Source organism: Cololabis saira, chromosome 12 (genome assembly GCF_033807715.1).
Source record: "Cololabis saira isolate AMF1-May2022 chromosome 12, fColSai1.1, whole genome shotgun sequence".
Lineage (NCBI taxonomy): Eukaryota > Metazoa > Chordata > Actinopteri > Beloniformes > Belonidae > Cololabis > Cololabis saira.
The window spans coordinates 41,322,367-41,466,545 of record NC_084598.1 but is presented as its reverse complement, the minus strand read 5'-3'; the positions used below and the strand labels follow the sequence as shown (position 1 = coordinate 41,466,545).

General features: G+C 41.0%; 3 protein-coding genes across 3 annotated transcripts; 2 read left to right on the top strand and 1 right to left on the bottom strand.

The window, feature by feature from the left end:
- Nucleotides 1-2,091: 2,091 nt before the first annotated feature.
- e2f1 (E2F transcription factor 1) lies at nt 2,092-19,247 on the bottom strand. Its single transcript, XM_061736821.1, has 8 exons — nt 19,142-19,247; nt 16,193-16,536; nt 14,708-14,807; nt 12,105-12,324; nt 11,181-11,333; nt 8,762-8,876; nt 8,337-8,619; nt 2,092-5,135 (listed from the first exon to the last, which is right to left on the bottom strand). The coding sequence occupies exons 2-8, from the start codon at nt 16,442-16,444 to the stop codon at nt 4,894-4,896; spliced, it is 1,365 nt and encodes a 454-aa protein (XP_061592805.1). The 5' UTR covers nt 16,445-16,536; nt 19,142-19,247; the 3' UTR covers nt 2,092-4,893.
- Nucleotides 19,248-20,631: 1,384 nt separating this feature from the next.
- Nucleotides 20,632-41,992, top strand: znf341 (zinc finger protein 341). The gene is made up of 16 exons (XM_061734900.1): nt 20,632-20,674; nt 22,615-22,725; nt 24,590-24,783; nt 27,471-27,620; nt 27,703-28,017; nt 28,581-28,764; nt 30,045-30,138; nt 30,215-30,305; nt 32,257-32,434; nt 33,429-33,679; nt 35,652-35,860; nt 37,387-37,483; nt 38,631-38,763; nt 38,902-39,013; nt 40,394-40,464; nt 41,469-41,992. The coding sequence occupies exons 1-16, from the start codon at nt 20,644-20,646 to the stop codon at nt 41,990-41,992; spliced, it is 2,745 nt and encodes a 914-aa protein (XP_061590884.1). The 5' UTR covers nt 20,632-20,643.
- An 8,790-nt stretch (nt 41,993-50,782) lies between these two features.
- LOC133457488 (E3 ubiquitin-protein ligase Itchy-like) lies at nt 50,783-133,262 on the top strand. The gene is made up of 24 exons (XM_061736820.1): nt 50,783-50,923; nt 55,902-55,994; nt 59,298-59,439; nt 63,608-63,732; nt 76,163-76,297; nt 76,470-76,515; nt 77,277-77,449; nt 78,889-79,135; nt 80,769-80,864; nt 83,956-84,130; nt 87,295-87,364; nt 88,234-88,318; nt 88,412-88,540; nt 91,532-91,604; nt 96,143-96,214; nt 97,077-97,165; nt 97,281-97,440; nt 97,550-97,683; nt 99,078-99,218; nt 101,927-102,047; nt 103,274-103,378; nt 117,237-117,333; nt 117,559-117,631; nt 130,697-133,262. Exons 2-24 carry the CDS (start codon nt 55,925-55,927, stop codon nt 130,794-130,796), a joined length of 2,658 nt encoding a protein of 885 aa, XP_061592804.1. The 5' UTR covers nt 50,783-50,923; nt 55,902-55,924; the 3' UTR covers nt 130,797-133,262.
- Nucleotides 133,263-144,179: the final 10,917 nt, after the last annotated feature.

The window sequence follows — 144,179 nt, the reverse complement described above, 5'->3', positions numbered from 1 at the left end:
TTTTCCAGTACAATTAAGTGTATTTATTTTTAAAAATTGGCGCGGATATTTACGCCAGTGTGCCGAAAAAGTCAGCACTTCTTTTTTAACAGTTTTACTTTGTCACTATCCTCGAGTCGTATTCAAAACTGAAATTCCCGGAATAAATATCTTCTATCATCTTTTTTAGCAGTGATATTTTTCCTGCGAAAATATATAATAGTAATCAGTTAATAAAAATAAACGACCGTCTGCAAACAAATAAAATCGGCAAATGCATTCTAGAAAACTAAAAAAATGTTGAAAACGGCTCTCTTTGTGGAATAACGATGGATTTGTAGAAGAAATATATTATCGGATATGCTGCGATTCATGGCAATTATTTATGCCTTCCTTTTTTAGTAAATTAACATTTCGGTTTTTTGCGTTGGAAACTTTTCGCGGGCCGCATGAAAACTCTCAGGCCGCACATTTGACACCCCTGCTTTACACCATTCTAATATTCAACTGGCTGGTGACACCGTCATAGGTGCTCCCTTCGCTTCCAACGGTGATTAAAACAAACACTAGACCATTAACAAAATACTGCTAATTACTGTAACACAAGTCGCTCGGGTCAAAATAGTTCAATTTTATTCTCGTCAGAGACAATTTGATACAAAAAAGGGGCACACTGGGACAAATATGCACTTAACATGTACAAACTTGTATTTTTTTAATCCAAAATAGAGCAGAAAAAAAAACCCGAAGAAAAACCAAACAGGATTGATTTAGCTGCTGGGTAAGCCACTTTCCATATGACCAAGTTTTGCTCAACGACTTACAGGCTGGATCAAGTTCAGCGTGTGTCTGCTTGCATCTGAAATTTAATCCAACAACCAAAAAAAGAAAATTCAGAATGAACATTTTTATAGTGTTATAAATGTTGACTGTCAGACTTCTTGAGCGCTCCAGTGACGCCTTGTTTAAGAAAATAAGAAAATGCCTCTTTTATCATACGAACATTACACACACATCTCATTGATTCCAACGACTGGAAAATTATTTTTGAATTTAAGCTGAAGGTGCAAACAAATCCCCCCCCAAAAAAATAAAAAAAACAAAACTACATCCCAAGAAACAGACTAAACCTGATTTAAAGTTATTTTACCTCAAGGCACTGCATTTTTCCTGCAGGGAACCAAAACACACCCAGGGACAAACGGTGTAGACGACGTGAGCTAAAGTTCAGCTGAAGGCAGCGAGAGGCTGAAGCTTTGCGGGGATAAAGGATAAAGGCGATAAATCTTATTAGTTTCCTCCTGTTTTTTTTTTAAGGAAACCAAAATAAAAACCAAACAACAGCAGTAGTTTTAACACATTCGGGTGAGTCTGAGGCACCGAGTAGCGACACACAACCCAGTCAGCAATGTTGCCTGCAACATGGAGAAAAAAAACAACTTACAACCAGTATTACTGAAACCTACGGAAGAGTATAACGGCCATGCAGGAGAAAAAATATTTGGAGACGGGAAGACATTTTTTTTTTTTACTGTGCACTTCGAGAAAAAAGTCGAAATGTCGAATAATGTTGAAATACAATTTCGAGAAAAAAGTTGAAATTTCGCCTTTTTTCTCAACATTTCAACTTTTTTCTCGAAATTGTATTTCAACATTAATCTCGGCATTTCGACTTTTTTTTCGACATTTCAACTTTAGTCACAAATTTTCACTTTTTTCTCAACATTTCGACTTTTTTTTCGAAATTGTACTTCAACATTAATCTCGACATTTCGACTTTTTTCTCTGCATTTCAACTTTTTTCTCAACATTTCGACTTTCTTCTCGACATTTACTTTTTTCTCAACATTTCAATTTTATTCACAAAATTTTTACTTTTTTCTCAACATTTCAACTTTTTTCTCCAAGTGCATAATGAAAAAAAAATCTTCCTCCTCTAAAATATTATTTTTATTTTTCTCCTGCTTGGCCCTAATATTCTTCCGTAGAAACCAGATGAAGGCGGGAAAAGTTAGGCCCGTTACTAAAAAGGTTGCAGGAGGACAGAGACGAGCACGCCCCCAGGTGTTCGGACAAGGGAGTACTTTTTAATTTTCTTTTTTTTTTTTAAAAAAGGGTCGGTGAACTTATTGCCCACTCTTTTAACGGACTTAATTTGACGCCAAAACAGTTTAACACACTTAGTCAAAACGTTAGCACAGCTTATGGTGACTCTGGAATACGTTGCAGTTTTTTGGTTGTTTTTTTTCTAACATTGCATGTGGGGCATAAACTGCTCCGATAACCTGCAGGAGTCGTCGTTTTAATCAATAGTCGCAAGATTATGGAGGTTCCTGCAGGAACGAATGGACCGACAGACAGACGTATGACACGACTGCACAGAAGCAAGTGGATCGATCGAAACATGCATTTCCTCGTCTTGAACACCAGGGGGCGTAGGCGAGGAAAATTGAAAATCAGACGTTATGAAGGAAGAAAACTGTATAAATATATATATTTAGCATATTAAAAGGGGGAAATCAGAAAATTATAAATGTTCTAAAAAGAACTATATTCATAACAAAATACTTCTATTGAACAACTGAATGTTTTATCCAGGATTTTCATGGTTTAAAAACAAAGTCCCTTCCTGACCGACATCAGAAACTCGCTTCTACCATTCTATTAAAATCCTTTTTTTCTTCTTTTTTTTTTACAATTTAAATAAATATGAAATTAAACAAAATTCACACATACACAAACTCACACCAAATAAAATCTTGAGGAATACTTGCAAAAAGCATGTTAGCTTAGATAACTTAAAAAGGGAGGGAGCGGAAAGACATTTGTGTGTACAAGAATATATGAGGTTTAAATTCACCAAGTTAATGACATGATGTACATTTTATTACTGATTTTAACAGAAAATGAGTGAAGAAGCAGCCTATGATGTGACCGCAGGCAGAAAACAAAGAAAGAAAGAATGGATCTTTGAGGGTTACGATAAGATGGATCACTTTTTAACTAGAGGAGTCATTGATTTAAGGCATGAACGTTAACTGAGCTGATATGAAGTGCATATTCTGAGCAGCAACAGGGTGAGCCCTGTCCTGCATTCCTGTCACAAGACCCAAACCTACGAGTTCTTTATCGAACCGACGCCGCTGCACGAGCCTGGGCCCGACCCTCGCAGCGTCCGGGTAATTCGGGGAACTTTCCACTCGCCTGTAGAAGTCTACAGTGGACCTACGCAAACCAACCTAAACAAAAACAACACTGATACACGCTGGCACCACAAACGTTAAGACTTTGTCCCGCTCCGAGCACCTGAGAGTACGGCTGAACGCCCGCTTAACTTTCCTCTTGAACCCACCACCGTAGCTGCAGCGGCCTGATCCGCACTGCGTTTCCTGCACGACGACGACACTCCGCCCAGAATTGTGTTAATAAATTATTCTAGTGAAACCAGCCAATTAACAAAAACATGGGGTTTTTTTTGTTAAAAAGAACCAAGATGGCTCCAGAATTGACGTACGGAAGAGAGGAAGAGGGCCAGGCAGGAGAAAAATAAAAATAATATTTTAGAGGAGGAAGATTTTTTTAATCATAATGCACTTCGAGAAAAAAGTTGAAAATGTAGAGAAAAAAGTCGAAATGTCGAGAAAAAAGTTGAAATGTCGAGATTAATGTTGAAGTACAATTTTCAAGAAAAAAGTCGAAATGTATTTCAACTTTATTCTCGAAATGTCGACATTAATCACGAAATTTCAACTTAATTGACGAAATTTCAACTTTTTTCTCGAAATTGTATTTCAACATTAATGTCAACTTTTCAACTTTTTTCTCGACATTTTGACTTTTTTCTCCAAATTGTACTTCAACATTAATCTCGAAATTTCAACTATTTTCTCGACATTTCGACTTTTCAACATTTCGACTTTTTTCTCGAAGTGCACAATAAAAGAAAAAAAATCTTCCTCCTCTAAAATATTTTTTCTCCTTCATGGCCCTAATACTCTTCCGTACTGACGACACCACCTTCGATCAACAACGTTTTACTGCAAAATCGACTAAAATGTTTTAGAGCACCTCCAGACTAACGTGAAATAGTTTACAAAAGCAAAAATGATCATTAAATCATTTTTAGTATCTGGTACAATTTGTTTAATTTGACCAAATTCACCAGAAAGTTCTGCTCGAGGGGCCCTGGATCGCTCTACCTGCTTCCTGTCTACCGACTTTCTCAATAAAAGGCCACTAGCGGCACAAAAAAACAAAAAAAAAAAGTTCTGCTGTAGAAATTTTGACCGGAGTGACCAGAGACGACAAATTGCAGCTTATTAACACAATTCCAGTTTTCTAAAGTTATTTGTGATGGAAAAAAACGTTCCCTTTTGTTTCCTGCTCGCGACGTTCTTCATCATTGGGTCGGTATCAGTTAAGGCTCGTTTCCCCAACTTGCAGAAAAGACCCTGAAACGGGGGGTTTTAAGAGTCTACGGGTGAAATCAGAGTTTAGGAAACTAACCACATGCCCCCCCCCCCACACACACACACACACACACACACCTCCACTATCCAATTACATTAAAAACATGAACAACATCCAAAACCTCACTTGGTACAAAATATCAAAATAACATTCATATAAATAATTTAAATAGCTATACTAAAGCTAAACTCTCGCTCTAAAATTTGAAAATGTCAAACAAGTGCTGATGATTCTTTTTTTTTTCTTCTCTCTTTCTGTACAATTTCAGGGTAATTTCTAAATGTAGTTTGGGTTGGTGTTTCGGGGATCGACGGCGGCCACGGCACACACACTCTCCCAAAGCCCGCGGTTATAAAAACAAACATCAGTCCAGAAAACGTTGGTTCCCAGCGCTCCTTGAGAGCGGTTTACCACCGTCCCTCCTCCTCCTGCTCCTCCGTCTATCTATCCGTCCCCCAGAACGTGCGACAGCTCGTCGAAGTCGCAGTCGAACAGTTCGCTGATTCCCTCGTGGTCCTCCAGTCCAAAGTGGTAGTCGTGGCCGTGGGGGGGCGACAGGTTGATGAAACTGTCCAGCGGGAGCGGCAGGCCGTCTCCGTTCAGGAAGTCCGAGGACGACAGGGGCGACAGGTCGAAGTCGGCGATGTCCCCGAGGCTGGAGAACGGGTCGCCTCCCAGCAGCGATTCTGGCACGGGAAGCAGAAGGTGAAAAACAGCCCAAGACAAAGAATCAATGACGATCTGAAACTTCTGATTATTATTAGGGCACGAGCACTGAGTGCGAAGGCCCTATTGTATCTGTAGGAGTTCTCGTTCTTAATTCTTTCGACAAAATGAGGGCCTTTTTTCCCCCTAAACGTGCCCCAAAAGTCACCAAATTTTGCACGCAAGCCAGGCCTGGCGGAAAATTTGATATTTGCATTAATGGGCGTGGCCTAACGGCTCAACAGCGCCCCCTAGAAAACTTTGTGCCTCAAGCCCCTCAATATTGTTTGATGTACATGCACGAAAATCGGTACACACGTCATGTCGCAACTTAAAGAAAAGTCTCTTGGCGCCATAGCCGAAACCGAACAGGAAGTCGGCCATTTTTTGATTTAATCGTGTAATTTTGGCGCAATTCATGCCATTTCTTCGGCCGTTAATGCGGCCCGAACCGTAACGTGCATCCAGGTGTGTTATACATCAAAATGTGCGTCTCGATCCTGCGACGACGCGCATTACTTTTCTCATTCAAAAGAGTTACCGTGGCGACGCTAGACGCCAAAAAGCGCGCCCCCCCCTTCATCTGATTAGTCCATATTTGATAGTTCCTACTTTCTGCCATAACTTTTGAATGGTTTGACATAAAGAGTCATGGGTGGTGTCATCGGACTTCGTTTTGAGTCCTTGGCCCGTTCATCGCTGCTTGCAGCTTTAATTACTTTTGTCTTTTTTTTTTTAACCAGACAACACAAATATTTAGCTTATTTATAATATCGAGCCGATGACTTTCCAACAATGGCTTAAAAAGTGATGAATCCATATTCCCCGACTAACGTCAACTCCGCTGGTGCTTTACGTAAGAGATGAGGTCGTACGTTAGTGTTGTTTTTGTCAGCCTGTTTCAATTTTAGCTTTAGTCTAATCTTTGGGTCGAGCTATCATTTTAGTTTTTATTAGTTTAAGTCATGTAAGTCACATTCTCCTTTTAGTCGCGTCAAGATTCAGTCAACTAAAAGTCTGAGCATTTTAGTCTTATTTTAGTCAGAATTGTGCAGGACCATTTTAATCTAGTTCTAGCCAAACCCATTTTACAATTCAAAAAAGGTTATCTTTTGGCTTCGCCAGAGGCACTCATTTTCCGGACAAAACTTCGGCGCGTAACTAGTACCGCAGCTTTGAGAAACCGCGAAAAGTAAAAACGTAGAAACGTGCGCCTTAAGCGGCAATCGTTGGCTATGACTTTTATTAGCGATTGGCATGCGGCATGCGCTTTTAGCGCCATCCGGAATGCATTGGGAGAAGTTTGGGGCCTCACCACTCGCACGCGGTTACTCGAAAAATTATGAACCAATTTAGAAAGTTGTAGGATCTCAATTTAACTACAGTACTGTGGATTTTCAGAGCGATGGCACTAATAGTTTTTGCACGAAGTGCAAAAACATTTCCAAATTTCCAAACTAATGGGGAGATTTTCCCATGTAATTGAATGGGGCAGAATGTCACACTGTGGCTGGAAGGAGGTTGGAAAAACTCCAAATTCACCTTTTTTCTGAGTCACGTATCTTTCTCATACTTGCACGTAGAACTGTCATTCAAACTTCAAAACGGAGGAAAACTTCTCTTCTCTCTACAAACCTGACACTGTTTTTTCCTAAAATGTACACTTTTCAAGATATGAGCGCTCAAGCGAGGACTAGAAATCACTTTTTGGTCAAATCTAGAGTGAAGTTCTAATTTTTTAGAGTGAGAGAAACATTCAAAAAATGACCATAATTTTTATTTGTAACTCGAGCTCACGGCCGAAACCGTAAAAGCTGGACAAATAATTTTTGGTCAAAATGTAGACATAGGTGTTGAGATTCATAAAATGTGACTTTGACAGGCGGGGTATGCACAAAATTCAAACGGGGGGGCTAACAGCCACGCAAATTCCTGCCTCGGTCTCCATTGACTGCAATGTAATACAAAAAATAAAAAAGTTTTCTTCAAAAAAATCTCACTTTGTTTTCGAACTGCCGTTACTAACACATTTTAAGGAATATCTGAATAAAATTAAGATTGTCAGAATCTGCTGGGTTCTGTGTCTCTCACGATGTCTTTATTTTTCTGCTAGGAGCTACGGTTTTCTGACAAATGAGTAATTTCAGAACTTCTCACAAGGCAAAAGCTGGGGTTTTCTCAAAGCGAACCCGGAACATTCCTCATTTCGAGGTTCTTGTTGCCCCTAGCAACCAGAGCACAGCTGTTGACTGATTAGACTGAGCCAGACTGGTCACATGACTCAATCAGTACAGGTTTCATATACTTTAACCTGGAAAATGGAGAAATCTGAACCCTGACCTTTTGACCTTAGATGATCAACAGTCCTGCTGGGAACCGGTTCATGGGATATATATGTATATTATTATACATATAAATATTTACATTTGTATATTATATATACAAATTAGCCCCGCCCCTTCTTCTGATTGGCCGATATGTTATAGTCCAATATCTTTTGAATGGTTTGACATAGAGAGTCATGGGTGGTGTCATTGGACTCGGTATCGAGTCTTTGACCTTCATTGGTGCAAATTAGCCCCGCCCCTTCTTCTCATTGGCCGATAAGTTATAGTCCAATAACTTTTGAATGGTTTGACATAGAGAGTCATGGGGGTGTCATTGGACTCGGTATTGAGTCCTTCACCTTTATTGCTTGTAAAATGTACACAAATGTGCAGCAGCCCGCCGTGGAACTCTCGAAATTTCTGCGAGGAAATTGTCTAGTTTGAGTTTACAACATTTATTTTTCCGCATTTCTCCCCGTCTTTTTCTTTTCCAACGAGGACGTGACGTCACCCAGCAGCAGAACTAAACCAGAGGAAACTACTGGAAACATGGACATTAAGGATCTTTGTTAGAACATTTCGTCTCGTTTTGGTCAACGAAAATTAAGACACATTTTAGCAGAGTTTTTATTTTGTAATCTACATTTTACTCTCGTTTTTATTCCATTATATATTTAATCATCGTTATCGTCACATGACCAGCATTTTCGTTGCGTCTGGTCTCGTTTTCCTCAGGTGATAAAAGGTTCATTGACAACGATATTTAGTCATAATTTTCGTTGACGCAAGCAACTTTATCGTACGTTTGACCTTTGACCTTTAACTAGAAATTAACCCAGGAAGGAGAAGCCGTACCTGCGTCTCCGGCCAACGCCAGCCCCGAAGCTTCCTGCTGGGACGACGCCGTCACCGTGGAGGATGTGGACGCCGGCGACGAGAACCCGGCTTCCTGCGGCGCCGTGCTCGTCGGATGCGAGTGGTCCGGGGTCGCCGCGGGAGACGGGGCGAGGGCGGGGTCGGCGTCGCTGTCCTTGGACGGGCTGTTTCCCGTCACGGGGCTGCAGACGCCGGAGTTGTCGTCCGGACAGAGGAACACGTCGATGGGACCCTGCGTGCTCTTCAGTGACACCTGGTATCCCTGACGGACGTGAGGTGACACAGAACACGCCGTTAGGTGGAAGATTATGGAGCCAAATCAAGGCCAAAAGTTTTGGCTTTGATTTGGCTCCATAGAAGATTAGAGACGGGGGGGGGAAGAAATGCGTGATAAAAGGCTTCACCTCGCTGGGCTCGGACACCTGCATCTGCGTCTCGGGGGGGGCTCGGATCACCATGACTAGGTGGTCCGGAGACTCAAACGACTGCCGCAGGTCCTGGCAGCGCACGTAACCCAGCGTGAGGAGCGCCGCTGTTAAGGATCAGCTCAGTTCCACAGTTTACCGACGTTCAGACCCTCAAACAGTCAGGTGGGGAGTTTGACCCCGTTAACACTTGAAATAAAGTCCAAGAGGGTTTACTTTGTAAAAAATATCACTCGTGGGAACGCTGGAAGACAAGAATTTTACTCTAAATAACATGTTTGCTCTACGTTGGTTTAAATCATATCTATCTGACAGGTTCCAGTTTGTTCATGTACATGAGGTTTCTTCAGAACAGTCAAGGGTCTGTTATGGCGTTCCGCAGGGTTCAGTGCTAGGGCCAATCTTGTTCAGTTTATACATGCAGCCGTTGGGAAGTATAATCCAGAATCACGGCATACACTTTCATTGTTATGCTGATGATACGCAGCTCTACTTGTCTATGAAGCCGGATGAGACAGAACCGTTGGTTAAACTTCAGGCATGTCTTAGGGACATCAAGGACTGGATGTCCAGAAACTTCTTGCTTCTAAATTCAGATAAAACAGAGGTTATCATTCTTGGTCCAGAGCATTTTAGGAAGGGATTAGATGGTGTTGCGATGGCTTCCAGTACAACTGTGAGAAACCTTGGTGTTATTTTCTATCAGGATTTGTCGTTTAAACCATATGTTAATCAGGTTTATATAATAGCATTTTTCCATCTCCGTAATATTGCAAAGATTAGGAAAATCCTCTTGCAGAGTGATGCAGAAAAACTAGTTCATGCGTTTGTATCTTCTAGACTGGATTACTGTAATGTGTTGTTACCAGGATGTCCAAGTAATTTGCTGAATAGGCTCCAGCTGATCCAAAATGCAGCAGCGCGAGTGCTGACAGGAATTAGCAGGAGAGACCACGTCTCTCCAGTGTTAGCGTCGCTCCATTGGCTACCCGTAAAATTCAGAATCCAATTTAAAGTTTTATTACTTGCATATAAAGCCCAAAACGGCTTAGCTCCGCAGTATTTACAAGATTTGATAGTGCCTTATGTTCCTGGCAGAGCTCTCCGTTCTCAGAGTGCAGGTTTACTCGTAGTTCCTAGAGTATCTAAATGTAGATTTGGAGGGCGGGCGTTCTGCTATCAGGCACCATTACTTTGGAACCAACTTCCAATCTGGGTTAAGGAGGCTGACACCACCCCCACCTTTAAAACTAAACTTAAAACATTTCTGTTTAGTAAAGCCTATAGTTAGTGTTTAGTAAACCTCTAGCTGGTGTTGGTAAATCTCTAGGTAGTGTAAACTTTAGTGTGTTAGAGTCAGTAGTCATAGTTGCAGCTATAGAACAAGACTATAATAGTTAGTCTCAAATATAGCTTTGCGGTAGATATGCTGCTATAGGCTTATGCTGCAGGGGGGCACCGACATGATCCGCTGGGCGGTGCCTCTCACGCTTCTTCTCCTCTCCTTTTCCCTTTCTCTCTTTTCCACTTCCATTTTTATAAATGTCTCATAGCTATCGTTTTGTCCATCGCTCCTGTAGTTTCTTGTGCTGGCCCCCCTTTTTTCTCTTTTGTGCATGTTTGCAGGCCGGGGCCTCGGGAGCTGCGTTCTGGCCTGCGGCCCCGGTCCCCCCCCCCCCCGTTGCTGCTTCCACCTGCCTACGTGGATGTCTGCTGTGTGCTGCCGACGTCCGCCCCCCCCCCTCTGGTCATCCCGCTGCTGCTTCCACCTGCCTGCTGTGCTGCTGACGTCCCCGACTCCCCCAGTCTGGCCTTCGGCAGGAGGGTCACCCCTTATGAGCCTGGTCCTGCTCAAGGTTTCTTCCTCCTAAAGGGGAGTTTTTACCTGCCATTGTTTATGTAATAATTGCTCGGGGGATTATATTTATATTTATATTTATGTTCATGTTCTGGATCTCTGGAAAGCGTCTAGAGACAACATCTGTTGTATTAGACGCTATATAAACAAAATTGAATTGAATTTGATCATATAAAAAAAAAAAAAAATCATGACGCCTGCTTTCTGATTGGTGGAAAAGCAAAAAAAGTGTTTGGCAACTCCTCGTCTGTTTGGAGAGAGGAACGATGTGGCGGTACAAGAGAGAGAACAAGTTTTGAGACACTCCGACAAGAGGAGGAGAGACATCTGGACGCGTCGGGGCTGATGTGAACTTGAGCTGGTAGGAAATATAATTCTAGCAGCACAAATAATTTGCGTTTTGACACCTGATTTAGTTTTTTGGGTGAAATCCAAACAAACTTCAGATATAACGTAAAAAGTCTATAAAATGTCGCCTCTCCGGCTATGCCCTACTCTGCTCCTCGTCACGCTCACGTCATTTGGCTCAGAAAAGGATATTTCTTGTTCTGCGGTTCCTCTGTGAGGAGCCGCAGCTGCAGGTTGCACTTGGAGATGAGCTCGTCCAGATGCTCCTCGGCCTCGGTGAGCTCGCACACTTCCCTCTGCAGCTCCTTGTGGCGGGAAACCAGCGTGGCGTCGATCCGGTTACCGCTGAGGAGCAGCAGGGACACGGAGTCATTTGGAGAGTCCAAGCTTTAAATCCACGTTCAGTTCTACTTGTGAGCTGCTACTGGCCTCGATGGAGAAAGTTCTTTTCAACCATCTTTTTCATTAATAGCTTCAAAAATAAGAAAAGTCAAATTTTTCCTACGAGCTTTATTCTCATCTAAAGCAAAATAACTCTCCAAGTCTTGAAACGAGGCGACTGGATTCCTTCTCTTTTGGCACTTTTCCACTAGTACCTACTCAGCTCGGCTCGCCTCCGCTTGGTTTGGTTCTTTTCCACTAGGGGTCTAACATGCCAAGTAGATACTTTTCTGTAACTATTCTGCCGAGGTTCTAAGCGGCTAAGTTGGGCTGTGATGTCATCACACTACAGGCCACCGATTGGTCGGGGGGTCTCGACTTTTTTCTCGAAATTTCGACTTGTTTCTCGAATTTTCGACTTGTTTCTCAACATTTCAACTTTTTTATCAACATTTCGCCATTTGGCTTCATTCTAAGGCTTATACAAGACTTCATTTTTTGCGGTTCCAGACATATTTGTTTTTTGTGTTTTTTGTCCAATATGGCTCTTTCAACATTTTGGGTTGCCAACCCTGCCCTAAGTCAACCTGTTTGTTCACTTATTTTATTTTTATTTATTTAAATTCTTTTTTTTTTTTTACTTCCTTTATTGTTGGAAAAAAACTTGTTTTTCACCGTGACCCGGATCACCGGGGGTCCACACCGCGGCGGCCGGCGGTTTCCTCTCATACTCACAGCCACTGGATGTTGTTCTTGGACTTCTTGGAGATGAGCTGGATTCCCTCCAGCACGTTGGTGATGTCGTAGATGCGTCTCTTCTGCACGTCCAGCACCTGCGAGGCCCAGTTCAGGTCCACCACGCCGTCGGCCGACTGCGACAGCAGGTTCAGGAAGCGCTTGGTGGTCAAGTTCAGGGACGTGTCGTAGCGGGACTTCTCGTTGGTGCTGCGGGGAACTGGAACGACACGGAGCAGGTCCGAGGTTAAGAACCCTCTCAGGAAAGAGGCCGAAGGCCTCGTCGCCTCACGAGTCCACGGACCGGCCGGTCGCCACGGCCTGCTGCCGTTCCCATTACCCAGCAGCCACCTGGGGCGTCACCAACACGCCGCTCCCTGTACGCGTCCGTTTGTAACGTTGCATCTCGTTTTACATCGTTATTTGTGCAGAAGGTGAATGTACAAACCACAGCACGAAGAAACTAACATGCAGTCAATAACCCTTTTCTAACCTGAATATTATCAATAACCCGGTTTTTCACGGCCATGTAAACACCAATAACCCCTTTGAATAACCTGAATTTGCTCATATTCGGGTTTTTAAAAACCCCAATATGACCGCTGGGTTACTCCTTTTAAAACCTGAATATTGGGTCATGTAAACGCCAAACGGAATATCCCCATCAAACGGAACATGAATTTGTTTTCTGCACATGTTCTGTTCACAAGGAATCCTGGTCTTTTGAGTCCAGGAAGTTCTTATAAACACGGAGAAACCAAGACCAGGAGGAGACTAATCACTTCATAAATGTAATGAAGGATATGAACATTTCTGCATTTGTAGACGGTAGAAAGTACCGGGATAGAAGATTTACAAGAAGGTGAGCGAAAAGTTGTGCGAAGCAGCATTTTTTTTGAATTTGGATACAGGAAGAAGAAGCAGAAATGACGGTAATTGCATCATCACGTTCTCCGTGCGTCGCTGGTTTGATCCAGATATCCAGAATGATTAATTACCATGTAAACGGAATATTCCGAATGTTTCAGAATATTAGCAATAACCCGAATTTTGACTAAATGTAAACGCAGTCAGTGTAACGTGTATTTTTGGGGGCTTATATTGTCATGCATGCTAAACGCAGCACACCACTGCTGTCTCATCAACTCAGGGTTGACTACAACAGATGAGTCCCAAGCTGTCAGAGCTTCTCTCTGAGGCTGGAAACAAAGTCTTAGCAGCTTCGGCAGAAGATTATTACAGATAAAAGTCTTGTTTTCTGCAGGGGCGTGTTGTAGGATCTGGCAACCGCGTTGCCAGATCCTCGCCTCTCAGAATGACAGTTGGCAGATACATTTCCTCTTTATTTTTATGCGTTTAAAGTGCTCTTTCTGGACTCATCGTCCCGTTCTCGACGACCAGACACTCCCACGGTCTACAAACCAGAGGCTTCCAGATGTTACAAGATCCAAATGAAAACAGAAGTGATGGAGCATTTGCCTGGAAGCTGCAGAGGAGCTCAGCTCCCAGACGAGTTCATCTCCAAGCTGAAACACCCGTCTTCCCCTCGACTTCCAACCGAGAGCAGACTACAACCAGACAGACGTCGCTGCTCTTATTTATATTTGACTTCTTATCGGCTCGTTTGTTGTGTTTGTGTGTTTAAATCCCTGCTCGTCATTTTTAATCTATGACTTCATCTGACTGTCAAGGACTTTGATCAACTTCATTGTTTTAATTCGCTGGATACATAAACTTGACCTCTGACATCCCATGAGCCTTTATGTTTCCGCTGCTTGGGGGTTGTCGTGACAACTGCAGTGACGTCACCTCTGGCCCATCGGATACTGTGGATGCGGACGGTTTAAAAGTCTAGACATTGAACAGAAAACGACAACCTCGCCATACGCTCATGTCAGTACGGTATGTTGCTGAGAATGTAATGTATGTAATTTAATTTACTTTCAACCAACATCCACGAGGACGAAATCCAACAAGTTTCAGATATCTGCCTGGAAAAGTGAAACGGAACCATGTATTCAACTTCCAACCATAAATATAAGTAAGTTTAAGAAAACTCAAATATCCTATCTCAAAAAATTACAATATTCTGGAAATCTTAATCTTAAACTGTAAGCCATGATCAGCAATATTAAAATAATAAAAGGTTTGCAATATTTCAGTTGATTTGTAATGAATCCAGAATGTATGACATTTTTGCATTACAGAAAATAAAGGACTTTATCACAATATTCTAATTTTCTGATACAGTCCTGTGAATTTTCCAGACCAGCAAACTGCCGGAACATCTGCTTTTCCAGATGTCTGATGACCAGGTCATGGAGGGCCTGACTGCAGATTAACCTTTTAAATCCTACAGGGGCGGATGGGATGGATCTTTGTATCGACCACTTTTTTTCCTTTGGTTTCGTTCTTGTTAAATAAACAACCGGCGGGTTAAAGGTCGTACACAGCTGTTGGACTGATTAGATAACATTTGCCTCACAGCACGTCCCACTACAATCAGATGATTTTTATTACGCTTTTAAACCCCTCCATTAAAGGGGGCGGGGCTTACTCCTGCAGATGTACCTGTATTCAGGTGTAATGTTTTTATCTCGTACCTCTGGGCGGAGCCGGCGTGGAAGGCGGGGCCTGGCCGGTCGATGGTCGGGTGGTGCTGACGTACTGGTGGTCGCTGTCCAGGTCCAACTTCCGCTTCACCTAATGAAAAACACGCCATTGAAGAAAAATAAAACAACTAGAAAATTTCATGAAATTTTGATATGGGCATGCCCTACCGCCCATTCGTCCCCTCTCGCTGCTTTGGTTTGGGGCTGTAGTGGTTGTGTTTAGGGTGGTTCTATGTCAGTTTGAGGTGTTTTTACGCTTGTATTTCATTCATTCCTGTGCTCCCAATAGTTATTAATGGGACGCACTTTTTGGCATCTAGCGTTGCCACGGTAACACTTTTGATTGAGAAAAGTAATGCCCATCGAGGCAAGATGGAGACGCATCTAACGATGTATGCCATGCATGGGTGCACGTTCTGGTTCAGACTATGTTAATGGATAGGTTTTTTTTTCACCGTGGTAAAAAACCCCATCCGAATGAATGGGGCCATTTGGCCTGGATTTTGACATAAAATTTCCTTAAATCACAGCTTCATGAAATTTGAATATGTTGAAGTCCACAGCGTGCCGAGTCGGGGAACCTTTGTACGATGTCTCTACGATAATCTGTTGCCTAGCAACAAGCGTCCAAAGTGAAATGGAAATAAAAAAAAAAAAAGAAAGGTAAATATCGCAAAAACTGTAATAACTGGCATAATGAGGTTGTACGGTCCTTTAGTGCCAATCGGGCCGAGTGTTTGAACAGATCCAGGGAGGAAACAGAGACGGATGAAATCGGTTTTATTTTTTCCCACATTCCGTTTTTATTTCTTCCATTTTCGGTCTATTTTGATTTTAATTTTTGAGCATTTGGTTTTTAGCATTTTTTGCAAATGTAACCCCAAGACAGTATATAAAGTAATGAAATATAGACAATTTATGCAATTATAACCTAACACTTTAATGTTTTCATACCTTTAAACATATTTAAAGGCAAAAACATGGCACCAGTTATTCTCCTGTCCAACAAAACATTCCTTTTTTGGGGATAAACAAAAAAATAACCAAAAGTTGTAATGTAATGATGAAAAAAAAAACACATAAATACATTTTTTTTTAAAATCTATCTTTAGACATATGAATCGATTTTTAGGAATTAATATGAGAATCTATTTAGAATTGGGAAATCGATTTTTTCAACGCAGGCCTAGTACAGACACTGCAGAATTTGGTTGCTTTCCTCCTTCTCTGAGTTGGCAGACTGAGGGGAGACACTTTATATATGTTAAAGCAAGAAAAAACCTGTTTTTCATAATAGGTCCCCTTTAAGAAAATAAAACTGAATGAGTGATGAAGCCCACACTGAAACACGTGGCGCTTTGAAGCAACAGGTGGAGAGATTTCAAGCAACTGCTGCAAACATGTGAAACTTCTCATGTAACCACTTCCCTCCACCCTGATGCTGTTTCACTTCCATCTCAACCCCCTCATCCTCACCGGGGGTCGTCCCAGCGGCGGCCTCCGCCGGTCCTGGCCCGCGGCCTCGGCGGGGCCCTGGGGCGTGGCGAACAGCAGGATCTCCCCGGTGCTGCTGGGGGCGCTGGCCGGGTGCAGCCCCTCATTGCTGGGGCTGGTGATGATCACGATCTGGTGCTCCTCGCCCAGGTCGATGCTGCCCGAGTTCAGCAGCGTCTCAAAGTCCGCCAGCAGGTCCTCGGATGTGTGGCCCGTGATCAGAGTCTCTGACATGTCGGCGCGGGGCCGGCGTGGCCCCCGTGGTCGGCGCTGGGAGGTGACGGAGGTGCAGACGGGTCACCGTCAGCACCAGCTCTCCTGCTGATCTGTCAACGCGTGACACAAAAGTGAAAGAGCTGGTGAGAGCTCCAGGGCAGACGGGACATTTCCCTCAAGCGTCCCGTCCCCCCCAACCGTGCAGAAGCAGGAGATCACTAACAATCTGAGCAGAGGTGTCAAAAGTATTCACATTCATTACTCAGGTAGAAGTATAGGTCCATGTACTTCGCGGCCATCCGTTTTTTGTTTTGAAATGACAAAATAAAAATAGAGAGATAATCCGTTTCCCATCTTTTGTTTTGATAATAAAAAACGGAAAACGGATCGTTATCCATTATCCGTTATCCATTATGCGATTTCATTGATGTGTTTGAAAATCGAAATTGGGAATTAAAACAGTGAGTGGAAAACTCTTTTCTCTATTTCCTATTTGTTTCCAAGGATACTGAAAACAAGGATTGGACAAATGGGGGGATTGCACATGCGCAGTAATAAATGAAGAAAGTTGTTTCTGGTTCTTTTGTTGATCAGATTGAAAATTAACAGTTTTAGATTTTTTTTAAAGTTGAAACAGAAAATAAATCAAATATGAAACCTGGGAGTGAAAAATGAGTTTAATCTGTAATCTGTCTGCACTCCGTCATGAAACTGCAGTGATGTTGTGACAGTCCGTTCAGCTGCAGCGTCCAATCAATAATCAATAACATGTACTGAACTCTAACATACTGGAAACGAATAGGAAATAGAGAAAAGAGTTTTCCACTCGCTGTTTTAATTCCCAATTTCGATTTTCAAACACATCAATGAAATTGGATAACGGATAACGGACAACAATCCGTTTTCCGTTTTTTTTATTACCAAAACAAAAGATGGGAAACAGATTATTTTGGATTATTTCTCTATTTTTATTTTGTCATTTCAAAACAAAAAACAGATGGCCGTGAAGTCCACGGACCCCTCATGACGACGCCGAGATGATGAACCAAAGGGTTCTGGGAAACGGATAATTTGGTTCTGATCAGAGTCTCTAGGAACTAACAGGACTAAGATGAGCGACCTCTGAAAAGCGGGCGGCGCTCAAGTTAAGGAATAACTCACTGTGATATATAAAAATGTTTTATTTATAACTGGAATGCAGCAACTGAGACAAAGTTGGTGTGAAAAACGAATGTATGAGGATGACGAGGCGGTGCGTCCCGTCGCCTGACGCTGTCCAACCCTCCGGGCTCAGAACCAGAGCCCAGAAAGATTGATCAACTGCGTAATTATGTGAACATCATTAAGCATTGCTCCTTTTGGTTTTTTTCCCTCTATATCTAAACTAAACCACTGTCACTCTCCTGTATATGAAAATAAGTTGTAAATGGTGTCAATAACAATATTTCTTTTTTAAAAGAGAAGTTTTAATAAGAAGTTTATGGTAATGCTCTATTTTCTTTTCCATGTTTAATTCCTGATGTACATGAAAGATGTGTAATATAGAAATTGTCACCTTAATAAATTAAATAAAATATGCTTTTGTGTTGGTGTCTTGAATAAAGCAATTAAAAAAAAAAGGTAAAAAGTTAATGCTCCTTGTATCCTGAATTTAAGTGCCACGTTAGATTCTCTTCAGAGGTAAATTAACTTCTGTTTCAAAACAAAAAACAGATGGCCGCGAAGTACACGGACCAGTATAGATACTAGAGTTTAAAAATACTCCTGTAGAAGTTTTTTACTCAAGTAAAAGTATTAAAGTACTGGTTTCAAAACTACTTAAAGTATAAAAGTAAAAGTAATGTAAGGGGGAAAAAGCCATTAAGGACAAAAGCCATTGAAAATGAATGTATCTTAGTATAATGTAAATATATTAAAGAACCATATATGTGTACTATTGAGCATTAACATGTGTTTCAGAGAGCAGGAGATATGATGACTATAAGTATTGTAATGGTGCAAAAAGTCATCAGCAGGAGAACAAACTAACAATCTGAGTGGATTCTACCCCCTGGAAACCCCGAGCTGAGTGAAATTGAGGCTGAAACATCAACACATCAACACAGGATGTTACTCCTAAACAGGAAATCTGGCAAATGCAAGTAACGTTGCTAAAAAGCCCTGCTACCTCTGCATCCAAAAGGCTCAGAAAACCCGAAATACTTGCAAGGGAAAGGGCAGAGACAAGGCAAACAGAGCAGGGAGTGTGTTAATCTGCAGATGATTGAGATCTTTTGTTTTTCTGCTGTCGGGAGCGCGCACAGAGGCCTCATGCCCGAGCGGGGCTAAAGCCTGATTTATGGTTCTGCGTCAAATCGACGCGCGTAAGGTACGCGGCGACGCACAACGTACGGTGTGCGTCGCCGCGTACCCTACGCGCGTCGATTTGACGCAGAACCATGAATCAGCTTAACTGCGCTAGCTCGGCCAAAAAACACCCAAATAAGTTCACCAAAACCCCCAAAACAGCAGCTCAAACCTGGCTACAAATGCAAATCTGTCCCAGACACGCCTGGTGGTGAAACTTTACAGCAGCTTACAGGCTAAAACAAGGTTAAACAAGCACAGGCCGGCACAGGCAGCAACCGGACAAACTGGGGAGCAAAAAAAGCAAAAAAGCTCGAAATATACTAAATATTTTTTAAAACGCCGGGGAATGGTGGTGGGGGTGCTCACCGCGGGGGGAGTCCGTCTGCCAAACCGCCATCCGGACGCCGCTGTCGGCTGGTATTGTTGTTATTGTCTCAGCTGATTCGGATCTAAACAAGCCCCGGACGGGTTTTCGCGCGAAATCTTTTTTGCCGCGAAACCGTCACGTGACCACGGCCGGCGCTTGTCATTGGTCGGAGCGCGGCGCCGTCCGCGCAGCGGAATCCCAGCGTTCTGATTGGTGGAGAGCGCTGGCTGTCACTTTAAAGGAGAGTTACTGAACGCAGACTCGTCGAACTGAAGGTGCATTCAGGGCCACGCAGAGGTGTCAAAAGTATTCACATTCATTACTCAAGTAGAAGTATAGATACTAGAGTTTCAAAATACTCCTGTAGAAGTTGAAGTATCAACTCAAGTTTTTTACTCAAGTAAAAGTATAAAAGTACTGGTTTCAAAACTACTTAAAGTATAAAAGTAAAAGTAATGTAAGGGGGAAAAAAGCCATTAAGGACAAAAGCCATTGAAAATGAATCCATCTTAGTATAATGCAAATATATTAAAGAACCATATATGTGTACTATTGAGCATTAATGTGTTTCAGAGAGCAGGAGATATGATGACTAGTTGCATATAAGTATTGTAATGGTGCAAAAAGTCAAACTTCAGAGGCATGTTATCATTTATCCTAACCTTTATTGGAATGTACATCCAAGTTTAGTTGCAGGAATCTGAGGGAACGGATGTAAGAACAAAACTGGACAAGAACATCTGAAACAACCACAACCAAATTCACTCTATCCGGATGGAGCAATTTAACTGGATAGTTTTTATTTAAAGGCCGAAATGAAATAGAGTAACGAGGCTGTTTTTAAAATGTAAGGAGTAAAAAGTACAGATAATTGCGTGAAAATGTAAGGAGTAAAAGTAAAAAGTCGTCTGAAAAATAATTACTCCAGTGAAGTATAGATAACCAAAACTTCTACTTAAGTAAGGTAACGGAGTATTTGTACTTCGTTACTTGACACCTCTTCCTAAAACTATTTTGTTATGCTCATGGCATAATTGGCTAAACTATTCTGGGCAAGTATTTTATGCAAGGCAAGTTTATTTATATAGCACAATTCAACACAAGGTAATTCAAAGTGCTTTACATCGACATTAAAAGCGGTAAGACATAATTAGACAGTAAATAACAAATAAAATGAAATAAAATTATGAGAAAAGACTACTTTACCTTTACTGTGCGTCTTATAATTTTAATGTTTAAATTTAGGAGTTTTGTTGCATTCGATTTTACCTTCATCTTATAATATTTATAATATATATAAATCTTATCATATTTCAATAAAAATAATGTATTGTGTTATTTTCAATTGGTTTTTAAATATACTTCATGGTTTACTCTTCAAGTGAAACATCCAAGTCTTCAGTAATTTTCCTCCAGCGTGTCGTCTCTCAGATTTCCTGACTGCACCTGAAGGCAGCAGCCCCGACACATCGAGCGCCGACTTCACAACAAGAGCTGCAAGATGGCGCAGGCAATATTTGAGGTTCTTGAAGGTAGAAATCTTTTATCTTATCACGTAATTACAGACACCCAACCGCTAAAGGGCACCTCTGAAAACAAATGTACAATATTAGACCTTTCAAAAAAGTAGAATGAGCACAGGAACATCTCGTTTAGGCTTCTGTTAATGTTAAAACAACCAAAACATTTCCTAGGAGGGAGTTTCTGTGAATGTAAACACATTACATGATCACTGTTCAGACATTAGTGCAGCTTATTGAACACACTGATTTACTGTAGTTACTGTAGTTTACTAGCAGTTTAATGATCTGCATGCAATTGTTGCTGGACAGGCTGTTTTATTTCAACAACAGCAGAATGGATGTGATTTATATAAAGCTGGTCAGATTTGTAATTTCCTTTTAATATTGGGCTTGTGTGAATCAACAGAAATGTGACTGCTGACTGGAGAATAGTAAAGCTGGAAAGCTGCTAAGCATTTTTAAGAAGATACAGGGATTCTTGTGTTTAGTTATTATGTGAGTCGTAAAAATCATGCAATGAATTGCAGCTTCAATTTAAAAATCATTCTTCTTCTTCTTCTTCTTCTTCTTCTTCTTCTTCTTCTTCTTCTTCTTCTTCTTCTTCTTCTTCTTCTTCTTCTTCTTCTTCTTCTTCTTATATATGTGATACTGGATCACAAAATCTGCTGGAAACCCCATATAAATCATATAATAACAAAGCTGGCAAAGAGTGTAGCAATATTAGGGAGAACAAGATACATGCTGGATTATAAATCATTGCACATTCTGTATTCATCACTAGTATTACCATATCTGGATTATTGTGTGGAGGTTTGGGGCAACACATACAGGACTGTCTCAGAAAATTAGAATATTGTGATAAAGTTCTTTATTTTCTGTAATGCAATTAAAAAAACACAAATGCCATACATTCTGGATTCATTACAAATCAACTGAAATATTGCAAACCTTTTATTATTTTAATATTGCTGATTATGGTTTACAGTTTAAGATTAAGATTCCCAGAATATTCGAATTTTTTGAGATAGGATATTTGAGTTTTTTCTTAAGCTGTAAGCCATGATCAGCAATATTAAAATAATAAAAGGCTTGCAATATTTCAGTTGATTTGTAATGAATCCAGAATGTATGACATTTTTGTTTTTGTAATTGCATTACAGAAAATCACAATATTCTAATTTTCTGAGACAGTCCTGTATATAAGCAATTTACAACCGCTATTCAGACTGCAAAAAAAAAGCAATCAGGATACTTCACAAGTGGGTTATAAGGATATAATAATTATAAGGTTATAAGGATCACACAAACACACTGTTTTTAAAGTCGCATGTGTTGAAATTCTGGGACATTGTCAAACTAAAAACTCTACAAATAATATTCAAAGCGAGAACTGATTCACTTCCAGGCAATTTACAGAAAATGTTTTGTGACAGGAAGGGGGGTTATAATTTAAGAGGAAAATTTAACTTAAAAAAAACAATGTGTTCATTCTAAAAGGAAAAGCATGTGTATCTCAGTTGTTGGATCTATGGAATGGATTGGGTGATGGGTTGAAGCAATGTACAAATATAAATCAATTTAAAAAACGGTACAAAAAGGAAATTCTGGGAAGTTATTTGATTGAGGAGTTAATATGTTAAGGAAAGATTGTGTTTGTCAGCTGGTTAGGTGCAAAGGCTCAACCAATGGGAAAATCTGTAGCCAGTGTAAATTAGCAGGTATTTATTATTAATATTTATGTTTAATTTATAATAGAGGTAACAAAGGGGCAGGGTTAAATACGTTTTACTTCTACCTGTTCCTTTTCGGACACTGTTTTTTTTTCCCTGTTTGTATTACATTTTTGTTTTCTGTATGTTTTGAATTTGTTTAAAATTTTATATTTTTCCCTTATGTGGTCGAAATAAACCATTCAATCAATCAATCAATCAATTCTTCTCCATCTTTAGGCATGGACAACCAGACAGTGTTGGCGGTCCAGTCTCTGCTGGACGGCCAGGGTGGAGTTCCAGATCCAAACAACCAAAATGTCTCTGCTGCACCTGCGATCCAGTCGATGGGTGAGTACCATCAAACCCGGTCTGCTCCTGCAGAATATCACCCTTGTTTTTGTTTCTTTCACCACTGAAGGTTGGATCAAAATGGGAAAAAAACAAACAAAAAAAAGCTATTTTTAGCAAATGTCCTACACTCAGTACTGGAGTTGAGGGGGGATGAGGGGGGATGAGGGGGGATGGCATCCCCCCCTGAAATAAAAATGGTCAAAATCATCCCCCCTTTACATCCCTTATGTCATTTCATCAATGAATGTGGTTTTACTGCTATTTCAACATTTAGAGTCATCACCAGAAAAATAACTTATTTGACAATTTTCACCTGTTTCAAGTAAATTTTCACTTGAAATAAGTAGGAAAATCTGCCAGTGCGACAAGATTTATCTTCTCATTACAAGCAATAAAATCTTGTTCCACATGCAGATTTTTCGACTTATTTTAAGTGAAAATCTACTTGAAACAGGTGAAAATTGTTGTTTTTTCCAGTGATGAGTCTTATGCCCCGTTTACACATAGCCGGGTATTTACAAAAACGGATATTTCCCCCTCTACGTTTTGAAAAATTCCATCGTTTACACGAGATCGTTTTCAAAATCTCTTCGTTTACACGAATCCGCATAAATACGCTGTTAACGTCATGCCAGCCAATCAAAATCCTGGAAAAAAAACATCAACAAATGACACGTGTAACTTCCAGTTAAGGCTGATTTATGGTTCCACGTTACACCAACGCAGAGCCTACGGCGTAGGGTACGCGGCGACGCACACCGTACAGCACGCGTACCCTACGCCGTAGGCTCTGCGTCGATTTAACGCGGGACCATAATTCAGGCTTTACTTCCAAGACGGAACAAGAGTCTTTGGTTTGGAGTGACAGAGAAGTGGAGTTACTTTTAAGTGTGACTTTAGAATATAAAACAGGTAAAATACAAGAAAATATTGACGGTGGCCAAACTAATTGTAAACACAGGTCGCACTGATGACGCTGCTGGTGACGTTTCTGTCTCATAATGTGACGTTCTGAAGCCTAAATCTCCGTTTTCCTCTGTTTAGACGCAAATGTGAAAACGGAGTTTTTGAAAATCTCCACTTTGGCCGGAGTTTTCAGAAATTATCGTTTTTGGTGACTTTGAGCTCCGTTTTCGTGTAAACGAACGGTCAAAACGCATGAATACGCCTGCGTTTTTGCTCCGTGTAAACGGGGCCTTATTTCAAGTGTAATGAGATTTTTTTACTAAAATGAGACATTTTAACTAGAAATAAGACAAATATTCTTGTTAAGATTGTGAGTTTTTGCAGTGATCCATGTTACTTATCCTGTGAAGGACAGAGTCATATTGATAAGTTCAGAAAAGTGTTTTTATTGTTGTGTTTTGATGTATTTGATGTAAGCCCAGTGGATATTTAAAGCTTACAGAAGGCTGCATTTAACTGCTGCTATGTCATTCCTGCAGTATTTCTGCAGGTGTTTTGGTCACTGCTATTATTTGTAATATATCATATTATTTGTAATCAGCACAAATTATCTGTCCCCATATGATAAAATCCACCATCCCCCCTGATTCTTTTTTACAACTCGAGTACTGCCTACACTGAAAAGATCCTGAATCCCAAACGCTGTTGCAAGATCAGTTTAACTGGTAAAACCTAAACCACTATGATGAAAGATACTGTAGATATGTGACATTTAGTCTCTATTTTGGTGTATAAAGAAACAGACGAGCTCCAGTCATTTATATAGTGGCTAAACCGTGTGTGTAAATGCTGAATTATTTAGATGAAAAATGATGGCAATGTGACAACAGTGTCCTTTTCTCCACTAATTTCCTGTCTGTTTTCCACGAACCTCCACATCTGTGCCCTCCTGCAGAAGACGAAGACGTGTTCCTGTGCGGGAAGTGTAAGAAACAGTTTAATTCTCTGCCGGCCTTCATGATGCACAAGCGGGAGCAGTGCCAGTCCGGCGCTGTCCCCTCCCTGTCCACGGTGTCCCTGGCCTCCACCAGCGTCTATCCGTCCGTCCCGTCCATCAGCTCCGTGCCCCAAACTGCTGCTAACCGACAGGTCAGGACTGAAAAAAACTCTTTTTAAAAAAAGCATTTGCTTATTAATTTCTTCAAAGATAATGTGAGGTTTCTAGCTCGAAAAGAAGGTAATAGTAATAATAAGAATGAATGAATGAATGAATGAATGAATGAATGAATGAATGAATGAATGAATGAATGAATGAATGAATGAATGAATGAATGAATGAATGAATGAATGAATGAATGAATGAATGAATGAATGAATGAATGAATGAATGAATGAATGGCTTTATTGTCGCCGGTCTGGCGTCCCAGCACAGTGAGATGACAACCAGTACAACCCATCAGCACAGACAAAACAAATAACATAAGACATGAGTCAACTGGTGAGAACAGATCAGAGAAAGGATGACATTGGGGAGGGAGGAGGGAAAAAAAAGGCATCCTCATACTGTGTGTAAATACACAGTGTAAAAGTGCAAAAAAACACCTCTGCACAGAAAGCAACGTGACAAATTTAACATCACAAGGCTTGCACATGTGTTTGGGGAGGGTGGTTCTAGGGGCGGGGGGGGATCCCGGCACAGTACCCCAAGTAAGCACTGCGGCCAGTAGCACGGCTCTCAAACCTGTTGACTGTGTTGGGGGGGGGCTGATAAGAGGGGGGAGCCGAGGAAGGCGTTGAGTTGAGGGAGGTGTGGTTATCAGTAAGTGTGTGTGTAGCGATGAGTCCGTGAACTTCGCTCAGAGCTGCTCTCAGCCAATGTCCTTGATGTTATCAGGCGGCTCGGTACAGTTCTGAAAACAGGGTCCGCAGATGTTCCTGAGAGGGGAAGGTTAGTGGGGGCAGAGTCATCTTGTTTACATTCCACCAGGAAGATTGTGACCAGAGCGATCGGCCAAAAACCGCCCTGTCAAGGCCAGATTATAGAATCAACAATTATATTGCAAAAACAGGCAGCTTCAGTAATTTTCTGTCTGCCTTCAGTCTCTGGTTCATCAATGGCGACTCCAATCAGACAAATTTGTGATCAATTTCCGCCAAGCCGAGCTTCCAACTTCTCCAAGGTCTTATCCATTTTTGCCAATGAAGCTCAAAGACCGCCGTCAGCCTGCGATTCTGTTCAAGAATCGCATCCAGCTTACGGCTTTGCTCCCCCGACGTTAAAGTCTGAGCGTTGATCTCCTTGCTTGACCCTTCAGCCACGTCCGGCAGCTCTGAAAGAGCCAAAACAGCTGTCGACGACTTACGCGTTTATCGGTAGACCAGGAATCCCCCTCCTCCGATCAAGAGGATAATCAAGAGAAATCCTGCTATCATAAATCCAATTATGAAGGCATCTTCAACGTCCTCGACAGACAGAATCGCCAAGCACAAAGGTTTCCAGTATTTGTAGGAATCCATTGTGTATCCAGCAAAAAAAGTCCCATCGGGGCAGGAGGGCTCCCTTATCCCCTGTCTTCTTGTCGCAAAAATGTGGTCAATTGTGCTGAGAGACCAGTTAATCAATTCCATGATTGTAGAGTTTCGGAGGAGTGAAAAGAAGAGACTCTGAAGACGAGACAAACAAAAGCAGTAACAGGGCAGATAGATAAGGGAGAGGAGCAGAAAAAGTGTCCGACTTCGTCGAGAGCCGGAAGAGAATGAATAATAATAATGAATTTAATTTATAATGCACTTTACATTCAGTGAATCTCAAAGTGCTACAGCATTCAAGGCAAGAAAATCAACACAAAGCAGCAGTATTATCACTAAAACGTAAAAAAGTCATAAAAAGTCATAAAAATCAATGGCAAATCATAGATCATATCGTATGCTTTACTGAAAAGGTGGGTCTTAAGTCTACTCTTGAAAGAGTCAATTGACTGTGGTTCTCTCAGGTGGGCAGGGAGGGCGTTCCACAGTTCAGGGGCAACAGAGCAGAAGGCCCGGTCTCCCATTGTGACTAGTTTAGTCTTGGTGGGTTTGAGGAGGTTGTTGTTTGTTGAACGGGTTCGGGTGGGGGGCTGAGTATGGATCAGTTCCTTGAGGTAAGGGGGTGCGTTGCCATGGACGCATTGGTAGGTTAACAGGGAGATTTTGTATTCTGTCTGGGAGGAGATGGGGAGCCAGTGCAGTGAGTGGAGGATGGGAGTGATGTGGTCGTATTTGCGCACTCTCATCAGGATCCTAGCAGCTGTTCTGTATGTATTGGAGCTTTTGAAGGCTCTTGCTTGTAAGTAAGTAAGTAAGTAATTGAGCCTGGAGGAGACGAAGGCGTGGACCAATTGTTCAGCATCTTTCAGGGACAGGATGGGGCGGAGTTTGGCTATGTTTTTGAGGTGGAAGAAGGATGTTTGACAGAGGTGTTTGATGTGGGCCTCATAGTTGAGGTGGGGGTCCATTCTAACGCCCAGGTTGGTGATGACGGATGACAGTGGGATATCCTGGCCAGAAAAGGTGATGCATGTGATGGGGGATGACTTGCATGGGGTGCCGATGAGCATGGCTTCTGTTTTGCCGCTGTTTAGTTGTAGAAAGTGCTGTTTCATCCACGCCTTGATCTCCTCCAGGCAGATGGCGAGTGTGGATGAAGATGACTCTGCTGAAGATGGGTCCAGTTTTATGTAGAGCTGTGTGTCATCAGCATAGCAATGGAAAGCTATACCGTGTCTGCTGATGACACGGCCGAGGGATAATGCTAACGCTAGATAACGCTTCTATATGTGTGTGTATCCCGTCAGGTTTCCACCTACATCACGGTACCCCCCTCCCCCTTGACGCACACTCTGGTCCAAGGCAACGTGCTGGTCAGCGACGACGTTCTCATGTCGGCCATCTCGGCCTTCACCTCCATCGACCAGCCCATGGCCGCCATGCAGACACCCATACAGGTAATGAACCCCCCCCCATCCCCCGTTGTGATTCCTGGTCTGTCAAAGCAGCTCACCGCTGCTGCGCTCGTCTCCTTTGCAGAGTAACCTGACCACCCACGCAGCGGGGGTGTCGTACCTGCAGCACCACCAACACCACCATCACCACCACCACCACCACCATCAGCAGCAGCAGCAGCAGCAGCAGCAGCAGCAGCAGCAGCAGCAGCATCAGCACCATCAGCATCAGCAGTCCTCCCTCACGCCCGCTCAGCAGCAGCAGCCGCTCTCCTCGCAGGTCCAGGCCAGCCACAGCAACTCGGTGGTGCAGGTGTACAGCGCCATGCCTCACATGGCGGGGGGCGGCGGCGGTGCAGAGATCCACACCCTGGGCCTGCAGGCTTTCCATCCGGTTCAGGTGAGTACCGTATTGGCCTGAATATAAGACAGTGTTTTTTGCATTGAAATAAGACTGAAAAAGTGGGGGTCGTCTTACATTCGGGGTCTACACGTTATACCCATTCACAACGCTAGATGGCGCCAGATATCTTTAAAGCGAATGCTGAACTTAACTCCCCAGGCCAAAGCGAACCCCTGTCACGAAGAATAAAAATAAAAAATAGTATAAGAAAGAAAAGAGAAGAAAATAAGAGAAGAGATAACAGAAAGTGGAGAAACATAGCGACAATCTGGAGAAAAGTGGGTGGAAGATCGTCCAGGTAAACCGGCAGCTGAGGAGAAGTTATGATGCAAACTTCAAGATAATGATTTCAAATAGTCAAAATAACATGCTTTTTCTCTCGAATATATTGTTATAATCATTTGTTTCAGATGTACTGTAATTATTTTCTGTATAAAAATTGAATTTGGTGTTCAAAAAGTCTTTCTTCAAACTTGAGTCTTGAAAAAGAGGGGGTCGTCTTATAATCAGGGTGGTCTTATATTCGGGACAATACGGTAACGCCGCCCGTCCTCCCTCAGGTGCCCAGCCAGTGTGTGGAGAGCCAGCCCTTCACCAGTCCTCCCGTCTACAGTCCTGGCAAGCACGGCACCAAAACAAAGACCTGCAGCGCCACCGGCAGCCTGACAGAGCTGGGGGACTTTGAGAAGGTCATTATTCCCAAACAACCACGGAGTATAAAAAAAACCACAGATGGAGGTGCAGGTGAGAAACAAGATCGTACCGTACATCATAAGTTGTCCTGGATGCATTTTAAACAGTCAACTATGTACAATCAGGTGTAAAAGTACCCTTCTTAAAATGTTTCCTGTGTAAAAACATAATCTAATTGTAGTGGATCTTAGTTTTAGCAGAAATACATCAGACAAACAACAACATGTCTATTAACATCATTCTTTAGTTAACAAATATGAAAAAAAACTGTGGGCAATACTAAGTACCATGATTGTAGCTTGTTCATCCACTTTTAGTAGGAATAACGAAAGCAGTTGTTTCCTGAATCTCACATATTTATTTATTTTTTAACAACTTTGCTTCAATTCATTGAGGTTGTTTGAGCTTATGCAGCAAGTATTGCATCCCTTAAGGCCATTGCTTAGGTCTTTCTCTCTTAGCATTGTGTTAACACACTGCAAAAACTCAACTGTCTTATTTCTAGTTAAAATGTCTCATTTTTAGTAAAAAAAAATCTTATTACACTTAAAACAAGACTCATCACTGGATAAAAACAACAATTTTCACCTGTTTCAAGTAGATTTTCACTTGAAATAAGTAGAAAAATCTGCATGTGGAACAAGATTTTTTTGCTTGTAATGAGAAGATAAATCTTGTCACACTGGCAGATTTTCCTACTTATATCAAGTGAAAGTTTACTTGAAACAGGTGAAAATTGTCAAATAAGTTATTTTTCTGGTAATGAGTCTTGTTTTAAGTGTAATGGGATTTTCTGACTAAAAATTAGACATTTTAACTAGAAATAAGACAAATATTCCTGGTAAGATTTTGAGTTTTTGCAGTGCACACATCTGAACATTCCAAACCAGGAAACTGCCAAAAACATCTGCTTTTATAGAGGTTTGCACATCTGCGAGCGATCCGTTTGTCCACTGGCTGCAAATGACTCTTAAATCCTGTGAAAGCAGAAGGGGGTACTTGGTATTACCCACGTGGGTTTTACTTTTTATTTTTCTGTTTTCCTAATATTAATACCCAGCTCTGAGGAGGTGATTTTCATCATGTTTTTACACACAGACAATAATCAGAGGCTCAAGGTACTAATGTTTACACATGATGTACATAACTGACTTTTCCTGCAAAATCTCTGAAAGAAAAACTTTTTTGTTCCACATGCATTTATTTGTTATTTATTATTTATACACCCAAACTTGTAAATGCACACCAATCGATTGGTATCCAGTTTTAGAGGCTGGTTTCATAAACGACGGGATTTACTGGCCGATCATTTCCTGCATTTGACTCCACAGCAGATCCGCTGAAAGGAAAAGGTCCGAAGCTCAAGTGTAACTTCTGTGACAAAATCTTCTCCAAGAACTTTGACCTCCAGCAGCACATCCGAAGGTGAGGCACCGTCCAGCGCGTATGGCGGCCGCTGATCGGCCTGCAGGGACGTGACCGGGTGTGCTTCTCGTTGCAGCCACACGGGGGAGAAGCCGTTCCAGTGCATCGTCTGCGGCCGAGCCTTCGCCCAGAAGTCCAACGTGAAGAAACACATGCAGACGCACAAGGTTGTTCCCGGCTTTCTGGGCTCACTTTTTATCCAGACTTTTACGGTATTAAGGTTCATCAGATGTGCTACATCACTGAGAGGGGTCACCAGGTACCGGAGCCTTTATCACCGGTCTGCACCGGGTTCCGCAAACACGGGTTCTGAGCACATGACATCATGCTGTAGTGATATTAAAGACGGCACAGTCTCTGCAGTGTAAAGAGACGGTTGTAAAGGGACATATTTGATGTGTACCAAGCGTTATCTTGGGTTTTGGGCCGGACTACGGCCTCCCCATCTGGGTGAGCAGCACCTGCTTCACCGGACCGCGGTAAACCTGTCGCAGACTTCTATTTTCCTTCTTTTGGACCCTCTAAATGCAGGAAAACACTAAATCAGGCCTTGATGCAGGGATGCTGAATCAGTTCATACAGTCCCGGCACAGTACATCCAAGTGATCGCCGCGACTTTGTGGCGCTCAAACCCGGAGACTGTTGGGGGGGGCTGATAAGAGGGGGGGCCGAGGAAGGCGTTGAGTTGAGGGAGGAGTGGTTTCAGCAAGTGTGTGTGTGCAAGCGGTAAGTCTGCGAACTTCGCTCAGAGCTGCTCTCAGCCAATGTCCTTGATGTTATCAGTCGGCTCGGTCAGTTCTGACAACAGTCCACAGATGTTCCTGAGAGGGGAGGGTTAGTGGGGGCAGAGTCACCTTGTTTACATTCCACCAGGAAGATTGTGACCAGAGCGATCGGCCAAAACCGCCCTGTCAAGGCCAGATTATAGAATCAACAATTATATTGCAAAACAGACAGACTCAGTAATTTTCCGTCTGCCTTTAGTCTCTGGTTCATCAATGGCGACTCCAATCAGACGAATTTGTGATCAATTCCCGCCAAGCCGAGCTTCCAACTTCTCCAAGGTCTTATCCATCTTGCCAATGAGCTCAAAGACCGCCGCCAGCCTGCAATTCTGTTCGAGAATCGCATCCAGCTTACCGCTTTGCTCCCCCAACGATAAAGTCTGAGTGTTGATCGCCTTGCTTGTCTCTTCAGCCATGTCCGGCAGCTCTGAGAGGGCCAAAACAGCTGTCGACGACTTACGCATTTGTCGGTACACCAGGAATCCCCCTCCTCCGATCAGGAGAAATCCTGTTATCATAAATCCAATTATGAAGGCATCTTCAACGTCCTCGACAGACAGGATCGCCAAACACGGTTTCCAGTATTTGTAGGAATCCATTGTGTATCCAGCAAAAAATGTCCCATCGGGGCAAGAAGGCTCCCTTACCCCAGACTACAGAAAAGGAAAAAAAAGAAGATACTAATAAGAAGAAAACGAAACGAACAAACAAAACAAAGAAAATGAACAAAGAAGAGAAGAAAATAAACGTGGTCATTCACGATTGAGGACAGCATAATTTAGACAGTTGGATATTTAAGCAATAGCTTGTCATAATAAATATATAGTTGGTAATAATTAAGGTATAGTTTCTGTTAGCATATCAAGATAATTTATATTAGTGTTCTATATTTATCTATTATTTTAGATTTATAATTTTTTTTTAATTTGTAAATTGAGCTACTTTTTTTTAGTTCAACATCCAGGCGGTTCCACAGTTTCACCCCTTCGACACTGATACACCTTGACATTTTATTTGTTCTTGGCCATTTCTGCTTAAAAATGCCACTTGGCTCTTTGACGCCACAATATTGAGTTACGTATGTTCGCTCTTCGGCTGGTGGACACTTCAAACGCACCCAAGCTCAGAAAAGGGTGGGGTTTGCTTTCCTCAAGCAGATCAGATATCAGACATTTGGCTGGGCCCCTTTGAAAACATGTTGGGGACCCCCCTCTCTGAATGACACCTCTCCACCGCTATGACATACAAGCATTGAGACAGTCGTATCAAAAATCCTTGATTTTTCCTGTGAGACTGGGATGTAGTTCCAACGATGGCCGTCTTCCCCTCTCAGGTGTGGCCTATGAGTGTGGCCAGCACGGTGTCCCGACTGCCAATCACGGTGAAGGTGGTGCCGGTGTCGTCCGGCGAGGAAGAGAGGGGCGTAGAAGAGCAGCAGCAGCAGCAGCAGCAGCAGGCGGAGCGGGACGAAGAGGCGCAGCAGCAGGCGGAGCACCAGTCCACACAAGAAGGTAAAGGAACGTTTGTCCGGGAAAAACCTGAAACACCAAACAAGAACATGCAGCCCGGTCAGCCACAGCAGCTCAGGCAATACACTGCAAAAACTCTTTGAAAACATGTTGGGGACCCAACATGTTTTGCACGCAAGCCTGGCCTGGCGAAAAATTTGATATTGTTTGCATTAATGGGCGTGGCCTAATGGCTCAACAGCGCCCTCTAGAAAACTTTGTGCCTCAAGCCCCACAATACGGTTTGACGTACATGCACGAAAATCGGTACACACTTGTATCATGTCGCAACTTAAAGAAAAGTCTCTTGGCGCCATGGCCGAAACCGAAACCAGGAAGTCGGCCATTTTGAATTAATGGTGTAATTTTGGCGCAATTTATGCCATTTCTTCGGCCGTTAATGCGGCCCGAACCGTAACGTGCACCCAGGTGTGTTATACATCAAAATATGCGTCTCAATCCTGTGACGATGCGCATTACTTTTCTCAGTCAAAAGCGTTACCGTAGCGACGATAGACGCAAAAAAGCGCGCCCCCCCTTCATTTGATTGGTCCATATTTGATAGATCCTACTTTCTGCCATAACCTTTGAATGGTTTGATATAGAGAGTCGTGGGTGGTGTCATCGGACTTGGTATTGAGTCCTTGAACAAAATTGGTTCAAATTAGCCCCGCCCCTTCTTCTGATTGGTCGATATTTCATAGTTCCTATTTTCTGCCATAACTTTTGAATGGTTTGACATAAAGAGTCATGGGTGGTGTCATAGGACTTACTTTTGAGTCCTTGATCTTTATTGGTGAAAATTGCACGTGCGAGGGCCCGTGCATCGCTGCTTGCAGCTTTAATTTGCTTTGTTTTGCTTGTGTTTTTTTTTTTTTGTTTGTTTTTTTTCTGGTATATACATTTTATGTATTCGGATTATTTTTTGTTTTAACCTATTTGAATAATAAAAAAAAGAAAAGAACTAATCCCGTCTGTACTCCGTCTCTGGTTCCAGAGGCGGCGGCGGAGCTGCAGGAGGCCGTGGCCGAGGTCCAGGCCGATCAGGTGGAGGAACCGCAGCATCCGCAGGTCCAGATGCACGTGGAGGTGCCGCCGGACCAGAACCAGAACCAGAACCAGCCGTGTCCGGCTCCCAGCAAACAGATGGTGGTGATCGACAGCTCGTACCAGTGCCAGTTCTGCGCCAGCAGGTTCAAGACTTACTTCCAGCTCAAGTCGCACCTGACCCAGCACAAGGGGGAGCAGGTGAGTGCAGCAGAACCGGTCCAGAACCATCAGGTACCTGTGAGCAGAGCTGGTAGAGTAGTCAAAGATTGTACTCAAGTAAAAGTACTGTTACTTCAGAATAATATGACTCAAGTAGAAGTAAAAAGTAGTCATCCAAATAATTACTTGAGTAAAAGTAAAAAAGTACTTGGTGAAAAAACTACTCAAGTACTGAGTAACTGTTGAGTAACGTCTGATTTATTTTTTTAACACAACCATTCAAACAGACAAAAGCACAAAATAATCATCTTCAGGCAAATTAAATCAATAAAATAATAAAATAAATAAAAAATAAAAAGATAAATTAAGCACAAGTAGCACAAAATTTCATAAAATAATCTTAAAGTAAATTCAAGTACTTTAATACATAATAAAATAAATAAAATAATAACAGAATAAAAATATAAATTAAGCACAAGTAGCACAAAATTTCAAGCCTTTGTACTTTTCTTTTTTAACCAGGCAGAACTAGAACAAACATGAACTCATAGAAACTCTGTGTGTGTTTGAGTCTGTGTAAATGTGACAAAACATGCAAAAACAAACATTTTTCCCAAAGAATCACCCAGTGATGTCATGAGATTGACACGTACGCGGATAAAAGGGATAAAAGAAAAGTAACAGCTCAACGTAGCCTAATGTAGCGGAGTAAGAGGAACAGTTTCTTCTTCACAAATCTACTCAAGTAAAAGTAAAAAGTATAGTGATTCAAAACTACTCCTAAAAGTACTAAATTTCCCAAAACTTACTCAAGTAAATGTAACGGAGTAAATGTAACTCGTTACTACCACCTCTGCCTGTGAGGTTAAAAACCTCATCACAGCGGACATGCTCAAAATTAAATACATATTGGGAAGATGTGTTTGGGGCCCTTTCAGTAGTATTTAATCAAGATCTCATAAAAGATCCGACGGTGGCGATACTAGGTGTGATACCGGAAGGAATTGAGGGTAGAGGTAAAAAATATCTCTTACAGATATTACTGACAGCAGCAATAAGTGCATCACTATTAAGTGGTTAAAATCTGACCCCCCAACATACAACATGTGGACTGAAAAAGTCTGGGAAATCTTTCAGATGGAGCAGATAACTACGACGGAGTATTAGGGCCAAGTTAAGACAAAAAAAAAAAAATTGAAATTACGAGAACAAAGTCGTAATATTTTGAGAATAAAGTCGTAATGTTTTGAGAATAAAGTTGTAATATTAAATATATTATAAATATATAGATATAACTTCGCAAGATGCTCAATATTCCTCATTTTAACACAGGGAGAAGATGCTCTTCCTGTTAGAGTTCTCATACATTACGACTTTATTCTCATAAATTATATTCTCGTAATATTACGACTTTATTCTATTAAGACTTTATTCTCATAAATTACGACTTTATTCTCGTAATATTAGGACTTTATTCTCAAAATATTAGGACTTTATTCTATTACGACTTTATTCTCGTAATATTATGACTTTATTCTCATTATACTATGACTTTATTCTCGTAATTTCCAATTTTTTTTTTGTCTTAGTTTGGCCCTAATACTCGTAGATAACATACTCTCTTAGACTTCAGAAAAGTGTTTTTCTTAAAAGGTGGAGCCCTGCCATGTTTCTGTTAACGCAGTGAATGGACTCTAATACGTAAGACACACACATACCCCGCCCCCCCTTTTTTTTAATTAATTAATTAATTTTTTCATATTATTATTATCATTATTATTTTTATGTACTTTGCTTATTTATTTATTTGTATTTTCCTGTCCTTCTGTGTCTCGATCTTATCTCTATTGCTTTGCTAATTAAATGGTGCAAACTAGTCCGTGGGTACAGACGGAATAAATGTAAAAAGGTAGACAATGTGTATGTAAAGGAATGTATAAGTTGCTGATACCGAAATACCGAGAAAAAAAAACCCTCCTGATCCCAGCGATGCTGTTCTTCCTCCCGGCAGGTCTACAAGTGCGTGCTGAAGTCGTGCTCCCAGACCTTCCAGAAGCTGGACCAGTTCCTGGAACACATCCGGACGCACCAGGAGCAGCTGACGTACCGCTGTCACCTCTGCAGCAAGGTGTTCCCGTCGCTGTTTGAGCTGGGAGTGCACCAGTACTCCCACTGCTTCTGCCCGCAGCAGAGCACGCGCAAGGAGACGTCCGTCTTCAGGTCCGGCTCGCTCCAGCTCTTTGCACGCTTTTAAATGTTTCCCAAAGTCCAAAGCCTAAAGTCTTCTCTCCCTGTGACACGTCCTCCCAGGAATATTACACTGCAAAAACTCTAAATCTTACCAGGAATATTTGTCTTATTTTTAGTTAAAATGTCTCATTTTTAGTCAAAAAATCTCATTACACTTAAAACAAGAGTCATCACCATCTGTGGAAACATCTGGAACCTGCAGTCTGGAGAAGAAACGCAAACCTTTACTCGTGTCCTTAGTTGGATAACCAAGAAAGGACACAATGTATTTAAAATAAGACCATAAAAACCCTTAAAAAGGTTTGTTTCAGGAGAGTGTCAACAGTGAGAGAGCAGGAGGACTTTAATAATTACATCTACAATTATTGAAGTGTGTCAGCTGCTAAAAGTCACCAACATTTAACAATACAAAAACTCAAAATCTTACCAGGAATATTTGTCTTATTTCTAGTTAAAATGTCTCATTTTTAGTCAAAAAATCTCATTACACTTAAAACAAGACTCATTACCAGAAAAATCACTTATTTGACAATTTTCACCTGTTTCAAGTAAATTTTCACTTGAAATAAGTAGAAGATTTATCTTTTCATTACAAGCAAAAAAATCTTGTTCCACTGGGAGATTTTTCTACTTATTTCAAGTGAAAATCTACTTGAAACAGGTGAAAATTGTTGTTTTTCCAGTGATGAGTCTTGTTTTAAGTGTAATGAGATTTTTATTTATTTTTTTTACTAAAAATGAGACATTTTAACTAGAAATAAGACAAATATTCTTGTTAAGATTTTGAGTTTTTGCAGTGTAGCGGTGGTCCAGAATCTCTCCGGTATCAGCAGGTTCATGTCTGATTCAGAATCTGATCTGATTTAGAAAAGAACAAGAAAGACGTCTGGAATTAAATGGTGTAGTTCTGGGAGGACGTTGTCCACCGTTTAACAGAAGAGAAGCCGTAACTCCTTTTGTCGATCCATCACATCAGATAGATAATCACTTTATTAATCCCAAAGGAAATGTAGGGCTTTGAAAGACACTTAACAGTGGACAAGTGACTCACAACTCACAGACATTCAGACACAAATAACCAACATTTAGGAAGATTTGTTCAGGGGGAGTAGAGCTGTACAAGAGATAAGTAAATAAATAAATGACATAAATGAGTGTGTGGGTGGCATCACATCAGACCCACGAGAATGTCGGTGCTGCTGAGCTTCAAAAAGAATTTAAACACACAAGGAAATATAAAATACCAGCATAAAAACAGAGCATTTATAAGGGGGGAGACGAGATGAATTATAAACAAGGTAGAGTGGCAAAAACGTAGTTTAATTGCCTTAAATGTTCCATCCTTGTCTAGAGCAGCGATCCTGCACTTTCACCTCAGACTCCTGGGCTTCAAATCCAAGCTTGTCCCCTGATTTAAAAAAAACAACAGCAACTCTTTTTCTGCGTCTGATTGGTTTTATGTCGCTCTTATTCCTCGTCTTTGCGTTTCCCGTCAGGTGTGCGAAATGCCAGAGCAGATACTCCACCCAGGAAGCGCTGGAGCAACATCTGCTCAACGCCACGCACAGTTTCCCCTGTCCACACTGTCAGAAGGTACACACACACACACACACACACACACACACACACACACACACACACACACACACACACACACACACACACACACACACACACACACACACACACACACACACACACACACACACACACACACACACACACACACTGTTTTATCCTGCAGAGCTGCAACAAGACTGAGAAGGTTTACAGATGTTTGGAGCTGCAGTTCTCCAAACGGCCACTAGAGGGCTCCAAAAACCACTGAACTTTCCTCAGGCTTCATACGTTTTGAAAAAACCTGGAAAAGTCATGGAATTTGAAAATGTCATTTTCAAGGCCTGGAAAAGTTTTGGAAACATAAGTTCACCCCAAAAGTTTTGGAAAAGTCATGGGATTTATTTTTCTCACTTAATGATAACATTTAGTAATAACAGCCTATAAGGTAGATTTAAAATTGATCAATAAATATTTCGTATCGAAAAGTCTCGCACGTTCTCACACATGACGTGCCGAGCATCTTGCGCATCATGCAGATCGGTTATTATTACAGTTATTACAGTTATATTAGATTACTATACAACATATACTACAACATATTGCTGGTATATCAGTGTTAGTTTAAACAAATGTTTATTTGGTATAAAACCATAATTGTCATTAGATCTCCACTGTGGTGACTTTTGACATAGTTTTATTCCTATATTTCATTCATACATTGATGTTTTAGAGGATCATGTATAGTCATGGAAACTTGCTTACAAGTCATGGAAAAATCATGGAAAAATCATGGAAAAGTCATGGAAATTTGTTGGTTAAAATGTGTATGAACCCTGTTTCATGGATCTCGTCATTTCTAATTATTAAGATGTCATCTTAGTAGCATCTGGAGGGAGGGAGGAAGGAAGGAAGGAAGGAAGGAAGGAAGGAAGGAAGGAAGGAAGGAAGGAAGGAAGGAAGGAAGGAAGGAAGGAAGGAAGGAAGGAAGGAAGGAAGGAAGGAAGGAAGGAAGGAAGGAAGGAAGGAAGGAAGGAAGGAAGGAAGGAAGGAAGGAAGGAAGGAAGGAAGGAAGGAAGGAAGGAAGGAAGGAGAGAGACAGTCAGGTTCTTTTCATCCACAGTATCTTTCCTTACGTGACCCACGTCCTCTCCTCCTCCTCCTCCTCCTCTTCCCCCGGCAGGTTTTCCCGTGTGAGAGATATTTCCGCCGTCACCTCCCCACCCACGGCGTGGGGGGAAGGTTCAAGTGTCAGATCTGCAAGAAAGCCTTCAAAACCGAGCACTACCTCAAACTGCACACGCGCATCCACTCAGGTACGACCTTCCCCGCCAGGACCTGGTCTGATCTGATCTGATCTGGACCTGGACCCGATCACAGTCTCACTGAGAGGTTCTTTAAGTCTGACGCTGATTCACTGAGAGGTCTGAACCTGATGTTATTCCCTCCGGCAGGTGAAAAGCCGTACAAGTGTTCCCTCTGTGAGGCAACATTCAACCGCAAGGACAAAGTGAAGCGGCACATGCTGATCCACGAGCCCTTCAAGAAATACAAGTGTCCCTTCAGGTGAAGTTCTGCTCCGTCTGTTGCTGAGAGGGACACAAGTCTCTGATGTTTCTCTCTTGTGTCTCCAGAGGAGCTTTAGAACCAACAGAACTCCAAAAGACAGTAATTATGAGTTAATGCTTTAGTGTTTTCTGATTGGTCAGATTTCTGGAGGCTTGCTGGTGGGTGGGGTTAAGGGTTGACAACTGTTACATATTCATAACGCAGTGAACCTTTGCTGTAAATGACCTCAACTTCCCGTATCCTTCCTGTATTTTTTTATGCCTGAATCAGATTTGGAAAAGAAAATTAGACAAATATTCACAGGTGGATGTCTCTGTTCAGTAAATACTTTCCTCGTCACCTGCCGTTGTGTTTGATTACTACGGAAGAGTATTAGAGCCATGCAGGAGAAAAAATAAGAAAAAAGAATAAAAAGATAATTTTTTTATTGTGCACTTCGAGAAAAAATTTGAAATGTCGAGAAAAAAGTCAAAATGTCGAGAATAATGTTGAAATACAATTTCAAGAATAAAGTCAATTTCGTGAATAAAGTTGAAATCAACTTTAATCAACTTTTTTCTCAACATTTCGACTTTTTTCTCGAAATTGTACTTCAACATTATTCTCGACATTTCAACTTTTTTCTCGACATTTCAACTTTTTTCTCGACATTTCAACTTTTTTCTTGAAGTGCATAATGAAAAGAAAATCTTCCTCCTCTAAAATATTATTTTTATTTTTCTCCTGCCTGGCCCTAATACTCTTCTGTAGATTACAGATGTTGTCAGCCGTTGTTTACGTTTTTCAGTACCAACCAAGCTAATTGGTGTAGATGTGGGAAGAGCAGATTCTGTTTCCGTACCACTTTTAACTCCGTAGATGCACCAGTCAAGCTTCTGTTGGCGTAATAACTGATTTTATTGCCCAACTGTTTGGGCGGGCACAGCTGGTCGCCTGGCAACAACAGCTTTCATCGCAGACAGAAATGTTAGCTGTTATCTAACCAAACTGGACTCTTTTAAAATCACCTCTGGTTCTCTTGCAGACATACGGAATATAAACATAAAAAGAGCGATGATGTCACACAGAGCCAAAGTTAGAAAAAAACATAAACAGAAGAACTTGGAAAACTGAGCATTTTGCTCATAGAAGTACTTCAAGTTAGATTTATCTTGTCTTTTTGAGTCTCTGGGCAAATTTAATGAAAAATCCTATGAATTCCTTTAAAAAAAGAAAGAAAGAAAAAGAAACACTTCACACTTTAAGAAACACTAGAAAAAGTACAATATGGCCACTTTAAAAAGTCCTTCTGTCTCTCTTTAATGTTGAAGCATTAAGTAATTTTCTCACAAACTTTTTGTCTTTCGTTTTAAGCTAAATGTTCTGTTTTCACACCAGGACACACGTGGGCTGCACCAAAGAATTCAACAGACCGGACAAGCTCAAGGCTCACATCCTGTCACACTCCGGTGAGTGAATGATCCACGTGTATTTTGTTTAGGTCAGGGGTCGGCAACACAAAATGTTTTAGAGCCATATTGGACCAAAAAACACAAAAAAATAATATGTCTGGAGCCGCAAAAAATGGAAAGTCTTGTATAAGCCTTAGAATGAAGACAACACATGCTGCATGTTTCTATTATAGTTATAACTGGGGGAAGATTTTTTTTTTCATTATGCACTTCGAGAAAAAAGTCGAAATTTCTAGAAAAAAGTCGAAATTTCGAGAAAAATCGTAATGTCGAGATTAAAAAGGAAAGGAAAATGGTAGAAAAAAAGAGGGAAAAAAAGGAAAAAATGTCGAGATTAATGTTGAAGTACAATCTCGAGAAAAAAGTCGAAATGTTGAGAAAAAAAGTCAAAATTTCGAGAAAAAAGTCGAAATTTCAAGAAAAAAGTCGAAATGTCGAGATAAATGTTTAAGTACAATCTTAAGAAAAAAGTTGAAATGTCAAGACAAAAGTCGAAATGTCGAGAAATAAGTCAAAATGTTGAGAAAAAAGTCAAAATTTCGAGAAAAAAGTTGAAATTTCAAGAAAAAAGTCAAAATGTCGAGATTAAAAAGGAAAGGAAAAAGGAAGAAAAAAAGAGAAAAAAGGAAAAAAAATGTCGAGATTAATGTTGAAGTACAATCTCGAGAAAAAAGTCGAAATGTTGAGAAAAAAAGTCAAAATTTCGAGAAAAAAGTCAAAATTTCGAGAAAAAAGTTGAAATGTCGAGATTAAAAAGGAAAGGAAAAAGGAAGAAAAAAAAGAAGAAGAAAAAAAAGAGTAAAAAGGAAAAAAGAAGAAAAAAAGGCAAAAAGGAAAAAAAGGAGAAAAAAAAAGAAAAAATGGAAAAAAAAGGTCAAACATTTTTGAAAAAGCTCCTAGGGCGGCGTTAAAGAGGCTCTAGAGCCGCGGGTTGCCGACCCCCGATCTACTGCAAACACAGATTTAAGTGCAGACCGGTTCTCACCTCCTCTCTCCTCCAGGTATCAAACCCTACAAGTGTCTGTTCTGCCAGAAGACGTTCAGCCGGCGGGCTCACATGCTGGAGCACCAGCAGTCCCACACGGACAACTACCGCTTCAGGTGCTCCGCCTGCAGCAAGGGCTTCACCCGCCAGAGCTACTACCGGGACCACAAGTGCCCCGCGGCCGGGAACGGGACCGGCCGGGGGGCGGGGGACGACGGGGACGGGGGCTCGGGGGGGGCTGAGGCCAAGGACGGAGAGGAGGATGATGAGAGGAGGACCGGAGGAGAGGAGGATGACGAGGATACAGAGGAGGATGAGGAGGAGGACGAGGAGGAGGACGAGGGGTCGGAGCAGCGAGTGGAAGGACAGAGCGGGGAGGAGGAGGAGGGAGACGGGGGCAGGACTGACGAGCGCTGCCAGGTTTCTGGCCTGACTATTGAAGAGCAGATGGAAAGAGAGGAGGAGGAACGGGTGGAGAACGCCGTCGCGGCCCTGGAGCGGCGCGAGGACCAGAACGGCCTTCAGCAGCCGTGTTTATAGTCTTAACGGTTATCTACAGGACTGTCTCAGAAAATTAGAATATTGTGATTTTCTGTAATGCAATTACAGAAACAAAAATGTCATACATTCTGGATTCATTACAAATCAACTGAAATATTGCAAGCCTTTTATTATTTTAATATTTCTGATCATGGCTTACAGTTTAAGATTAAGATTCCCAGAATATTCTAATTTTTTGAGATAGGATATTCGATTTTTCTTAAGCTGTAAAATATTGCTGATCATGGTTTACAGCTTAAGAAAAATCGAATATCCTATCTAAAAAAATTAGAATATTCTGGGAATCTTAATCTTAAACTGTAAGCCATAATCAGTAATATTAAAATAATAAAAGGCTTGCAATATTTCAGTTGATTTGTAATGAATCCAGAATGTATGACATTTTAGTTTTTTTAATTGCATTACAGGAAATAAAGAACTTTATCACAATATTCTAATTTTCTGAGACAGTCCTGTACATGCAGCTGTAGGAAATAGTTCCTGGATACACCTCTTTTAAAAACAACGAAATAAGATTTTTTTTAAAGGGGACATATGACACACTGCAAAAACTCAAAATCTTAACAAGAATATTTGTCTTATTTCTAGTTAAAATGTCTCATTTTTAGTTAAAAGAAATCTCATTACACTTAAAACAAGACTCATCACTGGAAAAAAACAACAATTTTCACCTGTTTCAAGTTTCAATCTTGAACCACTGGCAGATTTTTCTACTTATTTCAAGTGAAAATTTAGTTGAAACAGGTGAAAATTGTCAAATAAGTTATTTTTCTGGTAATGAATGTAATGTAATGACATTTTAACTAGAAATAAGACAAATATTCCTGGTAAGATTTTGAGTTTTTGCAGTGCATTTTCCTGTAAATTAAACCAAAACACCAGGTTTTTATCAATAATAAGGTTTAAGGTTTTTACAAGTATAATACTTTTTTATAAGAGTTGTAAAGGGGGCGGAGTCCGTCCTTAGACTTTTCCTCTGGGCTCTTTTAGGCCCAATCCCAATACTCCCCCTACTTTCTATCACTACCCCTAAAAAAAAAAGGGACAGATTTTGGGGCACTTGAAATCTTCCCAGGGTCCTGTCCCAATACTCCCCCCACCCCTACTTTCAGCTGAGAGCCAAAAGCTGTTTTAATTTCAGCTGTAGCGCAGTTAATAAGGCACTTTATTAAGTTTTAATATTTTTTCAGGCGTAAAAGTAACCGTTAAGATCCCCAACCTGGGCTCAATTTATCCAAATAACACCTGTTAAGAAATTAGACCCGATGTTTTCGGAGAAGAGCCGCCGGCCCCAGGGAGCAGCAGCAGCAGTTCACGTACAGACGTGATCGCCAGGTCAACCTGCGCCGTCGTCCCGGGGAGAAACCTGCAGCTCTGTGGAGAATTACCGCTGGCTGAAATAAATCATTTAGGAAGATAAATGTTGGTTTAATAGATGAAATCTAACAGTTGTAGCTACGCCTGTTAAGAAATTTGCTCCGAAAATTTCGAGATTTCTGCCTGCCGGCTCCGGAGCTACGGTGCGCGATTTAACCTACGCCGTAGGCTCTGCGTTGATGTAACGCGGGACCATAAATCAGCCTTTATTCTGCCGAGGTTTGAAAAAGACTTTGCAACAACAGGCAAGCGAGTGATTATGTACATTCACTGAGTGAATATTATGAAAGTAAAATATATATTTCTCGCTGGAAATGTAATCAAAACACATTTTTATGCAGAAACTAACTCAAAATATTGATTTTATTCACAAAAAAATAAGAAATGCCATGTTTTTTTTGGATTCAGTCCGCAAATGACGACGAAAAGCATTCTGGGAAATCTTTTTGTCCCTAGATCAAACTAGTGTGAATCGGAAAACACTCGCTCCATAGGGACAGATTCATAGCCACTACACTCGTTTTCTTCACTACCCCTAGGTGGAAAGAGGAATTGGGACACCACTACCCTCACGGGAACGCGCAAAATTTAGGGGTAGGGATGAAAACGAGGGGTAGTGGGAGTAATGGGACAGGGCCAAATACACCCAGGCTGCATAATTCTACTGTAATCTGGGTCTGTGATGTCACAGAACCCGCAGGAATGGATAACCATGAAGAGAGAACATTATGATGGAGATGCTGACAGTTGCCACCTCAGATCTCCAAAGACGTGCTCTCAATCACAGAAAAATATTTAGTATGTCCCACTTAAAAATCTATTTTTAAAAAATCCAGGAAATATTACAGGTTTTGTTTTAAATTAAAACGTCATTTATATTGTTCACCTGCTTTTTCTTATTTAACTGTAGAAGAAAATGCTTTGGAAGAGGATGAACTTTACCGTAACTGAACCGCAGAGGTTCCTTTAAAAAGATCACGATGCTCACATTATTTTCTAATGTTATGTAGCAAAAAGATCATTATTAAAAGTATACCCATGTCTCAGAAGTTGATCTGTGCTCATTTAAAATCCCACCTCGCAACACAGTTTCTTTTTCAGCAGGTGGGATTTTTGATTTCCGAGGTCAAAGTCAAGGTCAAATGTATTTTTATAGCACATTTAACAACCGCCACGATCGGTACCAGCCTATTAAAGCCCTTGATAATAAAAAAAATCTTAAAAATCGGTCCCAACACGTACTGGAAGCCAGTGAAATGATGAGTTATATGCTCTGGTTTTCCTGTCCCAGTCTGAGCTGGTTGACTCTTTAAGAATCACTGTAGGAAAAGTAAGGCCTCACTTTAGCCTGTTTAGACAAATTTAAATTTAAAATAAAACTACATTTTTGTGATGAGTGAAAGACAAGAGTGGCAACACAATCTGCTCATCAGTTCGACCAAACATCTACAAACGTCTCTTACTTTCATCGAGATGCAAAAAGCTGAATATCCAACGAGTTGTTCAAATCTGTAAGTTTAAGAAGTGAATCACTAGATTTTATTTGTCAACCAAATATCCTGTAAAGAAAGAAAAACCAACAATGGTTCACCAAAATAGCTTGAACTCGACAAAAGTTATAATAAGGCAAGGCAAGGCAAGTTTATTTATAGCACAATTCAGGTTCAAGGTAATTCAAAGTGCTTTACATTGACATTAAAAGCGGCAAGACATAATTAGACAGTACATAACAAATAAGATTGAATAAAATTATGAATAAGATGATAAGAAAAGAAGTAAAATAATAAAAAGCACAAGCTGTTAAAAATAAGGGCAGTAGAGTCCAGCAGGTAAGTATTTAATTTAAGGGTACGCTTCAGTAAACAGAAATGTTTTTAGGCCAGATTTAAAGGAGCTGACAGTTGGATAATATAATATAATAATATATTTAATAATAAATAATAACTGAACACGAGTCGTGAAAATCAGACATTGCTTTTGAGCGGTTCCCCCCAAAAAAGACTGAAAATAAGATTGTCCTTTCGACGGCTGCTTAACCCCTGTAAATAAATGGGAATGGCTCAAATTTAACATTAGAAAAATTTGTATCCACGAAGGTAAAAAGCAGGCTTTTTCAAAGAGGAAAACAAGGCTAGACATTATTGTTAAAATAAACCACTTTTGTAGTCAGACTCATTTGAATGATGAAGACAATCTCAAATTACAGTTATATCAGTTGCAGTCAAAATTAGATGTTTTTTATACAGAAAAAGGAGCAAAAGGAGCTTTCATCCGTTCCTAGGCAAGATGGATCGAGGACGGCTACAGAAATTCTTCATACTTCTTTAACTTGGAAAAAATTCTTAAAACATTTTTGGACTGAAATTAGAGATTTGATTCATGATGCCTTTAAGGAATGTATAAGCAACTCGACTATGTCTCCAACTTTTATGAACGCTAATTCAGAATTATGTCCCTCACGGCACCTCATACATTTGCCACCGCGAGAGCCTCAAGGCGTTTCTGCACATAGACATATACCGTATTTTCTGGACTATAAGCCGCACCTGATTATAAGACGCATCCGTTCTATTTAAAAAAAATAATAATAATAAAAAAAAGATATACAAGCCGCATCCACTCTATTTAAAAAAAAAAAAAGATAGGCAAGCCGCAGTTATTTATGTTGTTAGATTAGATATTTACTACATGTAAAGAAAGATTTTGAACTGTAAATGATGTGTTTGTACCTAAATAGATCCTTTCCTAACAGTGTTTTTTTAACACGGCAGCAACTTTGCTGATTAAAACGGGACAGAACCAAGAGAAAATAACCAGTATTTATTTATCTATTTATCTGTTTGAAATCTGCTTCTACTTCTATCTGCTAAAGAAGAAGTAGCGTATTCTTCTTTGCATTTATTTTGTCTTAGTTTTGATTCTAATTCCGGTTAAAGCGCCCCGAGCGGTGGAAGAAAAATCCACAGAATAGCTGCACCTTTGTATAAGCTGCATGGTTCAAAATCTATGAAAAAAGTAGCGGCTTATAGTCCAGAAAATACGGTATACGTATATATGTCTATGTTTCTGCACACGTCGGCCAGATGTTCATGTTTGGAGTAAAAATTGCCAAAGTAAAGCAAGAGTACCTGGCTGCAGGCAAAATGGCCGACAAGGGCGCGGCCATACTTCCATCCATACCGGAAGTCTATACCTATACTTCTTCGTGTAAATAATTTTTTTTATTTTTTTATTTTTTCAAATTTAAGATTTGCAAACAGTACAATGTTAACAAAACTTCACATTATGCAGTTTCACATTGAATCATAACATATAAAGAGTATTACTCAAATAAAAGCAAAACCAATGCATACCGGAAGTCCATACCGGAAGTTGGTCTTCTTCGTGTATATTATTCAAATATGACGGAGGTAGTTTACAAGCGGCCATAGAACGGAAATTATAAAACATTACACATTATATAACATTACACATAGTGTGTGTGTGTGTGTGTGTGTGTGTGTGTGTGTGTGTGTGTGTGTGTGTGTGTGTGTGTGTGTGTGTGTGTGTGTGTGTGTGTGTGTGTGTGTGTGTGTGTGCGTGTGCGTGTGCGTGTGCGTGCGCGTGCGCGTGGGTGCGTGCGTGCGTGCGTGTATATATATATATATATATATATATATATATATATATATATATATATAATGTGTGTGTTTTATCATTTTCGAATCGCTGCTTGTAAACTAGAGTCTATTGTAAATTACCTCCGTAGGCTATATATATATATATATATACATACATGCTTTTTATTTTGTTATATATGTATATAAAAAAGTTTAAAAAAACCTCATTATTAGTAAGTACATTTATATTATATAGGCTATATATATATATATACAGTATATATACAGTACCATCTGCAACTTCTACTGAGTACATACATAAACATCACTGCTCTATTATCATTACTACAACTCCCTCTTCCTCCGCTATTTTTTATATCTTCATTGACTTTTTAAGTATTAGGGCTATGTGCAAGGCAAGATGCACTTTATATTCCCAAAATGGGTACTCCCAGTACCATAAAACTGTCATTGCTGGTATTTAATTAATGTAATATGTACTGAGTATTGTGCATTTAAAATAGCACTTTATATTTACTGTGCAATCGGGCAATCTGCAATATAATTACACACCTAACACTTTAACACTTCAGCACTCTGCACTTTAATCAGCCCTTTGATACCTAATTTTAGCATTTAATATTACTGAAATTCGTATGGTCCCCTGACCCTTGGCCTGTATGTTTCATGATCCACTATACTTTTCATTGTTTTTGCTTTTCTTTTCCTTTTCTGTCCTATTGTGTTTTTAAGATCACGCTTTCTCTCTTGTAATTGCTCCTCCTGCCTACTGGCCATGGAAGCTAACTGTTCTACTTGTCGTTACTGTTGTTTTATTGATTTTATTATTTTATGTTATTGACATTAACCTGCCGAAGGGACTAAAGATGAAAATTAGCCATTGGCTATAATCTTGCATATTTACATGTATATGTTCATTAATGTGTGTGAGTTCCCCCCTCTATGTTCTTAGGGTGTGCTGACAAACATTTAGGGGGGTTCAGCCCACCAAGGGGGCCCTGACTCAGCCCACCCGAAAAGTTTCTAAAACCGCTACTGCCAGGCGCTCCCTCCTCCATCTATGTGCCTAATCCCTTCACTTCACACAGGTCACACACAGCAACGAAGTAGCCTTTCACAGTCAACAATCGTTCTCCCAAGTCCCCACTCATGATGAAACTGTGAGGTGAGCATTGAGCAGTCAGAGTCGTTAGTTACTCAATTAGCGCATATTGATATGCAAATTAGCGCATACCGTTGTAGTAGCTAAACAAAATAACTTGTCACTGTGCCTGCCAGACAGGTGACTCTATAGGCAAGGCTACCATGACACACCCAGCCAGCCAGCCATCATGCTAGCTCGCAGTAAAGCGGGTCTAAATGGATGCGATGTCTTTTGAGAAACAACAATATGGGCATAAGTGAAGAACATATTTTCAAACGGGTCTCTTGTTTTCTGAATGAAATTAAGCCCTTCGGAATCGCAAGTGGCTGCTTTACACAGCCTGTCTGATGTGATGATGACGATATGTCTTTCTTTCTTTCTTTCTTTCTTTCTTTCTTTCTTTCTTTCTTTCTTTCTTTCTTTCTTTCTTTCTTTCCCTCTTTCTTTCTTTCTTTCTTTCCCTCTTTCTTTCTTTCTTTCCCTATTTTGAAGCCTACCAACTTCTAACCAGTCAGATTTGTAGAAAATGTGTATGATTGATTGCTATATAAGCTGATTCACACACAAGAGTTTGAGTGAATCCAAAAAGAGACAATTTGCATGAATGTGTGATGAAATGGCCTTAAGTAGCCTAACTAAATTATACAATGTGATTTTCAAATGTTCGTTTCCAAGACAATTAAGTCTTAAAGTACATTTTCTCAGATTTATTGGTGTCTTTCTAGTCACACAATTGAATTGTCAGTGTTTCCAATACACTGATCTATTTGTGGTAGTAGGTACACCCTAAATAGATTTTGACCCCCACAAATATTGCCACATATTAATTTCAACTAGTTGACTGCAAACTCCTGCTTTAGCTTACAGTATATTATTATCTTGTCGGAATATTATTCCAGCCAATAAGTTAGGAAGTTCCGTTTGATTTGATTTAATTTTACTTTTGTTTTGCCTACAAATCAAAATGTTACTTTACTTGAGTCTCCCCTGAAGTGATTTTGGTATTATTTATGCAAGCAAAATTCTACCATAACCTGCATGCAGAATATATATAGGGAAACAATTATTTTTTCATCGCTGTAAAACCACAGAACAGTAAAGAAGATATTGATGTGTATAGGTCTTCATAGATCTAGTCTCTTCATTTTGACCTCAAAGTGCACCAGATTGATCAATTTTTACTTAAAATCTACACATTTTTCTTCCGGGGGGGCATGACCCCAGACCCCCCTAGGGGTTCTATGGTCCATAAACTTTGGGGAGGCTGAGCCCCCCCAAAGCTCTGATGCTAAAATCGCCCCTGATTGTACTGTTTGCAAAAAAAAATTAAAAATTAAAGAAAAAAAATTTGAATAATATACACGAAGAAGACCAACTTCCGGTATGGACTTCCGGTATGGATGGAAGTATGGCCGCGCCCCAGCCCCCGGGTCTCCCACTCAGAAGGCACGCCGATTTTTCCCAGTGGCCAGCCGCGGTACTGCAACAAAAAATCCCATGGGGCCCAGAAAGCTTTTTTCCCATAGACCGCAATAGTAAAAGAGAAGCCTCCAAAACTGTTCACAGGAACCTCCAGCTGTAATCACCGGCAATTACTCATCTTTGTATTCTATATTTTTAAGTCATGGACTTTATATCCGTCAAAAATGTTTTATAACGGCCAGAAAAGTAAAAAAAAAGTCTCTTTCTGGGCCTGACGTCACAGCCGTGTCCGTGCATTCCACGGATGTATTAATATATATTATGTAATTATATTATATTAATACATTAATAATATATGTAATACTATACATGTAATAATATGCATTAATTAATATATTATATTAATACATATTATATTAATATTTGCGTCATTGCCCCAGAGCATCATGGGAGGTGACTCAACTGCGCATGCTCTATGGGCCCGTTAACGCGGAAGTAAACCCGGAAGTCAGGAACTTTTTCGGCGTATGCGCTGGCTGAGCAAACTCCATTGAAATGAATGAGCGGCCATTTTCGATCTCCCATCCAGATTTTATTAATAGATCCATGCCGCGCCCTTGTCGGCCATCTTGCCTGCAGCCAGGTCCCTCTCCAGCAGCTCAGGCAGTACACTGCAAAAACTCAAAATCAGAGTCATTACCAGAAAAATAACTTGTTATTTGACAATTTTCACCTGTTTCAAGTACATTTTCACTTGAAATAAGTAGAAAAATCTGCCAGTGGGACAAGATTTATCTTCTCATTACAAGCAAAAAAATCTTGTTCCACTGGCAGATTTTTCTACTTATTTCAAGTGAAAATCTACTTGAAACAGGTGAAAATTGTTGTTTTTTCCAGTGATGAGTCTTGTTTTAAGTGTAATGAGATTTTTTGACTAAAAATGACACATTTTAACTAAAAACAAGACAATATTCCTGGTAAGATTTTGAGTTTTTGCAGTGTAATATTAATAATAATAGGACGTGTCACAGGGAGAGAAGACTTTAGACTTTGGACTTTGGAAACATTTAAAAGTGTGCAGAGTGCTAGAGCGAGCTGGACCTGAAGACAGACGTCTCCTTGCGTGTGCTCTGCTGGGGGCAGAAGCAGTGGGAGTACTGGTGCACTCCCAGCTCAAACAGCGAGGGGAACACCTTGCTGCAGAGGTGGCAGCGGTACGTCAGCTGCTCCTGGTGCGTCCGGATGTGTTCCAGGAACTGGTCCAGCTTCTGGAAGGTCTGGGAGCACGACTTCAGCACGCACTTGTAGACCTGCCGGGAGGCAGACGAGCATCGCTGGAATAAGGAGGTTTTTTTCTTTTTTTTTTAACTTAGTTTTTATTTCGGTATCAGCAACTTATAAATTCCTTTGCATACACATTGTCTACCTTTTTACATGTACCGGTATATTAAAATCTCGATATATCCCCCAGCCTTACTTTGAAACCTAAGCTTATTTTTCTCATACTTGTATTCTCTTACCAGGGGTGTTGAGGGTTAAACAAGCAGCCTTTCACACACCTGCTAATACTGGTTTATGTCATCCTCTGACGTCTCCTTGTTACCTCCCCTAATGCTGTAACTTCTGCACAATTCACATATGGACCTGACTGACGTCTCTCACTGTTATTCCCGTTTGACTTTAAGCTCTGTGTTGCATGTTTGACTTTACAGTCAGTCAGTATTGTTGTTGCTGCTGCTTTGAATACAGATGTGAACCGGTCTTTGTACTGCTAAGTGGTAAAGATAGATTCTGGGAGGGACATGTAAGCTGTAGTGATGTAAATGGAGTGGATACCGCCTCAAGAGAATAAATATCTACATGCTTTTATTGGCTATACACTTCATATCAATGACCTTGCCTCATAGGTTGTGATTGTGGTGCAGTGATGTTAAATTTAAATTGGATAATTATAGTCTTTTTCCTTGTATTGTATTTTAAATATAACCTAGAAATCCCTGTGAGATTCAAATGGGAAAAAAACAATACAACTGTTCCTGGCCTGTTGAATGGCTGGAATGAAGGCTGTACAAGTACACATTTACGATCTTCATTAGAGGTCATTTATTACATCTAAATGACTGCCATTTAGGGACAGAACAGAAGCCTGTCATCTCTCCTATAATTCCAGTAATTTACAGAAAATTAGTGGATATTTGAATAAGCAAGGTTGATAGTTCAGTTATATATGGAGCATAATCATGTACTTCTTTTTTTTTAATAATTAAAGTGGACATTACAGGACTGTCTCAGAAAATTAGAATATTGTGATAAAGTTCTTTATTTTCTGTAATGCAATTAAAAAAACTAAAATGTCATACATTCTGGATTCATTACAAATCAACTGAAATATTGCAAGCCTTTTATTATTTTAATATTGCTGATTATGGCTTACAGTTTAAGATTAAGATTCCCAGAATATTTTAATTTTTTTAGATAGGATATTTGAGTTTTCTTAAGCTGTAAGCCATGATCAGCAATATTAAAATAATAAAAGGCTTGCAATATTTCAGTTGATTTGTAATGAATCCAGAATGTATGACATTTTTGCATTACAGAAAATAAAGGACTTTATCACAATATTCAAATTTTCTGAGACAGTCCTGTAGATAACTGTTTCTAGTTTCCAGATTCTCCAGTTTATCACTTGAAAATGATAAAGAATATTATCATGAATAATACAATTTCCTTCAATAGGAGATGGTATTGTTCAAAGTGTATTCTCATCCATCTGCAAGGTTTCCACGAACCCCTGCACAGCTCTTGTTGTTGCTCAGGAACCAAACACAGAACTCCAATAAACAAAACTTCTGCCTAAACATTTGAGCCAGAATCAGGTTTGGAGTATGAAAGTAAAGCATGGTGTTTCATTATCAGTGACGTGCAGGAGTGATACAAGGGTGACTGTCATCCTATTGGACCATAAATCAGCTATTGTGAAGTAAATATCCACATTTTTCAGACCTTTGGCCGAGTCCCGGGGGGGAAGTAGCCTGAGCAGGAAAGCCCCGGCTTCCTTTTGCCACTTCAGCCGCCTCATCTGGAGAGATCCCAAGATCAGCGCTCACCTTGGCTCCATGTCATTGACAGCTACGAATCAAGCCAGAAATTTTGGTGTAATTATTGACTCAGATCTGAACTTCAACAGCCATAAAGTTTATCACTGAATCTGCCTATTACCACCTAAAAAACATTGCTAGAATTAAGGGTATTCTGTCTAAACAAGACATGGAAAAACGTATTCATGCATTCATTTTCAGTAGGTTGGATTATTGCAATGGCATCTTTACAGGCCTTAACAAGAAATCAATCAGGCAGCTGCAGCTGATCCAGAACGCTGCCACCAGAGTCCTTACAAACACCAGGAAACTGGACCACATTACACCGGTCATGAAATCACTACACTGGCTTCCAGTGAGTCAAAGGATAGAGTTTAAAATCTTACTGCTGGTCTACAAAGCACTGAATGGTCTTGGACCAAAATACATGGTTGATCTGTTAGTTCCTATGAAGCTCCCAGACCCCTGAGGTTCATCTGGATCTGGTTTGTTGTGGTTCCCAAGAACCAGAACCAAGCAAGGTGAGGCAGCGTTCAGTTATTCTGCTCCTCACCGGTGGAACAAACTTCCTGTAGACCTGAGGTCTGCTCCAACTGTAGATCCTTTAAATCAGGGTTAAAAACATTACTGTTTACTCAAGCGTACTCTTAAATTAAACTTACCTGCTGTACTCTACTGCCCTTATTTTTTTTTAACAGCTTGTGCTTTTTATTATTTTACTTCTTTTCTTATTCTTACCTATTTGTTATTATGTCTTGCCGCTTTTAATGTCAATGTAAAGCACTTTGAATCACCTTGTGTTGAATTGTGCTATATAAATAAATTTGCTTTGCCTTGCCTTGCCTTGCCTTGCCTTGTGGACGAGCCCCTTCTCCATAAGCTTCTCACCTTATCGCTAAGGGAGAGTCCAGGCACATCCATCTTTTTCAGATCCATCTCAACTATTTTCATGCTGTAGAAAAGTACTTTTATGAAGGAATTTTTTTTGAATGAATGAATTTTTATTTCGAACATGTATAAAAAAATAAAAATAAACAGTAACATCTTCACATTCACATACAGGACTGTCTCAGAAAATTAGAATATTGTGATTTTCTGGATTCATTACAACTCAACTGAAATATTGCAAGCCTTTTATTATTTTAATATTGCTGATCATGGCTTACAGCTTAAGAAAACTCAAATATCTTATCTAAAAAAAATTTGAATATTCTGGGAATCTTAATCTTAAACTGTAAGCCATGAACAGCAATATTAAAATAATAAAAGCCTTGCAATATTTCAGTTGATTTGTAATGAATCCAGAATGTATGGCATTTTTTTTTTTTTTTAATTGCATTACAGAAAGTAAAGAACTTTATCACAATATTGTAATTTTCTGAGACAGTCCTGTATGTTCGAAAAAAGGAGTAGGAAGAAGTTTACCCTTTTTCCTAGTTCCTACCCCTTTATAACTATGAATTTACATTATTGTTATTATTATATCTACACAATATCCATATAAATATAGTCTATATAAATACTACGTAAAAATGCCTATTACTACATAATTATCCATATAGGTATATAGAAAATATAAATATTATATCAATATATAGAAAATACAAATATTATATAAATCTATATAAATATACACTATATAAAATACATAAATAGACCTATAAATATATATATGCTACATAATAAATATATTACATATATTACATAATTATAACTATCCCTTTCAACATATACACATAAACATAAATATCTACACAAATATCGAAACATTTATAAAATATATGCGAAAGGTTTTTAAATGAATATTTGCTGACTGTGCTGATACACAGGAAATATTTAGACAAGTTGGTTAATGAAGTTGATTATCTGACTTGTTGTTACTGTCACAAACAACTCAAAAATGTTAGTGTGCATCATTGATTTAGCAGAAATCACATCAGTGGATGGAGATTTTGGTTATTTTTCAGATGATTGCAGTAGTTTGTGGCGCTGGCTGTTGTTGTAACTATATTTTATTTATTTATTTAGGTTTTACGTAGCTCTACAACTTCCCTTTTCAGTCCAAAGCTCCTCCATACAGCAGAAGTAATTTTTTTTCTCTTGGATTGGTGTTTTCTACTTTTCCTCTCAGCTGAACAGTGACTATTTCTTCTGAAAATTACAGTTGCATGTTATGCTTCCCCTACAGAAAATTGCGACTCTGTAAAACCAGTGAGCTCCAATGATGTTTTAACCTCCATCAGATATGCTGCATAGCATCTTATGAAACTGCAGCCTACGGGATTTACAAAAGGCCACATTTTAAAATAAAATTTCGATTGTTCAGCCTTAGTTATGACGTATACCTGAAAATTGTAGAAAAAATCCTTTTTGGGATCTCCACAATAATTTTCCATTATTCCAAAATCGTCTAAGTTTTTCCTTTATCCGTGGACTTGAAGAAAACACAGGAGTCAAAGTTTCGGCTGGCATTCATCCAAAAAATACTGTGAAGGTCCTTTATTGCAAAAAAAGTACAATTTAACAAGACGTTCACAGGAGAGCATCGCAAGTTCCGCGGTCCAAGGAAAACTCTGAAAAACCTATCTCCGGACTCCTCTTTATATACCCAGTCTGAGATCAGATACAACGTTTTCTGTACTTTCTAGGCACCGATTTGATAAATTCGCCAGAAATTTCTCATGATGTCATGATGTCACAGCTTTCATATTCTTCCTAGTTTGCCTCTCACCTTTGCCACAGTCACTCAAGGCCACGGGCTGCAGGTGTAGTGGACTTCCCCCTCCCTTACCCGTGTGGTGTGTCAGGCCAGTGTTTTTTTCCACTCTTTCTTTCTCTCTCCACTCTCAATATTAGCCCTAGTTAAATGTTTTACTTAGGTGTTAAATGATTACAAAATATTCACATAATTATATAAAAATATCCTCAACAAAATAAAATCTTGCTATTTAGATTTTGCAAATCTGCGATACACCATATTTATTTTGCATTGGGATTGAAAACACCTCATTCATCTTTTTGAACGTACAGTGATGTTTAAGCCAAGAATTTATTGTTTTCACAAAAATATGTCATGTCTACTTCAATAGTTAAAGGGCTTTTTTCCCTCCCAAGTCTTACTGTGTCCTCAACATTGTTGGTCTCAGCATTTCATTTGTTTATTGCAACCTCGCAACAGTGGAAAATGTATTTGTCTCCACTGTAATTATGCGTTTTCTTTGTTGCAGGCTTCTCCTCCCAGCCTTATGTCATGGCCAGTGGAGTCACCAAGTCGGGCACTTCCAATGGTTACCCTCTGAAGGCACAGCTGCAAATCATTGGTAAAGTCTTCACTTTTATCAAGTCTGGACTGATCTTAAAGTCCAGTCCTCAGTTTAAATTATGTGTGTTTTTTCACAGCGGTAATGAACAAATGCAAAAATCAAACAAAAGAGGATTCCATTATTGTATCCCTCGGGGTTATTGTCATTGGGTACACCTGTGGTTTTGATTTTATAATGTTTGCAAGTTTTAATCAATTTGAATTTAGTTCCCATTATTTTTTTTTATATCTTTTTATTTCACAAAACAAAGGCAATTATAAACATCCGTAATGACGGTAGGCCCCCCCCCCCCCCAAAAAAAGCACGAAAACATACACAAGAAATAAATAAATAAATAAAAATAAATAATGTGGGGGGGGGAGTGAGTGAATACAAATATGGAAAATAACATCAGTAAGTAACAGTAGGGGCATCAAAACTCGAATGCCTACAGATACATAAGATACATAAAGTAAATGACAGCAATAAAACAGCATTCAGCGTACAATGAAGATCTCTAAACCAGAGAATAATGGGAACCAAAATTCTTAAAAAGATGGTCACGGTTATATTTTTCCAATGTTAGTTTTTCTAATGGTAGAAATGCTGTGAGTTGATCTATGAAAGTCTTATAAGATGGCGAGGAATCGTTCTTCCAAAATAAAATTATACATTTTTTTGCAAAGTAAGTGATCAAAATTAATGTCCTGAATTTTTTGTTATCTAGTTGTAAATTATATGTGTCATTTAATAAATATAAACTACTGCTTAAATCAAATTTTTTGTCCAGGATTAATTGTGTAAGGGAATTAATTGAATTCCAATAATGAATTGAATTCCAATATTTTTGTAAACGGTCGCATTCCCAGAACATATGCATGAATGTCCCCTCCATCTTTTTACATCTGGGACACTTTGACGAAATATCCTTTGATATTTTATGCATTTTTATTGGAGTTAAGTAGAATTTGTGGATGAATTTAAAATTAGCTTCCTTCTCCCAAATATTTTTTAACAACTGAAAGTTCCCATTATTAATAAAGTACTTTTTAATTTGAATTAATTAACACACGCACCGCCACAATGATCTTGTGAAGAAGGAAGCACGCAGTAGAACTGTATGTGAGGACATAATGGCCTAAATCCGTTGAATTAGTGGTTAAACTGACTTTATCCCTCAAGAGCTCTAAACCTAGAGCTGAGTCAGGTCCTATTGAGTCCGTGTGAGCACAAATTATGAAGCTGTTCTACAGTACACGGCTTTCACAGTTTACAGATCTCTGTGCTGTTCTGACAAGAGTCTTGAAGTCGGTGTGGTGTTCAAACTACGCGACTGGTCTGTGATGTGGGCGTTACTCGAGCCTGACGGCAGTGTGTTATATCAACAAACGTGCAGGAAATGAGGAGTAATCACATGCAAAACAGGAAAAGATTACCTGAAAATAGAATAAAGATAGAAACATAAACAAAGGGCCAATCCCAATACACCCCCTACTTTCTACCACTACCCCTAAAACAGAAGGGACAGATTTTAGGGCTCTTGAAATCTCCCCAGGGTCCTGTCCCAATACTCCCACTACTCCTACTTTCAGCACCACCCCTAAAATCAGGAAGCTGAGAGCCAAAAGCTGTTTTAATTTCAGCTGTAGCGCTGTTAATATGCCACTTTATTGAGTTTTAATATTTTTTCAGGCGTAAAAGTAACCGTTAAGATCCCCAACCTGGGCTCAGTTTATCCAAATAACGCCTGTTAAGAAATTTTCTCCGATGTTTTCGGCGATGATGAGACCGGGGCGCAGCAGCAGCAGCAGTTCACGTACAGACGTGATCGCCGGGTCAACCTGCGCAGTCGTCCCGGGGGAGAAACCTGCAGCTCTGTGGAGAATTACCGCTGTCTGAAATAAATCATTTAGGAAGATAAATGTTGGTTTAATAGATGAAATCTAACAGTTGCAGCTACGCCTGTTAAGAAATTTGCTCCGAAAATTTCGGGATTTCTGCCTGCCGGCTCGGGAGCTGATTTATGGTTCTGCGTTAAATCGACGCAGAGCCTACGGCGTAACCTACGCCGTAGGCTCTGCGTTGGTGTAACGTGGAACCATAAATCAGCCTTTATTCTGGCGAGGTTTGAAAAAGACTTTGCAACAACGGGCAAACGAGTGATAATGTACATTCACTGAGTGAATATTATGAAAGTAAAATATATATTTCTCGCTAGAAATTTAATCAAAACGCATTTTTATTCAGAAACTAACTCAAAATATGGATTTTATTCACTAAAAAATAAGAAATGTCCGCCATGTTTTTTTTTTTTAGATCCAGTCCGCAAATGATGATGAAAAGCATTCTCGGAAATTTTTTCTAGCCCTTGGTCATCTAGGGAGCATCTGAAAACCCTCGCTCTGAAGGGCTAGATTCATATCCACTACCCCTAAATAAGCACACTCCCCCTAGGTGAAAAGAGGAATTGGGACACCACTACCCTCACGGGAACGTGCAAAATTTAGGGGTAGGGCTGAAAAGTAGGGGTAGGGGGAGTATTGGGACAGGGGCAAAGATTCCTGCTTGTGTTTCCTTAAACATTTACTGTATCTGTCTCTGGCTTTGTGGGTTTCCCTTCTCATAGTGACATCACCCAATGCCTTGCTCTCTAATTGGCTGTAGCTCAAATGTTTATCCCTCCATCGACTCCAGATATTAAGCATCCTAGATCTTGGTTATTATGTTGCCAACTGTCTGTGATTTATCTTTTGAGTTGTGCACACATAACTATTTACCTCTGGCCAGTTGGTAGATGCGCCGACTGGCAAATTGGGCATAAAATAGTGTAGTCTGAAATTTAGTTTAAATGCAAAGTGAGGTTCAAAATTAAATTTAAACATAAAAAAGTTTAGCTTCCCATAATGAACTCTATAGTTAAAAAAAAAAAAAAAAAACTGTATTACGCAGGAATCCTTCATGTATGGCTAAGTAAAGTTAATCTCTGAAGTGTGCAAGTCCTTCAGGCACAAAACAGAAAATACAGCAAAATAATAGTTTTATTCTGAATTACATTGTTTTTGTAATTGTTGGGACATCCTTAATGACGTCCTTTTTGATGTTTCCTTCATATTTAGGTGTCACCTCACTGTATTTAAATAAAATTGCTGTACTAAAGTTTATGTATAACAATGTGTGGATGTTGAGCATTTTGGGTAGTTCTTCTATTAAGTTACAATGAATTTAGAAATTGACATGTATGTTTATTTCCTTGTTCCTGATAAATTTCCATGTTTTGGTTCTGGCTGGCTGCGTTAAAACGGTCTCTTCTTTCTTTCTCAGTGCTATCAGCTAAACTTAAAGAAAACAAGAAGAACTGGTTTGGTCCCAGTCCTTACGTCGAACTGACAGTTGACGGTCAGTCAAAGAAAACCGAGAAATGCAACAACACCCACAGCCCCAAATGGAAGCAGCCCCTCACCGTGTAAGTCAAGAGACTTCATATTTCCTTTAGGTTCAGTGAATATTCACAGAAAGATCTGATCCACTCAGCGTGGAGATGCAGTGAACTGTGCATTCCTTATCACTCATCTGAATGTTTCAAGGTTACTGGTCTGGTGTTTCTAAGAGCTTGTCTTGGATTTAGGGGGGAGGGGGGGACGAAAAAACTAATATGAAACTGTTAATGACGTATCCTCCGAGTACAATCTTTGTGATTTGTAATCTTAAAGAAGGCTACATGTAGCAGTCTGTCATTATCTATACTCTTTGAAACACATTAGAAGGTATTCTGTTTTCACAAGTAGACTTGCAAAGTGTATGATTTTTTTAAATTAGAAACTTTCCATTGGACTTAATGGGAATAAAGTAGATTTATTTATTTATTTTTTTCAACTACAGGTTGGTTTATTACGACGGAGTATTAGGGCCAAACTAAGACGAAAATAAAATGGAAATTACGATAATAAAGTCATAATAAATATGAGAATAAAGTCGTAAAATTACGAGAATAAAGTCATAATATTTTCAGAATAAAGTCGTAATATTAAATATATTATAAATATAACTTCACTAGATGCTCAATATTCCGCATTTTAACACAGGGAGAAGATGCTCTTCCTGTTAGAGTTCTCATAAATTATATTCTCATAATATTACAACTTTATTCTCATAATATTACGACTTTATTCTCATAAACTACGACTTTATTCTCGTAATGTTACGACTTTCTCGTAATATTACGACTTTATTCTCATAATATTAAGACTTTATTCTATTACGACTTTATTCTCGCAACATTATGACTTTATTCTCGTAATTTCCTATTTTTTTTGTCTTAGTTTGGCCCTAATACTCGTAGTTTATATCAGTTGCCTTAGATGTATTTGAAGGAGGAAACAACTTTAAGCCTATTTTTGTTATAACAATCAGATATAAAGCAAATTCAGTTGAATTCCTACCCTGTCTGTCCCTCTTTTACATGCTAGGTCGTTTCTAGAATTCACAATAACTATTGAATCCAAGGATTAGTCGGGTTGTTATGATATTACACGTCCAAATATATTTTTTCCGTAACTAGTTATAGTAAATCAGATATCCTAAAGGAGACCTGGAGCTGGTTTAGCATCTGCTGTCATGTTGACTTTGTATCAGTTTTCTGTGGTGAAGAGAGAGCTGAGCCAAAAGGCAGAGTCCCTCCGTTTACTAGTTGATCTATGTTTACGCCCTCACCCGTGGTGACAGGAAACAATGAGATTGCAGATAGAAACGGCTGAAACCGAGTTTTCCCTGCAAGGTGGCAGGACTTGAAGAAAAGTTTCTATGGTCTATATTTTTAAAGTTCCTTAACTGACTCAACTTTTTCAGAGTAGATTATCTTGCCATGGAAAGTTCCCAGACGTTTACTGAAAGTTTGCAAACCCATGCATGTCATTATCGGCTTGATCGGTTTAAAGTGGTGGCTTTTAGTCATTCAGACATTGATCATTTTATTCAAACGGACCTGTGAAAGTGACTGAGAGAGAAATGGTGCACAAGCAAACACCAAAGTCCTCTCTGAATCCAGGTTTTCTCACATGTCAGCTTGCCGTAAGAGTCTTGCATAGTCATGCCGAGTGTGCGCTTGTCACATAAAACATTGTGGCGATGGACAGCTGCAGCTGAAAATATGTTTTCCGCATCTTTAGGCTTGTTGAGCCGTTGGTTTTATTGCACTCTTAACAAATATTAATAGAAAAACACAGTCACTGCCGCCAGAGATATCATGCAAGCCTCTGCAAGTCCTCATGACTAAGGTTTTCTCTCTGCAAGAGAGTCAAGTGCTGATTTGCCAAAAGAAAATTCATATGAAGCTCATAAGCATGCAGATGGGAGCACTTGAAAATAATAATGCTGTTAAAATTAGACACAGAGGAGATGAGATGCTTAACATCAGTTGTCCGTCGTTCCTTTGGCTCAAACACTGAGAGAATAAACTGACCAGTTTTCAGCTAATTTTTTTCCATAAAAACAAAGACAAGGTGTGCTTAGACAGCACTGTTAAAGGGAAAGTTCGTTTTTTTACAACCTGGACCTTATTTCTGGCATTTTTTATGGTCGTATACTCACCCAGGCAAGTTTGGTGTCATTTGGAGTCCTTCAGAAGATATTAGGGGTTTTTTTGCGAGCCGCTTCTCCATATAACGGTAGTGAACGGGGCACAGCGGGACACAGACGATGCAGCGTCTAAATAACACATGATTGCCGCGAAACTCTTTATTTATTTTATGAATCACTAGATCTACTTCCACATTCCATCTACTTGATTTGATTCCGATATTGATTTGGGTTAGTGTTATTAAAACAGTTTTTTCAGCTGTTGCATGAATTATATGACTGTAGTTATGCAACATATTACTACTAGTATTATATTGAGATTAAACAGCAAGTATTGCAGCTAATGATGCTGTAAGGACCAATCAGCTCCCAGAATGCTGATAGAACTGAAACAGAAACATCATGTGGGTCAGAATTACCAAACAGATCCAGGGAGGAAACAGAGACGGATGAAATCGGTTTTATTTTTTCCCCACATTCCGTCTTTATTTGTTCCATTTTCGGTCTATTTTGGTTTTTAATTTTTGAGCATTTGGTTTTTAGAATTTTTTGCAAATGTAACCCCAAGACAGAATATAAAGTAATTAAATATAGACAATTTATGCAGTTATAACCTAACACTTTAATGTTTTCATACCTTTAAACATATTTAAAGGCAAAAACAAATAAAGAAAAAAAGGAATTAATATGAGAATCGATTTAGAATTGGGAAATCGATTTTTTCAACACAGGCCTATTTGTGAAGGTGATGACTGTGAAAGGTTAGGAATAATTCTGGACAGGGTTTATTTTGTAAAAAACAGGGGTTATGTCAGGATGTGTTCATCCCCCGTGTTGCCTAACAAGAAGGCGTCTCCACCCCGTTGCCATGGTAGTGAGTAGTGAGAGAAAACATAAGAAAGAGGGAGATTGTTTTGCTTTTTTCTTTGTTTTGTTTTTTTTTTTTTTGCAATTTGCAGCTTTTTTTTTTTTAAAAATGGAGATAGAGGAAATGAATGGGAAAAAGTGAAAAGCAGCTCCGGGAAATTATGTCTTGAAAACTAGATCCATCTTGGCACAACGAAGCCGTGAAAATCATCCGAACTCAATGTCACAAAAACAACATTGGTTCCATCCAGCTGAAAAGAGGATGGCAGCGGATATTTCCTGTGTGACGTCAACGTCTCACTCTCTGTACTAGAAATTTGAATCATCTTTCGGCCGGTTTTATTACATTTACTGGCAGAAAATTAAAAGATAATGCCGCTTAGGGGCGAGTGAATTCAGTGTTTAGTTTAGTTTATTTGTTCGCACATATTAAAACAATACAAAAATAGTGACAATACAATAATTAGTGCAGTGCAGGTGAGAAAAAAGAAACCCAAGGTGGGCTTATGAAGGATTCTCGCCAGTGATAAATACAAATAATAAGTAAACAAGGTAATCAAACTTTACAAAAGCAACACATGAAGAGAAAAAAAGAAAAAAATGTAAATAAATAGCTAAATACATACAAATACACCATCAAATTTACAATAAATGATTGCAATGTGCGTGTGTGGGCATGCACACAAAGCTACATCTTAGAGATCGTGTGAAAAGGGTTTATTTAAGAGGCTGGCCCTCTTTTGCAGAGAGAAAATGAGGAGTTAGTAATAGTTATGTGTGAGTTCCATAATAAAGAACCTCTGACTTTAATGGAGAACTGACTAAGAGTGGTACGGCTGAAGGGAGGATGAATTTTGTCAGATTGTCTAGTATTATAATATATATATAGTGCATTTAGGAACCTTTATTCTGTTTCATAATAACGAGTTTGTTTTAGACCCACGTGAGCAGAGTTAATCTGTAACAAGTGTTTACTATGGGATGTAATTGGACGCGAGCCCTCGTATCCACAGTGTCTCCTCCCGGGGGGCACAGATGGCCGTCACCGCCGAGGCTACAGACGTTCGCTGTCCTCAAACAGCCTCTGAACTTTATTGCCATTTGTTTGCTTTCACAACAAAAAAGAAGCCTTCAGCTGCTCACGCAGAGCGGCTGCAGTCCGCAGCTTCATCACCTTGTTGTTTCCACAGGATTGTGACGCCGTTCAGCAAACTAGTGTTCCGCGTATGGAGCTACCAAACCCTGAAGTCAGACGTGCTGCTCGGCGTGGCCACTCTGGACGTCAGCGACACGCTCAAGTCCAACGACATGAAAAGTAGGTGGATGAGGCACAAACGGATCTTTATACTAATGTGTTTTAGTTTGATAACTTAGATCCACAGGTCCGTGATAACTATTGTAATAAATGTTTCAGGCGGTCCCTTTAAATACAAATGAGGCGGAGGAAGAAGGTGTTACCAATAACAATCTTTATTTAGAACATTTCATTAAGCAGCCAGCTTCAGAACCTGTAAAGGAGCCAGGATAAGTCAGCGGAGTCTCCAAGGGCAGGACTACCCCACTGATTACTGTTCATGCACGTGAATTGGGGAAGAACCAAACACTGGCAACCACTACACACCACTGAGGCACAGCAACAACACACCACTTAAAGTCTTAAGACCAGCTCTCACAACAAGCTAGGACACTGCAAACCCCCCAGGTATCACAAGGGTAAGCAGAGGGCAGCACCCAACCTTCAAACTCCTCCTGTTCTCCCTGATTCCCCCCAAACAGGATTCCCCACTGGCTGTGGCTAAAAACGCTTAAAATCACTCAACCATTCACTACTCAGACACACACAATTAGTAAAAGGAATTTAAAGGACTTAGCTTCCCAGAGGCTCGAGACCCTTCCCCAGGGTCTGAGCTTAGCGCTGGTCTGGCACAAAGAAGTCTCTGTCTCGTTCACCAGCCCAGTGCAGCGAGGTCTCCGATTGCGGCCGGAAAACCTCCTCCACAGCTGGAGAGGGGATAATGGCTCCTAGATGGACCCCGCTAACTCACTTCTAGCCCTGCCTGCGCAGCAGCCTTGCCCTACAGCCACACTGACTGTCTTCGCCGCCGGCAGCCCTAACCAGCTGTGATCGGCACCCTCCGATCCAGGATTAATTGAGCCAAAAACAGTTCGCTTGGCTGGGCTAAGCCCAATAGCAATCACCAAGCTCCTCTCCAGTCTCCTGTTCCACACTGACTAAGCTCTTTTAAAGGCTCACCACTTGCAGCTCACCTCTTGCCACACAGTTGCTGCAACTCAGGCAATCAGTGCTCTGCAGCAGCACTACTGCTCCTCTCCTCCCCATAAACCCACCAAACTTCACTACACTCTCCCCTCCCTTAAAGTTGACTCGTCCCTGAGTCAGGAAATCTCATAATCCCGCGCCCACACTGGGGGTCTTCTCTTTCGCTGAGGGCGCGGGTCCTGGGATCTCTGCTCCAAACTGCCACTTTGTGCTCCCTCCTGGTTTGGCAGAGGCCCCTCTGCTGATGCTGGTTCTGGAGGCTGGTGGCCACTTGACACCCCCTCCTCTGCAGCTGCTTGCCCTCCCTCCTTGGGGTCGTTGGCTGGCATCCGAGGGGGTGATGGTCTCTCTGACGGATCCCTCTCCCGTCCAAATGTGGCCATCGGCTCTGGTACACGCCATGGAACCCAAGTGGAATGGCTACTCGCCTCTGGCTGACAGACTGGCCTTTTCCCCCTTGGTGCTGCTTGCCCCACGGGCCTGGCCATCTCTGGTACGGGAGAAAGACAGGGTTTAAGTTTATTGAAATACACCGTCATCTCAGCCCCACCATCCACTAGCTTCAGCCGATACAAGACATCTGTCAGTCTTTCCACCACTCTGTAGGGACCCTTGAACCGCCTCTGCAACTTAGGACAGATACCCTTACGCCTGGCCTTAGAACGGACCCACACCAGCTCCCCCTCAGCATAATACTGGCATTGGGCCCTAACATCGAATGCCTCTTTCTGCCTCCCTGATGCCTTGGTCTGGTGTTTTCTTACTGCCCCAAACACTGTCGATAATGTGTCCCTTAACCGAGACACATAGTCTGTCACGTTTACAGCACTTCCCCTTTCCCCTACATCTAACATGATGTCCAGGGGAAGCACCATCTCCTGCCCAAACACCACTTTAAAAGGTGTAAATCCCGTACTAGAGTGAACACTGCTCCTATATGCCAACATCACATAGGGCAAGAGTGCATCCCAGTTCATTTGATTTTCTTCCACAAATAGGGAAAGCATAGAAAGCAAGGTGCGATTAAACCTTTCAACCATCCCATCAGACTGCGGGTGGTAAGGCGATGTTCGGGTCTTTTGAATATTTAACAACTGGCACATTTCCTTGAACAAGATAGACTCAAAATTTCGCCCTTGATCTGTATGCACGGTGCGAGGGGCTCCCAGTCGACAGACCCAACCCTCTACCAAAACCTTAGCCACAGTCTGTGCCTCCTGATTTGGGATGGCAAAGGCCTCTGTCCATTTAGAGAAATAATCCCCAACAACTAAGATGTACTTATTACGACTTGCCGTCTCTGGCAATGGCCCCAAAATGTCCACTGCCACTCGTTCAAAGGGCCTTGAAACTGTTGTTAACTGAAGGGGGCACACGGCAGTGGACCACTCAACTTACGGGAGCCGCAATCCTTACACTCTCTACACCAACGTCTCACATCGTTAAACCAGCCGGGCCAATAGAAGCGGTCCTTGACTTTGGCCTGCATCTTCTGTATACCCGGATGACCCGCAGTCACAGAGTTGTGTAGCTGTTCCAACACCTTAGGGACTAAAGAACTTGGGAGCACTACCTGTGTTGGAGCCAATATGGGTGTTTTTTGTTTCTTTTTGTTGGAAGTTAATTTTGGTTGTTATTTATATACCAAGCCACAAGGGGGCAGCAAAACCCTTGGTAATGGGTCACGTCACGCAATTAGGTGATAAATAGACACAGGTGTGTGGGCGCAGCGTGTTTGGAACCACATGGAGAATAATGTTTCTTACCGCACGCAGCACGTATGTTAAACACTTTATTAAATGTTATATAAACTGCAAAGAAAACAACATCCCACAACAATAAAGAGAGAGAGAGAGAAGATCGGCAAAGCAACAACAAACAAACAATAAGGTGCGTGTAAAGAAGTATTCATCTAAGGTTCCATTCACCACCGTGGCTAATTGGGTCACAACAAAAAGTAAGAAACAGCTCCAAAGAGGAAGGATTGAGGACGTTGTTGGATTGTTTCATGAGGACATAGTTGGATTGTTTCATGAGGACATTGGTGGATTGTTTGAATGGGACATGTGAGCTGAGCAGCGGCAATCATATGGAAGAAGACACACTGGTGGGTGTGATTCAATCTAACGCTACCTAAAGTTTGGAACAGCATTGGGCTGTAAAAGTAAGATTTGGATACGGTCGCGAGAAGATTGATTATTTTCGAAACTTCTGTGTGTGTATGTTGTGCGGATGTGTAAGCTCACTCCCTAATTAAAATGGATAAAGCCAATGATGACTTCTATAATACTGGGAATAATGAACCAGCTAAAAACACTAAGGAAAAAAGGACAACTAAATTGACTCTGAAAGGAATGGAAATGCTTTTTGAGAACATTCAAAACTGAAACATTTCATGAGCATATGCGATGAGGTTGTTAATATGCACAGACAATTTATTGATATGCCGCTTCCCGAAGATGAGAGGAAAAGGCAAGAAGAATGGTTTAAAACGAAGATGGGTTCAAATAAAAAGTTCATGAGCAATGTGAAACAATGGCTGTCTGATAATGCTGCTGGTGGTGATGATGATGATGATGATGATGATGATGATGATGATGATGAGGCCGATGACATCTGTGCTAATGCTGCTGCTGATGATGCTGGTGATGATGACTGTGCTAATGCTGCTGCTGATGGTGATGATGATAAGGCTGATGACATCTGTGCTAATGCTGCCGGTGGTGATGATGCTGATGACGTCAGTGTTAATGCTGCTGATGGCGCTGACGTTGAAATAAACCCAGAAGATAGTGTTTCAAATGTTTCAGTGAAACACATAAAAACTAAAGTGTCGAATAAATCTTCTGCTTCAAGTAAATCATCCACTTCAAGTAAATCATCTGCTTCAAGTACTTCATCAGCTTATCGTAAAGCTCAAGCGGAAAAGGCTGCATTGCTTCAGCGTGCTGCTGCATTGGGGGCTATCCATGCACTGCAAGTTGAGGAGGAAACCCTAAAAAGAAAAATGGAGAAGTTAAAGCTGGACACTGAATTAGCAGCTACCAATGCAATGATACAAGTGTTGGAGGGAAGCGTTGTGTCTAGTCGTTCCAAAAGTAGTCGTGATGGCATGAACTCATATCTTGCCACATCCAAAAGCCAGCAACTTTTGACGGAACTGAAAGATGAATTCAAAGAAACCCAACCTACAACACTACAAGCTCTGAAAGATCCCCAGCGTAAGAAATCAACTTTTCAACCTACAAATACAGTGTTGTATACACAGGACGTACGACCAAAGCAAAAAATACAAACAAGGAAGCAAAGTCATTATGAACCAATAAATATCAACATCAACAGGTCTCATGAACATCAAGCCATACCTGGATCAACTGGTGTTCACCATCCTTTCAATAGACCAACTACAGAATCAAGAACCACAACAGACCAACAACAAACTAAAGGCAACCTCCACGGCATATTAACAAAGCAGAATGAAATCACAGCATTAATAGTTCAACAACAGACTGCTGCTTTGCTACCACAAAGAGAGATTCCAGTATTCCATGGTAATCCTCTGGAATATCAAACATTTATCAAAGCCTTTGAACTCACCATCGAAAGGAAAACTGATAACAGTCAGGACTGTCTCTATTTCCTAGAACAGTTCACTAAAGGACAACCTAAGGAACTTGTGAAAAGTTGCCAACACCTGAGTCCCAGTCAGGGTTACCAAAGGGCCAAATCACTGTTAAAAACACACTTTGGCAATGAAAATAAAATAGCCGCAGCTTACATGGAAAAGGCTTACGCCTGGCCTACAATTAAGCCGGAAGATGTCAGTGCATTGCAATCTTATGCTTTCTTTTTAAGAGAATGTTGCACTGCTATGGAGGACATAACCAGTATGGAAGAAATGAACATCACACCCAACATGCGGCTAATAATGATGAAATTGCCGTACAAACTTAGAGAACGATGGAGAGCTGCAGCCTGTGAGCTACAGGAGCAAAGAGGCTACAGAGTGATGTTCCCAGACCTGGTTAATTTCATCGAAAAACAGGTGAAAATAATGTCAGATCCTCTGTTCGGAGATATTCAAGATGTGAGATTTGACACCAGCAAAAGGAATTTAAAAGTTAAAAATCAGAAGTATAAAGGAAGCAGTTTTGCTACTGTAGCAGCTGTTGTGGAACCAGAACCTCAAGTAAACACTGTCTCACGTGGCGATCGCAAGGAAGGCTGTTTGTGCTGTCAAGGAACACATCCATTGGGGGAGTGTAATAAATTGAAGAGGATGATGCATAAGGAAAAGATTTCCTTTCTAAAGGAGAAAGGTGTCTGCTTTGGTTGCTTAAAGGTAGGACACATGAGCAAAGACTGTAAAGGACGGCTCATTTGCAATGTGTGTAATTGCAACCACCCAAGCATTCTTCACATTCAATTTAAAGAAAAGGAGAACAAGCAACTTCAGCAACAGGAAATGCCAGTAAGCAGTGCTCTCATAACCATGGAACCATGCAGTCATACAGGGGCCGGAGAAGAGGATAACTGCGTCCTTTCCATTGTACCTGTACAGGTGAAATCACAAAAGGGTGATAAACTGGTGCAGACATACGCATTCTTAGATCCAGGAAGTACGGCTACATTTTGTACTGACAATTTGTTGAAGCAGTTGAACCTGACAGGAACCAGAAGGGGAATACTACTTCGTACAATGGGACAAACCAAGGTTGTGACTTGTAACGCATTCAAAGGTTTCTTTGACTGGAAGTTGGCCAGCTGCTCTAACCATCTGGCCAACTGCCCCTCCAACTCTTGGAAATTATGCAGCCATCTCAAGGACCCATGGTCTGTCCTCCACACAAACTCTTTGCCCAACAAATAATGTTTAAAGTGTTTCGTGTAGGCAACCATACTCAACAGTTCTTTTTTTGTAGTGGAATATTTTCTCTCCTGTTTTGTCAGAGCCCGGCTGGCATAGGCTATGACTCACTCATATCCTGCCTCTTCCTGTGACAACACTGCGCCAATGCCAGCATCACTGGCATCTGTGTCCAGAATAAATGTCTTGTGTGGATCTGGATATGCCAGAATGGGGGCCGACATCAAACTTGCCTTAAGCTTCTCAAAGGCTGCCTGACATTCATCTGTCCATTTGAATCGCCTCCCTTTTTCGGTCAGCTGATGTAGAGAACAAGCAATCTCAGCAAACCCCTTCACAAATCTCCTATAATAAGAGGCCAGTCCCACAAAACTTTTCACCTCTGTCTGGTTCTTAGGGACAGGCCATTGACGGACTGCTTCCACTTTTGCTGGATCTGCTTCTACACCCTGGGCTGAAATAACATGTCCCAAATACTGCACCTGTGGTGAAAATAAATTGCACTTTGCAGGTTTCACCTTTAAGTTGGCCTGTTGCAATTTGTTTAGTACCTCATCCAACCGAGACAAATGTTCATGAAACCTGCGTCCAAAGACAATGATGTCGTCTAGATAAACTAAACAGGTAGTCCACTGCAGGTCTGCCAACACCAGATCCATTAACCCCTGGAATGTGCCAGGGCTATTGCACAACCCGAAACTCAACACATTAAACTCGAAAAGGCCTTGCCGTGTTATAAAGGCGGTCTTCTGTTTATCTTTCGGGTCTACCTCAACCTGCCAGTAACCACTTGCAAGATCAAGTGTAGAAAACCAGCATGCTTTACTTAGGCAGTCCAGAGCATCATCTATACGAGGAAGAGGGTAGGCATCTTTTTGGGTCACTTCATTTAACTTGCGATAATCAATGCAAAAACGCAGACCCCCGTCCCGCTTACGGACCAGGACAACTGGAGCTGCCCAAGGGCTATGAGATGGCCGCACAATGTCATGGTCTAACATCTCTTTAAGATGCTCTGCCACTTCCTGCTGTAAATGGAGAGGAATTCGCCGAGGGGGGCTCGTACCATTTACTATTTTGATTGTTACAGGCTAAAGGTTGCTGTTGAGGGAAGCACAGTACAAAAACAAAACAACAAAATCAATGTTTTTGCTCAGATTTCCTCTTATATGTGGATGTCTATGCATGCACGTGTGTGTGTGTGTGTGTGTATGAGTATGATGGTTTTCTAGAATGATGGTTATTTTAGGAGACAGCAGCAAAAAAGAAATAAATAGTATAGCATAAAAAATTTAAATAAATAAGCAAAAATGATAAATAATAAAAATAAAAATTTCAAATATTTTTTGCAAATTTAAAATAAATAAATAAACAAAAATGATAATTAAATAATAATTAAAAAAATTAAAAATTTCAATTTTTTACAAATTAAAAAAAATAAAAAGGTTAAAATGGGGAGTCAGTATTAACGCAGGAAAAAATGAGAGAGGAAGGGATCAGGGAGGAGAGGGGAAAAGAAAGAAGAAAGGAGATACAGAGAGAGAGACAAAGGGACAAACAAGCAAAAAGTGACAATGGTCTTTGGGGGCATCTCTGGCTCAGGGGGGCCCAAGGGCCCAGGGTCGGACCGGTCTGGACAGCATTTGTTTGTGTTCTGTTTCCCTTTTAATTTGGAGGGGAGCACATTTAATGAAACTAGAAAACTTTGTACCGTTTCTTTTGCATTAAAATATAATCCGTTAGAGAGAAGGTGAGAAGCTCAGTCATCCATGAGGAGCTCAGAATAGAGCACTGCAAAACTCAAAATCTTAACAAAAATATTTGTCTTATTTCTAGTTGAAATGTCTCATTTTTAGTGAAAAAATCTCATTACACTTAAAACAAGACTCATCACTGGAAAAAACAACAAATTTCACGTGTTTCAAGTAGATTATAATAATAATAATGCATTTAACTTGTAACGCACTTTCCATTCACTGAATCTCAAAGTGCTACACTTAGACCATTATTCATTCATACACATTCTCTCTGGTGGTGGTAAGCTACATTTTGTAGCCACAGCTGCCCTGGGGCAGACTGACAGAAGCGTGGCTGCCATTCCGCGCCAAACGGCCCCTCCGACCACCACCAACATTCACACACATTCATACACATTCATACACATTCACACGGGGCAAGCTGGGTAAGGTGTCTTGCCCAAGGACACTACAACAGTAACTGGGACAGAGCGGGATGCGAACCGCCGACCTTCGGATCATTGGACGACCCGCTCTACCACCTGAGCTACTGCCGCCCGATTTTCACTTAAGATAAGTAGAAAAATCTGCGAGTGGAACAAGATTTTTTTGCTTGTAATGAGAAGATAAATCTTGTGCAGATTTTTCTACTTATTTCAAGTGAACATTTACTTGAAACAGGTGAAAATTGTAAAATAACAAGTTTTTTTTTGGTAAAGATTTTTTGACTAAAAATGAGACATTTTAACTAGAAATAAGACAAATATTCCTGGTAAGATTTTGAGTTTGAGGCGCTGCTCCTCCACATCAGGATGGGCCAGATGAGGTGGCTCGGGCATCTGGTGATGCCTCCGGGACGCCTCCTTGGCGAGGTCTTCCAGGCTTGTGCCACTGGAGGGACCATGTCTCTCTGCTGGCCCGGAAACGCCTCAGGGATCCCCCACAATGAGCTGGATGAAGTGGCCGCAGAGAGGGAGATCTGGGCTTCCCTGCTTAGGCTACTGCCCCCCCGACCCGACCTCGAAGATGGATGGATAGATTTAAAGGAGCTTGAGGCTCCTTTTAAGAAATGAGACTCTCTAGCGCCACCCTTCACCACGACGGCCATTGGGGGTACTGCAGCCAACAGTGAAGCCGGCACGGGAGAACGGGGAGAACGTGCATGCAGCGTCATGTGACGTCACATCCGCAGCCCAGCGCGGGAAATTCGGGACCGATTTGCAGCACATTTTGCAGCACACAGCCTGTTCAAGGCAAAGGAGAGATACACTAGAGGGCTCATTCTTTTGGGTTTGGAACGCTTCATCTGACATTATTACTAGAAAACTTAAAATGTATACGGATTTTTTTCATAAATCCTGCCACAATCCGGCCTCAAGCTCCTTTAACAGCAACAGCAGAAGACGACTCTACGGTCACTATTTGCTGATATCACTGAATACGTTTACATGCAGTCAAAATTCGGGTTATTGCTAATATTCCGGTTACTGAAACATTCTGAATATTCCGTTTACATGGTGATTAATCATTTAGGATATCTGGATCAAACCAGCGACGCGTGGAGAACGTCATGACACAATTACCGTCATTTCCGCTTGTTCTTCCTGTATCCAAATTCAAAACAAATGCTGCTTTGCGCAACTTTTCGCTCACCTTCTTGTAAATCTTGCTAACCCCGTACTTTCTACCATCTACAAATGCAGAAATGTTCATATCTTTCATTACATTTATGAAGTGATTAGTCTCCTCCTGGTCTTGCGTTTCTCCATGTTTAGAAGAACGTCCTGGACTCAAAAGACCAGGATTCCTTGCGAAAAGAGCATGCGCAGAAAACAAATTCATGTTCCTTTTTATCTGGATATTCCGACCAAATATTCGGGTTAGAAAAGGAGTAACTCAGGGGTCATATTCGGGTTTTTAAAAACCTGAATATGAAAATTCCGGTTATTCAAAGGGTTTATTGGTGTTTACATGGCCGTGCAAAACCGGGTTATTGTTAATATTCAGGTTTTTAAAACGGTTTTTGATGCATGGAAACGTGGTCAGTGACTATGTTTACATGCAGTCAAAATTCGGGTTATTACTAATATTCCGGTTACTGAAACATTCGGAATATTCCGTTTACATGCGTGAGCAAACAGGGTTATCCCTGTATACATGGTAATTAATCATTTGGGATCAAACCAGCGACGCGCAGAGAACGTGATAACGCAATTACCGTCATTTCCGCTTCTTCTTCCTGTATCCAAATTCAAAACAAATGCTGCTTCGCGCAACTTTTCGCTCACCTTCTTGTAAATCTCACTATCCCAGTACTTTCTACCGTCTACAAATGCAGAAATGTTCATATCCTTCATTACATTTATGAAGTGATTAGTCTCCTCCTCACTCCAAAAGTGTGGCGTGGTCTTGCGATTCTCCATGTTTAGAAGAACTTGCGCAGAAAACAAATTCATGTTCCTTTTGATCGGGATATTCCGACCAAATATTCGGGTTAGAAAAGGAGTAACCCAGGGCTCATATACAGGTTTTTAAAAACCCGAATATGAGCAAATTCGGGTTATTCAAAGGGGTTATTGGTGTTTATATGACCGTGCAACACCGGGTTATTGCTAATATTTGGGTTTTAAAAGGGTTATTGATGCATGTAAACGCAGTCAGTGAATCATCACAGCCCTCAGTTGCTAAACAACCGTCTTAACGCAGCTGGCGAACGGAAATATGAGGGATAGTCACAGAAACGACATTTAAAACAGATGGATGTACAAATACATTAAAGTGGAATATAAATGGGCCTTAAGTGTAGGTCACAGTTTTTCAAAGTGGTGCAGAAGCAACGGTACGATGCGTTCAAGGTCTTTACTGAACAGTATTTCAAATCACTTTCATATTTGCTGTCCAGGCTTTGTTCTCCTTTCTCATCCCCTTTTGCTCTGGTAGATTTGCGTGCTGTTTATTTTTCATATGTGTCTCATAAAGACCAGATTCCGTTCGCTCTGTGACCGTTTTTATGCGTGGACCTATTCCAGTAATGGAGGAGAACTCGACAACAGCTGATCCATGATAGAACTGGAAAAATTAACATTCAATAACTTTTTTTAAATTTAGAGAATATTTGTACATAATTACTCTACAAATATTGTTTTTTATAAATGAGTTTTGATTCTCCCACAAAGAACAACATTAGACCCGTACAGGAATAGCAGACCTACCAGGGTTTCCATGTTCTGCTCATTTATTCACATAATCTCCAGCATTTCCCTGCAGCCGCTGAGCCAAGGAAAACACTACTTGTGTTGTTGTGCTTTTATCTTCCAACTCTAAGGATGTTCATAGCTATTACAGTTTTTCACAATTGTTTAAACACATTTCCTGATAGACTACCTCACTTTCTCAAAACTCTAAACACAAATTACAAAACTCACACACAAAATGCAAAATCCCACACTTCTCTTGCAAAAGCACACTCTACCCTCAAAACAGTGTTAACTCTTCACTAAATGGTATTTCCTTCTCAAATGCCAAACACATACATCATTTGAATAGACATTTCTAAGCACCCACTGAACACTGATGTGCTGAATGGAAGACACTATAGTATGAATGAATGAATGCCTCAGTAGAATCATGCATTTGTACGTTCAGTGTTACACCTTCAGCTGTTGGATAGAATATATCACCATATAGTATTCTTATGTATAGGCTACTCAAATAGAAAACAACACACAATTCTTTACTGTAAAAACAAATAATATTTTACAGTATTTGGACTCAAAATGTGCAACTGGACATCACAGCAAGCTGTGGATGAAAACTTGACAGAAAATAGAAACAGAACAAAAGTATTATGCTGCATCCTGCCTTTCATCCCTGGCTGGCCACAGGACCTCATCCACGTCGCAGGCGATGTTCTCCCTGGCCGAGCAGCGATGTTCTCCCTGGCCGAGCAGCGGGGGAACAATCTCCTACAACGCCGCCTGAACCCTGGACAGGCCTCAGCAGTGACATCGCCACATGCGTCCTCCATGGCCTGCAGCAGTGGGATCCGTGTCTGAGGGTTTCTCTCGTATACCTTCCATCTCCAGGCAGAGAAAAACTCCTCAATTGAGAAGGGAGAGTATGGAGGGAGATATAGGACATCAACTTCTGGATGGACCCTGAACCACTCACTGACATTATCCCAGATAACAAGGAACCTCTGTGTCCTCCATCTGGTCTGGCTGGACAATGATATTGTAGAGCTGGTCCAGGAATGCTAGAAGAAGTGCAGGGTTGTAGGGGCCAAGGGTGGCATGGTGATGGAGGACGCCATGGTGATTGATGGCAGCACATATTGTTATGTTCCCTCCACGTTGGCCAGGGACCTCTGTGATGGCACGCTGGCCGATGATATTCCTCCCTCGGCGCCTTCTTTTTACAAGGTTGAACCCCGCTTCATCAATGAATATGAATTCAATGGCAAATTGCTGATTGCATGTTGCACAACAGCCTTTGGAGTTTAGAAATGTGATTGACTGTGTGTTCTGTGTGAACAGCAAGAGAGGGAATTCAGGAAGAGTGTGCAGGGTATTGGGAATTGTGTGTAGTGTTGTGAGAAATGTGTGGTATGGAATGGGAATTTGAGTCTAGAGCAGTAAATGTGCTTGGAGTTCAGCAGGATTGGTTCAGCCACCTGAAACATGAGTTTCAGGTTGGGCACATTGTGTCTGGTGTTTCAATAAATGTGTTTAAACAATTGTGAAAAACTGTAACATAAAGTTTCACATTGCTTTGTACCACTGATGGATATCACTGAATACAGGCGGTAACATTTTAGGTACTTTTTGTCTGACGGTGACTAAAATGTGTTGTTGTGCTGCAGTTTGTGAGGTGGTGCAGACGCTGCAGCTGTGCACGGACAGAGACCAGACGGATGTGGTGGGAGATCTGTCCGTCTGCCTGGACGGCATGACCGTCGACCCCGAGATGTTTGCCACGGCCGAAGCCAACCACCACAGTAAGCCACAGAGCCAGTTTGAATAGTTTCATCTACATTTTTCAGTTTGTTTTATTATAGTTGCAGATATTGGAGCACAAATCTTAGTTTTGTCAGCATTGTATTTCAGCGTTGCTGCACACATCGACAATGCAAACACATTAGATAAACTTTTTTTCCCCCTTTTTTTTAGATACATTAAATGGGGAATCCCAGCCTAATGGTGATCATGTCATAAGGTAAAGTAATCTTTCTCATCTGAAGTGTACATTTTTTTTCTTTTTTTCTCCATGTCACATTTCTTAAATTATTAGGGCCCGAGCACTTACAGTGCGAAGGCCCTATTGTATCTGTAGGAGATGTTTTTATTTTTCTCGTTTTTCTTCTGACAAAATGAGGGCCCTTTTGCCCCCCTAAACGTGCCCCAAAAGTCACCAAATTTTGCACCAAGCCAGGCCTGGCGAAAAATTTGATATTTAATAGTTTGCATTAATGGGCGTGGCCTAACGGCTCAACAGCACCCCCTAGAAAACTTTGCATCTCGATCCTGTGATGATGCGCATTACTTTTCTCAGTCAGACGCTGGCGACGCTAGACGCCAAAAAGCGCGCCCCCCCTTCATCTGATTGGTCCATATTTGATAGTTCCTATTTTCTGCCATAACTTTTGAATGGTGTGACATAAAGACTCGTGGGTGGTGTCATCGGACTCGGTTTTGAGTCCTTGCCCATAATTGTTGCAAATTAGCCCCGCCCCTTCATCTGATTGGTCGATATCTGATAGTTCCTACTTTCTGCCATAACTTTTGAATGGTTTGATACAGAGAGTCGTGGGTGGTGTCATCCGCTAAATGTCCAGGCCTGAAGAATCTACATTCAAGTCATACAAGCTTCCACTGCAGCCTGAACGTGCACAAGGGTGCGAGGGCCCGTTCATCGCTGCTTGCAGCTTTAATTTTTAATTTCTTTTCTACCCTGATCATTTGCGTCCCCTCCGCCAGGCCCAGTCGAGACAGTTCTCCAGCGGTGGACGGTGTAGAGCACAGATCTTCTCCCAGCGCCCGGAGGACCAGCAACAGTAAAGGGTCTCCATCGGTCGGGGGGAGGCCTGTCCGACCTCCGAGGCCCTCCAGACCTCCTCCTCCAACCCCCCGCAGGCCCACCTCCTCACCAGGTCAGGCTTCCACCTCCTCACCAGGTCAGGCTTTCATCCACAACATCTGTGCTGCTCTGTTCTGGACAATGATGCTCAGGATAAATTTAACTGACAACATCAAACACTTAGCCTAGCAATAAAGTGGGAGTTGTGCCAACACTCAATCAGAATCTGTTCATGTCACTATAATCCATATTAAAGTAACACAACCACAAGTATTTTTATAATTCAGTGTCTCTTTTGCCGTTGTTGTCTTTTTCAAACTTACTTTTGGTTGGTAAACTACTTTCCTGTTTGAATGATTGTTTATAGTTTATAGTTTTATTTGGATCCCCATTAGCTGCAGCAAAACTGCAGCTATTCTTCCTGGGGTCCGACACATAATACACAGTACATTACAACAAAAAATTAAAAGCAAACCTAAAGAGGTAGCATATAAAAAAAGAAAGGAAAAACTGAAAATAAAGAAAAAATAAAAAGTAATTCCGTTTAACATTTAGATATAAATGAAAACAATACATTGTCATACATTTTATAACATTAACAAATTCAAACAATGTATAGTTATCATAGTTTGCACCAATAACCATTTTTAATAATAATGTACACATACCCATATACTATCTACATTATTTATTTATTTAATAATTAAATACGTTTTATATGTATCTATTAAAGAGATGTTTCTTTACTAACAATTTGAATTATTTTAAGTTAATAGTTTGCTTAGTGTTTGGGAAGTGGGTTCCATGCAGACGTAGCTCTGTACTTCACCGTTCTTTTACCATAGTTTGTCTTTGGCTTGTATTTTTGGCAGTGAAAAGTTACCTCTGAGAGCATGTCTTGTGCTGTAGCTATGATTTTCTGAACTTTAACATAATGTTTTGTATAGAACTTGCACACTGCAAAAACTCAAAATCTTAACAAGAATATTTGTCTTATTTCTAGTTAAAATGTCTCATTTTTAGTCAAAAAAATGTCATTACACTTAAAACAAGACTCATCACTGGAAAAAAAAATTTTCACCTGTTTCGAGTAGATTTATGCTTAAGATAAGTAGAAAAATCTGCCAGTGGAACAAGATTTTTTTACTTGTAATGAGAAGATAAATCTTGTCCCACTGGCAGATTTTTCTACTTATTTCAAGTGAAAATTTACTTGAAACAGGTGAAAAAATAACAAGTTATTTTTATGGTAATGACTCTTGTTTTAAGTGTAACGAGATTTTTTTTGACTAAAAATGAGACATTTTAACTAGAAATAAGACAAATATTCCTGGTAAGAGTTTTTGCAGTGCAGGGTTTTTGATATGGATACATTTCTTACAAATATGAATAAAGTAGTCTTTCTCTTACCATTATTCAGCGGAGATTTCTATGCATTTTAAATACTGCAAATAAATAAATAAATTATCTGCAATAATCTGACTGTGTTGTGTAATTTTTTGTCTCCCTCAGCATCATCCAGAACTGTCTCTGCTCCAGCAGAGAGTAATGGCAGCCAGTCGGCTCCCGAAACACCGGCTCCAGGACCCTCGACCGCCCCAGACTCCAGTCCGTCGGCCGGTTCAGACAGAAGCTCCACGTCTGCTTCTGCTCCCGCTCCCCCTCCCGGAGCCCCGGCGGTCCGACCGGCGCCGAGCAGCGTCACCCCGACGCTCCCTCCCAGAGTCCCGGCAGCCAACGCTGGACCTTTAGCAGCTGGGTTAGCTTCGATTTTTGTAATGTTTTGCAAAAAAAATTTGCCTCGCGAGCTTAACCCTTGTGCTGTCTTTGGGTCAAAATGACCCGATTCTTCTATCCTTCTTTCCTCCTGCCATGCTCTCTCCTTCCTTCTTCCTTTCCTCTTTTCCTCCTTCCTTTCCTCTTTTCCTCCGTTTTACCTTCCGTTACTCCTTTTTCTTTCTACCTCCCTTTCATCATTCGTTCCTTTATTACCTTCTTTGCTTTTCCTCCCTCCCTTCTTTCTTTCCTTTCTCCCTTCCTTCCATCTTTTCTCCCTTCCTTACTCCCATTCCTACTTCCTTCCTTCTTTTCTCCTTTCTCCTTTCCTTCCTTTTCTCCCTTCTTTCCTTCCTTTCTCCCTTCCTTCCATCTTTTCTCCCTTCCTTACTCCCTTCTTTTCTCCTTTCTCCTTTCCTTCCATTCCTCCCTTCTTTCCTCCCTTCCATCTTTTCTCCCTTCCTTACTCCCTTTCCTACTTCCTTCTTTTCTCCTTACACCCTTTCCTACATCTTCCCTTCTTTTTTCCTTTCTTCCTTCCTTCCATTCCTCCCTTCTTTCCTCCCTTCCTTAGCCCCTTTCCTACTTCCTTCCTTCCTTCTTTCCTTCTTTTCTCCTTTCTCCCTTCACCCTCCCTTGACCCAAAGACAGCACAAGGGTTAAAAAGTGTCAACACGTATTATCTGATCTCAACTTCCATCCTACATGAAGCCAGACAGCTGAGTGGAGCTGCTTCTCTGTATAAACGAACAAGGAAGCAAGACTTTTTCATTCAGAAGCGTTAAGGTTAAGAATAAATTTGGTCATATTTTTGACGTCTTAAAAAATATGGTTAATTCATAGAACAATAAAGCTTATGTGAAGCTGTGGACCATAAGTACCAGGTGTAAAGAAAAGCTTTAAAGCATCTCACTATTAATATGAAGAGGCTCCGATTACGTATTGATATTTAATATTTTGAATGTCTCTATTTAGGTTTTAATGCCTTGGATATGTTTTTTGACAACAGTATGTGATGTTGTGACTTCGTCTGCACTGCAAAAACTCAAAATCTTACCAGGAATATTTGTCTTATTTCTAGTTAAAATGTCTCATTTTTAGTCAAAAAATCTCATTACACTTAAAACAAGAGTTATCACCAGAAAAATAACTTATTTGACAATTTTCACCTGTTTCAAATTTTCACTTGAAATAAGTAAAAAAATCTGCCAGCGGGACAAGATTTATCTTCTCATTACAAGCAAAAAAATCTTGTTCCACTGGCAGATTTTTCTACTTATTTCAAGTGAAAATCTACTTGAAACAGGTGAAAATTGTTGTTTTTTCCAGTGATGAGTCTTGTTTTAAGTGTAATGAGATTTTTTTTGACTAAAAATGAGACATTTTAACTAGAAATTAGACAAATATTCTTAAGACTTTGAGTTTTTGCAGTGTATTTTCTGTTTCTGCTGACGGGTACCTTTTATCGTAAAAAAACATTTTAAAGTAGAAATTCAATGACCAGTTTATTCGGTACATCTGGTCTACTGGATAAAGTGGTCGGTGAGTGTGTATATATCAACTAAATGGCTGCGATCACACACTAAATGTCTTCTGAATGTTGTCATTTTCCCCAGATGGGAGCAGAGAGTGGATCCGAACGGCCGGGTTTATTACGTCGATCACGTGGAAAAGAGAACGACGCGGGAGCGCCCTGAACCATTGCCCTCTGGGTAACGGAGTCTTTTACTGCTTCCTCTCCCTGCAGAAATCTTACAATGAATACAGTATCTTTTTAATACGACCTATTGCGCTCATTTCCAGCTTTAAATGTTTAATTCACTTCAGAAATCTTCGGCCTATTAATTCAGCCACTGACTGAAACGAGCCATTTCCGCTCTTCGCTCTTTAAACGCCTCCTTCCTGCTGACGGAAGCCTTTGTCTGTTCTCACCTGAGCAAGTTCTCTTAGTTCATAAACCTGCTGAGCAACATTGAGTCGTTCTTTAGTTTCACAGTTTATCTAGTCTGTCTGCGCAGCAGAGCCTAAACGTGACGTAGAGTATGAGGGCGGCCGCTTTGATACCTGCAGTAACAAGATTTTCTCATGTGGATTCATTCTTTCAGCCAGAAAATGGGTATAAAAACGTTATTTTAATTCAATCCTGCTATATATAATGGCAGAGATTAGCACAGCAGGCCTAGTTTAAGTAATTTTCTTCTTTACAAGGCACTGGAGCATTTTGTTGGTGTTTATATGTAATAACTCCAGTAGTGTCTGAACTCTGCTACTTCTTTTGGCAACACCATTTAGTTTCAAGTATCCTCTTGCTTTCAAAGTGGGATAACCGTCTTCTATGGATTAAAATCATCAGAACAAGTCTCTTTAGAGCCTTTCAAGGACATGGCCTTGTATCTGAAAACGCATTAGTGCTCAAACGTTTCCTTCCAACCCCCCCTCCTTTCGGAGAAAGAAGAGCAACATTTCTCTGCATCAACACGCCTGATTCTAATTATTGGTCGTCAGCAACTTGTCATCAAGGTCTGGACACGGTCATCTGTGTCGGGGGGGTATTGAAGCAGGGAAACATCTAAAACATGCAGCACAGTTGCTCTGGAGGAGCTGGAATGAAGCAACTGGCATAGGACGTAAATCATGGATCGTACCAGATACCAGGTTCTCCTGGAATGTGGTCCTTTCACTTAAGACCCCCGATAAAACACTAATAAGGAGTTGTTTTTCAGGTTTCAGGGTATGCTGCAGCACAGAGGAAAAGTTTACTAGGTGAAAGGTTGCATAGAGAATGGTGAAAGCTTACACAATGATTAAGAACGGTTACTAAAATACATGCTAAATAGACATTTTTATGTTACACAATGAAGTACACAATGTAGTTACGCCATAGCAATTAACTGCATTTCTCCATCAGTGCGTTTCTCCCCAAGTAAGATAAAAATTAAGAGTCCAATCAACTCATTAGAGATATAATAATAATTAAAGCTGCAAGCAGCGATGAACGGGCCCTCGCACTCACGGCCACCGCCCCCCATAAGCATATCAGAAATGAAACCACCCACGACTTCCTATGTCAAACCATTCAAAAGTTATAGCAGAAAATAGGGACAACCAATCAGAAGAAGTGGCGGGGCTAATTCAGGCCAATGAAGCTCGAGGACTCAATACAGAGTCCGATGACACCACCCACAACTCTTTATGTCAAACCATTCAAAAGTTATGACAGAGAAAAGTATTCTAGGGGGCGCTGTTGAGCCGTTAGGCCACGCCCATTAATGCAAACCATGAAATATCAAATTGATCGCCAAGTCTGGCTTGCATGCCAAATTTGGTGACTTTTGGGGAACTATCAAATATGGACCAATCACATGAAGGGGGGGGACGCTTTTTGGCGTCTAGCGTCGCCACGGTAACACTTTTGAAAGAGAAAAGTAATGCGCGTAGTCGCAAGATGGAGACGCACATGTTGATGTATAACCTGATGTATTTGATGTATAACCTGGGTGCACGTTACGGTTCGGGCCGTATTAATTGCCGAAGGAATGGCATAAATTGCGCCAAAATTACACAATTAATTCAAAATGGCTGACTTCCTGTTCGGTTTTGGGCATGACGCCAAGAGACTTTTCTTTAAGTTGCGCCATGATACAGGGGTGTACCGATTTTCGTGCATGTACGTCAAACCGTATTGTGGGGCTTGAGGCACAAAGTTTTCTAGGGGGCGCTGTTGAGCCATTTCGCCACGCCCATTAATGCATACCATTAAATATCACATTTTTCGCCAGGCCAGTCTTGCATGCAAAATTTGGTGACTTTTTGGGCATGTTTAGGGGGGCAAAAAGGCCCTCCTTTTGTCAGAAGAAAGAAATAAAAAGAAAAAAAAAATTCCTACAGATACAATAGGGCCTTCGCACTGAAAGTGCTCGGGCCCTAATAAAGTTCAGTCTTTGCAAAGAAAATATCATCAGAGAAGCTACTTTGAGCTTTTTTTCTACTGCAGATCATTGGTGCAAAGCTGAAAACTGGAACTATAAGAGCTGTAGGAATACTTTTCATACAATCCAAAGTACTTTCCTCCACACTTTTATCAACTCCTTTTTGTATAATTCTGTGTTGAATCTTTTTTGACCATGAATGATTCTGTTTGTACTTCCTCTTTTTCTCTTCAGTTTTACATGTTTTACTTTGCTCAAAGCATACACAAAGAAATATCCACCAAAAAAAGCGTTCTTTTGGCAAAAAAGCAATTGAAGAAGAATGTACACATGCATGAGATGAAATGACGACCTAAATTGGTTTTGTCGGTTTCCTTAGCATCTTTTCACTTTCTGTTTTCAGAGCTATCATTATTATTACTATAACTATTATTACAGTTATTTAAGCTATTATTATTATTATTATTATTATTATTATCATCATTCTTTTTTATTATTATTATTATTATTATTATTACTATTATTATTTTGTGGAGCCTCATGATACTTCATTTGTTCTTTTTCTATATTCTATTCTGTTAAAAGGTGGCAAGATAAGCTTTATGCTTCAAGCCCAGACCTTTTCGGTCAAAATAATCACAATGTTGACCAGGGAAAAACCAGTGTTATCTTGTTTGTTGATTTTTATGTTTGTGATTGACCAAAATAAATTCTAACTAACTAACTTAATGAGTTAAAATAAAAGTAGTTTTCATAACAACTGCACAATCAGTAAAGCGACCGCTACCCAATGTGAAGGTGTTGTGTTTTTGTGATCCTTTTGTATTCAGCCAGTCTGCCTGCAATAAACCATTTCTGTCCGGCGTGTTTCCAGCTGGGAGCGTCGTGTTGACCAGATGGGGCGGGTCTACTTTGTTGATCATATCACAAGAACCACTACGTGGCAGCGGCCCACCATGGAGACGGTGCGGAACTATGAACAGTGGCAGCACCAGCGCAGCCAGCTGCAGGGCGCCATGCAGCAGTTTAACTACAGATTCTTCTTCGGGGTGAGACTTCCTGTTTGTCTGACGATGCTGCGCGGAGAAGTGGGCGGGGATTAAATGGAATTCAATGACTAAAGGCTCAGTTATGCTTCTGCGTCAAAATGACGCCGTGCCTACGGCGTGTGGTTTGGATCGACGCAGAGGACACGCCATCACATGCGCCGTCACTGACGTGCACCTCCCGAAAATTGTAACTACGCGTCGAGGAGACGCAGACCACACGCAGACCAAGAGGGCTGTGATTGGTTCGTTTGAAAGCGAAGCATTTCCGGTTTCCGGTTTGAATCAGTAGTGAACTTCCAGGGCTCTTTTCTTCGTTTATATGTGATTTTTTTTGTTTTTGTTTTTTGCACAATAGTTGTCCTTATCTCTTTGATTCACTGTGACCGGAAAAAGTCGGATAAACCATTCAGAAAAAGATCGCTAACTAGTGGCCGCGGGGGGTACTGCACCGCGACCAAATGGAGAGACGGAGAAGTCTGAAGGGTTCAGCACGGCGTCACGGCTGCGGCGTGCGCTCTGCGTTGGTTTGACGCAGAACCATAACTGAGCCTTAAGATGGAAAACAGCTCTCAGGGTTTTCCCGTTTTTAAGCGCTGAAGCAAAAGTGCTTCATCGACTCAAACTCAGCTGGTCACAGTGGCTTGATAACATAATATCTCCTAGAGTTTTAATGGAAATAAAAATACAGAGAGATTCTGAGCAAGTCATTCAAATCTTTATACTTTAGTGCAGTGGTCCCCAAACCCCCCCCTGGTACCGGGCCGCACAGAAAAAATAATAAATTCTGTAGCATCCCCGACTGATGATGGATGACTCTCAAACTCATGGTTCACAATGTTTTTATTTCTTTGATGTAAACACACTGCAAACACACCGTAAGAGCTATAAAGGAATAAAATAAAATAGAGTTAGTCTTTCTACATTCATATAAGTTTCATTTAAATTAAATACGGACTGATGCAGCAGCTGCTCGCTCGGTAATAAAGCTACCACTAACCACAATACACGAGAATAACCATGGCAACCAAACTCAATATGTACATAAATACGGCATAATATTTGCGAAGAAAACAAATCCTTATCAGCCAGGTGCTTTTTGTGTCAGTTAGGCTCCACTTTAGCATTCCTAACACTTAGCAGACACAGTTTCTACTGCCGTTAAACTTTTACCGTTAAAGTCCGAAGCGCCGGATGTTTACAAGGTCTCGATGAGACGCCTTCAAAATAAAAGCGCTAAATATCGGTCTCCTTAATATATAACAAATAAAATAAAATAAAAATAAAAGCCTGGCTTTAAATAATGTTAATGAGAAAACAAACATAAAAACACATTTATAGAAATACTCATATTAAAAGGTAATTTACAATTTCCATTATTTTATTTTTTCAAAAATGATGTTTTATTATTATTATTATTCATTATTATTATTACTATAGAGAAAATACTACAGTTTTTAATGCCGATCTTGTCATTTTATTTAGTTTTTATCAGCTACACCTTTAGATTGAGCCGTGAAAATATTGTCGGACATTAGACCGGTCAGCGGTGCAGAAATGTTGGGGACCACTGCTTTAGTGGAACTTATGCAAAGAGAAAAAGGACACATACAAATGATAATATGGCCGCGTTCAGACTGCCAGCCAATATCCGATTTTTAGCCCATCCAGATTGAAACTGGATGACTCTTTTGAAGTCTGAACAGTCCCAAACCGCATGAGATCCGATTTTTGCAAACCAGATTGAAACCACCTTCGGGAGGTAGTTTCATATCGCATTCATATCGCATTTGGGCAGATGCGTCTCAGTCTGAACAGCTCCAAACACTCAGATGGGATATGACTGTCCCAGACGCTCCAAACCACCCGCCCATTTCCAGTTGTGGAGCTACTCATCCTTTCACAGAGAGCATGTACAATCTCTGATGTCACGTCAAAAACTATTATTTGTAGTTTAAGTGTTGCAAATTCACATTACAAATCATGTAATAGCAGAAAAAAAGACGGCATTTCCACGTACGGTGCCGTCGCCGCGTACCTTACGCCGTAGGCTCTGCGTTGGTGTAACGCGGAACCGTAAATCAGCCTTCAGTCGCGCTGTGAGCCTGAACCTGCAGCCCGTCAGCCCCTCTCCTCCTAGGAGGAGAGGTTATGGAGCGGGGCTGCCAGTTATTTTTGCTGGTTCGTTTTTGATAACTCTGAGCTTTGTTGGTTGGTTTGTTAGTTTGCTGGTGGTTTTGTTCTGAACACTTTTCTCTGTTTCTCATTTTGCTGGGACGTCGGGTCCCTCCGCCGAGACACAACTTTTGCGGTATGCGTTCATTATTGTGTCTAAAAATGATGCGCAGTGCCGACCCAATCAGAAACGGTACAGATATTTTTTTTATATATATATATATGAAAAATAAAATTATAAAAAAATAAAGGATCCCCATAACCTTTGATCGGGTGGGCAGGAAGCACATTTGGGTGGGCACAGCCCACCCCTGCCCCAAAACCGGCCTCGAGTTCCAGTAACAGAGGTCCGACGGGAGGATTATGATCGTATAGTGTGAGCAGACGGAGCATCAGAGCATCGGGTCGTACAGTGTGAGACCATAAATCGTGGGCTGTGAACTTTTGAACTCAGCGATCTAGTCGTGCAGTGTGAGATGGGGCTGAATCAAACGATTTAAAATATTGCACAGTGTATGCCCAGCTTTACAGGTATGGAACAGCATGTGAGCTGGCTCCATCTTGTTATTGTTTTTGTTGTCGCAATTACATGACTTCACACAACACGCGCTGGGTGACGCGTCCGCTCCGACGTCGTTGCTACGGCAACCCGTCAGATCAGTCAATGATGTGGCCCAGTCTGAACAGAGCCAGATGCGATTTGGACACTTGCTAAAAACAGTGTGGACAGTCAGCCCTGAAAATCGGATATGAGAAGGAATCAGATATGAATCAGATTTTCCTGCAGTCTGAACGCGGCCTATGGTGTTTATTTACATTTTACACGTTAGATTCCCACGTAAGCTGATGTACATCGAGACAAACTTGTTCATTATTTTTTTTACAAATATAGTTGTTCGTCAGCTGCTATTTCATCCATTCAGTTCAGAAATACTTTATTAATCCCGGAAGGGGAATTAATTCTACATTTATTTTGTTCACCTTGGCTGTAGGAGGAAGACCAAGTCACGGCCACTCAGAATAAGGAGTTCGATCCTCTCGGGCCTCTGCCACACGGATGGGGTAAGATGATTTGTGCTTTCGTCAGTCTGACTTCTCAGATAACGGTTATCTTTTAAAGCTGACAAAAACATGAAGTGCGTAAACAGTTCAGTGTTGAGAGGAAAGAGGTCTTGGCCAGTTGTGATGCGGAGGAAAGGCTTAATAATTACAGGACTGTCTCAGAAAATTTGAATATTGTGAAAAAGTTCTTTATTTTCTGTAATGCAATTAAAAAGCCAAAAATGTCATACATTCTGGATTTATTCAAAATCAACTGAAATATTGCAAGCTATTTATTATTTTAATATTGCTGATTATGGCTTACAGTTTAAGATTAAGATTCCCAGAATATTCAAATTTTTTGAGATAGGATATTTGAGTTTTCTTAAGCTGTAAGCCATGATCAGCAATATTAAAATAATAAAAGGCTTGCAATATTTCAGTTGATTTGTAATGAATTCAGAATGTATGACATTTTTGTTTGTGTAATTGCATTACAGAAAATCACAATATTCAAATTTTCTGAGACAGTCCTGTATATGTATCCGAAGTACTCCACAAACTTTATATATCTTCTGTATGATAAGTTAAAGCTTTGCCTTTGACGATTTACAAAACAAAATAAATGACCTGTTTCATTTATCTGGTGCACTAAAGCAACTAAAAAAAATCAAAAACTCTGTCATAAGTCCGTGGTTTCTTGTTTAAAGTGATGTTTCCTTAGGACTCCAGTCCGGGGGGTTAAATGAGGCTGTCATACAGTTTGAGTTCTCTCCTCATGGACTGAATTATTCACAATCAGCAGTCTGAACATTCTCCACCTTCCAGTCTCAACCTGTTTTGCTACTTTGGTGAATAATTGCAGATGTAATGATTAACTGTGTTTTCAGGAAAGAGAACAGACTCCAATGGCAGAGTTTTTTTCGAGCACTATCCTACTCGGTCTTCACAGTGGGAAGACCCTCGAACGCAGGGGTGAGTGTGTGTTTGTGGATAAAACTACGCCTGTTGTGTTTTCTTGTTGGTGTTTTTAACTTTTTCCACATTTGTTCTCACTTTATTCTTCAGACTGTTGAATGAGAAGCCGCTTCCAGAAGGATGGGAGATGAGGTTCACCGTCGAGGGGATTCCTTACTTTGTGGACCGCAACAGGAGAACCACCACCTACATCGACCCGCGCACGGGAAAGTCCTCACTGTACGTCTGCCACTATGTTATTTTTCTGCTTTTTAAAAAAACCTGAGTCCCAGTGGAAGCGCGGCGTAGATGCCGCGTCAGCTGTGGTGAATCACGGCTGCTTTAGTCAGTCTGAGGTCGGGGGGGGATGTCACCTGAATCTGCTCTTCCTACCAAAGAAATGCACTGAACCTACTTCAGTATAGACCGGCGGTCGGCAACCCGCGGCTCTAGAGCCGCATGCGGCTCTTTAGCGCCGCCGTAGTGGCTCATGGAGCTTTTTCAAAAATGTTTTACCTTTTTTTTTTTCCTTCCTCTTTTTTCGTTTTTTCTCTTTTTTTCTCATTTCTTTTCTTTCTCTTTTTTTTCTCGTTTCTTTTTTTTTCTTTTCTTTTTTAATTTTTTTTTCCATTTTTCTTTTTTTCTATTTTCTTTTTTATCTCTTTCTTCTTTTTTTCTTTTCCTTTTTTTCTTGTTTTTTCTTTTTTTCTTTTTTTTCCTTTTTTCCCCTCTTTTTTTTCTTCCTTTTTCCTCTCCTTTTTAATCTCGACATTTTGACTTTTTTCTCGACATTTTGACTTTTTTCTCGACATTTCGACTTTTTTCTCAACATTTCGACTTTTTTCTCGATTGTACTTCAACATTAATCTCGACATTTTGACTTTTTTCTGAACATTTTGACTTTTTTCTCGACATTTTGACTTTTTTCTCGACATTTCGACTTTTTTCTCGAGATTGTACTTCAACATTAATCTCGACATTCTGACTTTTTTCTAAAAATTTAGATTTTCTCGACATTTCAACCTTTTTTCTCGACATTTCGACTTTTTTCTCGAAGTGCATAATGAAAAAGAAAATCTTCCCCCAGTTATAACTAATATAGATACAAGCAGCATGTGTTGCCTTCATTCTAAAGGCTGATTTATGGTTCCGCGTTGGTGTAACGCGGAACCATAATTCAGACTTAAAGGGGACCTATTATGAAAAACACGTTTTTTCTTGTTTTAACATATATAAAGTGGTCTCCCCTCACCCTGCCAGCACAGGGGAGACAAAATACCATGAATTTCTGCAAGGTGTCTGACCCCCACCTTACAGAATCCCCCAGTGTCACGTGATATTTTTTCAGCCGATTTAAAATCTGCGCCTAGGGTGACATCACCCTAGGCGCAGAGGTTCAGCCTCCGCTGCTGAAACCACGCCCACAACCAGCTCTCTACGCAGGCTGGAGCGGTCCTTCCTTGAGCCAGTCCGACGCGGCGCCGCGGCGGAGTGGATCCGGGTTAAATCATCCAGGTTCCCGGGTGGTTTGGGAGCTGGGTCCTCGGGGGTCTGTCCCAGGTTGGATCAGCTTCACTCTCCGAGATTTTCAGCCAAATCTATCGGTTTGATCACCGGTAACGGGCGATGCGCCCCGGAGGCGATCTGTGCGCCAGGCGCCCGCCGTGGGGTTGCGGCGCCCGTCGCGCAGAATCCGCCGGGCAGATCCGGCTGAAATTCCGCTGGTCGGTCCCCGGGAGTCCCTGCTATCAGTCCAGGCCGGTTCCTGCGGTCCTGGCCGGTCGCAACCGGTCAGATTCCCCGGTTAAAGCCACGGTGATGCGCGCTGCTCCAGCCTACTTCCTGGTTCCCAAAGCGGGATCCGTCCGACTAAATTGTCCAGGTTCCCAGCCGCTTTGGGAGCAGGGATTTCTGGGGTACGTCCCAGGCTGGACCAGCTTCACCCTCCGAGATTTTCAGCGAAATCTGTCGGTTTGATCACCGGTAACGGGCGATGCGCCCGCAACCCCACACCGGGCGCCCGCCGTGGGGTTGCGGGACCAGCGTTCAGCATCCGCCGGGCAGATCCGGCTGAAATAGTGCATAAATGTTATTTATATACAACTCATATTTTATTTTTTTAACAATAAAGTTGCCATTTGTAAAAATTCAGTGTTGTAATTTATTTACAGGCTCGGGCTGCTCTGGCGGAGCGAGGTTTATCCTCCTCCCCTGCTACACGTCATTCAGGGAGCCAATCAGCACAGAGCCTCATTATCATACCCCCCCCTTCCCTTAGAATGGAGCACAGAAAAAGGGGTTAGAAGTGGTAGATTTATGTAGAAAAAACAAGCTTTAGATTGTTTTTAAGACATTCAAGGCCTGTTTAAAATATACATTAAATGCCATAATATGTCCCCTTTAAGGCTGATACAAGACATATTTGTTTTTTGTGTTTTTGGTCCAATGGCTCTTTCAACATTTTGGGTTGCCGACCCCTGGTATAGACTGACAAGCTGACAGGAAGTTGGACACAACAATAATAATCAAGAGAATAAAATACCGTGATTAGATTCTGACTCTTACATTCATGTTTGGACGTCAGAAGGTCTCGGATGAGATTTACGCTATGGATGAGTAGAAGTTAATTGAAGAAGTCTAAAAGCAGATTTTATTAAACACAAAGTACTTAATTAATCCATAAAGGAAAATGAATTAATAAGATTGATGGTAGAAAAAGCAGGGCATAGTGAGAATAGTTACAGTTTTCCGAGCGAAATGTATAAGTATTAGGTTTAAACATGCATATTATAGAAAACTTAAATAAATTGGTAATTTTACAAATGAGAAGGAAAGGAGGGTTATAAGTGAGGATGTAGAGAGGAAGAAGGTGCAGATACGAGGATCTGCGAGGCGGCAGAAAAACTGTGATAGCAGTTGGTTGGTGTGACAGAGGAAAATGTGAAAGAGAGCATAAGATGGAAATGAACGATCCACCGTGGCGACGCCCTAAAAGTAAAATCTGAAACGAGGGGAAAATACTCTGCTTAAATGTTTCCTGGATCTAACAGTTCGGGTCACAGTAGTCCATTCAGCTCTGGCTATGCATGAGCTTGAGACCTGTGAATAAAAGCTGGATAAAAGTTGTAGATTTCAGGAAGTTTCATTATTATGATAAAAGAGTATCTTAATATAATATTTGGTATGGTTTGAGTTTTAGGCGTGACGTGTCTCTCGTCTTATTTGTCTCAGTGAAAATGGACCCCAGATAGCCTACGTTCGAGACTTCAAAGCCAAAGTTCAGTACTTCAAATTCTGGTGCCAGGTAAGAGTCACAACAGTTCACACAGTCGTCTTTCATCCATCCTTCCATCCATCCTTCCATCCATCCATCCTTTCATCCATCCATCCATCTTCCACTGCTTATCTGAGGTCGGGTTGTGGGGGCAGTGGCCTAAACATGGAAGCCCAGACTTCCCTCTGTCCAGCGGGTTCAAAGCAGATGAAGAAGAGAATTATGGAGTCGGCTTGATCCAAATGCAGTTGTTGATATTACAATCTGACCGTGACAGAGCGGCTTGGCGGGCCGTTATAGTCACAATCTCCCTGGATGAATGAAAAGAAGACGCTCTGCTCCCGCTGGCCCTCCCCTTCCCCTCATGTCCGAGCCGGCTAATAACATCAAGGAAAAATGGCTGATCTGGGTCAAAATTCAGACTTACCAAATACATACATTAATGATAAATACACCTCCCTCATTATTCAACGCCTCCCAACACCATAAACCAGGCTGAAACGCGGCGCCAGGGGGCAGCGGCGATCACCCAGGTGACCTGTACCGGGAACCCCCCATCCCCCTCCACATATGCATGTATGATGTTATAGGGCTTGGTCGCCAAGGTGCATTCTGGGACGCGGCGGCCATGTTGGCAGCCTCGTGAGTGTAAACAAACAATTCAATTCAATTCAATTTTATTTATATAGCGTCTAATACAACAGATGTTGTCTCTAGACGCTTTCCAGAGATCCAGAACATGAACATAAACATAAACATAAACATAAACATAAACCCCCGAGCAGATGGCAGCAGATGGATACGTAACTCAACCCCTGCCACTATAGTATGGTATTTTACCATATATTTAGTGCACCTTATAATGCGGTGCGCCTTATATATGGACAAAGTTTGTTTTATCTGAAGATTGGGGTTAATCGCACCTCAGAGATGGCCAGCAACTGCGTTTAGTTCGAGAAGTGGGGAATAAAACCCGTGTGAATGATCCGACCCCGGTCTGTGTGAGAGTTTTTGTGGTTTACTGTGGAAGGTTATGTTTGCTCGTCTTACAGCCGCGATCCAAGCGAGCCGACAACTCTTTTACTTTTTTACTCTGTTATCTCAGATACTTGGCCTCCGTGGTTCTGCCTCCGAGCAGGGAAGCGGTGAAAAGTTAAACCATTAGGGATCTTTTCCCCACGTGTTTTATGTGTGGAGCTGTTGCAGCTACAACACAGCAACAAGTTACCATGGTTACAGAATAACGGAAAGTAACGATTACAAGTACCGGTAGGCTAAGATAAAACGAAGAGGGAGCACGTCTGTACACAGTGGTCCGAAGAGCAGCTAAAGTAGCTTCCAATATGGCGGCTCCGCCAGGAGATAACATCAAAACGACCAAGCCCTATTAATCGATGCTGCTTCTCTGTGCTGAGGTGTTTTTTTGGCACCTTCATACTGGGTCTTTACACAGTGGGAAGATGTATTTTTTTCACTCCTCTTTCCCCAGTGTCATCCTTTCTCAGCCAGCTGCCGTGTCTCTTTTTAGTTTTCTTGGACCGGCTGACATTGGTTAAAAGCCAGATCAAACGGATCCCCAGATTAAACAGATTCTTGTTTTAACAATGCGATTTCAAGAAGGTCGGTCCTGAAGGACCTCAGGGTCCACGAGGTTCATAAGTTAGAAGCAAATCATTAAGAAGACCATTACAACTTTTAAAAACCATTAGAAGTTACTTGAAAATCAATCCTGAAAGACACTGGGAGCCGGTGTATTGATTTTTGAAACCGTGTACCATTAAAACCAATTCAGTAATAAGGCATACAAATTCACTGGAGCAACATTACTCTGGTGGTAACTGGCAAACGAATGTCATCCATTTCTTCTGTGCTGCTTGTCCAGGACCAGGTTGTGGTTTCTCAACCGCTCAACAGCTCTGGTGTCTCCCTGAACTGTTTTACTGGTGCACTTCTTCACCTAAAGGGGGCCTATTATGAAAGACAGGTTTTCTCTTTAACATATATAAAGTGCCTGCCTCCCCTCAGCCTGCCAACTCAGGGAAGGAGGAAAGAAACCAAATTCTGCAGTGTCTGTACAGCCGCCCGGATGAGCCGTCCAGTGTGATGTGGATCTACGAGCCGTTCAGAGTCTGATTTTCGTTACGTAACCAAAATGTAAACCACGCCCACAACTAAAAAACCTTGTAACTGCATGAGAGCGTCCGACTATCGTAGCACTGCGTGACATCAGACGCTCTCTGTCCGTCTCCCTCCAGCAGCTGCCACTTTATTGAGGTTTTTGTAGTGAAATGAGGAGGAATCATAGAGATAACTTCTCATTTCAACTAACTGGATCAGCCGTTCCTCATCATGACTGTTTCCTACAGCGCTTTCAACCGGCTTTCAACGCGAGCGACAGGAAGAAAATAGAAGCAGGTTGTCCGACAAATGTTCAGCTCAAAACGACGCGCCGCGTCGCTGCGTCCAGTTAGGACAGTCCAATAGAAAATAAAGTAATGAAATTGATTTTGTCGCTGAAGCTCGCTCGCATCGCATGCAGTTATGACACGGTGTTAGGACACGGTAACTCCGCCGGCCGGAGCTTCCAACATTTTTCCGTAGCGGTGTATCGCGTCATTCAGGCAGCCAATCAGCACAGAGCCTCATTATCATAGCCCCACCCACTCAGAATCCTGCATAGATAATGAGGTTAGAGACTGGGAAGATAAAGACATGGTTTAAAGACTGAATTTCTAATTTATTTAGCAAAAACAATCAAAAGCTTGTTTTTAATACATTCAAGGCCTGTTTAAAATAGGTCCCTTTAACTTACAAAGCTGTACATCATTGTCATCGTCACACACTTTGGTCTTCTTCCACATATATTATAGAAGTGCATCTTTTGATCGCGTACTTAATGAACACTGTCCTCATCATACGTCTAATAATGCTCTACAGTGGGGTGGAGTTTGGAAAGGTTTCCACTAGTGGGAGTCTGAAGGAGGTTTCCTGGGGCTTTGGCAGGAGGCAGGTGTCTCCGTTACTGCGAAGGGCCCCAAAAATCAGAACAAAATCAGTCAAATCAGAACTGATTGTGTACGTAGTAAGCAGGAGATGTTTTTCAGGGGTGCTGATTGTGCCTTTGCTTTTAAGTTTTTGCTTCATGTCGGTTGTCATGGTAACATGACCTCTTGTCTCAGGTGCAAAAGGCAAACAGAAACACAGCAACCATCTCAGCTCTGTAAGTGTTTACCTTGTTCTAGTCTGTTTGCCTTCCCTATTTTTGTTTAGCTGGATCTTTTATTTCATGGTTGGTTGGTAAATGGTGGAAGTGGCGCACCGCCACTGGTAAGCTTTTGTTTTTGTTGTTTTTTGGTTTCATAAGCATAGGTATTGAGTTGGTGTGAAAACAGGTTTTAACAATCTTTTCCAGTTGTAATTAGTAGTCAACACTAAGGTAAATTATTTTAATATTGTAGTTTTTTCCCGTGTTACTACCATGTATAATTCTATACTTTATAGTTATTCTGTATGTTTTTATTATGTATATAATTGTGTCCTGTGTGAGGACCCCAGGAAGAATAGCCATTACTCCCACAACGGAGTGATGGCTAATGGGGATCCTAATAAATAAACTAATAAATCGCCGCCACCAGGTGGTGTGGAGTGGTAGTTTGCAGAGTCATATATTTAATTTTCTGAGATGGCAAAAATAAGAACTTTATTGATCCCACATAGGAGTAATTCATGTTATATCAGCTATAGAGAACAAGGTAGTGCTGAAAAACAATATATATCCCCCCACACAAAATAAGAAAAATAGAGAAACAAATTTTCTCATCAACAAAACAAAATCTAAATTTTTCAAATAACAAAATTACATATTTGAACCATTTTTCAGACAATAAAATAACTGAACAAATCTGAAAAATTGTTCAAATATGTTATTTTGTTACTTGAAAATTTGAAAAATGTTTACGTAAAATATGCTTTGTTGATGAGAAAATATGTTTCTCTATTTTTCTTATTTTTGTGAGATTTAAATGAGACGTAAAACGTAAATTTCTTTGTAGAAAGGTGCTTTATGAAAATAAGTCCATTTACTTGTATTAGTTTACAGCGCAGTCTTGTCTCATCCAATATGGCGGCGACGTTGACGTACGGCTCAGCGTTCGATTGGGCGTCTACGTATACATGTCTATGGTTCTAATCTGCTACTGCTACTACTAAATATTCAATCACTTTTCCAACTGTTGCTCTGCTTACTGCCCCATATCGGTCACTGCTAGTACGACGTGCTCTCCTCGCGTACTACGCGAGCGACATTGCGGTCTATGGTGCACGCGAACGGACGTGAACGCAAGCACCAACAGCAAGTATATCCCAGGCCTAATAACGACACGGCAATAAAAGGACTGAGAAAGGCGTCGGGGCTTGTTCAGTTCCAGCCTCCTAGTTTTCATCCCGCTAATGGAAACCCACATTCTGATTCTTTGGTGTAAAATGTATTTTTTTTTCAGAATTTTGTGTCTTGGAAAAACTGGAAGCACATTTTTTTTACTAATTGCCTCATTTTTATTTTTCTCCAGCAACTCGCAATGCCTCAACACATCAAGATCACAGTGACCAGGAAAACCTTGTTTGAGGATTCCTTCCAGCAGGTACTTACAGTAGTTACCGTCGGGTAATGCAGTAAACAAAGTCAACTTTAGATGATATTACTCTCAGCATTTGAATGAGTTGTCTATATTTCAACAAGTACAAGTTATTTTACAAAACAAAATGAAAAAAGTAAAATAAACATTGCTTTTGCTGAAAAGGTGTAGGCTGAAGCCGTAGCTTATACCCTTTTTATCTTGTGATCAGCTTAAAGCAGAAACATTAGCATTAATCTGTGCTTTAAAGACAAATAAAACAATTTTCTGCTCTAATATATCATGGAGTATTATATTTAATAATTTGTTGGTTCATAATAGTCAGATATTAATTATCCTTAAAGCTCTTTTCTGTAATAAGAAAATAAGGTTTATATTTGTTTTATAGGTGTTACCCCAAACCTCCACACAATAAGTCATGTATGGAACTATGAGTGAGTTATACATCAAAAACTGTGCTCTTTGACAGAAGATATAATTTGTTTTACTTAATATTGCTAGGGTATTTCAAGGTTTTGAGTGTCTCATTTAAAAAGGTCTGTCAAGTTGAAAGAAATCAACAATTCCATCAGCCGTATCCATCATAAACACGTTTTATTGTCTTGAGAACTTATTAACTATACATTGTGAATATTCATGCCTTTTGCTTCAAAAATATTATTCAAGCAGCCCACTCAGATTCCACACATATGCAACATATTATACTGCATTTTAGAGTGAAATGACGTCAAAGTTTTGCACCAGTTTTTTCAGGAACTCTGAAAATGTGATGGAAAGATTTAGAGAAACTGTCGCGTTCCACCTGGTTCTTCCTTTAGTCGGACACGGCTCTCCATCAGCAGCGTAACGTCATTGTTTCTGTTTTTAGATCATGAGCTTCAATGCTCAGGATCTGCGGAGGAGACTGTGGATCATCTTTCCTGGAGAGGAAGGTCTCGATTATGGAGGCGTTGCCAGGTAGGAAATGTCTGAAAACTTTTAAATGTAATATTTCTCATGATGATCTCATGCCTTGTGCTAAAATAATTTGTGCAGAATCCGTCTCTAATTTGTGGCTTGACCTCTGTTACAGGGAGTGGTTCTTCCTGTTGTCGCATGAAGTTTTGAACCCCATGTACTGCCTGTTTGAATATGCCAGTAAAGATAACTACTGTCTCCAGATCAACCCCGCCTCCTACATCAACCCCGACCACGTCAAGTACTTCAAGTTCATAGGACGCTTTATCGCCATGGTAAGTGTTTGTACTATTCCACATTGCTCCTGTATTAAAGAGCTTAAAAACTGGTCTTTTTTGAGAGAAATAAGCTGCTGTAATGATTTGTGATCTGTTCACCCTGCAGGCTCTCTTCCACGGCAAGTTCATCGACACTGGTTTCTCGCTGCCGTTTTACAAACGCATCCTCAACAAACCGCTGGCCCTCAAAGATCTGGAGTCCATAGACCGGGTGTTTTACAACTCCCTCATGTGGATCAAGTGAGTACTCAAGGGACTGTAAATTAAGAGGAAAAAAACTTCCACTGTTTCATAAACGGGGAGGGCAAGGATTTGATTTTTGAAATAAGGTTGACTGTGAATTAAGCTTTTATTTATGATAGACCTCGATACGAAAACGGTTCAGACTTTTTCTCTCTTCTTGTCTCTTGATACGTTAATATTTGTATTATCATTGAAATGGCCATTTCATAAATGTTCAGGTGTACTTTTAAGCAGAGCTGGGTAGAGTAGCCAAAAACTGTACTCAAGTAAAAGTACTGTTACTTCAGAATAATATGACTCAAGTAGAAGTAAAAAGTAGTCATCCAAATAATTACTTGAGTAAAAGTAAAAAAGTACTTGGTGAAAAAACTACTCAAGTACTGAGTAACTGTTGAGTAACGTCTGATTTTTTTTTTTTAACACAACCATTCAAACAGACAAAAGTACAAAATAATCATCTTCAGGCAAATTAAATCAATAAAATAATAAAAGAAATTAAAATGAATAAAAAATTGCTTAAATTAAAATAAGCTTAAAGTAAATTCAAGTACTTAAATAAATAATAAAATAAATAAAATAACGGAATAAAAAAATAAATTAAGCACAAGTAGCACATAATTTCAAGCCTTTTACTTTTCTTTTTTAACCAGGCAGAACTAGAACAAGCCCATGAACTCATAGAAACTCTGTTTTTGCATGTTTTGTCACATATACACAGACTCAAACACACACACAAACATTTTTCCCAAAGAATCACCCAGTGATGTCATGAGACTGACGCGTACGCGGATAAAAGGGATAAAAGAAAAGTAACAGCTCAACGTAGCCTAATGTAGCGGAGTAAGAGGAACAGTTTCTTCTTCACAAATCTACTCAAGTAAAAGTAAAAAGTATAGTGATTCAAAACTACTCCTAAAAGTACAACATTTCCCAAAACTTACTCAAGTAAATGTAACTCGTTACTACCAACTCTGCTTTTAAGGTCCTAAATCAATCCCTAAATCGACTCTTGTTTTCTTGAATCAGATAGTTTTGTGTCCCGTGCATCCGTTTCATCTATTTATCACCCTTCATCTGTGCTCATTTTCAAACTGGAGCTTGTAGATTAAATCTGTCCACAATTCTGTTACACGAGTCATTTCTTTCTTAGGATGTTTTGTACTGGATAAACCGTATTTTAAACAAAAAAAACAAACAATCAGCATTTAGTTTAATGAATGTCACACATGTGGATACAAATGGATTTTTTTCTCCTAATTCTGATTGTAGATTTGTACTTTATTATTAAATTGTTGGCAAGTCAGGAAAAAAAATGAAAATAAAAAAATAAACCGGCAGAGCTCCAACACTGTTTTGTATTCGGTGATGTTCATGATTGTTTTGCTCCTCAGGGACAACGACATCGAGGAATGTGGCCTGGAGATGTTTTTCTCTGTTGACAAAGAAATCCTCGGGGAAATCAGCACCCACGACCTGAAACCGGACGGAGGATACATCCAGGTAACGGAGGAGAATAAGAAGGAATACATAAGGTGGGTCGTCTTTCTACTTTTATTTCACTGCATCTCGGTTAGGGTTGTCCCCATCAGGATTTTTTAGCTCCCGATCCGATCACTTGAGTTTGAGTATCTGCCGATCCCGATTTTTCCCGATCCGATCACTTTTTTTGGCTCCCGATACGTATCCGATCTTTTTCCCGATCAGATACTTTTTGGAATTGAATTTTAAAAAAAACAACAGAACAAAAAAGAGGACTAAAACTACAGGACTGTCTCAGCTTCCATAGTTACGCTGACGATACGCAACTGTACATCGCCGTGTCTCCTGATGACACTGGGCCAATTGATGCCCTTTTTAACTGTATTTTAGACATCAAGTCATGGATGGCAGCAAACTTCCTACAGCTCAACCAGGGCAAAACAGAGATTTTACTCATCGGTCCCGAAGGCCAGAGAGAGAAACTTTTACCAAAGTTACAGGATTTTAAACCCTCAAAATCAGTTAAAAATCTGGGCGTGATTTTTGACTCTGAGCTCACTTTTATTCCACATATTAAAAACATAACAAAGATCGGTTTTTACCATCTTAAGAACATAGCCAGAGTCCGCCCGTTTCTCTCTCAGGCCAGTACGGAGGTGCTAATGCATGCTTTTATCTCATGTCGTTTAGATTATTGTAACGCCCTGCTCTCTGGTCTTCCTAAAAAGAACATGTACAACCTACAATTATTACAGAATTCAGCCGCACGCGTGCTGACGAGGACCAGAGGGCGGGAGCACATTACACCTGTTTTAAAATCGCTGCATTGGCTCCCTGTGCGCTTCAGGGTTGATTTTAAGGTTCTTTTACTAGTTTTTAAGTGTCTTAATGGTCTTGGGCCATCTTATTTGTCTGCACTACTTTTACCCTATCGACCCTCGCGGACCCTGAGGTCCTCCGGTGCTGGCCTTTTAACCATACCAAAAGTTAGAACTAGGACACACGGGGAGGCGGCATTCAGTTTTTATGGTCCCCGATTGTGGAACAGCCTCCCGGAGAAGCTCAGGGCCGCAGAGACTGTTGATGTTTTTAAAAAGAGGCTCAAGACCCATCTCTTTAATCAGGCTTTTAACTGACTCATTTAACTCTTTTACATTTCTTATGCTCACCCTTATTTTTATTGAATCTTACTGCTCTGTTTTATATTTAGTTTATCCTTTCTTATCGTATTTTATTTTTGTTTAATCTCAATGTTTTATCTAAATATTTTAGTTGTTATTTATGGTCTATTTTATACATTTTACTGTTTTATTATTTTAGTTTTTAATGTCTTACTTTCTAGACATACTTTTAGGATTTTATGTTTGTATGTTTTATGTTTTTTATAAACTCCTTTAGTGTATTTTATCCTGTTTTCTTGTAGCTTTTATCTCCAGTGTTTCCTCATGGGGAGCCTCCATGCTGGGAGTGACTCTGGCCTGCAGGGGGTCGTCCTGGGGGTGGTTCTGGCCTGGATGGTTGTAGAGCTCTGCACCACGGCTTCACCGCTGTGGTGTGGACTCCTCTATCCGTCCGGGCCGGGATGGTCTCTGTGGGCCCCCCCCCCTTGTAGCTGCGGGCTATGAGACCTCCTGGCGTGGACGGCTCCCTGTTACCGTTTCGTCACCTGGATCCTCTGTGCCTAGCCATGTCTACACCATGTGTCTGCGTGCGTGTCTGTGTGTGTTAGGAATTTAGGTGAATTGTAGCTTTTGTCTGCGGGGAGGGGGGGGGGGGGGGGGGGGGGCATTAATAAGTTTTATGTTTATTTGTTTTTTCTTGTTTTTTTTTCTGTTAAGCACTTTGTGTTTCATTATTTGTAGGAAAAGTGCTATATAAATAAAGTTTGATTTGATTTGATTTGATAAAATTAGAATAAAAAACAAAAACGTCATACATTCTCGATTCATTACAAATCAACTGAAATATTGCAATCCTTTTATTATTTTAATATTGCTGATCATGGCTTACAGCTTAAGAAAACTCAAATATCCTATCTCAAAAAATTTGAATATTCTGGGAATCTTAATCTTAAACTTTAAGCCATAATCAGCAATATTAAAATAATAAAAGGCTTGCAATATTTCAGTTGATTTGTAATGAATCCAGAATGTATGACATTTTTGTTTTTTTAATTGCATTACAGAAAATAAAGAACTTTATCGCAATATTCTAATTTTCTGAGACAGTCCTGTAAATTATCCCAAGTTTCTTTTCTTGTCCATTGGAGAACAACATGAACATTTATTTCAACAAAGCTTATCAGCTCTGGTGCCACAAAATGTAAAAACATGAAATTTTAAACTAAAACAAAAAGTGCAGAATAGTGCAATAACAAAAATAAATACATTTAACTTCAAAAGAGGTAGTTGAATGACATCCAGTCAAACTCACAAACACAAGAAAATTAAAATACTTTTTAACTTAACCTTAGTGCAACATTCTGAATGGATGAATGAATAACAGCAGCTTAGTGAACATGAACATATAAAATTTCACAATTCAAACATGTAAACCATGTTAGTTTCACTTCGCCGGCCAGAAGTGACGTTAAATGCAACGATATATAAAACGATTTAATATATATTAAAAACATTAATAACTAGATATGTCCCGATACTTTTTTGGCCGATACCGATGTTTTGAAAATGCCGTGATCGGGACAACACTAATCTCGGCTAATATTTAAATCCTACTGAGTTTCTGTTTCCACCTCCTGCAGGCTGGTAGCAGAGTGGAGGCTTTCCAGAGAAGTGGAGGAGCAAACCGAGGCTTTCTTTGAAGGTTTCAATGAGGTCCTCCCCCAGCAGTACTTGCAGTACTTCGACGCTAAAGAGCTAGAGGTTTGTTTTGGAGCAGAAAACCCCCCATACACATGTATACGTAGACGCCCCATCAAGCGCTGCTGCGATACGTCAACGTCGCCGCCATATTGGATGTTCAAGACTGCGCTGTAAACTAATACAAGTAAATGGACTTATTTTCATAAAGCGCCTTTCTATAAAGAAATGTACGTTTTACGTCTCATTTATTCATTCACACACGCACTAATATACTTGGGAAACAGTTAGGCACCAAATATAATATATTTAATTTTCTCAGATGGAAAAAATAAGAACTTTATTGATCCACATAGGAGTAATTCATGTTATATCAGCTATAGAGAACAAGGTAGTGCCGAAAAACAATATATATCCCCCTCACAAAAATAAGAAAAATAGAGAAACATATTTTCTCATCAACAAAGCATATTTTACATAAACATATTTAAAGGAGCTTGAGGCCGGATTGAGGCAGGATTTATGAAAAAAATTCGTATACGTTTTAAGTTTTCTAGTAATAATGTCAGATGAAGTGCCGGCTTCACTGTTGGCTGCAGTACCCCCGACGGCCGTCGTGGCGAAGGGTGGCGCTAGAAAGTCTCATTTCTAAAAAGGAGCCTCAAGCTCCTTTAACATTTTTCAAGTAATAAAATAACTTATTTGAACCATTTTTCAGTCTTGTCTGAAAAATGGTTCAAATATGTTATTTTATTGTCTGAAAAATGGTTCAAATATATTATTTTATTGTCTGAAAATGGTTCAAATGTTATTTTCTTACTTGAAATTTTTTAAATATGTTTTGTTGATGAGAAAATATGTTTCTCTATTTTTCTTATTTTTGTGAGGGGGGATATATATTGTTTTTTGGCACTACCTTGTTCATCTATAGCTGATAGAACATGAGTTACTCCTATGTGGGATCAATAAAGTTCTTATTTTTGCCATCTGAGAAAATTAAATATATTATATTTGGTGCCTAACTGTTTCCCAAGTATATTAGTGCGTGTGTGAATGAATAAATGAGACGTAAAACGTACATTTCTTTGTAGAAAGGCGCTTTATGAAAATAAGTCCATTTACTTGTATTAGTTTAGAGCGCAGTCTTGCCACATCCAATATGGCGGCAGGGTTGACGTATCGCAGCAGCGCTCGATGCGGCGTCTACGTATATATGTCTATGCCCCCCCACCCCGACGGGACATTTGTTCTAGGTTGTGTTTGTTTTCTGATTCCCTTGTGCCCGTCAGGTGATGCTGTGTGGTATGCAGGAGATAGACCTGGTGGACTGGCAGAGACACTCCATCTACAGACACTACGCCCGCAACAGCAAACAGATCGTCTGGTTCTGGCAGGTCAGTGCCAAGCTGCAGGAGTAACAAGTTCACTGAAAGGTCAAATCTAAGCGTCTCAATAACATGCCGTTTATGAAGATTGTGCAAGTTTTTGATATTTGGCATGGTGTTAGGTTTGGACATAAGGTTTTCAAAAACCACCGCAAACTAATTGGGACGGCCCCCTAGTGGCCGGTTTGCAGAAAATTCGAAATGGCTCCCGCCGAAAAGACCAAAGGTCACATCTCAGCTTCTCTCAGTCTTAGATTGTTGTATATTGTCACTTTTTCTACTTTTTTGGTGCTAGGAATTCACTTCTGAGATAAATTTCCTAGTTCAAGGTCATGTTGAAGGTCAACTTTAATTTTCAAGGTCATTTTTTGCCCCAAAGACTTAAGAATTAAGTCTAGGGCTGCAGCTATCGAATATTTTAGTAATCGAGTATTCTACTGAAAATTCCATCGATTAATCAAGTAATCGCATAAAACATATTTTTGTTTAGTTAAAGAGCAATTATAAATATACATAAGATGTTAGATGTTAATTGACATCACTAAGACTAAATTATATAATCCAGTAGGTTCATGGCTGTGCATTTAAAAACCCTGAACTTACACCAGTCGACCAAATTCACTGCCAATGTTCTTATTTCTAACCTAAAAATGCCATTAAACCTGATAACACACATCACTTAAAGGGTTAGGTGTTTTTCCCACGTGTTTCAATTGAACTTTCATTTGTGTCAAGCAAATTTTAAGTTTTAGTTAAGTTTTAAACTTAAACTTTATTTATTTATATAGCACCAACTCATGCAGTGTAAGTGCAACTCATGGTGCTTTACATACAAAATAAAATAACAATCAAAAGTACAATTTAAAACATCCCATACGACCCCACCCCCCACGCATACACACACCCTCACTCACACTCATACACATGTGCATACACTCACACGCCCACACACACACACAGACACACACACACACACACACAGTAAGTGGACTGGTGACATGGCTTAGCACTAACGATCCAGGTGAGGAAAACACTACCTATGGGTGGCCGTCCACACCGAGAGGCTCCACCGGCCATGACCACAAGGAGCATCGCCACAGAGACCCCCCTCAACCCGGACAGACCGGGGCAGACCCCACACAGAAGGTGGAGCCCCCCCCCCAGCCACCCAGGCCTGAGGGATCCCCATGACAACACCCCCATGGGCGGAGCAGACACACCTCCCAGTGTGGACGACCCCCCTGAGGAAACACTGGAGCTAAAAACTAAAAGATTAAAAGAAAGTAAAAAATGCCTAAAAAGTGTACAATTTTAGAGAAATCTATACAAAACTTAAGATGAATAAAAAATAACATAAAATACAAAGTCACTAAAATGGATTAAAGGTTTAAAGATAATAAAAAAGCTAAAAAAGTAAATACAATAAATAGCTGAAAAGACTAGGTAAATGAGATCAGATAAAAGCCAAACTAAAAAGGTGTGTCTTGAGCCTCCTTTTAAAAATATCAACGTTCTCTGCGGCCCTGAGGTTCTCTGGCAGGCTGTTCCATAAAGAGGGGCCATAATGGCTGAATGCAGCCTCACCGTGGGTTTTAGTCCCGGTTCGGGGAATGGTTAAAAGGCCGGTGCCAGAGGACATCAGGGTCCGTGAGGGTTGATACGGTAAAAGCAGGTCAGATAAATAAGATGGCCCAAGACCGTTAAGACACTTAAAAACCAGTAAAAGAACCTTAAAATCAATCCTGAAGCGGACGGGGAGCCAATGCAGCGATTTTAAAACAGGTGTAATGTGCTCCCGCCCTCTGGTCCTCGTCAGCACGCGAGCGGCTGAATTCTGTAATAGTTGTAGGTTCTTAATACTCTTTTTAGGAAGACCAGAGAGCAGGGCATTACAATAATCTAAACGACATGAGATAAAAGCATGCATCAGCACCTCCGTACTGGCCTGAGAGAGAAACGGGCGGACTCTGGCTATATTCTTAAGATGGTAAAAACCTATCTTAGTAATATTCTTTATTCTTTAAGTTAAAGATTTTAAGATTTTGAGTTTTGGCAGTGTTCAAAATAAAATTATGAGACCTGCTGTATTGGAGCACATTAGGCACCGGTGCTGCTTGTTTTATCCATGAATGATTACAGAGCTAAAATTGAACATTTTTGCCTTTTTTTGCCTTTTCTTTTAGTTAAAACTATAGCGGGAACAGATGTTTAAAGGAACCTATATGTACCGGGTTAGAGGGGGAACATATAGGAGAACGGACCAGAAGAATATAGAGTGGATTAAAAGTTAAGCACTGAGCTACATATGTCTCCCGCCTGAGCACATGGATGTTTTATAGAACTGGATGGAAGACCAAAAATGGCCGCCCATTCATTTCAATGCATTTTGCTCAGCCAGCGCATGTGCCGAAAAAATTTCTGACTTCCAGGTTTACTTCCGCATACACGGGCCCATAGAGCATGCGCAGTTGAGTCACCTCCCATGATGCTCTGGGGCAATGACGCGAGTATTAATATAATATGTATTAATATAATATATGAATGAATGTATATTATTACATGTATAGTATTACATATATTATTAATGTATTAATATAATATAATTACATAATATATATTAATATAATACATCCGTGGAATGCACGGACACGGCTGTGACGTCAGCCGTGACGTCACGCCCAGAAAGAGACTTTTCTTTGACTTTTCTGGCCGTTAGAAAACATTTTTGACGGATATAAAGTCCATGACTTAAAAATATAGAATACAAAGATTAGTAATTGCCGGTGATTACAGCTGGAGGTTCCTGTGAACAGTTTTAGAGGCTTCTCTTTTACTATTGCGGTCTATGGGAAAAAAGCTTTCTGGGCCCCATGGGATTTTTTGTTGCAGTACCGCGGCTGGACACTGGAAAAAATCGGCGCGCCTTCTGAGTGGGAGATTCGGGGGCTGCCTGAGCATGGCATGTTACAAAAACCAAACATATCCGCCGCCTCTTTCTTCTTCCTTTACATGCTGTACCAGCGCGTTGTGCCGCATTAAATGTAGTCCGGGCGAAACACCTGCTTTGAGCTGGAAAGGCAGAGAAAATTCATCCATCATTTTTTGTAATCGAATTACTCAAATTATTCGAGGAATCGTTTCAGCCCTAATTAAGTCACATAAAAATATTGTATAGACCCCTATTTTCTCCCTCAAGGAATGCAATTTTCGGTTTATTGGACAGGTCACTATCGCTGTAGTGTCAATCTCATTGGGTGAGAACAGTGGCTTCATTCAGGCTTAAGATGAACAGAACCTCAGAACTAAGTCACAGGAAAGAATAGGATTTTATTAAAATAACACACAAAAAACATCAGCTGTGCATATTTAAACTCACTTCACACCTACAGTGGGTTGCAAAAGTATTCACCCCCCTTGAACTTTGTGACCTTTTGCCACATTTCAGGCTTCAAACATAAAGATATAAAACTGTAATTTTTTGTGAAGAATCAACATCAAATGGGACACAATCATGAAGTGGAACGAAATGTATTGGAAATTTCAAACTTTTTTAACAAATAAAAAACTGAAAAATTGGGTGTGCAAAATTATTCACCCCCTTTACTTTCAGTGCAGTAAACTCTGTCCAGAAGTTCAGTGAGGATCTCTGAATGATCCAGTGTTGACCTAAATGACTAATGATGATAAATGGAATCCACCAGTGTGTAAACATGTCTCCGTATAAATGCACCTGCACCGTGATCGTCTCAGAGGTCCGTTTAAAGCGCAGAGAGCATCATGAAGAACAAGGAACACACCAGGCAGGTCCGAGATACTGTTGTGGAGAAGTTTAAAGCTGGATTTGGATACAAAAAGATTTCCCAAGCTTTAAACATCCCAAGGAGCATTGTTCAAGTGATAATATTGAAATGGAAGGAGTATCAGACCACTGCAAATCTACCAAGACCTGGGGCCTTATGTACTAAGAGTGCGGCGCACAAAAAACGTGCGTACGCTACTTTCAACGCTCACGGTCGGATGTACAAAGAATGACGTGAACGTAGAAAGCTGCGGTCCGTCACTCACACATTAAGGCTGGTTTACGCACTTTTCTGAGGTTTTGTCCGTTGGCGACACTCACTGGTGATGCAGTGAAGTGCAGAATATGAGGAAACAATAAGTTCACGACCACGTGAAGGACACGACAGTCCCCACATCACCAGATAATTTACACAAGAATGGAGCTGCAACAATCTCACAATCAACCACATGATCTGAACAAACAACTAAAGGAGCTCAACGATGGAACCAGCAAATCCTGATGGAGCTTTGTCTCCGTTAGAGGAACCTGCTGATGGCAGGATCGGGAGCGAGTTCCCAGGGACCAGACTGATCTGCTAGTCCAGGATCCAATGAATGAATAAAGTTTTTATTGAATGTTTAGGCAACTTTCAGAGTCTGATATGGAGTCGGCTGCAAGTGCTGCAGGACTCCTGACACTGTTTCCCCGGTGATGGACCGGGATCTAGACCGGTCTCTCCTCCTGCGGATGCAACACTCCGAGTTTAAGCAATCTTGCTTTTTATTTCTCACGTTTGCACCTCGATAATCCCGTTTGCACAAGTTGTCTTTATTTCTGCAGCAGAGGAATCAGATCGTGATGCTTCATGTTTTAAATATAAGTTTATATTGTTCACATTGTTATACTTATGAGAGAGGTGATCGCGGACATCCATAATGTGTAAAACTCAATAAACGTGTAGGCTGCATTGGTCCGTCAGATAATATGCATGACAATAAAGCAGAACGAGGAGCCGTTTTTCATCCACCAATTTAAGTTCTGTTGTCGGTTCTTAAATTTCAAACAAGAAAAGCAGGGTGTATTGATGCACTGACGCTGCTCATAAACATTCAAACCACTGCGGTCACGCCATCTCCGCTTCGGAGAGGCGCAGTCGCGCTATCTGCGCTTGGAAATCAATTGCCCGTCTACATCGCGTTGTACGGTAAAGCGTGTGGACGGCTTCAAAACGGCTAGTAGCCTATTATTATTTTCATGTCTTGAAATATATGTCATTATTTTTTGTAGTTTTACTAAAGTCTAACAAAATGATAAAAAAAGCAAAACCAATCGCCCATTCAGAATCCCATTCATTTCTATATAGGCAGATTTTAAATATTCATTAAAAAATCAAATCAAATTGTTTTCAGGAAACTGCACCATATTCTTGTTCATCATGTCCTCAGTCCTCAGGTACCTCTGACATCATTTTCAAGTTCTTTCACTGCAGCATTTTCTAATGCTAAATTCATACCCATACTAATAGTAATAGTCCGGGAGCCGAGGGGGTGAACCCGGTTTCGTCGGTAAAAGTTTTTTTCTCAACTGATTCTTGTAGCTTGGGGTCATCTATTAAGAATTCCAGAGGGTGCCCAGTGATATCCCTTGAGCATTTTTTGTTATTAACCCCTTAATGACCGAAACACTAAAAATCCACCCAAAATAGACTTTTATGGCATTTCATGTAAAAAGCTTGATCTAAATTCATTAAATTTGATTTTACAGTTTTTATCCATGATGGTGGATATGTACAGTATATGTGATTTCACATTAGACCATTTTAGATTTTAACCCCTTCACACCTGAAACACCAAAATCCCATAAAATGTGAGTTATGACATTTTGTGCACAATAATCAATTCAAACGCTTCAAATTAGCTTTCTATATATATTTATGTTTTAATGTTTATGTTAATGTGGAAGTCATGTACAGTATATGCTCTGTGATTGTCCTATATCAACGGTACAAATTTGCCTGTGACCTCAGAATAAGAATCAAAGACAATAAACAAGTTTAAAGGAATTTATTTTCAAAATAAACCCTGTTTAAATCCCATCTATGGGTGCATTGGCAAGTGTGAATACATGTATGCCTATCTAGAGCATCCTACACTAAAGCAATGACATGCCATCGTGCAGGGCAAACCATGTGCCCTACAGCTGCACTTCTTGGAGTTGCATGGACGGTCACTCTTGCAGCCACACTTCTCTGGGTCCCATGGCGGTGGAGTCCGCCCATCAACATTTCGCCACAAAGCTGCTTGAAGGTGGGCCCTCTTGACATTCTCTAAGAATGCTTCCTTAGTTGGTGGTAGTGCAGCTAAGTTTGGAGCAGATGTATGTCCTTTCCCATTCTTTTTTCCCCAAGCCAGCAGCCGAGTGTGTGACATGTCACTGCTTTTCTGTATGCCATAACAGGCTGATATGAAGGCAGTGGCTTGGTTGATGACTTTTTGGAATGGTGCATCCATGTTTCCGATAGCCGATAATTTGTACCCAGCTTTCAGGACTTTGACCACAGTGCCTTTTCCCAGCCCATAGTAACATGCTACTGTGTCACAACCTGATAAGGCATGGGCTGGTAAGATGTGTTTGACAACTTGTGGATGCTTGGCCAGTGTTGATTTGATGTCCACTATTGCCCTTTCCTGACTCGGGGATTCCATTGTGATGGATACATCTAGTCCTGCCTGCTGATAATGGTGGAGGAGTAGCACAAATACATCTGTGTCATCTGAAACCACTGATATTTGACGAGCTTCTCCAGCACACACCAGGACTTGATGAACAATGATTGTGTCAGCTTCTTCCTGATGGTTGATCATGTCGGACCCTTCTCTCTTCCATTGTGATCTCAATGGGGCATGGGTCCTCACCTGTCACCACCAACTTGTGTAAGCTTGTGCTCTGTAAGTGGAAGAGTCTGTCATGGACTAGGTCCTCACAAATCAGTCGATTGAGTGGTTTTTTGTTTTCACAAGAGGATAACACAACCTTCCGGGCTGGGAGCTTTGTTGACAGGAGAAGATGGTGCTTCTTTCTGACCCCTGTCTCCCTGACATCTCTGGTGACTGACTTTGTACTGAAATCATAGTACCTGTCAAAGATGAGGTAGACATCACTGTATGCCAGATATGAAGTCAAACGTGTTTTGACATTTCTGATGAAATCATCTATGGTGCCATTAGCTGGCCAGTGGATGGTCCACAGAAGGGCTGATCCATCAATGACGGTAACATTTGCATCACCAGCATTCCTCCTGGAGATTTCCACTTGGAGTGACTTCTTCAGTGTCGACTTGGCTTTACAAATCCGCATTCCAATCTCGGTGAACATAGAAGTTGGTACGGCTGCCAGCTCAAAGGCGAGGACATCTTCCACGTGAATATCACGGTCACTCGATAAGAGTACTATGACCCTTGAATAGATGGCATTGAGCTCATACACTTTGGTGTCTCCCACTTGGATGGATTTCACTGTTGTAGCCATCGTCTTTACTTTAGATGGGATGGTCTTATAAAATCCCTCTGGCCAGGTGTTTTCAAAATCGGCTAACATTGACTCCCCAATCTTTACTGCACTGTCTACGTTGACAACTGGTGGAGCTATTTTCCCACTGCTGATGCTGACAATGCTCTCTCCTGGATGTTCGCTGGGATGGAGTGGATGGAGACAGGTTTCAAGTTTGTTCAAAAGTCCAGTTCTGTCCTTTGAGTCAGCTAAGATTCTTGACTCTGCTTCCTCCTTGTGATACAAAAGAGGAGTTGAAGGATCCCCATCCTCTTCTTCCATTTTTGCCAATTCTGACTCAATCTTACAGCAGAGATGACGACTCAGGGCCCAGGTCTTCAGTGCCTCTTGCTTCAGGGTAATCCCAATGATCCCTCCTGCACTGTGGCCTTACCCCATGAAGGTGGACTCTATGAACTGGTCAGTCCACAAACCATTCCATAGTCCATAGACCCTAGACACCCCCACACACTGTAGGCAATCACGCATGTTTGAATAAGTACATTTTATGGTTTTGATTTGAATATTTTTTGCATGAAATCTCTTAAACCATATTTTTGGGGGAATGTTCTGTGGATTTTTTGTGTGCAAGTTGCTCAAGATGGAAGGCCTGAAGGCCAGTTCCCCCAATCCACTTTGTAGAAAGCATATCTTATGCATTTGATTTGATTTCTGTACATACATTTTCATAATGTCCCAATATCTCACCAGGATGTTGTTGTTTGGTGCATGAAGGGGTTAATATTTAAACATGCATAACACTGTACATATCCACTTTTGATTGAAAAAGTGGATATTGATTAATTTAGATCAAGATTAATCAAAATTGATTAATTTAGATCAAGATTTTTGCATGAAATGCCATAAAAGTCTATTTTGGGTGGATTTTTAGTGTTTCGGTCATTAAGGGGTTAATAAAAAAAAATGCTCAAGGGATATCACTGGGCACCCTCTGGAATTCTTAATAGATGACCCCAAGCTACAAGAATCAGTTGAGAAAAAAACTTTTACCGACGAAACCGGGTTCAGCCAAAAATCAGCCTTTGACTACCGGACTATAATTCATTTTTTTAATCTGCTTATATACCTGTGTATTGGGTATGATTTTAGCATGTAATTATTGGGAAATGCTACAGTAAAAGAACTTGAAAATGATGCCAGAGGTACCTGGGGACATGATACAAGAATACGTTGCAGTTTGCTGAAAACAATTTGATTTGATTTTTTAATGAATATTTAAAATCTGCCTATATAGAAATGAATGGGATTCTGAATGGGCGATTGGTTTTGCTTTTTTTTTATCATTTTGTTAGACTTTAGTAAAACTACAAAAAGTAATGACATATGTATCTATTTCAAGACATGAAAATAATAATAATAACCGTTTTGAAGCCGTCCACACGCTTTACCGTACAACGCGATGTAGACGGGCAATTGATTTCCAAGCGCAGATAGTGCGACTGCGCCTCTCCGAAGCGGAGATGGCGTGACCGCAGTCACAAACTCGTACGATCATTATAAAACCATTTCTCTTCACGGAACGCAACGCAAAGCAAAGAACAGCATTACCCATATGCAGCTGAAATCGGAAGAAATGCCCCCAAATAAATGTATTCCAGCTCACAGCCGATGTTTTTTTTAATATGTTTTGCCTGTTTTTGTACATTTCTTGTTAGGATGAGCGGTTTTTAATGGATAATTATCTTCATTATCATATTCAAACTATTTGAGGGAAGAGACCGGGTGGAGTGTTGTGCTCCCGCATGTGCACTCAAATCCACGCTGATTGGTATGTACAGAGAAACCTGCGTGGATTTGGGCGAACGCACAGTTTTGTACATCGGAATTTTTGCGTTCGTGTAAATTCCACGCACGGTTTCACGTTGAAATCCACGCACTCTTAGTACATGAGGCCCCTGGGGTCCGTTTCACAAAGCAGGGTTAGTGAAAACTCTGAGTCTGTTAACCCTGAAATGAGGGAAACTCTGAGTTTTCCATTTCACAAAGGGAGGTAACTCAAACCAGAGAAAGAGGAGTAACTCTATCCTGTTTCACAAAGAGAGGTAACTTAAGCTCTGGGTCAGTTACCGTAGTAACAGACGCTCTGAACCTAACCTGGTCGGGACCAGGTTTATTTCAGCAAACCTGGAGTTTCTCTCTGTCTCCTCCCTCAGTGGCGTCAATTCAGCCAATGGGTCTTTACGCAATACACATCCGTTTTCTGCACCACGGACAGCAAGAGCAGAGTTAGAGAGCAGAAAAGGCTTATCTAACAAACGCAATTTAACCCGTTCACTTTATTCACTATGTCAGTGCAACAATATCACATATATAACAGCCTCGTTAATATCTTCTGGACCCATCACTTGCCTTCTTTCTTTTTTTTAAATTGCGTGGTTGTCTGCTTCCTTTTCATTTTTGTAAGTTAGTAACACTGCAGAGCGCACTAAAAACGAGATTGATAGAGACCACTGTCGTCAGGGACGCTGCACATTTCAAGATATGAGGGGGGTACAAGTGTTGGGAAAGATAATACCTAGTGAAATCCATCATGTTGTTCTGATATGCATTTGTAGTTATTTTATATGTATTAAGTAATAGAACAAATCAATACAAATAGACACAGAGTAATTCCATAAATGTATTTAAAAAAAAAAAACATTTACATTTTCCCCTGAAGCTGAGGTGTGGCAGCTGCCGTACCCAATTGACGGCCCTGATCTAAATGACAATAAAATGTCATTTTTTTTCCAAAATATGCTCTCATACTCACCATACGCACGTATTAACACTTCTAACTCCAGTGGCGTGAAGTATGTGGATCTTGAGATGCAAACTGATGTTTCCTCAAAGGGATTTTGTAAATTGAAATGATAAATAAAGTTAAAAAGAAAAAAAAGAAAATGTACGTCGCTCTTTTGTGTCGCCGGTTGCCATGGTGAATCCTTGTTTCAGCGCTCTACTGATGATGGCTTTTTATTTCCCTCACGCACAAGCTTAATTCCAGCTGAAACTACTTAGAGTTGAGTAAATTACCTCAAATCTGCTGTTCTGGAACCAAAAACTCAGAGTTTCCGATCTCAGAGTAGATCAACTAAGAGTTCAGGATTAGACTCAGAGTTTGTTGAACCTGCTTTGGGAAACGGACCCCTGGTCGTCCCTCTACACTTTCAGCTCATACAAGGAGAAGACTGATCAGAGATGCAGCCAAGAGGCCCATGATCACTGTGGATGAACCACAGAGCTCTACAGCTGAGGTGGGAGACTCTGTCCATACGACAACAATCAGTCGTATACTGCACAATTCTGGCCTTTATGGAAGAGTGGCAAGAAGAAAGCCATTTCTTAAAGATATCCATATAAAGTGTTGTTTAAAGTTTGCCACATGCCACCGGGGAGACACAAACATGTGGAAGAAGGTGCTCTGGTCAGATTAGACCAAAATCTAACTTTTTGGCAACAATGCAAGACGTTATGTTTGGCGTAAAAGCAACCCAGCTCATCCCCCTCAACACACCATCCCCACTGTCAAACATCGTGGTGGCAGCATCATGGTTTGGGCCTGCTTTTCTTCAGCAGGGACAGGGAAGATGGTTAAAATTGATGGGAAGATGGATGGAGCCAAATACAGGACCATTCTGGAAGAAAACCTGATGGAGGCTGCAAAAGACCTGAGACTGTGACGGAGATTTGTCTTCCAATAAGTCAATGATCCAAAATATAAAGCAAAATCTACAATGGAATGGTTCACAAAAAATATATCCAGGTGTTAGAATGGCCAAGTCAAAGTCCAGACCTGAATCAAATGGAGAATTTGTGGAAATAACTGAAAACTGCTGTTCACAAATGCTCTCCATCCAACCTCACTGAGCTCCAGCTGTTTTGCAAGGAGGAATGGGCAAAAATTTCAGTCTCTCGATGAGCAAAACTGATAGAGACAAACCCCAAGCGACTTACAGCTGTAATCGCAGCAAAAGGTGGCGCTACAAAGTATTAACTTAAGGGGGATGAATAATTTTGCACGCCCAATTTTTCAGTTTTGAAAAAATGTTTCTACACAGTAGAAGTACAAAGAAGTACAAAGTTTATTTACAGATACAAAATATTTATGGCTTTAATTTGAGCCCATACTAGGGGGACGTCCCAATTTGTTTGCGGTGGTTTTTGAAAACCTTATGTCCAAACACCATGCCAAATATCAAAATCTTGTCACCAAGTGCACGATTTTCATGAATTCCCTCCCAGGTAGTTTCAGCCAGTCGAGAGTGAAGACTTTAAACTCTCTAAGCTCAGTAAAACCAGAGTTATGATAAATAATATACTGCATGTTTTTTCCTGAATCTTGCCACCACGTTTGGTGCAGGAAGACACTAAAAATGGGCAATTCTCAGGAAAGTGCTCGGGACCAAAAGGAAAAAAAGAAAAACCTGACACGCTCTTTCCTATTAGGTTGTTTAGTCTGACGTCACACCCTTTCAAAATAAGGCTTCCGGGTCCTGACGCTCTGACAGATAAACAAAACGAACGACAATGATGGACCCAGTGAACTTGTTTACAATCACTTCTTTCTTCACTGATACCAGAGAGAGTGAAAAAAGGGTTAAACTCATTTAATTCCAACAGAGTGGTCAGTGTGGCTGTTCTGCCTGGTGGAATAATAAAGGGTAGCGTCCAAGCATCACAGAAAAAGAGAGTTTACGAGGTTGAGATGAGTTATAAATTAGCCGTAAGCTATCTACCGGTAGTTAGTTGACATCTAAAGATGATAACGTTATGCTAAAAAACGGATAGGACTGCTACAACTTTTGATGTAAACGAAGATGAAAAACGTAATATGTCAGTAACGTTATAGCAGGTTTTCTTCAACAAATCCTGCGTTTCTCTCTGTCTCCTCCCTCTCACAGAGTCAGACACGCTGTTTCATTTCCTCATTCACTCAGTCTGTATCAAAGCTCGTAACGAAGCTCATTCATTAGCGGAGGTTTACTGTCTGTCACAATCTAAATCCTGGCTGGATATTAGTTTGTTACTCGGCACTATCTAAAGTTACCGCTTTTACGCGCAGCAGTCATTTCTTTGAACAGCGGTTTTTATACAAATATTACACAGCGTGAATTCACTCAGCTCAGAATCAAACCTCTGCATGCCCTTCTTTTAACTCTGTGACTCTGTGAACATAAGACGGCTGTCAGTTTGTTAGAGCAGCTCCTGCACTGAAATGTTTATTACACATAATGTGTTATTTCAGTTTAAATTCAAATAATCGGTATGAAGCTTTAGACACGTAGGATCAATGAATAATGATCTCTATCACTCATGAAGTCATTGATCGCGCTGATGGAACATAATTATTATAATATTGTAGATTATATGTTAATATTTCTGAGTGAGCAGGATCGTAGTGCAGCTGCAGAATGTAGACCTACGTTAGTTTAAAATAATAATTAATATGGTGCATAATCTGAACGTGTTTTAACAGCATTTCAATGACAATGTTTAAATTTACTACATTTGTTGAAGTTCAGGATTAGGTTCAGAGTTTCTTATCAACTGCAGCCATTTCCTCTTCTCTTTCTCGTCGCAAGGAAAGCGGAAGAATGACAGTGGTATCAGTGTCTTAGACTCAGATCTGTTGTTACAACGGGGAACACAGCACTGCGGCATGTTTGAATGACAAGGAGCAGGACCCGGAAGCAGTATTTTGAAAGGGTGTGACGTCACGACTAAACAACCTAATTGGTGGAAAAATGCACCACATGGCTGATCAAAAAATTATCTGACGATGCACAAAATTTGGTTGCTGGGGAAGAGAGGGAAGTTGTGGGCCTGAAATAGAGTTTTGAGACGCTGCCACTCGGTGGAAAACGGCAGGAGAAACAAACACCCTAGAGGTGTCAGGACTGTGATGGGAACCTTCTTGTTACAGGCAGGAAATGTTTAGGAAGTGATTTTGGAATAGCACAAATAATTTGTGTGGAATCTTATTTTGACACCTGATTTCAAATAAATAAATAAAAAAAAAAGGTTTTCATTCACTTTGGAAATCCAAAAAACATGTGAGGCATTGCCTGCATTTTATTGAAAAACCTTTTATATATAACATTGCTGTTTGATCTTTTTAAACAAAAAAACCTATATAAAAATTTAGCAAAGTTTTTCCTCCTCAGATTTTATGTTTTTGTGGGAATTTAGGTCCAATGTGTCAAAACAGTTTGTCAAAAAAAAAATAAATAAATAAAAATAAAAAATGAATGTAAATGAACATATTTGAGGTTGTGCTGGAAGAAATGATACCAAACAAGGTAAATTGGTTATACGGTAAAATATAGAAGTAAAATCAAAAGTAGTGGAAAACAGCAAGACTCCAGTGAGTTACGAATGCTGCCCCTCCTTGTGGCCGGAAGTGGAATTGCTACAGTGGCTTTAATCAGTCTTTTGTTTAGGAGGATGTTGTGTGTCTTCCTCATAATTAACATTCTGATTTAACTGACCTTTTTAGTGACATTTAAATGTGTTTTAACGGCTGTTTCCCTGCAGTTCATAAAGGAGATGGACAATGAAAAACGGATGAGGCTGCTGCAGTTCGTCACTGGAACTTGTCGCCTGCCTGTCGGAGGTTTCGCCGACCTGATGGGTAAAAATAACAGAAAAACTAAAAATGTTGTATTTATTTCCACATTCAGCTAATGCATGAACATCACTCTTGTAAATCTGCTTTCCAATTGCTGTTTTGTTTTATTTTGGTTTTTATACAAACCGTCTGTTAACTTAACGTTCCTGTGCGTCACCGTCACTCACACGATGACGTGTTTAATTAACCAAAGTAACGGAGCTGCTGCTAACGGGCGTCTCTTCACAGGAAGCAACGGCTCTCAGAAGTTTTGTATCCAGAAGGTTGGAAAAGAAAACTGGCTTCCCAGAAGTGACACATGGTGAGTTCACGCAATCGACAGCAGAGCACGTGTACGATTTATAAACCTACTGTGCTAAAAGGTTTTCTTTTTTTGCTTTTAAGGTGGTATTTAATTGAGTAAGTCTATGGGCTCAAATTAAAGCCATAAATATTTTGTATCTGTAAATAAACTTTGTCCATCCATCCATCGTCCGCCGCTTTATCCGTTCCCGGGTCGCGGGGGCAGCAGCCTCAGCAGGGATGCCCAGACTTCCTTCACCCCAGACACTTCCTCGAGCTCCTCCGAGGGGAGTCCGAGGCGTTCCCAGGCCAGCCGAGAGACATAGTCTCTCCAGTGTGTCCTGGGTCTTCCCCGGGGTCTCCTCCCGGTGGGACATGCCTGGAACACCTCCCTAGGGAGGCGTCCAGGAGGCATCCGGTACAGATGCCCAAGCCACCTCAGCTGACTCCTCTCAATGTGAAGGAGCAGCGGCCCGACTCCGAGCTCCTCCCGGGTGACCGAACTCCTCACCCTATCTCTAAGGGAGCGTCCAGCCACCCTGCGGAGGAAACTCATCTCTAAGGGAGCGTCCAGCCGCCCCGCGGAGGAAACTCATCTCAGCCGCTTGTATCCGCGATCTTGTCCTTTCGGTCACTACCCAAAGTTCATGACCATAGGTGAGGGTAGGGGCGTAGATTGACCGGTAAATCGAGAGCTTCACCTTTCGACTCAGCTCCTTCTTCACCACGACGGTCCGGTACATCGACCGCATAACTGCGGACGCTGCACCGATCCGTCTGTCAATCTCACGCTCCATCGTTCCCTCACTCGTGAACAAGATCCCGAGATACTTGAACTCCTCCACCTGAGGCAGGACTTCTCCACCCACCCAGAGAAGGCACGCCACCCTTTTCCGATGGAGAACCATGGCCTCGGTCTTGGAGGTGCTGATTCTCATCCCTGCCGCGTCACACTCGGCCTCAAACCGCCCCAGCACATGCTGAAGGTCCCGGTCTGATGAAGCCAACAGGACAACATCATCTGCAAAAAGCAGAGATGAAATCCTGAGGTTCCCAAACCGGATCCCCTCTGGCCCCTGGCTGCGCCTAGAAATCCTGTCCATAAAAATTATGAACAGGACCGGTGACAAAGGGCAGCCCTGCCGGAGTCCAACATGCACCGGGAACAAGTCTGACTTACTGCCGGCAATGCGAACAAGACTCCTGCTTCGATCATACAGAGACCGGACAGCCCTTAGTAGAGGGCCCCGGACTCCATACTCACCGAGCACCCCCCACAGAATGGCACGAGGCACACGGTTAAAATGCCTTCTCCAGATCCACAAAACACATGTAGTGTTGGGCAAATTCCCATGAACCCTCGAGCACCCTGCGGAGGGTATAGAGCTGGTCCAGTGTTCCACGACCGGGACGAAAACCGCATTGTTCCTCCTGAATCCGAGGTTCAACTATCGGCCATAATCTCCTCTCCAGTACCCTGGCGTAGACTTTCCCAGGGAGGCTGAGAAGTGTGATCCCCCTATAGTTGGAACACACTCTCCGGTTCCCCTTTTTAAACAGAGGGACCACCACCCCGGTTTGCCACCCCAGCGGTACTGTCCCCTTCCTCCATGCCCGTGATTCCCAACCCCCGGTCCCCGGACCGGTACCGGTCCGTAGAGCCGTTACTACCGGGCCGTGGAATGGCTTGTGTTCCGATCATAATTAGGGCTGCAATGATTCGCCGACGTTGTCGACAAAAAAGCGATAATCAAAATTGTCACCAGACGTTTTTTTCCCAATGGAGTGAGGCATCTCACTTCACTTCACCTCATACAATCTCTGCCGAGAGCAGCGCTGCACGACAGGGTCTCAGCAGCTTTTCTTTTTTTTGCGTGTCAGCGCAGTTGCGGGTAACAAAACTTGGCACTGGGGGTTCTAGGATTTTTCTGAAACAGGGGCCATTATGGGGCCAAATGTAACCTTCAGGGGCCAACAGTATTAAGCCCCTTTCACATAGAGGGCGCAAAGCGGGACCGCCGCCGGCTTTCCCATTCATTGTGTATGTGCTGCCGCAGCGCAAGAGTGGACCGCTCTGCTGGCGAGCTTGGCGGTGCGGGAGAGGCCACCTGCCACGGGCGTTTCACCTGCCTGCGTCTGAATTGAACATTTTTTAATTTCATCGCGCTGTGAGGGCATCTCGGTGCGACCAATAGGAGAGAAGATTGTTGTCATCCTGCTGAGGACCCACTCCCCAACAGGCTGTCAAACTGCTCCCTGTTCAATCTGAAGTAGACCTGGTCATCATGGAGCTGTAGCTCCAACGAGCCTGGATTCCCCCAAATCTTCTCAAGTCTTCTCATGAGGATTTCATGGACCCTCCTTGCTGCTGCTGCTCGTCTCCTCCTCAGAAGAACTAAAGCCAGCATCCCCCCCTGAAATAAAAACGGTCCAAATCATCCCCCCCCTGAAATAAAAACGGTCCAAATCACCCCCCCCGAAATAAAAACGGTCAGAATCACCCCCCCCCCCCTGAAATAAAAACGGTCCAAATCATCCCCCCCCCTGAAATAAAAACGGTCCAAATCATCCCCCCCTGAAATAAAAACGGTCAGAATCATCCCCCCCCCTGAAATAAAAACGGTCCAAATCATCCCCCCCCCGAAATAAAAACGGTCCAAATCATCCCCCCTGAAATAAAAACGGTCCAAATCATCCCCCCCGAAATAAAAACGGTCAGAATCATCCCCCCCCTGAAATAAAAACGGTCCAAATCATCCCCCCCCGAAATAAAAAACGGTCAGAATCATCCCCCCTGAAATAAAAAAAGTCCAAATCATCCCCCTGTAAAACTGCCATCCCTCCTTTCCATCCCTTATGTCATTTCATCAATGAATGTGGTTTTACTGCTATTTCAACATTTGGAGTCATCACCAGAAAAATAACACCAGAAAAATAACTCATTTGACAATTTTCACCTGTTTCAAGTCAATTTTCACTTGAAATAAGTAGGAAAATTTGCCAGTGGAACAAGATTTATCTTCTCATTACAAGCAAAAAAATCTCAGATTTTTCTACTTATTTCAAGTGAAAATCTTTGAAAAAAAATTGTTGTTTTTTATTTACTTTTTGTATGAACAGCAGCAAAGTTGAATAAAATATCTATTTTTCATTGAAGTACCCATCTTTCTCGTGTTTATTATCATTTGCCACATAATTAAAGCAACCTCATACTAAATTTAAGAAAACAATTTTTGCATTTTTTTGTCATATAATTTCATCCAAAACTTGTATAAATCGAAATGTTTCTTTGAGTGGCAGCCCTGTCATGGCTTGGCGGACAATAAGTTCTGGTACCCGACCGGACTGAACAGCGCCATGCACAGGTGCTGCAGGTTAGGTACAGTCAGCTGCAGAGATGAGCGGACCTCAGCAAACCTCCATGAGCCGTTTCTTTACTGGTTGTTCGAGTAAAAGAAATGGTGATGAACAAGTAGAAAATCCTACCAAAAAGAAAAGCAAAAGCTTTAATCGCAAGTACGACATTATGTATATAAAATACGGATTTGTTGCAACGGGCGATTTGGAGGCGCCAAACCCACTATGTATTTTATGTGGAGAAACGCTCGCCAACGAAGCAATGAAGCCATCCAAGCTCCAAAGACACTTAAATACAAAACATCCTTCTCTCAAAGACAAACCAGTGGATTTTTTCGAAAGGAAAAAAACGTGAGTTACATTTGCAGAAGCAAGTTTTAAAGGCCACAACATCAGCTAACGTCGCTGATGATAGCCTGCATTTTAAAATGCATAGTTTTTTTCTAAAATGTTTATTAAAATTGACATAAATTGTCAACCGGTCCCTGAGCTTTTTGTTTATACTTCTGCTGGTCCTTGGCTCAAAAAAGGTTGGGAACCCCTGCTCCATGCGATGTCGCAGAGGCGTGTCAGCCAAGACAGCCCTACGACATCCAGAGACTTGAGGTACTCAGGGCGAATCTCATCCACCCCCGGTGCCACTGAGGAGCTTACGAACCACCTCGGTGACCTCGACTTGGGTGATGGATGAGCACGCCTCCGAGCCCCAACCCTCTGCTTCCTCAGTGGAAGGCATGTCAGTCGGGTTGAGGAGATCCTCGAAGTATTCCTTCCACCATCCGACGATGTCCCCAGTCGAGGTCAACAGCTATGGAGGCAAAGAACATGGTCCACTCGGACTCAATGTCCCCCGCCTCCCCCGGGATCTGAGAGAAGCTCTCCCGGAGGTGGGAGTTGAAGATGTCCCTGACAGAGGACTCAGCCAGACGTTCCCAACAGACCCTCACAATCCGTTTGGGTCTGCACGGGCTGTCCAACCTCCTCCTCCGCCAGCGCATCCAACTCACCACCAGGTGGTGATCAGTTGATGATCAGAGCTCAGCCCCTCTCTTCACCCGAGTGTCCAAGACATGCGGCCGAAGGTCAGATGAAACGACAACAAAGTCGATCATTGACCTCCGGCCTAGGGTGTCCTGGTGCCACGTGCACTGATGGACACCCTTATGCCTGAACATGGTGTTCGTTATGGACAAACTGTGACTCGCACAGAAGTCCAACAACAAAACACCGCTCGGGTTCAGATCGGGGAGGCCGTTCCTCCCAATCACGCCTCTCCAGGTATCACTGTCATCGCCCACGTGAGCGTTGAAGTCCCCCAGTAGAACAATGGAGTCCCCAGTTGGAGCACTATCAAGTACTCCTCCCAGGGACTCCAAGAAGGCCGGGTACTCCCCACTGTTGTTCGGCCCGTAGGTACAAACAACAGTGAGAGACCTTTCCCCGACCCGAAGGCGCAGGGAAGCGACCCTCTCGTTCACCGGGGTGAACTCCAACACATGGCGGCTGAGCTGGGGGGCTATAACCAAGCCCACACCAGCCCGCCGCCTCTCACCCTGGGCAACTCCAGAGTAGTGGAGGGTCCAGCCCCCTTCAAGGAGCTGGGTTCCAGAGCCCAAGCTATGTGTGGAGGTGAGCCCAACTATCTCTAGCCGGTATCTCTCAACCTCACGCACAAGCTCCGGCTCCTTCCCCCCCAGCGAGGTGACATTCCATGTCCCCACTGTGAGGGTTTTGGTCCAGGGATTGGGTCGTCGAGGCCCCGCCACGACTGCTACCCAGCCCACAATGCACCGGCCTGCCATGGTCCTTCCTGCGGGTGGTGGGCCTACGGGAAGGCGGGCCCACGTCGCCGTTTCGGGCTGAGCCCGTCCGGGTCCCACGGGCAAAGACCCGGCCACCAGGCGCTCGCCTACGAGCCCCAACCCCAGGCCTGGCTCCAGGGCGGGGCCCCGGTGACGCTGATCCGGGCGACGTAACGGTCCTCCGATGTTTCCTCTTCATGGCAAGCTTTGTGAACCGCTCTTAGTCTGGCCCGTCACCTAGGACCTGTTTGCCATGGGAGACCCTACCAGGGGCGTAAGTGCCCCCGACAACATAGCTCCTAGGATCACTTGGGCACACAAACCCCTCCACCACAGTAAGGTGGCGGTTCAAATAAACTTTGTACTTGTAGAATATATTTTGTGCATGTGTAGAACATTTTTGTAGCTGTGGAATTAATTCGTCTGTGTGCAACATTGGATATACAAAGCTACGTTCAAATATGTTTTGCACATGCACAACATATTTCTACTAGTACAAATATTTTTTGCACATGTACAAAATATTTCTAAAAGTACAAAGTTTATTTACAGATACAAAATATTTATGGCTTTAATTTGAGCCCATATAAGTCATCATAGGTCAAATTAAAACCTGCATTTTGCACCAAAGAAATCGTTTCTAGGATCTAAGTTGTAGATTTTTCTTTCCACTGCAGGAAGCAGGAGCCAAGTGCTGTCTTACTTTAGAGGTTACTCAAAACGTTCAGGGTGGGGCTTGCAGTGCAAAACTCTCCCACATGGTCAAGTATTCTCAGTATTTAATTTCAGCATTTGTAAGTAATAACAACCAAAGGCGAATAATAATTAAAAAAAAAATGTTTTCAAAAATCTAAAAACAGCACATTTCTAGTTTGGACACCTGACGTTTGGTCTTCGTTTTCCCATCATCCATCATTCCATCACATACCAAAGAAATGTCCTTAGTTTCTGTTTCAGTTTTGTTTTGAATACAAAATAACAGTCCGCTTCTCAATTCAGTTCTGGTTTTAGAGCAGAAAAAGTTATTTTTTCTCTGAAAGGTAAAAGTAAAAAAAAAAAAAAAAAAGTGAATGACAATCGAAATAAATAATTGACCTGGTACTTTTGGTCAAAATGCACCTGAACTTTATCTTTTTAGAAAAGATGACTTTTACCTTTTCGTACATGTTAGCGCCTGATGTCATAACTTAGTCATAACTGCTTCAGATTATGCTGTTTGTAAAAACTTCTGTTAGAAAATGAATTACAGATGTTGGTGAAAAATGCTGTAAGGAGGCTTCCGGTTGGTGAGCAGATGGAGTAGACGTGTTTCGTGAGTGCTCCCGTGAGTGCCAAACTTTTTAAACCACCAAGCCCTCAAACTTTCAAACTTTTTCCTTTAAAAGGATTCCCTGTTGCTGTTTTTCTTTTTTTTTGTCTCGAACGAGCCCACTTACCTCCGAGATGGCTTCGAAGAGCGGCAAGTCGGGCAAGAAGGACGACGCTGGCGCTGTCTTAACCCTGGCGGCCATTACCACGTTGCTGGAAGAACACCGAGCTGCCCTGGCCGCCGAGTTCAAAAATACTTTCAGTCAGCTCGACTCCAAACTCGACCAAACGCGGCTCGCGGTCGAGGACCATGGCCAACGTGTTTCGTCCCTTGAACTCGCCACAGAAGACCTCAGCCAGCGAGTTACGGACCTTGAAGGCATCTGCTCGACTCTACGGGATGATAATGCTCGGCTGAAGGCCAAGGTGGTGGATTTGGAAAGCCGGAGCAGAAGGCAGAACATCCGTATCCTGGGCTTACCGGAGTCGACCGAGAGCGGGTCTCCGGCGGCTTTCTTCTCCAAGCTGCTGTGTGAGGTGTTCGGGAACGATACGCTGCCGTCACCGCCAGAAATAGACAGAGCGCACCGCTCGCTCGCCGCCAGGCCGGCCCCGGGACAGAGACCGCGTCCGGTCATCATCCGCCTTCACCGGTACCAGACGAAAGATATCCTCGTGAGGGAAGCGCGCCGGAGAGGAAAGTTGGAATATCGCGGCCACCCCATCCAGGTCCTGGAGGATTACAGCCCCGAAGTTGCCAGCCAACGAGCGGAATACAGCGGAGTCATGTCGGAGCTCTATCAGCTGGGTCTGAAGCCGGCTCTGCTCTTCCCCGCCCGGCTCCGGCTCACGCTGTCCGGGGGGGCCAGGAAGTGGATCGGCTCCATGGATGAGGCGCGCAAATTCATCACGAGTCGCAGCAAAGCTTCAAACCCGCCGTAACGGGACTGTTGGAGGCTGTCACGGCTCCGCCTGCAGCCCGGTGCGGCTCACTGACGCTCACGGACTGACTTTTTTTTCTCTCTCTTTTTTTTTTACGTGAGTCACATTATTCCTGAGGGGAGGGTGAGTACCCCCGCGACAACCAGTATTTTCTCTGTTGTTAGTTGGACTGCCCCTTTGCAAATATTATTAATTTGCAGTTATTTTTGGCTATTTGAGGGAAGGGGAAAAATAAGTGGTGAAGAGGGAGAGAAAAAAAAAAAAAAAAAAAAAAAAAAAAAGCTTTTCCGATTTACCTATAAGTTTTGTAATAATTGTAAGCTGTTAACCTTACTTTTACGCTGCTTAAGTCGGACGTTTTATATTTTATATTTTTGTACAAATATTTCTGGGCTCATATCGGGACTTACAGGTCAAGATTTGAGAGGGTATTTCTTTTTTTTATTTATATCTACACGTTTTAAGGTGCTAATATGTATACACCCATGATACGGGAGCAAAAGCTATTAGTGTGTAGGATAGGAAGATGCGTTATTGCACTTTGTTTGTTTTGAAGAGCTTGCTGCTTTTTTTTTATTTTTCTATAGCAGCTGTCTTAGTTGGGGTGGGTGGGTCGGGGGGATATGTCACTGCCAGAAACTTTGCATTAACTCTTTTCAACTCATTACTTAATGTGGGTCACATTCAACCTCCTTTCCGTTTTCTTTTTTTTTGCCTAGGTCATTGTGCACACCTAAATTTTTCTTCTTAGATATTATGAGTAGATACTTGAAGTTGGTGAGCTGGAATGTTAAGGGTCTGAATCACCCTGTTAAGAGGAAAAGGATCTTCTCACATCTAAAACACCTTAAAACAGAAATAGCCTTTCTACAAGAAACTCATATTCGCAGTTCTGATAATAGCCGCCTGTTCCCGAGGTGGTCAGGGCAGAGATTTCACTCCTCCTTTCAAGCTAAGTCCCGAGGAGTTTCAGTTCTGATCAGTCAGGATGTTTCATTTGAGCAGCACAATGTGATTTCTGACAAGTTTGGTCGCTACGTGATCGTTTCTGGGAAATTATTCAATACATTGGTCGTACTTGTGAACGTTTATGCCCCTAATTCAGATGATGCAGTCTTTTTTGAACGACTGTTTTCACTGCTCCCTGACCTTAATACATATTCTCTCATACTGGGTGGTGATTTTAATTGCTGGCTCGACCCAGTCCTAGACCGATCCTCTACCAACCCCGGCACAGCAAGTAAGTCAGCCCGTCTTATTCAGGCGTTCCTTTCTGACTACGGTGTTTGTGATGTGTGGCGTTCTTTACATCCATGTGACAGAGAATACTCCTTTTTCTCACAAGTGCACCACACATACTCGAGGATTGATTATTTTTTTATTGATAATCAACTGATTCCCCTGGTTCATTCCTGTGCTTATCAGAGCATTGTCATTTCCGACCACGCTCCTGTGGTTCTAACCATGTCCCTTCCTGACCTACCTCAGAGAGACAGACAGTGGCGATTCAATTCAACTCTGCTGTCGGACACAAATTTTGTTAAATCAATGGAAACGGAAATAGCCTTTTTCCTATCCACGAATATGACTCCAGGAATGTCTAGTCTAACTGTCTGGGATTCCCTCAAGGCTTATATCCGGGGACAGATTATATCCTACACTGCTAGGGTGAGGCAAAAATCTTATAGGGAGCGATCAGACCTTGCCCGCCAAATCAAAGAGGTCGATGAAGAATATTCTCGGACTAAATCCCCAGATCTTTACAAAAAGCGGCTAGAACTTAAAACTAAATTTGACCTGCTTACCACTCACCCAATTGAACAGTCACTTCTGAAAAGTAAAACCAGGTTTTATGTTTATGGAGACAAATCTGACAAATTATTAGCCAACCAACTTAAAGGCTCTAAGGCTAAACAAAATATTTCTAAGATTCGATTACCAAATGGCCATGTAACTACAGACCACTTACTCATAAATGAAGCATTCAGGGACTTTTATACCCAGCTATACACCTCGGAATCTCAGACTGATCGAGATGAGATTGCTGACTTTTTAAATAGTCTTAGTATTCCCAGTCTTTCACCAGATCTAAGGAAGACATTAGAAGAACCGATATCCCTGATGGAAATTACTCGAGCCATTTCTTCACTGCAGTCGGGTAAATGTCCTGGCCCTGATGGCTTCCCGGCGGAATTTCTAAAGAAATTTTCTACTCTGCTTTCCCCATTGCTATCTACAGTTCTTTCAGAATCCTTCAGCCACGGTTCCCTCCCTCCTTCTTTTTCGGAGGCCTGCATCACCCTCATAGCTAAAAAAGGGAAGGATCCTACTGAATGCGCCTCCTACAGGCCCATCTCCCTCTTAAACACAGATGCTAAAATCCTAGCTAAAGTCCTAGCCCATAGGCTGGAGAATGCCCTCCCCACAATTATATCTGAAGACCAAACTGGCTTCATTAAAGGTAGGCAGTCTTACTTCAACACAAGGCGACTGTTCAATATTATCTACTCTGCCTCTGAGGCTATCCCTGAATGCGTTGTCTCTCTGGATGCGGAGAAAGCATTTGATCGCGTCCAATGGGATTATCTCTTTGCTGTGCTGGACAGGTTTGGTTTTGGTCCGAACTTTGCTCTGTGGATTAAACTTCTCTATTTACACCCAACAGCCTCAATTCGTACTAACTCTCAACGGTCAAAACCATTTAATCTGCATCGTGGAACCCGTCAGGGGTGCCCCCTTAGTCCCATGCTTTTTGACATGGCTATCGAACCGCTTGCCACAGCGCTCCGATCTTGTGAGGATGTGTCCGGTATCTGGAGAGGTGGCAGGGAACATAAGGTCTCGCTTTATGCCGATGACCTATTGCTTTTCATCTCTCACCCTCTGGCCTCATTACCCCCTGCGCTGTCACTTCTCAGTCAGTTTGGGAAACTCTCAGGCTATAAACTGAATCTCAGCAAAAGTGAGCTTTTCCCTACCAATCTCGAATCGCATGCTTTAGACCTTTCCAATTTTCCCTTTAAAATCGTAAATGACAAATTCTCCTATTTAGGCATATCTGTGACAAGGAAACACAAAGGCCTGCTCCAAGAGAATCTTATCTCATTGTTAAATGAGACCAAACAAACCCTTACACAATGGTCACCCCTGTCAATGTCTCTTGTGGGTCGCATCAATTCAGTTAAAATGACCTAAATTTACCTAAATTTTTGTACCTTTTCCAGACCTTACCACTCTTTATTCCTGGTTCTTTTTTTCAGTCCCTTGACTCAGTTATATCTTCATACCTATGGCGGGGTAAACGGCCACGTTTGAACAAAACTCACCTTCAAAAAATTAAGTCTGCAGGTGGTCTGGCCCTCCCAAACTTTCGTTATTATTATTGGGCTGCTAACCTGCGCTGCCTTGCATTCTGGTCCTTCTACTGCGACGGCGCTGACCGCCCTGACTGGGTGGCGATGGAGTTACATCCAACTGATGACCTGTCAATTCCTGCCCTACTCGGCTCCTCACTTCCACTTCCTTCACTTAAATCAATCAAAAACCCAGTGGTTAAACATTCTCTTAGAATTTGGGCCCAATTTAGGAAGTTTTTTGGTTTTCACAGCTTCTCTCTTCTTAGCCCCATTGCATCAAATCACTCTTTCAAACCATCCCTTGAGGACCCCACCTTCCAGGAATGGCACAGGAGGGGTATGAATCGTTTTAGAGATATGTTCATAGACGGCACCGTGGCATCTTTTGAGCAGTTAAGTAGTAAATTCAGCCTTCCAAAATCACATTTCTTTAGGTATCTTCAGGCTAGACATTTTGTTCTTTCCCAGACACCCAGCCCTGGTGCATCGATAGGCTTGACCACAGTTGACAAGGTTCTTGCCACAGACCCATTCAAAAAGGGGCTCATTTCGTCTTTCTATGGCATGTTGCTGGATCTTAGGAGTGCCCCTACAGATAAACTCAAAGCAGCATGGGAGCAGGACTTAGGGCTTCCCTTATCAGAGGATACCTGGGAGTCCATACTCAAACTGGTTAATACAACCTCCCTGTGCGCACGTCACTGCTTAATTCAGTTTAAAGTGGTACACAGGGCTCATATTTCCAAAGCAAAGTTATCCTCCATGTACCCAGATATTAGTCCATACTGTGTAAGATGTAAGGTAGCAGAAGCCTCTCTCATCCACATGTACTGGTCCTGCCCATGTCTAAACAAGTACTGGATGGAAGTGTTTCATACTCTCTCTCTGGTGCTTAAAATCAGATTAGAACCAAACCCACTGACTGCCCTGTTTGGGGTCATGGAGGGAGGAAGTAAGTTAACCACTGCACAGGGGCACACTTTGTCTTTTGCCTCCCTTTTGGCTCGTCGGGCAATTCTGTTCAGGTGGAAGGATCCCTTCCCTCCTACTCGTGCACAATGGCTGGAAGACATCATGTCCTGCTTAAAACTGGAGAAAATTAGATACTCGCTTCAGCAATCAAATAAGTTCCAGAAAGTGTGGGGACCTTTTCTAGAAGCATTCCAGACCCTGTGAACTATACTTCATATTTCTTTTGTATTCCTAGTGCAGGCTTTTGATGTTAGAGTGACCTCATATTGTGATTAGTAATCTGGCAGTGACATGGGAGGGATTAGTTTGGTCTGTAGTTTGTTTTTGTTACTATTTTATATTTTTTCATACTGTTTAATTGTTTTTTATATTTTGTACACTGGTGTATGCTATGATTAACATGCCCATGCCTACTCAAAATATTTGTAATTGACATGCAGCATTTCACCTTTTTTACTTTGTGAAAATTTCAATAAAAAGATCTTGAATTAAAAAAATGCTGTAAGAGCCCTTATGTCAACACAGCAGATCTTTTTTGCCCCCACATGGTCTGAACCAGTACTCGAGTTGTAAAAAACAATCAGGGGGGATGGTGGATTTTATCATACGGGGACAGATAATTAGTGCTGATTACAAATAATATAATATATTACAAATAATAGCAGTGACCAAAACACCTGCAGAAATACTGCAGGAATGACATAGCAGCAGTTAAATGCAGCCTTCTGTAAGCTTTAAATATCCACTGGGCTTACATCAAATACATCAAAACACAACAATAAAAAACACTTTTCTGAACGTATCAATATGACTCTGTCCTTCACAGGATAAGTAACATGGATCACTGCAAAAACTCAAAATCTTAACAAGAATATTTGTCTTATTTCTAGTTAAAATGTCTCATTTTTAGTCAAAATAAAAAATCTCATTACACTTAAAACAAGACTCATTACTGGAAAAAACAACAATTTTCACCTGTTTCAAGTAGATTTTCACTTGAAATAAGTAGAAAAATCTGCCAGTGGAACAAGATTATTTTGCTTGTAATGAGAAGATAAATCTTGTCCCACTGGCAGATTTTCCTACTTATTTCAAGTGAAAATTTACTTGAAACAGGTGAAAATTGTCAAATAAGTTATTTTTCTGGTGATGACTCTAAATGTTGAAATAGCAGTAAAACCACATTCATTGATGAAATGACATAAGGGATGGAAAAGGGGGATGGCAGTTTTACAGGGGGGATGATTTGGACCGTTTTTATTTCAGGGGGGGATACCATCCCCGCTCTAAAATAAAGGAGGAAAAGCCTAATGCTAAGCTGAAATGTTGTCAATTTTTCCTCCCTAGCACCAACAGACTGGACCTGCCGCCTTACAAGAGCTACGAGCAGCTGAAAGAGAAGCTGATGTTTGCGATCGAGGAGACGGAAGGCTTCGGCCAGGAGTGATCCATCGTTTGATCCATCGTTTGAGAACCGGGTGCAAGAGTCGGTGAAAACGGGGAGCCTCTGCAGAACAGGCAGGACTTATCTGGGAGTCCACAATCATGCATGTACGCACCTGCCGGTACCTTTCTGGGAGCTTTTCCTGCATTACCGGCACATATTTGGGATTCGGGAATCTGCCCTGTTCACGGAGCTCACAGCCTGATCGATGTGGGAAAAATTAGAGTTTAAAACTGAAATGCAAAAGCTGCTCCCATCTCTGAGAATGTCAGCCGTCGTGACATCAGTAGATTCACAAACGCGTGATCACAAGGAGCACTGGTTTCAGCAATAATAATAATAATAATAGACTGAGAAGGTGTGGTTTTAGTGTTTTCTTTATTTTTAAACGTGATCCAGCTGCATTAGAATAAGACTCACACTTTAACCTGCATCCGTACTAATGATTGAACGTTAGAGTATACTCTGTAAGACCTTTTACGGATCTTTAATTTCAGCTATAATAACATTTTACATCTTCTGTCTTTTTAATTTAATTTACAGAGCGATCTTGATTTAAAACGAGATCCTGGAGAAATGCTTTATTATCTAATTCATTTTTATTATTAAGATTATTAATACTTAAACAAACCCTAAAAACAGATAAAACACCAAAACTAGGTCAAACCAAATCAAATTTCCAAATTTTAAGGCGTTTTTGATGCATTACTTGAGAAACAGCATGTAGCTCTTCGTAAACTTGTAGCATCTGAATCTGATGGAGCTCCTTCCTCGACTTCGTCAAAACGCCACAGAATACCTCGACGTGAAGAAGGAAAATTAACAAATAAAATAAAAAATTAGCAATACTCCTAGAAAAAGACAGAATGCAGTATTTTAACAGTTTAGTCTGCGCTTATTTCACCTGCAGAACACATTACCTCTGAATAACGTCCCGTTGCACCAAACACTCGTCTTCCGTCGGCTGCGTTTCGTTTGGACTGAATAACATCGTAGAAATGTATGAGGATGAAGTTTAAAAATGTGACGGCGAGGTGAAGATTGTGCTCATGTTGGATCCTTTCATTAGTCCTTTCACCCCTGAAATAATAAAACACCGGGTTCTTGTGGTTTTTTTTTGCCATGTTGGAGTGTAAAATTTTAATAATTGTGTGGTAACGGAGGAACGTTTGATTCTGGCGGTGTTATTTAGCAAAATCTCAGCCCTTTTTATGTTCCTTCCCGCAGACGGGAGGTCCAGACTTTCAACACCGTAGTTTCCACGTGCGTGTTGAAGCGCTTTATCGGCCGGTAGACCTCATGGTCCGTGTACTTCGCGGCCATCCGTTTTTTGTTTTGAAATGACAAAATAAAAATATAAATATAATCCGTTTCCCATCTTTTGTTTTGATAATAAAAAACGGAAAACAGAAAACGGATCGTTATCCATTATCCGTTATCCGTTATCCGATTTCATTGATGTGTTTGAAAATAAAAATTGGGAATTAAAACAGCGAGTGGAAAACTCTTTTCTCTATTTCATATTCGTTTCCAGTATGTTAGAGTTCAGTACATGTTATTGATTGGACGCTGCAGCTGAACGGACTGTCACAACATCACTGCAGTTTCATGGTCAGTGTATCTTTTGGTCATTGGATTTTTCCGTCATGAGTGGGAATCAAAAAACAAAAAACGATTGGTTTATTTGATTTTCCTTTTAAAACAAAAAACAAATATTGAATTACACTGCATTTTTTCTTTTTCTGTGTTAATATGATTTAACAAAGATTCAAAATACGCTTTTATTTTCGTTTTCTATTTCATATAAGAAAAATGAAATCACTAGTCAACAGGAACGAAAAAACGAACCAAAAACAACCGTTTATTCATATTCGTGCACCGGAAGCTGGCATTTACAAAGCAAGCGCGCGAATGAGCTGTTCTTTACCAACCAAGAGCGCACATCAGCAGCATGTCTCTGGAGCCCTACTCACAGATGATTTTAGATATGGCAAAACAAGGCCTATCATTCTCTGAAATCTCTGCGCACATTACGCAAGAAAGTGGCGGCGGGAGCCTGTCGCCTGACGCTGTCCAACCCTCCGGGCTCAGAACCAGAGCCCAGAAAGATTGATAAACTGCGTAATTATGTGAACATCATTAAGCATTGCTCCTTTTGGTTTTTTTCCCTCTATATCTAAACTAAACCACTGTCACTCTCCTGTATATGAAAATAAGTTGTAAATGGTGTCAATAACAATATTTCTTTTTTAAAAGAGAAGTTTTAATAAGAAGTTTATGGTAATGCTCTATTTTCTTTTCCATGTTTAATTCCTGATGTACATGAAATATGTGTAATATAGAAATTGTCACCTTAATAAATTAAATAAAATATGCTTTTGTGTTGGTGTCTTGAATAAAGCAAAAAAATGTAAAATGTAAAAAGTAATGCTCCTTGTATCCTGAATTTAAGTGGCACGTTAGATTCTCTTCAGAGGTAAATTAACTTCTGTGAAGGATTAAAAAGCTTAATGCTGATAACGACTAACTTTGTGACTCCTGCTGTAACTTTTCTCAGCTCAGTCCACTGTTTTTGAAAGAAATCTGACTTTTTGGGAAACTAAATTTAAAAGTGAGTACTACTTGCTCAAAGTTCTGTGCTCTCTCTTAAGATGCCACAGAGTTTTTGCAGTTTGCAGTTTCAGCAGTTTACAAATAATATAACATTAATAATATATCATAATTTAATCTAAATAAATCTAAAACAGTCTTGTTTTTTTTTTGTGTTTGTTCTTTTTTTCTTCTTTACTTGAGAGGGACCTGGCTGCAGGCAAGATGGCCGACAAGGGTGCGGCCATACTTCCATCCATACCGGAAGTCCATACCGGAAGTTGGTCTTCTTCGTGTATATTATTCAAATTTTTTTTCTTTGATTTTTTTTTTTTTTTTTTTTTAACATTTGCAAACAGTACAATGATAACAAAACTTCACATTATGCAATTTCACGTTGAATTATAACATATAAAGAGTATTACTCAAATAAAAAACAAAACAAAAAGCACAACACATTACAACCAACCAGGGGGGATGAAATTATAACAGAAAGCCAAAACATTTACATACATTTATGGTTTTGATTGCTTTTGAATTAGTAGAAAACTTAATAGAGTCCAGATACTGTTTTAATTCACAATGAAAATTAAAAAAAGAGGGTTTTTTTGCGTAAGAATTTGGATTTGTGGATGTGGAATTTTGCGAGGATAATCAACAAATTAATAATAAATGTTTCTTTTGGCTTTGTTCTAATTTTGACATGGTCAAAAACACCAAACAACACATCCTTAAAAAATAAATTAAAATCAATATCAACAATGGGGCACTGTAATAAGTGAGTCATCGTTTCAGAATTTGCAGAACAAAAAGTACAGTTTGAATCGATATTTCTTTTGAATCTTTTTACAATGTGATCATTTGTAGGATAGAATTAACGAATTAACTTAAATGAAATTTCTTTAACTTTGTTTGTCACCAGGTATTGGTTGGGTTAATATTTTTTACATATTTATTCCAATATGGGATGTATATTATTCAAATATGACGGAGGTAGTTTACAAGCGACCATAAAACGAAAATTATAAAACATTATTAGAAAACATATATATATATATGTATGTATCTATATATATAGATGTTTTTTTTAAACTTACTTATATACATATATAACAAAATAAAAAGCATGTATATATATATATATATATATATAGCCTACGGAGGTAATTTACAATAGACTCTAGTTTACAAGCAGCGATTCAAAAATGATGAAACACACACACATATATATATATATATATATATATATATATAATCCACCTCAATTAACCTCAAACAGCACTTAAAGCTAAGGACGCTGAATTTGAATGACCAACGGGTAAATGAAAAATGCCATCAGTCATGTATACGTGTGTTCACAGATATATAACATATAAAAGATGAATGTATTGATTTGTACTTTTATTTTCAATAGATCTTTGTGCTACTGAGGGTGATTGAGGAGGTCACAGGTATAGGAGCAAGAATACAGAGAGGGGAGATTAGACTGCTGTCTTTGATGTGATGCTCCCAGAGGTAAGATGGTCAATAGAGCTTCCTTGGGAAATGGAAGGAAATTATTAGGTGGTCAATATTTTATTCCTTTGGCAAACATAAAACCAAAACAGTGCACATGTTAGAGTATGATTGGATCATTTAACTGTTTTTCAGATAATGATGCCCTCTCCTTGAAGGAGAGGGCATGACCAGACTGAAGGCTGAGATCATGATGGCCAGTGGGAGTCTGATGCTGATCCCATAATCATTGTTCATTATTTTATCATTGTTATGTTCAGTTTAATATGTTCCTCCTCATTGTTGTTCATGCTTTTCCCTTGTTTTTGATCTTTTTTCTTTGTATGTTTGTTTTTTTATTTTATATTTGGAGAATAAAAAGTTGATTTAAAAAAAGAACTCCAAGTCGAGTTCTTACTGTTGCCAGCACGATAGTGTAATGTAATGACCACAATATATATATATATATATATATATATATATATATATATATATATATATATATATATATATAAAACAGACTACTAGAAGCTGTTGTAATTCCAGCTGTAGCGCTGTTAATATGCCACTTTATTACGTTTTAACATCTTTTCAGGCGTAAAAGTAACCGTTTAGTTTAGTAGCAAGTTTCTCCAAATAACGCCTGTTAAGAAATTTGATCCGATGTTCCGGGGATCAAAAGAGCCGCCGGTCCGACCGCATCAGCAGCTGTTACCATGGTAACAGCAGCAGCTCACGGCCGAACAGACGCGATCGCCGGGTCAAACTACGGCGTCGTCCCGGGGAGAAACCTGCTCTGTGGAGAATTGTCGCCGGCTGAAATAAATCATTTAGGAAGATAAATGTTGGTTTAATAGATTAAATCTAACAGTCGTAGCTGTCACGTTAGTTTGTCTGAATATAAAGTGAAGCTTCATGTTTTTACTAGATAGATAGATAGATAGATAGATAGATAGATAGATAGATAGATAGATAGATAGATAGATAGATAGATAGATAGATAGATAGATAGATAGATAGATAGACTATCTAGTAAAAATAGAGAACACGAAGCTTCACTTTATATTCAGACAAAACTACAAACTACAGACAAAACAATGCTATAGCTCAACGGGTTGCGTAGCCGACTTACATACAGCGAAAGCGGGTTTGATTCCAGTTGGGCCATATTTTGCAAATTTCCCCGATGTGGGAATAATAAAGGATTATCTTATTTTAAATGTTGAAATAGCAGTAAAACCACATTTATTGATGAAATGACATAAGGGATGGAAAGGGATTTTAATAAATGTATTGAAATGAACATATCAGTCTATTGAATTTCATTTTATTAACAAAATTCTCGTCTCTGTTGAGTAGCTCTCTCTCCATCTTCTTCTCCTTGTCTGAGTGTGTTGAGTCTCCGTGTTTGAGTCTGTGTAAATGTGACAAAACATGCAAAAACAAACATTTTTCACAAAGAATCACTCAGTGATGTCATGAGATTGACGCGTACGCGGATAAAAGGGATAAAAGAAAAGTAACAGCTCAACGTAGCCTAATGTAGCGGAGTAAGAGGAACTGTTTCTTCTTCACAAATCTACTCAAGTAAAAGTAAAAAGTATAGTGATTCAAAACTACTCCTAAAAGTACAACATTTCCCAAAACTTACTCAAGTAAATGTAACGGAGTAAATGTAACTCGTTACTACCCACCTCTGGTTATAACGCCAGATCAAATCTGACAAATTTAAATTTAAAATAAAACTACATTTTTGTGCTAAGTGATGAGTGAATGAGCAGAGTGGCAACACAATCTGCTCGTCAGTTCGACCAAACATCCACAAACGTCTCTTACTTTCATCGTGCAGAAAGCTGAATATCCAACGAGTTGTTCAAATCTGTAAGTTTAAGAAGTGAATCACTAGATTTTATTTGTCAACCAAATATCCTGTAAAGAAAGAAAAACCAACAATGGTTCACCAAAATAGCTTGAACTCGACAAAAGTTATAATAAATAACTGAACACGAGTCGTGAAAATCAGACATTGCTTTTGAGCGGTTCCCCCCAAAAAAGGCTGAAAATAAGAATGTCCTTTGGACGGCTGCTTAACCCCTGTAAATAAATGGGAATGGCTCAAACTTAACATTAGAAAAATGTGTATCCACGAAGGTAAAAGGCAGGCTTTTTCAAAGAGGAAAAAACAGCTAGACATTATTGTTAAAATAAACCACTTTTGTATCATACTCATTTGAATGATGAAGACAATCTCAAATTACATCAGTTGTGGTCAAAATTAAATGTTTTTTATACAGAAAAGGCAACAGGAGCTTCCATCCGTTCCAAGGCAAGATGGATCGAGGACGGCGAAATAAATTCTTCATACTTCTTTAACTTGGAAAAAACAGACAGGCTAAAAAGCTCATACCGGTAAATAGATTATATGTTAATGAAGTTTATGTGTAGACCAGGACGTGATTGATAATCACATATCTAAGTTTTATGAAACTTTATATAGCTCTAAGTTTTCTGATCAAGATTCAAACACTTTCTTGGACTCGATAAAAGGCTGGACCCCAAAAATGTACGATAACTTTAAAATGATAACAGAAGCTGAAATCGCTTTGGCAGAGCTAGACACAGTTTTCTCACAGATGCCTGTTGGAAAGTCACCGGGCCCAGACGGTCTTACAACGGAATTTTTAAAACATTTTTGGACTGAAATTCATAGGCGGCCTTACCTATGTTTCAACCGTTTCAGTTGAAACGGGCCCCGGCCACCAGGGGGCCCCCAACTGACTGACAAAAAAATAAATGCGCAAGGAAGACACAATAATAAATCACTACCCGCCATTAAACTAACCAGCTAACATCCAAGAAAAATGAAACGGACATACCAGAGTGGTGCTGAAAAGAGAAAATTAGCAGATATAAAAAAGAAAGCTGTGAGTAGTGTTACCGGCCAGCCCGGTCCCCTTTAAAGCCGCGTTTATACTTGCAGTTCAGAACGCGTACGCGAGACGCAGGATACGCGTGACGTCACGTCTCGCGTATCCTGCGTATCCTGCGTACATTTGACGCGTCGACGTGCACGTTCTCAAAAAGACACTGAACGCGTACGCGACCTGCAGTTCTCGCTCTGGCCGCTAGTATCGCTGTTCCCGGTCTGATCCCGGCTGGCACGATTATGCTGCTCTCCCCTGGAGAAAGTTCCCCGTGCATATATTTATGCAATATTTAACTTCCCCCCAGGGTTTCCGTTGTCCGGTAAAATATGCCGAAGTCCGGTATTTTATAATCTCTCCGGTCAAAATACTCACTGGTGCTGCGGGACTAGAGTCCCCGGGAGTACCGCGGATGGCGAGCCCCGGCCGCCGAGCCCCGGCCGCCGAGCCCCGGCGACCGAGCCCCGGCGACCGAGCCCCGGCGACCGAGCCCCGGCGACCGAGCCCCGGCGACCGAGCCCCGGCGGAGGTACGCGCCGAGCCTCGGTGCCTCCCGGAGCCGGGAGGAAGCGGAGCCGGGAGCCAGGAGTCAATTGACGGGACTTATTTTATTTTAAATACTCTGTTTTTCAATAAAAATACTATTGAATGACTTGGAATCATATTAGGAACAATACATTTTTTGACCATGTTAATCTTTCTTATATATTGACATCTACTTCTCCATATGAACCTAAAATTAACTGGATTTATTGTTTCGTCATTCTTGTTGAGATGGGTGAGGAGAATGCTGGATAAATTAGTCTGGAAAGACTATCCACTTTTGATAATAAGCAATAATAATAAGATAAGATAAAATAGTCCTTTATTACTCCCTCAACGGGGAAACTCACGTAGCAGAAGTACACACACACACACACAGGGAAGGGGGTAAAACAGTAATATAAATAAGTAATACACATTAAAAAAAGAGTAATAATAATAATAATAATGTTATGGTTTTCTTTAGCTTCCTTCTAGGCACCCAGAGCTTTACAGAGATCATTATTCATTCACACACATTCTCCCCGGTGGTAGCTCCGTCTGTAGCCGCAGCTGCCCTGCAGACTGACGGGAGCGTGGCTGCCATATCGCGCCAAACGGCCCCTCCGACCACCACAAACATTCATACACACTCATACACATTCACACGATGTTATAATCTCCTACATCATCCAATATTGTCCTGTAAAAGTGTTCGTTTTTCTAATCTGCTACCGCTGCTGCTGCTACTACTTCTGCTACTTAATATAAGTAGCTTTTCCAACTGTTGCTCTGCTTACTGCCCCCTATCGGTCACCATCGGTATGACATGCTCTACTCGGGTGGTACGCGACGTACGCAGTGGAGCATTCAAGCCGCGTTTATACTTGCAGTTCAGAACGCGTACGCGAGACGCAGGATACGCGTGACGTCACGTCTCGCGTATCCTGCGTATCCTGCGTACATTTGACGCGTCGACGTGCACGTTCTCAAAAAGACACTGAACGCGTACGCGACCTGCAGTTCTCGCTCTGGCCGCTAGTATCGCTGTTCCCGGTCTGATCCCGGCTGGCACTGCTGCTCTCCCCTGGAGAAAGTTCCCCGTGCATATATTTATGCAATATTTAACTTCCCCCCAGGGTTTCCGTTGTCCGGTAAAATATGCCGAAGTCCGGTATTTTATAATCTCTCCGGTCAAAATACTCACTGGTGCTGCGGGACTAGAGTCCCCGGGAGTACCGCGGATGCCGACCCCCGGCCGCCGAGCCTCGGCCGCCGGGGGTCGGCCGACCCCCGGCGGCCGACCCCCGGCGGAGGTACGCGCCGAGCCTCGGTGCCTCCCGGAGCCGGGAGGAAGCGGTGCCGGGAGCCAGGAGTCAATTGACGGGACTTATTTTATTTTAAATACTCTGTTTTTCAATAAAAATACTATTGAATGACTTGCAAATGAATGAATGAATGACTTGGAATCATATTAGGAACAATACATTTTTTTACCATGTTAATCTTTCTTATATATTGACATCTACTTCTCCATATGAACCTAAAATTAACTGGATTTATTGTTTCGTCATTCTTGTTGAGATGGGTAAGGAGAATGCTGGATAAATTAGTCTGGAAAGACTATCCACTTTTGATAATAAGCAATAATAATAAGATAAGATAAAATAGTCCTTTATTACTCCCTCAACGGGGAAACTCACGTAGCAGCAACACACACACACATACAGGGAAGGGGGTAAAACAGTAATATAAATAAGTAATACAAATTAATAAAGAGTAATAATAATAATGCTGTGGTTTTATATAGCTCCTTCAAGGCACCCAGAGCTTTACAGAGATCATTATTCATTCACACACATCCTCCCGGTAGCTCCGTTTGTAGCCGCAGCTGCTCTGCAGACTGACGGAAGCGTGGCTGCCATATCGCGCCAAACGGCCCCTCTGACCACCACCAAACATTCATACACATTCACACACATTCACACGATGTTATAATCTCCTACATCATCCAATATTGTCCTGTAAAAGTGTTCGTTTTTCTAATCTGCTACCGCTGCTGCTGCTACTACTTCTGCTACTTAATATAAGTAGCTTTTCCAACTGTTGCTCTGCTTACTGCCCCCTATCGGTCACCATCGGTATGACAGGCTCTACTCGGGTGGTACGCGACGTACGCAGTGGAGCATGAACAGACACGTTCGCAGGGTACGCAGGATACGCAGCCACCTGCGTAGAGTATATTCCCGCCTTGAACAGACACAAAGCAGGCTACGCAGGCTACGCAGGTTACGTGCGTAGAGTATATTTCCGGCTTAAGGCGGTGTCTGTGTTCGGGTGTGTGTGTGTGAGACGTAGTGGGTGCAGCGGAGGAGAGAGAGGGAGATGCAGGTGTGCGCGTGTGGAAGACCGGTACACGTGTTCAGTTACTTCAGTGTGTCCTCCGTTAGTTTCAGTTGTCGGCCCTCACGTGTTTTGTTTGCTCTTTACAAGTTTGTAATAAATGTGCGACGTTGCACGGACAGTATTTTTCCTCCGTCCTTTTTTCCTTCACTTTCCCCGGACTCCTAGACAACCGCCGGTTACCAGCAACGAGCCAGAAACCGTATTTAAATACCACCTCTCCCAACTACGGTTCGGAGATAGGACTGTAAATCAAGAAAAGTAACAGTAGTCTTCCGAAAGTGAGCTCTTTCTTTGGTCCAGCATCTGCACCGACTACAGCCGCCCACTCGCTGCGTTCTAATGCCGCGTTCCATTTACCTCGGAAATCGGAACTGGGAATGGCAGCCATCTTGGAATGGTAACTCGGGGGTGGTGAAGCTTCTCCCACTTTCCCAGTAGGAAATCCCACTTTGAGGGGCGTTCCAGTTGAAAATTCCGACTGGGAACTGGGAAATTCCGACTTCCGAGGACAAATGGAACGCAGCATAATAACACCAACGCAGTAAACGCATCCATGCGTGACGCATGGATGCGTTTACTGCGTTCTTTCAGCTTATAATGCGTCACGGATGCAGGACACATAGCTGGTAAATATAGTAATAAATAGGGCCCCATATTAAATATTGAAACGGGCCCCCTGATGCCAAAGGCCGCCACTGCTGAAATTAGAGATTTGATTCATGCCTATAAGGAATGTATAAGCAACTCGACTGTCTCCACCTATGAAACGGGGCATAATCAAATTTTCAGTTGTGTTTGTGAGAGAATTTCACCAGTGTGTATGAGAGAAAAATGTTCAATTGTATATATGAGCAGTGAGTGTGAGAGGTTTTCAGTCTAGTGTGTAAGAGTTGGATTTCATATGTGTTTATGAACGCTAATTCAGAATTATGTCCCTCACGGCACCTCATATTTCCAACCGCGAGAACCTCAAGACCTTTCTGCACATAGACATACAGGACTGTCTCAGAAAATTTGAATATTGTGATAAAGTTCTTTATTTTCTGTAATGCAATTAAAAAAAACAAAAATGTCATACATTCTGGATTCATTACAAATCAACTGAAATATTGCAAGCCTTTTATTATTTTAATATTGCTGATCATGGTTTACAGTTTAAGATTAAGATTCCCAGAATATTCTAATTTTTTGAGATAGGATATTTGAGTTTTCTTAATATTTAGGGCCCGAGCACTTACAGTGCGAAGGCCCTATTGTATCTGTAGGAATTCTTCTTCTTCTTCTTCTTCTTGTTCTGATGAAATGAGGGCCTTTTTCCCCCCTAAACGTGCCCAAAAAGTCACCAAATTTTGCATGCAAGCCAGGCCTGGCGAAAAATTTGATATTTAATGGTTTGCATTAATGGGCGTGGCAAAATGGCTCAACAGCGCCCCCTAGAAAACTTTGTGCCTCAAGCCCCACAATACGGTTTGACGTACATGCACGAAAATCGGTACACACCTGTATCATGTTGCAACTTAAAGAAAAGTCTCTTGGCGCCATGGCCGAAACTGAACAGGAAGTCGGCCATTTTGAAATCTGATTGGTCCATATTTGATAGTTCTCCAAAAGTCACCAAATTTTGCATGCAAGCCAGACTTGGCGATAAATTTGATATTTCATGGTTTGCATTAATGGGAGTGGCCTAACGGCTCAACAGCGCCCCCTAGAATACTTTTATCTGCCATAACTTTTGAATGGTTTGACATAGGAAGTCGTGGGTGATGTCATCAGATTCTTTATGGAGTCCTCGACCTTCATTGGCCTGAATTAGCCCCGCCCCTTCTTCTGATTGGTTGTCCCTTTTTTATGCTATAACTTTTGAATGGTTTGACATAGGAAGTCGTGGGTGGTGGCATGGGACTCTGTAATGAGTCCTTAAGCTTCGTTGGCCTTAATTAGCCCCGCCCCTTATTCTGATTGGTTGTCCCGATTTTCTGCTATAACTTTGGAATGGTTTGACATAGGAAGTCGTGGGTGGTGTCATGGGACTCTGTAATGAGTCCTTAAGCTTTGTTGGCCTTAATTAGCCCCGCCCCTTCTTCTGATTGGTTGTCCATATTTTCTGACTATAACTTTTGAATGGTTTGACATATTTGAAATATGCTGGTAATGTGTCAGCCAACCACAAAAATCTCTGGAATTTTGGTGGAATCATTTATTTTTTGTCCTTGCCCGGTGCAAATGACATAAATAAAGTGCGTGGTTTGGTTGTGAAAAAATAAAAGTAATGTTACGTGAACAATAAATCAAATGCTCTCTTCCATGCAGTGTGTGGGTCTAGGAAGTAAAGACTGGAACATGCTATTCACAAAAGCACAAATAGTGGGGTTTTACTAATATCTATCTTACAAATATTTTAAAAATTACGAAAAAACAATTCGGGACTCAGATTATATCACTATGTTGGTCTCTCCTTAATCAGTCAGTCAGAAAACGGCCAAGCTGATTCGTGGCAGACGGGTAATGTCAACGTCTTTTGTAGCAAGCGCAATGGATAACAACTTAAGTGATAGGCTAATTGACCATTAGTGAAAAATGTTTAGAAAAACCAGGTTCGGCTGCTGAGCTCAATGTGTATAGTGTGAATGACCAACCAGAGGCAGAAACGGTTCAAGTTGAATATGCATATTAATATTTAAACAAACAAACAAAAAACACATTTGCATTAATATTGAAAATAACAAACTGGGGCCCTTTAAGTTGTTCAATGTTCAATGTTCAGTTCAGTCAGTCAGTTCAGACTTAAGGATTTGGGACTGGGGTTTGGACGGGGGGGGTTCTCCCTATTGGGGAGAAGGCACAAGCCTACCACACATGATGGGGACTGTGGGAGGAGAGTCCAGGCTCGATCTCAGGTTCAGTTCCAGGACTGGGGAAAGCTCACCATCTAACACAAAAAACCTGGCCTGAAAGGCCAGGTGAAACGAACCAAAAATCAGTTTTTGTTGCAACAATTCAATCAACAGCTATTCATAAATTCATAATTCATAAATCAAACAATTCTTCTTTTCAAATTCTTTTAGCATGCTTTTAGATCATTTTAAATGCTTTTTAAATGCTTTTAAATCACAATATTTTTCCAAAATCAATTTCTTCATGAGCTCAAATAATCATTTCAAAACAAACCAAAAGTTATAAATCAACTCAAAATAAATACAGCTCAAGCCATCAGATATAAAAGCTCATTGTTCAGGCATTGTGGCCTGGTGAACATTCAAACATTAGCTTTCAAACATTAGCTTTTTTTTTTGTATCAACCTCAATGTTAACCGATCAACCAAACCAGTGACTATAGTTTGAGTAAACTCACCGCTGAGTAGGAATGAAATCTCTGGCACACAGGCGGGCAGCACACCTAACACTGCTAACACTGCTTGAGCACACCAAACATTTAGCTGGCAGGAAGTGG

Excerpts from the sequence above, each read along its gene's own strand:
- znf341 (XM_061734900.1), top strand. The coding sequence starts at position 20,644 with ATGGCGCAGGCAATATTTGAGGTTCTTGAAG. Across the intron at positions 24,784-27,470 it reads AAACTGCTGCTAACCGACAG|GTTTCCACCTACATCACGGT; the intron begins GTCAGGACTGAA and ends GTATCCCGTCAG. Across the intron at positions 35,861-37,386 it reads AAGGAGACGTCCGTCTTCAG|GTGTGCGAAATGCCAGAGCA; the intron begins GTCCGGCTCGCT and ends GTTTCCCGTCAG.
- LOC133457488 (XM_061736820.1), top strand. The coding sequence starts at position 55,925 with ATGGCCAGTGGAGTCACCAAGTCGGGCACTTCCAATGGTTACCCTCTG. Across the intron at positions 59,440-63,607 it reads TGGAAGCAGCCCCTCACCGT|GATTGTGACGCCGTTCAGCA; the intron begins GTAAGTCAAGAG and ends TTGTTTCCACAG. Across the intron at positions 117,334-117,558 it reads AGGTTTCGCCGACCTGATGG|GAAGCAACGGCTCTCAGAAG; the intron begins GTAAAAATAACA and ends GTCTCTTCACAG.
- e2f1 (XM_061736821.1), bottom strand. The coding sequence starts at position 16,444 with ATGTCAGAGACTCTGATCACGGGCCACACATCCGAGGACCTGCTGGCG. Across the intron at positions 11,334-12,104 it reads AAGAACAACATCCAGTGGCT|CGGTAACCGGATCGACGCCA; the intron begins GTGAGTATGAGA and ends GCTGCTCCTCAG. Across the intron at positions 8,877-11,180 it reads GAGGAACCGCAGAACAAGAA|GCTGGGTTACGTGCGCTGCC; the intron begins ATATCCTTTTCT and ends GGCGCTCCTCAC.